Below are 106123 nucleotides of genomic sequence, written 5' to 3'. Positions count from 1 at the left end.
GCTGGAGTGGCAGTACTTTTTTCCCCCCCTACTGTTAAAGTGAAAATTTTGTCAAAATTTGTCAAAACGTGTAAAAATTAACACGTTTATTTTTATTTTTGTGAATATCTATGCTCCAAATATAGGTGCAGAGAGAACACATTTATTCACTAAATTAGAGGATTTTTTAAGACAACGACATGCAGGAGATCTCATTATTTTAGGGGGAGATTTTAATTGCATTTTGGACTTTACACAGGACAGGAATAGTGAGGAACCTCATGCACAGAGTGCCATGTGTTTAGCCAATGTGATTAAAAATCTGAACCTATCTCATGTATGGAGAGAACATAACCCGTTTATACGTCAGTATACACGGGTGAAGATCAGTAATGAAAAATCTCTGCTGCATGGTTGGATAGACTCTATACATCATGCAAAAAGTGGAATAGAGTTCCAAAGTCAAGTATTTCTCACATCTCACTATCTGACCATAAACTTGTCACTATAGAGTGTACTTTACTAAAAAAAAAAATGCATACAAGTTATTATTGGCATTTCAACGTTAAACTCTTAGAAGATAAATATTTGTGAGATTTTTAAGCGTTTTTGGGAGTCTTGGAAGAGTGGGAAAAATTATGATGAAAATTGAGTTCGATGGTGGGAAATAGGAAAGGTACAAATAAAGAATTTCTGTCAACAATATCACATTCCATGTTTTGTATATAAAAAAAAAGTCATTGGAATATCTTGATAGAGAAATTATTGGCATAGAGCAAACTATGATTTAAAAATGACTAATGTAAACCTTAAAGATATGTGGACTGAAAAGACTAACCTGCTGAGCTCGATTTTAAATGAAAGAGTGAAAGGAGCTCTTGTAAGAAGTCGGTTTCTAACAGCACGAGACATGAACGCTCCTACTTTTTTTTTTTTTTTTTTAAATCTAGAGCATAAAGAAGGACAAGAAAAATTGATGTACTGTTTAAAAGACTGTAATGTAAAAGAAAAGTATTAGCAGGCCTACAAATTGACTCTTTAAACTCCCAGCAATCTATCAAACTATCTGCATATGCGGATGACATTACAGTTTTAATCAGAGGCGATTTGGATGTTGAAGTGGTAAAACATGCTCTAGAGTGTTATGGAAAAGCATCATCAGTAAAAATTAACTGGTGTAACAGTGATGCCGTGTGGTGTGGCCAAGTGGTTAAAAGTCCATAACTTCCTGGTGGTTTGCAATGGGGAAAGGAAGGTTTTAAATATTTGGGAGTCTTTTTGGGGACAGACGAGTACATAAAGCAAAATTGTAAGGGCCTGCTGGAGAAAATACATGCATGGTTCTCATTGGAAACGGTTGCTGCCACAACTGACCTACAGGGGAAGGGTCCTAATATGTAATAACCTCATAGTCTCTTCCCTTTGGCACAGAACAATGATCCTTAATTAATTTCCTTAATTAAATTCCTTAATGAAAAACAAAAAAGTGTACACACTTACACAATAGGACAATGATTACTTACAAGACTCGAACAAAACTACAGAACTCAGTAGCTTGCCAAGAATTACTGTGAGAAATATAGTATACAAAGTGATGAGAGAGATCACCTTCATATTTTTTTCCAAAATATTTTTATTGAGAAAGAAAACAAACTTCATGTCACACAGCAACAATACCATTCTCATTTTTTGTTATACTTACATATACATACATAGTATAGAAAAGAAAAACAAAATTAAAGAGTACAATCAACTAAACAACCCCCCCTCCCCCCGGCTCATTATGACTAAACAATATTGATATCTGGTTATGTATATGTTGTAAAATCCAATAACAGGCACAAAAATTCAAGAGTGCGGCATCTGTAACTCCATAAAATATTAAATAAAGGGTTGCCATTTATATATATATATATATATATATATATATATATATATATATATATATATATATATAAAACTTAAACCCCTCATCGTATAATTTATTTTCTCAAGTTGTAAAAAAAAACATCACTTCCTTTAGCCACTGGGAGATGGATGGATATTGAGCAGACTTCCAATGCAATAATAGGGAACATCTTGCTATTAAGGATGTGAAAGCGATTGTATCTTTTTGTACAGAGCTTAATGGAACTGAGGCATCAGGAATCCCAAATATAGCAATCAATGGGCAAGGTTTGAAATCTACTCTGAAAATAGTGGACATGATAGTAAAGAAACCAGTCCAAAAACCATAGAGACCAGGGCAAAAGAAAAACATATGGCCGAGATGACAGGGAGCGTCATGGCATTTATCACACTTGTCCTCTACTTCTGGATATATTACAGAAAGTCTCAACTTAGACAAATGGACTCTGTGTAAAACTTTGAACTGGATAAGTCCAATACGAGCACAAGAATTGGTAGACTGAATCCTACCTATAGCACGTTCACTTATTTGAACACTCTTCATAACATTCTTCACTTATTTGTACTCCTAACTCCATTTCCCATGCATTCTTCATTTTGGTTCTAGACTGACTACTTAACACCAGAATAAAATCATAAATTTTAGAAATCATTCCTCTCTGATGTGGATTGTTTGAAAACAAGCTTTCCCAAGCCTGTTCAGGAGGTGCAGCGGGGAAATTAAGAAAAATCTAGAAACAAAATTTCGAATTTGAAAATAACGAAACGGATGCGTCACAGGGAGGTCATAAGTAGATGACAGATTGGCAAAGCTATCAAAGACACCATCAGCATACAGATTTTTTAATTGTTTAATGCCCTTTTCATACCACACTGAAAATGTGGAGTCCAAACGCGATGGAGGAAATAAGTGGTTGTTGCTTAAAGAACCCAAAGAGGATGCACCTACAAATTTAAAGCGCCATCTAAATTGATACCAAATCTTAAGTGTGTTAAGGACAACTTGATTATCAATATATAGAGAGAGTTTTGTAGGTAGAGAGGAATAAAGTAAAGCAGGTATAGAGGATTCCCTGCAAGATGATAGTTCCAATTTACACCAAGAAGATCCAGGAGATTTAACCCAGTAGCAAAGTTTATGGATGTACGCAGCCCAGTAACAGAATTGAAAATTGGGTAATGCAAGTTCTCCACTAAATCTGCATCTCTGCAATAAAGTTTTACGGACCCTTGGTGGCTTCCCACCCCAAATAAAAGAACAAATTATTTTATCCAATGAATCGAAAAACTGTTTTGGCAGAAAAAGAGGAACTTGCTGAAATAAATAAAAGAAACTTCGGTAATATATTCATTTTGACAACACTGATCCTGCCAATTAGAGAAATGGGTAGGTTACCCCAACTTTGAACATTGGATTTAACCTTTGAAATAAGGGGAGTGAAATTAGCTGATACAAAATTAGATAAAGAACGTGTCACGTTGATACCTAAGTATTTAAACCCTGACTGACTAAATCGAAAAGGTGGATCTGACTGTTGGAAAGAAAATGCTGCAGTATTGACAGGAAACAGTCGCTTTTCTCCAAATTTAACTTATAACCCGAGACAAAACTGAAGGTTTCCGGAACACCTAAGACAGCAGGCATAGAGGCAATAGGATCGGTTACATACAATAACAAATCATCAGCATATAGCGACAATTTGTATCCTACACCGTATCGGACTATTCCTTTAAACAGGTGGGAAGATCTTAATACGATAGACAGAGGCTCGATAGCAACCGCAAAACGCAGAGGGGATAAAGGACAGCCTTGCTGACACCCTCGTCCGATAGCAGAATAATCAGAATAAATATCATCCGCATGAATCCTAGCTTTAGGGGATGAGTAAAGGAGGCGAATCCAAGAAATAAATTTATCCCCGAATCCGAATTTCCTCAAAACTGCAAACAAATACTCCCACTCAACCCTGTCAAATGCTTTTTCAGCATCTAAAGAAATTACAATCTCAGGAAGCTCAGCCGAATGCTTTGAATAAATTATATTAAAGAGTGTACGGGTATTGAAAAACAGCTGACATCCTTTTATAAAAACCGTTTTGCTCTTCAGATATAATATAAGGGAGCACGTTCTCTAAACGAGATGCAATTACTTTTGCCAACACCTTTACATCTGCATTAAGCAGAGACAGCGGTCTAGAAGAACCACAGGAGGTTGGATCCTTACCCTCCTTAAGAAGGAGAGCTTTAGTGGCTTGTGTCAGAGTTGGAGGCAAAGACCCACATGCCAAGGATTCATTGAACACACACAAAAGCAGTGGTGTTCATTTTCCAATAAACGTTTTAAAAAATTCAATTGGAAACCCGTCCAGGCCAGGGGCTTTGTTAGACTGCATAGTTTTAACTGAATTTAAAATTTCCTCAAGAGAGAGTGGGGAGTCCAGTTGCTTGGCAGTATTAGATCAATAACAAGGTTACAAAGGTTTTGAAGAAATGCATTCACTTTAGTATTGTCTGCAGTAAATTCAGATTTATAAAGTGAAGAGTAAAATGATTTAAAAGTAGCATTAATTTCCAAATTTCCATGGGCTCTGTAGTGACAATATTATAAGTGTTTTTAATATTAGGTATGAGATGGGAAATGGTTTGTCGCCGTAGATGATGTGCCAGTAAATGACTTGGCTTGTCGCCATGTTCATAGTATGAACCACGAGTACGTAACAAGCGTTCTGCCTCTTTAGTCGAAATAAGATTAAATTCTGCTTGTAAGTCGAGACGCTGTTTAAGAAGTTCTGGAGAAGGGTTCAATGCATATCTTTGATCAAGGTTACTGATCACAGATGTGAGTTCATTAAGCCTAGCAGTGAGCCTTTTATTAGAGAGAGCGGAGTAAGAAATAATCTGCATCTGATATAGGATTTAAGTGTCTCCCATAACAATGAATAAGAGGTGGAGTCATTCTGATTGAAGAAAAGAAAGTCATCAATAGAAGTTGAAATGAACTCACGGAATTCACTGTCTGCTAAAAGAAGAGAGTTAAATCTCCAAGGTGGTGGACTACAGTTATAAATAGAAAGTTGAATATCTAATTGTAGAGGCGCATGGTCAGAAATTACATTACCCAAATAGTCAGAAGAAACTACACAAGAATTAAGAGTACTGTCTATAAAAAATAATCAATCTTCGAAGAGGAATGATGCACCTGGGAGAAGAAAGAAAACTTTTTAAGAGAGGGGTTATGGGATCACCGTGGATCAACGAGACCATTCTGACACATAAAATCGGAAAATGTTTTAGACATAGCAGATTGAATCAGAGTACGGGGATTAGACTGATACAAGTTTGGGTCAAAAACACAGTTTAAATCCCCCCCAAAAATCAATAGGTGAGTATTTAAAAAGGGGAGGTTGATCAACAATCTATTAGCAAATTCCACATCATCAAAGTTTGGAGCATATACATTTACCAACAAAACCTGTCTGTGCATTAGGGTACCAGCAACTATAATATATCTCCCATTCACATCAGCAATAATGTTAGTGGATGAAAACTGTGACCTTTTGCCTATTAAAATAGCGACCCCTCTTGCCTTCGAATTAAAGTCCGAGTGGAAGACTTGGCTCACCCAAGGGGAGTGTAACCTATGATGATCTTTAATACGTAGGTGAGTCTCCTGTAAAAAATACTATATCAGAGTTTAAACGTTTCAAATGTGTAAAAACCTTAGATCTCGTGACAGGATTACCCATATCGCTGATGTTCCACCTAATAAATCTTAGTGCCTGTCCCAGCTGTGCTGGGATCAATATTACTATTAACCATTTAAATAAAGTAAACCACAGGGATACAAATAGCCAATTAGAGCCGAAGTGGGACCCCCTGCCCCCAACAATCCCCTAAACACACACACCCACTCCATATAACAAAAGAACAAAGGAGACAGCAGTCTTTCCCACAGTAACCAAAAGTTGTCCACAATGTGAAAACAACTAACCAAAAAATATTACCAAAAAAAAAAAGTCTCAGTAAGAGAAAAGGCCCCTACTGACTTCAAGACTGAAAAACAGACTGCGCACAATAACAAATATAATCTTTCAAAGACTTGTTACAAATTAGATGAAATACTGATAATGTAACAGTGTAGCACATAAGGCTGAGGAAAAAATACTAGCATAATTTAAACCGAAACTCTAACCTAGTCAGAGCACCAAAACAGAGAACCACATTATTACAGAGGTAGATTTAAGGAGTGTAAAAAAGATGAGGCTGTTGTAGGTGGTGCAGCTCACTCAGACGTCAAGAATTTTACATAGACCCTGTTTCCTCCGCTGAAACGAAGTCTTTCTGAACACCGTTATAAGTAATGCGAAGCCAAGCCGGGTGAAGTATTCCATAGCGAGCGCCCTCAATGCCACGAAGTTGACGCCTAACCTCGTTAAACGCGGCCCAAGCCCGGGCTATCTTGGCTGTGTGTTCCAGGAAGACTGAAATGGTCAAATCTCTCACTTTAATCTGTTGGAGCTCTTTCACATGGTGTAAAATGTCAACACAGTCACTTTGATAGTGGAATGTGCACACAATAGCTTGTGGTCGTTCACCAGGCTTGGGCTTCGGCTGAAGAGTCCGGTGGGACCGGTCCAAAACCGGCTCCTTCCCCGGACCAAACGCCTCCTTCAGCAAGGCCGCTACAGCAGCAGTTGTACAGGTGTCAGGGCCCTCTGGAACTCCGACTATCCTAATGTTATTGCGCCGTGACCTAGACTCCAAGTCCTCAAATTTATTCTCTAACTTGGTTACGGTCGCAGTGAGAGACTCAATAGTAGTCTTCATCTGAGCTATGTCATCGGTGCAACTGGAGAGCGCGTGCTCCATTTCTCCAACAGTACCTTTCAGTGTTGATATGGTAGCATCGGTAGCAACTTTATCTGTAACCAGCTGTATTTTCACGGCTTGCAGGTCAAGCTTGATAGATATCAGCAGTGTCCTTCCTTGGTGAAGCCAGCAACTCGAGCCTGAGGGCGGCGAAGTCAGGGTCAACGCGCGGCGAGGCGGATTTTCTGTACCGCTTTTTCTACACAGGGTCGTGGGGAGCCTGGAGCTTATCCCAGGGCACTCAGGCACAAGGCAGGGAACACTCTGGACGGGGTGCCGATCCACATTCACACACTATGGACAATTTGGAAATGACAATCTGCCTACAACGCATGTCTTTGGACTGGGGGAGGAAATCCCCCTCAGGTATCCCCTTTTTAAAATTAAGACCAGCTTGACTTGTTACTTCACATTAAATCATGTGTTGCTTTCTTCTTATTTTCAACCCTCATACCCCGTCATGTTGATTCTGATGAGTATCCAGAAGGTATGCCATGTTTCTGTAAAAAAAAAAAAAAAAAAAGAGAGAGACTGATTTAATGTATGAAAACATACACATGACTGAAAATATGTTCAAAGCTGAGTGCTTAATATTTACATCTGCAATGGGTCACTTCTATTCAGTAAAAAAAAACTAGCAACTTAAAAATACAACTTTTATTTTGGTTTAATGAACCTCATCCTGCAGTATAAACATGAAAAGTCCTCATATTATTACTAAAGGAGCTGCTTAATGCAAGGAAATAAAAAAGTACAATTAAGGCTTATTGGCTTTATTTACTTCTACACACACTTTCAGACACTTTTAGAAACCGACTCATTACTCATGAGAATAGTCTAAAATGTATTAGGGAAAAAGGACAAAATGTCCCCAAAATGTGAGGAAACAAGCACACACACACACACACACAAACAGTACAATAGCATGGTTTCATGAGAAGGAAAGTTTACCTTCAGTAACTCCTCTGCGTCTATTAGACGCTTATTCATCTCATCGTTCTTCAACTGAAGCTGCTAAAACACACATGGGGCAAAAGATGTTCAAACTTGAGTGCTTAATATTCATTTCTATTAATTAATCAAATCTAACAACTTGAAAATTAATTCTATTTTAATTTTGGTTAAATGAAACTCTATGCAGCAGAAACATGAAAAGGTCCTCGTGTTTCTAAAGGAGCTGCTTAATGCAAGATTTTTCTCACTTACATATACGCGTGTGCCTATCTCCCAGTCAGTCTCACAGACATGTTTCACCACGGTCTGCACTCTTCTTTGCAGTCTCTTCATTTCACTGGTCAAGTCAGACTTCTCCAGCTCAACAAAACGGAGCAGGTTCTCTGTGTACCTCACTCTTTCTTGTAGTGACTCCACCTGGTCTTTCAGGTCAGACTTCTCCACCTTCAGCTGAGCAATGGTCTCCACATCCTTCTGATGTTCCTCCTCAGCTTCAGGCAGGGTGACCTAAAAAAGTACAACAATTAAAGTTTATTGGCTTTATTTACTTCTACAAACAGTTTCAGACACTTTTAGAAACAGACTCATTAGTCATGAGAATAGTCTCAAATGTATTAGGGGAAAAGGACAAAATGTCCCCAAAATGTGAGGAAACAAGTACACACACACAAACACACACACACAAAATAATACAATATCAGTCATAGATTCATGAGAAGGAAAGTTTACCTTCACTATCTTGTCTGCGTCTATCAGACGCTTCATCTCATCGTCCTTCACCTGAATCTCCTACACAAACATGGGGCAAAAGATGTTCAAACTTGAGTGCTTCTGCAATAGGCCATTTCTGTTAATTAATAAAATCTAACAACTTGAAAATATAATGTTAATTTTGGTTAAATGAAACTCCATGCAGCAGAAACATGAAAAAGTCCTTGTATTTCTAAAGGAGCTGCTTAATGCAAGACTTCTCTCACTTACAGTCATTAAACGAATAGCGCACTGGTAAGTCTCATTGTGCACGTTCCCCGTGAGCTCCATTCTTCCTTGCAGTGTCTTCACCTGGTCTTTCAGGCCAGACTTCTTCACCTTGAGCTCAGCAATGGTCTCCAAAGCCATCTGGTGTTTCTCCTCAGCTTCAGACAGGGAGACCTAAAAAAGTACAACAATTAAGGCTTATTGCCTTTATTTACTTCTACACACACTTTCAGATACTTTTAAAAACTTACTCATTAGTCATGACAAACACACCTGCACACACACACACAGCTTACAATAGCAATCATAGTTTCATGAGAAGGAAAGTTTACCTTCAGTAACTCCTCCTTGTTATTGAGAGTCTCCTTCATCTCCTCGTACTCGTACTTGAGGATGTTGTGATCCTCCCGCTCACACTCACACTCCTAAAACACACACATGGGGCAACAGATGTTCAAACTCGAGTTTTTACTGTTCACATCTGCAATGGGCCATTTCTGTTAATTAATAAAATCTAACAACTTGAAAATATAATGTTAATTTTGGTTAAATGAAACTCCATGCAGCAGAAACATGAAAAAGTCTTCGTATTTCTAAAGGAGCTGCTTAATGCAAGACTTTGCTCACTTACATTCATTAGCTTGTCACACTCTGTGTGAGTCTCAGATAACATGTTCTCCATGTCCTGCACTGTTCCTCGCAGTGTCTCCACCTGGTCTTTCAGGCCAGACTTCTCCACCTCAACAGCATGGAGCAGGTTTCCCATGTCCTGTACTGTTCCTCGTAGTGTCTCCACCTGGTCTTTCAGGCCAGACTTCTCCACCTCAACAGCATGGAGCAGGTTCCCCATGTCCTGCACTGTTCCTCGTAGTGTCTCCACCTGATCTTTCAGGCCAGACTTTTCCACCTCAACAGGATGGAGCAGGTTCCCCATGTACTGCACTGTTCCTTGCCGTGTCTCCACCTGGTCTTTCAGGCTAGACTTCTCCAACTTCAGCTGAGCAATGGTCTCCACAGCCGTCTGATGTTTCTCCTCAGCTTCAGCCAGGGAGACCTAAAAAAGTACAATTAAGGCTTATTGGCTTTATTTACTTCTACACACACTTTCAGATACTTTTAGAGTTTGGAGGAAAAAAAGAATTTTCCCATAATGTGACTGTACACACACACATGCTCACTCTCATGCTCTCTCTCTCTCTCTCTCTCTCTCTCTGTCTGTCTGTCTGTCTCTCTCTCTCTCTCACACACACACACACACACACACCTAAAACACAGCCATAGGACAAAAGAGGTTAAAAACTGAGTACTTAATGAACACTTCTTCAATCTGGCCCAACATCATTCTTATTATGGCTTTTTTTTTTCAATTCAATTCAATTTTATTTGTATAGCGCTTTTAACAATAAACATTGTCTCAAAGCAGCTTTACAGAAACATGTTATATACATATTAAAGGTGCAAATTTATCCCAACTGTGCAAGCCCCTGAGTGGCAACGGTGGCAAGGAAAAACTCCCTAAGATGTTAAGAGGAAGAAACCTTGAGAGGAACCAGACTCAGAAGGGAACCCATCCTCATCTGGGTAACAACAGATAGTGTGAAAAAGTTCGTTATGGATTTATATGATGATAACAATAATAATAAACATGATAATACATAATAAACCTCATGATATAATGCGTTACATAACTATTATCCCTAATAGGTTCATTGCTGAGCTCGTGATAGAGATGAGATTTTAGCCTCCAATCTAATCTAATCTAACTACTCTCGCCAGCATCACTGCTCAAACTCACTGCATCAAACTCGTGTGCAGATATTTCCTATTCTCAATCATTCCCATCATATGGTGCTCATATAATTTTGAAAGTACTTTTTAATCAGAGGCTTATCTCACATACCTTGCTTTTCATGTCATCTCTGCATGCCTCACAGAGCAGTTCCTCCAGCTCCCTCACTCTCTCCTCCAGCTGAGTATTGGACACCACAAGCTTCTGAATCTTCTCCTCAGCCTTAGTCACAGCGTCCTGAAATTCACAGTGCAAATATTGTTGGCTTTAGGTGTTTGTAGCACTGCTGAGTACTAGCATTCAGTCCAAACATCATGTTTAGTTGCAGCTCTCTGATCTATCTAAAGGGCCATACAGCCTACAGTACAGTGCGATTAATGCACATGAAAAAAACAACCGTTAACCTGTTCCACCTTGTAAACAAATAAAATAAACATCAATGTTCAGTGTTTGAAGTCTGCTCCTCTTAAATATATTTAAAGCTACACTATTAGACATTTTCCACGGTCATGGTTCTGGGCTGGAGTCAGTTCTCGAACCGCTCTGTGTATATTGTGTATATATCTGAATAATCTCATATAGGATGTGATTGGGTGAGTTCATTTACCCGCCAGATGCAAAGCGCTTTAGTTTAATGGTGTTCATTACTGACGCTCCGATCAGGATTTTTACAGCCGAACCCGATCCAGATACCAATCTTTTTTTGTTTAAGCTTTAATCAGGAAGTCTGTCATACACAGTTAAATGTAAGCTCTCTGATCATGGTCACTGTTAATTGAATTAAAATAACAGCAATGAGAAATACTGTTGGTTAATTGATCAATAAACAAGCACAAAATGTTTATTTTAAAATATCTTAAACAATAAAGAGTCCTAATTAAAAGTAGACTAACACAAAAATTATCCATATTAGGAAAAAGGCTAATAGTCTTCTAAGGAAATAGCTTACTAAGCTTAATGTCAAACTGATATTAAATGCAGCCCATAGTAATTAAACATTTTCACTTCTCATTTTATTTATATTTTATGATGTTATTATAATATCTATTTTTTATATTAAATGATTTATTTACACCTAAGCACATTTTCTGTCTTTACATTTTAGTAGTTTTATTTTTGTTTATCAGTTGTTCCTTTTAGATCGGTTCCCCAGTACAGTGCTGGGGGGATTAAATCAGAACACGAAAACAGAAGTTGACTTTTCCAGTGATATCTGGCAAACGTGAGTTTAAATGAAGTAAATGCACTGTGAGTTGGTGTAGAAGGAGAGCGGCAGTGTACTGTATGTGTACAGACTGAAGAGTTGCTACTCTTGATAATGATTGGTGAGGAATTATTTAATAAAGATGTTTGAATTAAACCTACCTTGTAGTGTTAGCATTATTATTATTTATTTACTCCGCCTGACGCCGCGGTGTTTGCACTAGCAGGTCACACTTTCAGGTCATTTTGCGGGATCAATAAAAGGTGGCGGTTTTGAGATCGGGAAGTAGAAGCAGATGATGTTCAGGTTAACTGAGGTGATGAAAAGCAGTGGGAAAGTAACTGTTGCGTGGTGTAGATGCATTTTGGACTTCCTGTAGTTTTTATCTTGATTGTATTATACAACTCCGAAAAGGTCACTTGCACCGGTGTGAATAAATATTTATTCACAGTCACACAAAGTACTTTTCAGTCACAAATGCGAGTGAAATGGTTGCACTGTAGAGCCCTAAGTTTATCTGCAAAGTTTTTTCCTGTTCGACGGGATGATGTTTAATGTCCTGACAACCTCTGTAGTGCCATTTAGCATCGTGTTAGATTTCCGAAGCGAAGTTAGCAGCTGGAGCGCTAAAATGCCAAAGCAGTTTCCGTGTTTTGGCACTACAAAATGACGTCATCCCTGCGCCACTCTATGTGATTGGCTGTAAGTTTAGGAAGCACTTGATTTGAACTGCAGCAGAGTTTTCTATGAGCGGAGGATGAACTTTAAACGTTAATATCGCAGTCGATCATATTCATGTAATCATGGGCAGTCAAAATCGTAATCGCAATCGATATTCGATGAATTGTGCAGCCCTATGATGAGGGTACCTTGGTCCAGCTGGGTGACGACCTCACTCCCGGGCAAAGACAGGAGTTGTCAGAGTTGGTGGGTCAATTCACGGATGTGTTCTCTACCTCCCCAGGGATGATGCAGCTGGTCCACCACAAGATCAAGACCCGGCCAGGAGTGGTGGTGCGATAGCGGCCCTATCGTGTCCCAGAGGCCCGCCGCCATGCTATCAAGGAGGGGATGGGCCGAATGCTGCGGGACAATATCATCGAGGAATCCAGCAGCCCCTGGTCCAGCCCCATCGTAGTCAGAAAATTGAGGCAGTAAAAGACTATTTCCGGCATACATCAAAAAAACAGGTACATGCCTTTTTGGGGTTGGCAGGGTACTACTGCCGATTTGTACCTAAATTCTCCTCTGTAGCCTCCCCCCTCAGATCTCACGAAAAAGGGCAAGCCGGACCGGATGAAGTGGTCAGCCGAAGTGGAAAGAGCCTTCCAAGCCCTGAAAGAAGCCCTCACCAGCGCCTCAGTGCTACGAAACCCAGACTTCACCCTTCCATTCACCGTGTACACAGATGCATCCGAAACCGGGCTGGGCACAGTTCTCTCACAGACCTTCGACGGAGAGGAACACCCGCTCCTCTATATCAGTCGGAAGTTGTCCCCCGCTGAAAGGAAATAAATGAAAGCCGTGGAAAGAGAGGCCCTGGCGATAAAGTGGGCCATCAAGAGCTACAATACTACCTGGCCGCTCGGCACTTCGTCCTGGTGACAGACCATGCCAGCGACCTCAAACAAGCATAATATAGGACCTGTGTTTCAGGCTTTGTTTGAAATTAACGATAGCATCGGTTGCACACCGGCTTCATAGCATCAACTTTATGTTCGTTGTCATCCACCTCGAATGCGAAGTATTTCCATATTTGACTCTTTACCACCTTTCCTCTCAAAGCCTGCCCTCTGTCCTCATCAGGCCTGGAAGAATTGCAACCTCGGTACCTTCATAACAACTGGTACCCATGCTACTGCAGAAAAACAAGTACCGTCATGTTTTAAGAATGTTGGTACCGACTTGGTACCGAAGTATCGGTTCTCGTGACATCCGTACTAGAGACACACCCACAACTGAAGAAGGTGCTTCTCGGGCTGTGGGCCCAAGGGAAACATGACATAGGCCTGATTAGAAGTGCACCACCAGTCGTGATCATGCCCAAATCTGACTTTAGGCGCAGACAATCGCAATACCCTCTTAAATCAGAAACTATTGAAGGAATTAGACTAGTGTTTAATTCACTACTAAAAGCAGGGGTCATTGTTCCCTGCCCAGATTCGCCAGTGCGCACTCCAATATTTTGAGTGAGAAAAGCAAGAAAAAACCCACAACCTGATGAATGGAGATTTGTAGAAGATTTGAAAGCGGTTATTGAAGCAGTAAAACAGAGAGCTCCAGACGTGCCAAATTCTTACACTATATTAAGCCAGGTTCCAGCAAATAGTGAATGGTTATCAGTCGTAGATTTAGCTAATGCGTTTTTCAGTATATCTCTTGACAATGACAGTCAGTTATGGTTTGCATTCATATTTGACAGAAGTCCTTACACCTTCACTCACTTGTGTTAAGAGTATTGTGAGTCCAGAATGATATACAACCAAATGCTAAAGGACAGCTTAGCATCTCTAACGCTTTCTCCAGGGCACAATGTGAAACTGACACCATTAAATTGTTGCAGCATCTTCCTAAGGAGGGACACAAAGCCAGTCTCTCCAAATTACAGTATGTACAACAAGAAGTGAAAATCTTGGTTAATGACATTTCTGCAAAGGGAAAGAAACTCTTAGCTGAAAGAGTATCATAATCCAGAAGATTCCCAAGCCTCTGATGAAGAAACAAGTTCTCTCTATCCTAGATATATGTTTGTATTGCAGAACTTTCATTCTAAGCTATTGCATTCTAGAAGCACCGCACAAAGAGATGGTATATGAGACAGGTTCGACAGCTCATTCTCAGGTAAGTTGGATCCAGTCGTTGCAGAGTTTCTCCCATGCGTACATGCAGTAGCAGAAGCTGAGAAAGCTGTGGTGGCATCCAGAGACCTGGTAGGTTACACAGAATTGACCCTCTTGGTTCCACATGAAGTGTCATTACTCATGCTTGAACAGAAGGCCTCACACCTGTCCACCCAGCGGTGGCTTCACTATAACACTGTAGTACTAGATATTCCAAATGTCACATATTCCAGATCACTACTGCATGATCTGAAGCCTGGAGAGTGAGTCATGATCAAGGTTTTCCGCAGAACCAGGTGGAACAACCCATGGTGGTTGGGCCATTCTAGATCCTTTTCATCACTCGCTCTGTGGTAAAGGTCAGTCAGAGAGCCTCGTGGATGCACACCAGCTGTAGGAGAGTGCCAGAGCTGAGCACTGAGCTGGAGAAGACGGGACTTTGACAGGAAGACTAGAAAGTGATTCTCCATCAAGAGGCCTCTAGGAGGACCAATGATCTACATATACACACCCACACACATTCTCACACCGGTTCCTCGTGGTTACACAACACAAGACACCAAGTGGTATCTAGTAGCCTGCGAAATCACGGACACATAGTCTTTGGAGATGTTGACGACAGGGAAACTGTGCTCTTAGGAGGACTTCATTAGTGCGTACTATATAGCCACGTGGCCAGGACAGAAATTAGACGATGTGACTTTGCTACCTCACCTCTTAGTCCCCAAAGCTCCCTGACCACAGATTACTGTTGCAGACTAGACACAAATCATTAGATGTTGACCTGCACATCCACTCATATATACAAACCTATTCCTAATCGTGTACCCTTCTCCTGGAACAGAAAAAACTCACAAATCACTGTAGGGCTGCAACAACTAATCGATCTAATCGATTATCAAAATCGTTGCCAACAAATGTTATTACCGATTAGTCGGTCTGATAGAATTTGATATTTAAAATTCTGCTGATTCTTATTACAAGCATGTTTGTGTTCTTAATTTCATCATGTGAACTTGAGTACAACTACATGAGTACACCTCAATATTTTCTTTTGCTTTGCTTATTTATATTTAGGATATTTAAAGACGTATTACTGTTTAACATCTGAACAAACTTTTGTGTTTCATTTTTTTAATGTGAGCATTATATTTTTAAAACTCAATTTTTCTTTTTGATTATTTATATTTTGGATATTATTTAAAGTTTTGCTGCTTAAAACTGGACAAACAACTCATTTAAACTGTAGACAAATGTAAAAATTAAAGATTATATTAGTAAAACTGTATGTGCCTTTTGCATTTTTTTAAAAGTACACGCACAAATACCCCGATTTAGGGGTTTATTTTGTTATAATAAACAAAATGTAACTGAAAAAAATAATTAGCTTTATAAGGGGTGTGTGTGTGTGTGTGTGTGTGTGTTTGTGAGAGAGAGAGAGAGAGAGAGATTTAGCATGATATTTAGCATGTTCATATAATGGAAAACTGGATATTTGGAATTTCCCCGTAACCAAAGTTAGGAGCAGAAGAAACTTACCGTGAGCTGGTGCTGAGGAACCTCTGCGGGTTGGAGCAGAGCTGGTTCCGTGGCCTGGTCACACACTGGGTCTAAATAAAATAATAAAAAGTCATCAGACATCATCTATTATTTATGTTTTGAAGCCCAGAACAGCAGTATTTTCCACTTCTGATCCTGGTGAAGCTCTATAACACAAGTATTCCCACTTCCTTACTGGCCTCTGGAATAAAAACACTTTACTGATGTTTAGTATGTACATGTCTAGTGTGGGCTAAGGCTAAGAACACACTGACAGATTTTATTACACATTCATGAAGCCAAAATAGGACTAAAGCCTCTTAGATTATGAAGGATTGAACAAATCTGCTTTATTAATTTCTTTTAAAGGACAGAAGTAAAGTGAGCACTGCATGATTGCAGCAGCACGACTGAGAAATAGTCGTACCTTCAGTTGTGACCTCAGGGTCCGATGTTGTTTCCTTTCCATCAGCTCGTTTCACGTAATAATAAATGCCGGCTGCGGTGGCTGCAGCTCCGGCCATGTACAGCAGGGGGCGCAGGGGAATGCCCACTACACCATTGCCAAGTGCACTCAAAAACTCATTCATTTTTCTCTCTCGATAAGAGCAACTACAATAATCGCCATAATCGCACAAAGTTCAGTAAATATCTGAAAGCTCCGCGTTGTTTTCTCTCACTTATAAACCGAGCTGTTCTGTGACGTCACAGAAGCAAGACACGTTGGTCATCATAGCATGTTGCTTAGCAACACTGTTCCAACAATCCGGAAGTCCCAAGTGTGAATGAATCAAGCGAATCCCTGAGCAGTTTAAGGCCGTGTTTAGCATTTTCATCCGCTCAGTTTAGGAGCCTGTACGCTTTGGCATAAATCAACTGTTTAGCTTGGGTGGATTAATATTGAAATAATGGAATGGAATAATATTTCTTTGTATATAAATGACGACTATAATGTGCACACAAATACATTTCTAAGCTTTTGGGTTATACTTTCTTTTCATAATATTCATACACAAAGTGACTACAAGCTGCATGAAGCTAAAATGAAATGACTCATAATTTTATTATCATATTTATCCCACACAAACTTTTACATTCCCTTTAAATCATTTAAGAAAACAAAATGAATTTCAGTGGTGAATGAATTGTAGCTGGTTTAGTCTGTTATCGTGTTTACGTGACAGCTGATTCATTAAATATGATTTTCTCTGTTATTTTAAAAATATTTTTGACTAGTAAGTTCTTCCATTTATCCATTAATCTGCACATTTATAATCGGAAGAGGAAACATTTATTTGACGTGATCTTGATTAACTAGCTATGAAACACTGAGTAGAATTTAATCGTAAAGGTTACTGATTGGGAGCTCGTTGGTGTTAATTACCTGCCACTTCCGCCTAAGGCATTTTGCGCCACATGGACTTAAATCAGCATCTGCTACACATTTCATCAACTGCCGTTTCCCCAAAGGTAAGACCTGTTTAAGTAACCAACTATTTATAACCAAGTTGCTGTAGCAGTCGAACATTTTTAGCTACATTTTGAAACAAATTGCACTTCTTACTTTTTCTTTATTTGGCTTTATTTTAATCGGTGGTCTGTTGTTGTGTTTTGTGTGGTGCTGTGCTAACGTTAATCCCAGCTTCACCAAGGTTCTCTCAGCTCTGTATCCTGTTTCATGTCTGTTCAAGGTACAATGAGACCACTGAGAGAGGTTCAGATGGTATAACCGCCATTTTCAATCTTTCTCTGTCACCTTGTAGGAGAATGCTTTCTAACAGTGGATTTACCCTGAACTGCCTTTGTGAAAGCTGGTTTGAGGCCAGTAAATTACAGTAGAGCATGGTGTGGATTGCCAGAGAGGGGCTTCATTAGTCCGTCTGTTTGACCTGCGGTTTCACCAGCCCGTGTCCTGTCAGCAAAATGTAGCCTAATGTCACTAATAATTATTCATATGTTAATGGTTTTAATAAATCTTTCTAGATTGCCACCATATTAGTGAATTTAAATTAATATTTGTATTCAGAGTATAAGGTGTGTGTACGCACGTGTGTTTAGGAGTGCACCTTAGCACTTGTAGCCTCTACTGTTTTATTAAGTCATTGTCAGACAGTGTTTGATGACTAAAATCTCTCTCGCCAGTATTAGCCAGAGGAGGATGTCCTCCAGGAGTTTTTAATTTTCTTTTTTAAAATTTATTTTTAAACCACACCGTGGTATCGTGTACTTCTGGTGGTATTATTACCGACTACTAGATTTTTGGTATTGTGACATCCCTAATTCACACACATGGCTTTTGTATGTATAAACACAGAGCTACAGCAAACAGCTTATGGTGTGTGTATTTATTTATGACATTGTTAATATTATGTCTGTTATTCACATAACGTGTACAGTAACAAGTAAAAACACTTGCATTGGAGTTCGTGTTACATTTCACACATCCTGCGATCCGCTATGTCCCATAAAAGTTGAAAACGCACAGTGGCTAGGTAACAATTAAGTCAATGCGACTGTTTAATGTGAATTGTTTTGCCGTTTGGATTTTACCTTGTTACTTCAACTGTATTGTTAAAAAAAAAAAAGACAGTTGCAAAAATGAAACTTTTATCAGCACAAAAATAAAGGTTGTTCACGCTGCCCCGATTCTTCTTAACTTGCTTCCTCTTGATGAAAGTTTGGACAGTTCCTTTGGTCAAAAGTCAACTGACTGAGTCTGCATCAAATGCAGAATCATCTGCTGGAACACCGTCTTCACAGGACACCATTATTCTGCCTAGGTGAAGTACCACAGAACAACGCCAGCCATGGCCAGAGCAGTTCCCTATTCCACAGTTTGCATATGAAACCGAGATGTACCTTGAAAGAGCCATTGAAGACTGCGAGAAGAATGGAACACTTCTGACTACCTCAAAGGTCAAGGCAGACATTCTTGAGAAGCTGTCTGAAACTATATACACATTTGCAGCTTATCCATCAAGTGCACAGATAAGTGATGTTGCTGAGGCACTTGTCAAGAAATATCCTTTTCTCAAAGAACCTGGCTCCTTCTCAGGTTGCTATGGCTGGCAACAAAACATAAAATACAAGATGGCCAATTATCGCACCAAACTCCAAGGCTACGGTGTTCCTGAGGTGATCTGCAATGCACTCAACCGCAAGAGCACTGTGGACCAGGAGTGGTCAAAGAGTGTAAAAAAACCTAGAAAGGCAGAGGTAAACCACCTCCCCCTCACCCAGCAGGAGAGGATGAAGAAAGTCAAGAACAAGAGAAGATTCAGATGCTTACTGAAGTAAGGAAGAGGGACGACAACAAATTGATAAAAGAAAAAATGGCCAAAACATTTGCACACAGAAGAAACGAAATTGTCAACCTAGCACCCAGCATCGTCTGTCCCCAAAAAGACTCCCGAATATTTAAAACCTTCCTTTCCCCATTGCAAACCACCAGGAAGTGATGGACTTTTAACCAGTTGGCCACACCACACGGCATCACTTTTACACCGGTTAACTTTTACTGATGCTTTTCCATAACACTCTAGAGCATGTTTTACCACTTCAACATCCCCATTGCCTCTGATTAAAACTGTAATGTCATCCGCATATGCAGATAGTTTGATAGATTACTGGGAGTTTAAGAGTCAATTTGTTGGCCTGCTAATACTTTTCTTTTCCATTACAGTCTGTTAAACAGTACATACATCTTTCTTGTCCTTCTTTATGCTCTAGATTAAAAAAGAAAGAAGTAGGAGCGTCCATGTCTCGTGCTGTTAGAAACCGACTTCTTACAAGAGCTCCTTTCACTCATTAAAAATAATTTAGTCATTATTAATCATATTTTGATCTATACCCATAATTTCTCTTTCAAGATATGCCAATGACTTTTATACCAAACGTGGAATGTGATATTGTTGACAAATTCTTTATTTGTACCTTTCCTATTTCCCACCACTGAATGCAATTTTCATAATTCTTCCCACTCTTCCAGGACTCCCAAATATGCTTAAAAATCTCACAGAAATATTTATCTTCTAAGAGTTTAACATTGGAATGCCAATAATAACGTATGCCTTTTTTATTTTTTTTATTTTTCTTTTTTTTAGTAAAATGCACTCTATAGTGACCATAAACTTGTCAGATAGTGAGATGGGAGAAATACTTGACTTTAGAACTCTATTCCACATATTGCATGATGTATAGAGTCTATCCAGCCATGCAGCAGAGATTTTTCATTACTGATCTTCACCCGTGTATACTGACGTGTTAGCGGGTTATGTTCTCTCCATACATGAGAGGTTTAGTTTTTTAATCACATTGGCTAAACACATGGCACTCTGTGCATGAGGTTCCTCACTATTCCTGTCCTGTGTAAAGTCCAAAGTGCAAGATAATGAGATCTCCTCTTACTTTTTAAAGTATTGAACATATTTCATGTGTTTCTAACAACGTGTTTAGTAGGAGAGGGCAATTATTGCGTGTTAAAGCCAAGTGTGCCGCGCAAGTCTTTAAAAGTGAAGCCAAAACGTTTCGATCGCCCCCAGGTGGCTGGATGCAGTATAAGTCATAAACCCCGCCCTCTCCATGTAATCTAATGGGACATCAGACAAATTAATCAAATTACACTTCAAATAATTTTTTTCCGAAGATGGTTTGTCATTTTAGGTAGTTCAAATGTTCACGCTGATGTAAGTTCAAATGTTGTTGTGTGTCTTTTTTTTTTTTTTTTTTTTTTAAATAAGTTTAATTTTAGTTAGTTATTTGATATAAAAATAGGAGTGTGACATCATGATTGACATGATTGAGTTGTTTGTGATTGACAGCTTCTCTGAGCTAAGTAGTCACTGAGGCACCAGCAGACTTTTTTCAGGATCTTCTGGAGGAGCTTGAAGCTTTAACTTTAATTTCTACATTTCCATAACTGTTTATTTCACACTGACTTAATGAGTTGAAAAAGTTCATGGGCGTGTACTTGAGAGTGATTCTGCAGGAGTGTGGGCGGGACTTTGATACCGCGACTCCACTTCACACTCACTACTGCGCAGACGCGGGTTCAGAGATGTCAGTGCCATATTGGGACATTGGCGGCTTCACTTTTCTACAATGGAAGAGTGAAGATGTGTCGTCCATCTTTTTTTTTTTTTTACAGTCTATGGAAAAGGCCTACAAGTCTTCATAGTCTGTAACCCGGAAGTAGAAACAATTGAACATTTGGTGTTCCTTTGTAATATATCTAAATTATTTTGGCAGGATTTTCACAATTGAATATTACTTAACAATATGACCATGCTGGCCTTGACATATGGTATGATTAAATTGGGTCTCATAATGGAGGACAGAGAGCTGGAATTATAATAATTTTATACATTTTAAAATGACATTCTATATGAATGTATTTTTTTAATACCCCACATTTCATTGTATTTCTGAAAGAGCGGTCTCTATATTTGGATTCACTCAAAGTAATTAAATCTAGGAAAGAAAATCGACTCCCTACACTCATGTCAGTCTTATCATTTAATTGGACTCCAATAAAAGGTTAAACTGGATTGTCTTGTTTGTTTATTGTTTTCTCTTCTTATACGATGTATTTATTTGTCCGTTGCTGGCTCAAATTTAGCCTATTACCCAAAAACACTTAAAATTTAACATAGAAGCCAATACTCACATCTACCTCTGAGCCCAGTTGGAGATAGAAAAAAAAAAACACCAGCCGTGAGTGAGAAGAAGCAAGGGTCCAGCTTTATTGGTTCCGTTCCACCACACGAGATCCACACCGATGAGAATTCTCAGAAGTGATCCCATACCCTGAGCTTAAGCTCCAGTATTTATACTGTACTTGCACAGTAAATAACCAATATGTTTCAAGAAGACTATGATCTCACTACCCCTAGGGTTAAAAAGAGCTCATCTACCTTACTCTTATGTTCCAGAAAAGGGCTATTCCACTTACACATAGAATTGTAAACCAGGGGTTTCAAATTACACATAAAATCAAAACTAAGGGTTTTCAGTAACCCAGAGAATCAAAACAAGAGGATTTCAGCAACACACTGAATCAAAACTAGAGGATTTCAGTAACCCAGAGAATCAAAATGAGGATTTCAGCAACCCAGAGAATCGAAACTCAGAGATCTGAACAACCCGTAAAATCAAAAGTGGAGAGACAAAACAATCTAGAGTGACCTTGGTCTTACTGTTATCTCGCCGGGGGGCAGCTTGACTCAACCACCTTTATAAATGGCTCCTCATGGTTCTCTCTTAAAATTAAGGCCTTCCTTGCGAGCCTGCATTTCTAGTTTATAATTTATTTTCATATTAGCTCTATATCTCTATTTTATATATAGTTATACTGCTTGAAAACACGGTTTACTGTACTTCCTACTTCATAATATCATTATATTACCCTTCTACTGTCCCACATATCCTATTATTCTGTTTTTTATAAAGAGTATATATATTATTATTATTATTATTATTATTATAAGATATTACCCTTATAATATCTTAATATTCCTTTTTATTATTCTTAAAGTTATAGTAGTATGTGTGTGAGAGAGTGTGTGTGTGTGTGTTGTCTACTTGCCCGCCCTTGACTGTACGAGAGTGTGTGTGTGTTAACACTCCTCAGCTCGTATACTTCTTTTTGACTTTTTGACTAATAAACCATAGTGTATTACTCTTAAAGATCTAAGATCTTTAAAGTGTGAATCCAATTCAATATTCAATATCAGTCAATATCCGCCTCACACTGCTTCTGTGTGTCTTGGTGCCAGTCTTTTCTTCTTCTTCCCTTTGCTGGATGCTAGGTCTCCCTTATGTTTATTTTATGACATTTTTTATCCACAACACCGTTCAATCATGCTGTAATTTTATTTGAGTCTCTTTGTTTGACCTGTATGCTTGTATTTATGATTTGTACCTGTTTTGTTTATTTTATCTTTGCTCAGTCCTAAACGGTACGGGGTTTTTTATGTTTTTGTTTTTTGGAAGTTGCTTGGATTTGTAATTTGAAAACTAAAAAAAGTCTCCAAAGTCTGGGTTCCTTTTCAGGGGCGTAATATCCCTTTTTGGCTGTGAGTAGACTCTGCAGGCTGTCCAAGTGTAACCTTGTGTGAGAAACACTGCTAGCAGTTTTGAACACTTGGATTACCAAGTACATGAATCAAGCTGTTTTTTATATTAACGTTAAACAGTACAACAGTCTATAGATACAGTATAAACACAAATACCAATGACCTGGTTTTAAATGTGGCCTCCTTGCTGAAAGCTGCTGTCCTGCCTGACTGCCATCACCCTCACTGCCTGCCCTGTCTAAAATAAACCACAAGACTGGAAAGATAAATCCAGGGGTGCTGCTACTCTTTCTGGGTCCCCTGGCTAATTTGTAACGTTTAGTCTGTATGCTCATAAATACTGTCGATTGTTGTGTTTTTGTTACTTATTTATTTAATATGAGCATTGTTCATTTGCTTTTGTTGTGTGGAAGCTCGCGGACGCTCGTTGTCCTCTTTCGGTGCTGTTACCGCTATGTGTGTAAAAGCCGCGCCTCTAAAAATGTATGTACGTGCTTTCTGGAAGAGGGGCTCCTTTAACCGGAGTCTGAAGGGTTAAAAAGTTACAAAATAGGGAAGAGAAAGTGAAAGTGCAGGGATAGCGGACTCTCAGTGCCTGCACTGCGGTTAATACGTTTCTGGATTCCTTCAGAACATAAAGATTTATAGTTTTTACCGTGGTGCTGTTGACGCGATGGGCAACACTCCATCTGAAGAAGAGAGAAACGATTTCTGCAGTCGGATGTTAACAGCTGCTGAGTCAGCTGATTTAATACCTGATATTGGTATCGATGGCTCTTTGGTGAAGTACTCCGGATTAAACTCAGCAGCTGAGCTAGAGCGCTCCGTCACCCATGTACTAGAACACATGACCACCAAGACTCCGGACTATGTGGAAAGTCTGGGTTCTACTTTAACTGATTTTAAAAGTGTACCAAACGCGGTGGGTTTAGGCGGATTTGCCCTGTCCATAGCCCTGGAGCTCATAATTAGGGGTCTACAGGTGGAAACGGAGAGTAAATACAGCACACTGGACATGATGCGCCGTGTGTTCGCTGAGGAAAAGGCTTCAGGTGTGAGAGACTCGATGGACGAGTACTTGAAACGTCTACGTATGAATCTACAGCAACCGCCCCGAGCAATAGAGGAGACTGAACGCCTGGAGAAGCAGCTGAGTGAACAGCTGACCCGTCTGAGAAACTCCATGCTGCACGATAACCAAATGAGCTCCCGCTCCCTGAAGCACTGGGCCAATGGCGCAGCTTTCCATCTGCAGATGCTCATCCATGCAGCGAGAATGAAGATACAACGCACCACAGAACGCAAGGCACAACTTCAAGTCTACCTGGCTTCCATCAACACTGTGCTTGACGCCTACCAATTCGACTTAGAGGAGCTGATGAAGCAGTACAAGACCTACAAAAAATCAACCATCTCAATTTACTTTCCTTGGTTTAGCTGTCGACGTAATGGCAAATATTCTCTGACAGAAGAACCCACTGAGAAGTGGGTAGTTGCGGACAAGGAGCTTGAAAGGGTAACTCCACATGAGAAGTTTTACAATCATCCGGCCAGCGTTTCATCAGAAGAATATGTTGACTACATGTTCAACAACTGCAGCCAGCTAAAAGAGGTGAAACGCTATTTCAGCGATCTTAAGGAGAAAGTAAAGGACCTGATCCTCGATAATTACGAATTTAACTTGCAAAAGGTCTTACCTTTCTCCATCCCTTAATTGGCTACATCACACTCCTCTCCACCAATATCACAAAAGTGTGCTGTTGCTATTGGTGGTTGAGGAGATTTCCCCCCATACAATGTAAAAGCGCTTTGAGTGTCTAGAAAAGCACTATATAAATGTAGGGAATTATTTATTATTATTATTATTATTATTATTTTTATTTTTTAAATTTTTTAAAAAAAAAATTATTTTTTTTTTCAGACAAGCAGGGTGCCTAATATTCCCACCTATATGTTTACACAGGACCTTATGCATGATAGTCCTTTATAATACAACAGCTCATTATTAAGCATTACATCGACAACTTATAGCAAGGAAATACTGAATAGGCTATTAATAATGGATTATTGTATTAATAATCAACCTGTTCTCGCTCACAAAGCTTAAAAATAGCATTAGTAAAGTAAGCATGAACCAATCTGTCACTTAGAGTCATGCAATTTATTTTAATACAGATGACTGAATACAGTGTCATAGTGCTTGTGTTAAACTAGTGTGTGTGTGTGTGTGTGTGTGTGTGTGTGTGTGTGTGTGTGTGTAAAATGTTTGGAGGCATGTTTGTTGTATTAAATAGAATCGCCAGTATTAGTATACACAACAGTTCCGCTTCAGTATACCCTGTGATTGTAATCAGTGAACTCTTTTATCCAATAGGCTTTTGATATCATTGTAATCAGTATACTCTTTTATCCAATAGGATGTTGATCTCATTGTAATCATGAATGTGGTCAAAATAAATTCATGAATAAACATGGTTATAGACATACAACAGTGCAAGTGTGTTTAGTTGGTGAAAATGTCTTTTCCAATGCACTTTATGGATCACTTTTCTCTGTTTAATACACTCTTTTGCACTTATGTAAATATCTATGCATATTAATAATAATCACCATCATTATCATAAACAAATTAATATATTAAGTAGCTTTATTTATACCGCAAATTTTCGTACATTTTTCTGATGAAGTGCAAAATGCTTTACATTGTGCAGTGTTACGTAAAAATGCCTAAATAAAGAAACAAAAGGTGTCCAGAATTAAAACTGTGTAATAGGAATAACAATAGAAAATAGTTTACTTTAACAGTAAAGTAAATATTAAAAGCTAGTTAAAAGTAAACATGAGCTGTTTATTAAAAGCTGTGATAGATGGAGTCTGGCAAATGTTAAATGTTGTGTTCCAGATCCAGAGGTGCCTAAAAACAAAATGTCAAAAATGTAAAGGAAAAAAACCTAAAAACACAGAGAGAAAGAGAGAGAGAGAGAGAGTGAGTGAGTGAGTGAGTGAGTGAGTGAGTGAGTGAGTGAGAGAGAGAGATAGTACATGTGGATATTGCAAATAATTATCTTTATTACTTTATTGCACTTGTAGAATAAAATTTGTTTAGTTCTTCTTTTTGGTTACAGAAAATCCTATTCTATCCTCAGCTCACTCGGCTCTCCATTGGCTGGCTCATGTACAGTGTCCTCCACTAATATTGGCACCCTTGGTAATTATGAGCAAAGAAGGCTGTGAAGAATTGTAATTATTTTTTAACCTTTTGATCTTTTGTTTAAAAAAAAAATCACAAAAACTCTGCTCTCATGGATATCAAACAATTTCAAACACAACACAGCTTTATAAACACAGGCCATAGTTAAAGGAGTGTTTCCTGCCTTAGTTAAACGAGTGTTTCATGCTTAAGTGTAAATAAAGACTTTACTCCTGCGCTTATGTCCTGCTTGAGTCCTGTTTCTTTACATAATACTGATGTCTGGTGAAAATTTCATCTGAATAGCCTCACTGGAAATATATTTACTGAAAAAAATGTTGATGCATCAAATACTTATTTCCTCCACTGTATATAGAGTTCTCTGTTCTGGTTTTGTTCCCTTCTCCCTCTGGAGGATGGTGCACTATGGTGTATCCACCTTCGGCACAGCTTTTATACGAGGCTTTTCCAGAACCAATTCATGTGAAATTTCCAGAATACAAAAAAAAAAAACCCCACCTATACACTCTTCTAAATTAGGCAAATAAAACATATTAGGAAAAGGATCTCAGCAGTGTGGATTATTTAATCCCTCTGAATAGTCCTCCAGCAGCTTGAATTCTTCTGCTGTGAGAGCAAACCTCCACTTTTCCAGAAGTGATGGCCCAAATGTCTAGCAACTAAATCAACATTCTTAAAGCCTGTTCCTGCCAGCCATGATAGATGTCCAAGGGTTGTTACTCCAGAAGTGAGAAGAAATCCTTCAAGTGCAGGGATTATTAATAATCAATATACGCCCCCTGTATGACATTTTTGGAAGCAAGAATTTCCATTTCCACTTTTATTTTTCCCACAACCCCATTGTAGACCAGTTTCCTAGAAGAAAACACTTTGAAATCTTTTAATAATTTTAGCAACAATTTCACATCTCTCTGACAACTAAATAAGATAACGTCATGTGTATATGTTGATCATTTAAAAACATTTGAACAATTTGAAATATACAATCCATCCAAATCTGTTCTTAATTTATTTAAAAAAGGCCCTTATTGCTAAAACATAGAGCATACCAGACAAGGCTCACCCTTGTCCAACACCTCTGAAAGCCTTAAAAGGCGCACATAAGTCACCATTAACGTTCAATATACTCTCAACATCACTGTACAAAACCTTTATCATGGAAATAAATTGGGACTAAAGCAAAACGCAGCTAAGACATCCCATAAATAATTGCGCTCAACTCGATCAAAAGCTTTTTCTTGGTCTAATGACAATGTTGAAAACATCCCTAATAAAGGATATGTTATCATAAATTCGTCTACCACATACACAATAAGTCTGGTCAGGATGGATTACTTGCTCCAAAACTTCTCCCAGTCTATTAGCCAGAGCCTTGGAGAGCAATTTATAATCACTGCACTGCAAACTCACTAGTTTCCAGTTTTTCCATCCATCCATCCATCTTCTATACCACTTACCCTTTTCAGGGTCACAGGGAAACCTGGAGCCTATCCCAGGGAGCATAGGGCACAAGGCAGGGTACACCCTGGACAGGGTGCCAATGTCTCCAGTTTTTGTCAGCTAAGTAAAAACTGCTCTATGGCAACTTGTGGGTAGCTGCCCACTGGCTTTCCCCAAGTACCTCCAGTAGCTGATGATCGGAGCGGAGTTTTCTCACCGTCTGGGACAAGAGGAGCGGAGGTAAAAGGGCGCATCATACATGGCATGGTGAGTTCAAGCTCCACAAGCAAAACGGGTGATCGAACTGAACTGACTTAAAATAAATGTCACCACATTTTTGCACCAGCTCCGCCTCCAAAGTGTCTGTTCTGCCTGACCCGCTACAAGAGTTAGAGCTTTACTGAGTTCAGCATTAGCTTCTCTGGATAACTGAGGTAAATTCTCAAGGAAGACAAAGTTTGTTCATGCGTGAGTTCACTTTTGTAAAGTTTTTCATAAAAGCTTACTGCTCTTCTTCGAATGTCAGAGGGATCTAACAGCAAGACGAGATGAGCATAAGGTATGAATAACCCTTCTTTGCCCATTTTTCCTTCTCTAAATTAAAGAAACATTTTGAGGGTGCGTCCATCAATTCTACGCTCTGAAAGCGAGACCTGACCAGAGCTCCTTGTGTGACTGTGTCTAGCAGTCCAGCTAATAAGTTTTTCTTGTTTTTAAAAGTTTCAAAATGGTCAAATTTTAATTTGTTTAATTATCTCAGATAATTGTAATCTTTTCCTAATCACTCCAGCCCTATTCACATTTAGAGAAGCGACAAAAAATTCTCCCATAAATGAAATAAGAAAATACCACAACAGGCACAGCCAAAGGAAATAAAACGCACAGAGAGATGATATTTAGGCATTATCATTTCTAACACTGAGTCCTGATTGGGTATTAAGTTTGGCAAGAATTTTCTCTGGTCGATAGACTTCCTGGTTAGTAAAACCTCCATCACTCCTTAAAGGCTTTGCTTTTTCAATAAATTGTACCACATCGGGGAAATATTTTTCAACTCAAACTTCTCTCACATTTTTTGTTACTTTGAGAAAGGACTTTGTATCCTCCCCAGTGTAAACCCGGCTAGGAAATCCTCTCTGAGGTAAACTACAGGAGATGCTACATTCAGAGAAATTACATGCATCCTCTTTATCAGTCTGACTCAAGTCGCAATTATCCATTCTTTTTGCCTGTTTGCCAACGTGTTGTTGCTTTAGTCTTCTCTTTTGAGCCGTTTTAAAAGCCCAAACGTCTGAATCCATCGAAGAACACTGATTCTGATCAATATTGGCTGAATGAAGTTGCCCGACAGCTGCAGCAAGGCCATCGTTGTTGTATCTTTTGCACTAGACTACAACTTGAGAAAAGGAAAGCAGACACTCAGAGGAAAGGTTAACTCGTGTATTAACCAGAGCAAGACGGGAAAATATATCAATGCGCATGGATAATTACCAAACAGGAATGAATGCTTAAGGGAGTGATTCCACTTAAAGAAATAGATCCACTCTAAAAAGCTTCCCATACCTGGTCATAGGCTTCGGCATCCTTTCTAATACAGATCGAGCCTCACCACTGACATATTTTTGTAGCTAGGACAACCTATCAGCTGGATTTGTGCATCGTTGGTCTATCAATGCCTTGAAACTTGAACTTGACTCTAAGAACTTAAGTGGGTCCCCTGAAAGACTGAAGGCTCAGGTGCAGGAAGTCTGATATGAGCCAATGTATCATGTAGGGCTTGTACTAACGATGCTTCATGGTTTGTATGGTTTGTCTGTTCATTGTTATTGTTCATACATGCTAATTCCTCCTTAATTTCTTTATATGGTGCTAGGGGACAATTGGCTACTTCACTGCGTGCAATTTTACTTTCATCACTAGACTCACCTGAGTCAGTTTCAGAGTATGCCTTAAGCTTTACGGCCATTACTTGAAGATCTCTTTGATATTGCAGTCTTTTAAGTTGATGTCTTTGTGCAGCAATAGACTCCTCCATTTCTATTTCGAGCATGCTTTGCAGCAAGCTGTGCAGCGCACTCTGCCCTTTTTGCTGTTATGCATTACCGCTTAACAGCTTTAGATTCACCACCTTGTGAATTTTCTCCCTGAGCTGAGCTGTATCCTTCAGGTCACTGCTAAATATACATAGATCTTTAGTAATTATTTACTCAGATAAACACCTTAATGTGCTCCTTTGATTATGCATTTGAACTCAGATCAAAACATCATTAGAACCATTCAGAACAATGCTACTTGTAAATAGAAACAACCATTAAGATAGACTGCTAAATCTGCTAAATTTGACCAACGTATATTTGTATAACAACCCTTAAAGAAAAAAAATATATATTTTCAACTGTCCTTAAAGTTGTAGAGGTATAATAGTCAAACTTTTCTGCGTGATGGAACGAAACAAACTGCACTCTGAAGCCTGTATAGGATTAAGAGCTTAATCCCATGCTGGTGAACATTGCCCTCTCTTGGTGAATCGCGGTACTTGTATCAGGAAACCCATCCTGTTCTCTTGTTATCTTATCCCTCAGTCACTGGGAACCTGGAGCCTATACAAGGGAGCATGGGCACAAGGCGGAGTACCACGGCAGCGGGAATCGAACCCCCAGCCCTGGTGGCGTGAGGCAAACGTGCTAACCACTAAGTGTGTAGTTGGTTCATCTCACAGAGGAAGTCTGACACCAAATTATTAATGAAACTAAAAGGGACATTCAGCTCCCTCCACAGATTTTCTATGGGATTAAGGTCTGGAGACTGGCTAGGCCACTCCAGGACCTTAATGTGCTTCTTCTTGAGCCACTCCTTTGTTGCCTTGGCCGTGTGTTTTGGGTCATTGTCATGCTGGAATACCCATCCACGACCCATTTTCAATGCCCTGGCTGAGGGAAGGAGGTTCTCACCCAAGATTTGACGGTACATGGCCCCGTCCATCGTCCCTTTGATGCGGTGAAGTTGTCCTGTCCCCTTAGCAGAAAAACACCCCCAAAGCATAATGTTTCCACCTCCATGTTTGACGGTGGGGATGGTGTTCTTGGGGTCATAGGCAGCATTCCTCCTCCTCCAAACACGGTGAGTTGAGTTGATGTCAAAGAGCTCCATTTTGGTCTCATCTGACCACAACACTTTCACCCAGTTGTCCTCTGAATCATTCAGATGTTCATTGGCAAACTTCAGACGGGCATGTATATGTGCTTTCTTGAGCAGGGGGACCTTGCGGGCGCTGCAGGATTTCAGTCCTTCACGGCGTAGTGTGTTAGCGATTGTTTTCTTGGTGACTATGGTCCCAGCTGTCTTGAGATCATTGACAAGATCCTCCTGTGTAGTTCTGGGCTGATTCCTCACTGTTCTCATGATCATTGCAACTCCACGAGGTGAGATCTTGCATGGAGCCCCAGGCCAAGGGAGATTGACAGTTCTTTTGTGTTTCTTCCATTTGCGAATAATCGCACCAACTGTTGTCACCTTCTCACCAAGCTGCTTGGCAATGGTCCAAGCCCATTCCAGACTTGTGTAGGTCTACAATCTTGTCCCTGACATCCTTGGAGAGCTCTTTGGTCTTCGCCATGGTGGAGAGTTTGGAATCTGACTGATTGATTGCTTCTGTGGACAGGTGTCTTTTATACAGGTAACAAACTGAGATTAGGAGCACTCCCTTTAAGAGTGTGCTCCTAATCTCAGCTCGTTACCTGTATACAAGACACCTGGGAGCCAGAAATCTTTCTGATTGAGAGGGGGTCAAATACTTATTTCCCTCATTAAAATGCAAATCAATTTATAACATTTTTGACATGCGTTTTTCTGGATTTTCTTGTTGTTATTCTGTCTCTCACTGTTCAAATAAATCTACCATTAAAATTATAGACTGATCATTTCTTTGTCAGTGGGCAAACGTACAAAATCAGCAGGGGATCAAATACTTTTTTCCCTCACTGTACAAGGGAGCATGGGCACAAGGCATAGTACCACGGCAGCGGGAATCGAACCCCCAGCCCTGGTGGCGTGAGGCAAACGTGCTAACCACTAAGTGTGTAGTTGGTTCATCTCACAGAGGAAGTCTGACACCAAATTATTAATGAAAGTAAAAGGGACATTTCAAATTGGTAGACAATGAAACCCACTCAGATCAGTTCATATGGACCTAATCTATTCTCACAACAAAGATCGATTCATTTCACTGTTGAATTTGGAAGTAATAGCTCTTCAAAGTCATTGGATGGAAAACATGTTTTTAGTAAATGTAGTTTTATTTGCCTTAATGCTTTAAGTGTGTATTTAAACCTGATTGACTTTTTTTTTTTGCCTTTTTAATGTAGAGTTATATATATATAATAAAGTTTAGTCTGTATGCTCATAAATACTGTTGATTGTTGTTTGTTTTTGTTACTTATTTATTTAATATGAGCATTGTTCATTTGCTTTTGTTGTGTGGGAGCTCGCGGACAGTCGTTTTCCTCTTTCGGTGCTGTTACCGCTATTTGTGTAAAATGTATGTATGTGCTTTCTGGAAGAGGGTCTGCTTTAACCGCAGTCTGAAGTGTTAAAAAGTTACAAAAGAGGGAAGAGAAAGTGAAAGAGCAGGGATAGCGGACTCTCAGTGCCACGTCTACACTCAAAACTTTCTGGATTTCTTCAGAACATAAAGATTTATAGTCTTTACCGTGGTGCTGTTGACGCGATGGGCAACACTCCGTCTAAAGAAGATATTTACAGAGAGATGTTAAGCACTGCTGAGTCATCTCATCTAATACCTGATATTGGTATCGATGACACTTTGGTGAAGTACTCCGGATTAAACTAAACAGCTCAACTGGAGAGCGCCGTCACCCATGTCCTGGAACACATGATCCGCAAGACTCCGGACTATGTGGGAAATCTGGGTTCTAGTTTAGCTGCTTTTCAATGTGTACCAAACGCCGTGGGTTTAGCCGGATGGGTCCTGGCCATGGTCCTGGAGGTCTTAATCACGGGTCTACAGGTGGAAACGGAGAGTAAACACAGCACACTGAATATGATACGCCGTGTGTTCGCTGAGGAAAAGGCTTCAGGTGTGAGAGACTCGATGGACGAGTACTTGAAACGTCTACGTATGTATCTAAAGCAACCGCCCCGAGCAATAGAGGAGACTGAACGCCTGGAGAAACAGCTGAGTGAACAGCTGACCCGTCTGGAAAAACTCCATGCTGCACGATAACCAAATGAGCTCCCGCTACCTGAAGCACTGGGCCAATGGCGCAGCTTTCCATCTGCAGATGCTCATCCATGCAGCGAGAATGAAGATACAACGCACCACATAACGCAATACACAACTTGAAGCCGACCTGACTTCCATCAACACTGTGCTTGACGGCTACCAATTCGACTTAGAGGAGCTGATAAAGCAGTACAAGACCTACAAAAAATCAACCATCTCAATTTACCATCCTGGGTGTGGATATCCAAATGTCTTATGCACCTTTGTAGTTGAGGACAAGGAGCTTGAAAAGGTAACTAAAGATGGGACGTTCGGCCATTTTCTGAACATATCATCGGATGAATATGTTGACTACATGTTCAACAACTGGAGCCAGCTAAAAGAGGTGAAAAGCTATTTCAGCGATCTTAAGGAGAAAGTAAGGGACCTGATCCTCGATAATTGCGAATTTAACTTGCAAAAGGTCTTACCTTCGTCCGTCCCTTAATTGGCTACATCACACTCCTCTCCACCAATAGCTTGTGTATGCTAGGTGTTCTGGTGCACTACAGCTGCCGTCGCATCATCCAGGTGAATGCTACACACAGTTGGTGGTTGAGGAGATTTCCCCCCATACAATGCAAAAGCGCTTTGAGTGTCTAGAAAAGTGCTATATAAATGTAGGGAATTTCTTAGATAGATATATATATATATATATATATATATATATATATATATATATATATATATATATATATATATATATATATATTAGTATACACAACAGTTCCGCTTCAGTATACCCTGTGATTGTAATCAGTATACTCTTTTATCCAATAGGATGTTGATCTCATTGTACTCAGTATACTCTTTTATCCAATAGGCTTTTGATATCATTGTAATCAGTATACTCTTTTATCCAATAGGATGTTGATCTCATTGTAGTCATGAATGTGGTCAAAATAAATTCATGAATAAACATGGTTATAGACATACAACAGTGCAAGTGTGTTTAGTTGGTGAAAATGTCTTTTCCAATGCACTTTATGGATCACTTTTCTTTGTTTAATACACTCTTTTGCACTTATTTAAATATCTATGCATAATAATAATAATTACCATCATCATTATCATAAACAAATTAATATATTAAGTAGCTTTATTTATACCGCAAATTTTCGTACATTTTTCTGATGAAGTGCAAAATGCTTTACATTGTGCAGTGTTATGTAAAAATGCCTAAATAAAGAAACAAAAGGTGTCCAGAATTAAAACTGTGTAATAGGAATAACAATAGAAAATAGTTTACTTTAACAGTAAAGTAAATATTAAAAGCTAGTTAAAAGTAAACATGAGCTGTTTATTAAAAGCTGTGATAGATGGAGTCTGGCAAATGTTAAATGTTGTGTTCCAGATCCAGAGGTGCCTAAAAACAAAATGTCAAAAATGTAAAGGAAAAAAACCTAAAAACACAGAGAGAAAGAGAGAGAGAGAGAGAGAGAGAGAGAGAGAGAGAGTGTGTGTGTGTGTGTGTGTGTGTGTGTGTGTGTGAGAGAGAGAGAGAGAGAGAGAGAGAGAGAGAGAGAGAGAGATAGTACATGTGGATATTGCAAATAATTATCTTTATTACTTTATTGCACTTGTAGAATAAAATTTGTTTAGTTCTTCTTTTTGGTTACAGAAAATCCTATTCTATCCTCAGCTCACTCGGCTCTCCATTGGCTGGCTCATGTACAGTGTCCTCCACTAATATTGGCACCCTTGGTAATTATGAGCAAAGAAGGCTGTGAAGAATTGTAATTATTTTTTAACCTTTTGATCTTTTGTTTAAAAAAAAAATCACAAAAACTCTGCTCTCATGGATATCAAACAATTTCAAACACAACACAGCTTTATAAACACAGGCCATAGTTAAAGGAGTGTTTCCTGCCTTAGTTAAACGAGTGTTTCATGCTTAAGTGTAAATAAAGACTTTACTCCTGCGCTTATGTCCTGCTTGAGTCCTGTTTCTTTACATAATACTGATGTCTGGTGAAAATTTCATCTGAATAGCCTCACTGGAAATATATTTACTGAAAAAAATGTTGACGCATCAAATACTTATTTCCTCCACTGTATATAGAGTTCTCTATTCTGGTTTTGTTCCCTTCTCCCTCTGGAGGATGGTGCACTATGGTGTATCCACCTTCGGCACAGCTTTTATACGAGGCTTTTCCAGAACCAATTCATGTGAAATTTCCAGAATACAAAAAAAAACAAACCCACCTATACACTCTTCTAAATTAGGCAAATAAAACATATTAGGAAAAGGATCTCAGCAGTGTGGATTATTTAATCCCTCTGAATAGTCCTCCAGCAGCTTGAATTCTTCTGCTGTGAGAGCAAACCTCCACTTTTCCAGAAGTGATGGCCCAAATGTCTAGCAACTAAATCGACATTCTTAAAGCCTGTTCCTGCCAGCCATGATACATGTCCAAGGGTTGTTACTCCAGAAGTGAGAAGAAATCCTTCAAGTGCAGGGATTATTAATAATCAATATACGCTCCCTGTATGACATTTTTGGAAGCAAGAATTTCCATTTCCACTTTAATTTTTCCCACAACCCCATTGTAGACCAGTTTCCTAGAAGAAAACACTTTGAAATCTTTCAATAATTTTAGCAACAATTTCACATCTCTCTGACAACTAATTAAAAAATAAATAAATAAATAATTGCACTCAACTCGATTAAAAGCTTTTTCTTGGTCTATTGACACCAGACCAAAATCGTTAATAAGTTGAGACTCTTGCCAATGTCCAAAACATCCCTAATAAAGGATATTTTATCAAAAATTTGTCTACCACATACACAATAAGTCTGGTCAGGATGGATTACTTGCTCCAAAACTTCTCCCAGTCTATTAGCCAGAGCCTTAGAGAGCAATTTATAATCACTGCACTGCAAACTCACCAGTTTCCAGTTTTTAATGTCATTTAAGTCTCCCTTTTTTGGCAATTAAGTAAGAACTACTCTGTGGCAACTTGTGGGTAGCTGCCCACTGGCTAGGCTTTCCCCAAGTACCTCCAGTAGCTGATGATCGGAGCGGAGTTTTCTCACCGTCTGGGAGAAGAGGAGCGGAGGTAAAAAGGCGCATCCGAGATGGCGTGGTGAGTTCAAGCTCCACAAGCAAAACGGGTGATCGAACTGAACTCACTTTAAATAAAAGTCACCACATTTTTGCACCAGCTCCGCCTCCCAAGTGTCTGTTCTGCCTGACCCGCTACAAGAGTTAAAGCTTTACTGAGTTCAGCATTAGCTTCTCTGGATAACTGAGGTAAATTCTCAAGGAAGACAAAGTTTGTTCATGCGTGAGTTCATGCGTGAGTTATTGATCGGAAGGTTGGGGTTCGAGCCCCAGCACTGCCAAGCTGCCACTGTTGGGCCCTTGAGCAAGGCCCTTAACCCTCTCTGCTCCAGGGGTGCTGTATCATGGCTGACCCTGAGCTCTGACCCAGGCTTCCTGACAGGCTGGGATATGTGAAGAAAACAATTTCACTGTGCTCTACTGTATATGTGACCAATAAAGACTCATTATCATTATCTTCTTCGAATGTCAGAGGGATCTAACAACAACACGAGATGAGCGTGAGACATGAATAACCCTTCTTTGCCCATTTTTCTTCTCTAAATTAAAGAGACAACTACCATGTGCGCCTCTCGGACCTCATGCAGAAAGTATTATTTTAGGAGCTGTAGTTCGGGGCTGCATGTCTTTCCTCTGCATCCATGTTGTCTCTTACCCATAATACAACATTCCCGCTCTCAACTAAACTCCGATCACGTGACTCGTTACTCCCTGCACAATATTTATTACATTTTTAATCACCTTTTAAACACGAAATAAACCAAAAATAAACATGAATTTATAACAGAAACAGAACTGAAATAAACATGTTAAAGAAACCTGTCTTTATGACCGTTACAGGTCTCAACAAGCAGCACACTACGCTTCAATGAAAAGACATTCTGGAAGAGATGAGAAAGAACGTTATTGTGAACTATATCTGTCTGGAAACAGTTTCCATTTCTAAGTCTCTGGGGCTCCAGCAAACCACGGTGAGAGCCATGATCTCCAAATGCTCCATTATCTCTTCCCAGAAATGTTCTTCGACGTTTCGTCCAGGAAGTGGCAAAAGACCCCATACAGAATGTAATGTTTAAAGCACAGTAATGCTAGGTTAATACATTAAATTCTCTGCCATACAGAATCACGTAACCTGCAACCAGAGACAATCCAACACATAAGGCAAGATCAACAGAAACATAGAATGAAAAAATGAGCTTTTGCTGCAGAGTTTCTTACACTAACTAATAGAAATAACTACTGAAATAAAAGTTTTATAAAAACAAATCACGTATTTATTACTGCTAACGACAAAGACTTTATCATTTACCTTTTCCTCCTCATCTCTTATTGTTAAAGATGCTTATTTTCAAGACATGGGCTTTAAACAATGCACTGACTAGTATGTCTATGCTGTACATCACTACAATGACTGATTATTGTACAACAGAGGTAGCATGGAGTACTATTTGTACATTTCATAGTATGTATTATTGATTCGTGGCATATAGGCATGATGAAACACACCCAGCATGTCACATCATTTTGTCTTGATATTTCACTCAGGTCCAAAAATGGTCTTACGTGATCCGAGTTCTGTAAGTAAATTATTTTATGTGAATGTGAGTTAATATGTTTTATGTGATCACTGAGTGTTGAAGCTGAGCTCTACTGATGAAACTACAAACTATTCTTTAGTAAAGTTCTCTTCAATACATTGCATCTCTTGACTCCAGGTCTTCATTCATCATATCTGGTCCTTGGGTCTTTAACTGTAAATTCCCCTACAACGTCTAATAATAAGAAGAAGAATACAGTGAACACTTCATATGGTACTTTAGCTACATAATGTTATACATAACAGTGAACAAGTGTCAGGTAAGAACTATTCAATTGCAGCATCCTTAAATCCATCTCCTGCTGCCTGGTCCTTCTATCTGTAAGTTCATGAGGTATATAGTGGCCTGATATGAGGGTTTCAAGCAAAAAGATGATCTAAATACATACATCATAGTGGTCAAAAGGTTTACTAGGACTGCTAGATTGGGGCTCATATCACAGTGTAAATTAAAAAGAAATCTCCAAATGATGGGTGGATTTGAGAAGATGCGTGTATATAAAACTTCAAACGTTGCTATAAAGGGTTAAAGGGGTTTGTTAAATGTAGGACCTTTGCAAATGGTGTTTTAGTTAAGCACACTTGTAGGACCATATGGAATGGCTGAAAGATTTACCTGCTTGACCTTGATGGAAAATACATATAATTTTATTATGCTGATAAGAAGACATGTTGCTTGGATCATAGTATATACCAATATACTATACCATATCACCTTCTTCACCCAGATTGGGATGTGTACATTTAAGATTTGATGAAGCTTCTTCTCACAGTACGAACGACTACTTGGTCATGTTATAGGATATAAAGTGTAATCAGTGTGTGTAACTACAAAGTTTACTAATGTTTGGATATGTTCATCAGGTATAATCTGGGATGTATACCTAATGTATACCCAACAGTTAAGAATTACTTGTGGGAAGCATTATAGAAATTCATAGTACACTTGTTGATCAAGTTATAAGTGTGTATTGCGCTCGAAGAATTCTGTGTCTTACTAAACAGTAAGTCTAATTGTTTTCTGTGTCAATCCGTACCTCTGAACAGCAAGCATAATCTAAAACTATGAAACACTTCTAACAAGTGGTATTCTAAATGTGTACATTAAGTGCTTTGTGTTGGTCTAAAGCAGCTTCACGCTATGGCAGTAAATTAAGAACCTTGTGTTTGTCTAAAGTAGCTTCACTTTGTGGCAATAAAAGAGCAATTAGGCACATACCAGAAACTGGGTTTCTAAACAAAGACCCCTAAGTTTGCAAATCAGTGTCAAAAGCAGAGATAAGAATTCCAAGAGGAAAGTACCAGATGGGGCTATAGGGTGAAGTATGTGACACAGTAAAAAAAAAAAAAAATCCAGGTCTGGTAAAACTTTTAAAGAACATACAACGGACTATGCATGCGCCACAAATATAAGGTACATATGGATGTGAATAATTAGTTAAGGCAATGGAGATTGGTCTGTTCTAGAAGGAAACGGTGAATGCCCCGCCTAGGGATAATTTTACTGCTTCAGAGAGGTATATAAAGACATGTTTGTGTATGTATAATTCGGACCCTCTGCAGACTGTCTTACTTTATTGTTTCAATAAAGTTAAGTTACTTTTTGACATCTAAAAACCCTCTGTCTCTGAAGTTTTTTGACTTAGGCTGGAAAGATTGATTTTCCTCGACAACATTACTTGTCATGTCAGAAAGCTTAAATACACCTGAACAGGGTTAATTAAAAAAAAATTATTTGTATGCAAATGTAATTTGCTTATAGTGAAATCAGAATACTGACATCATTGTTGGTCACCTTGTAGGTGGTCAGTTAGAAACTCGGGAACTTTTTTTCCATGCACAGAGTGTGATAATTATCCGTATCCGCTTCAGGTTCTGGCTGGCTGAAGGTTTTGGGTTGGTGGACTGTTTCTCAACCCATCAGAGACCACATCAATGACACCACTGTTCTATCTGATCCACTCGTACCTACAGCACACACACACTACAATGTCAGTGTCAGTGCTGTACTGAGAATAAACCACATCCCTAGTAATGTGGTGTGGTGGTCACTTTTCTCACATCACAGGTTTCACTAGTTACACACCTCTGGTCCGGAAGAACCTCCCCGTCATGTATGTTTTAATGTTTCCCCTTCTCTAATAAACCCTAATTCCATCCAGACAGAGCTGTGTAGCTGAATCAGATGTTTTAGAGCTGTGAAAAATGTGGAGGGCGTAGCAGTCTAGGACCAGGGTTGGGAACCTGTAATGGGTGGGTTAGAGGGGTGCCAAAACTTTGTGCAGTGCATCAGACGGGCTACAGACAGTAACTGTACATCTACACCTTTAGGTGGACGTGCTAAACCGGCAACGCGATGTATAAACATGATACAGATTATATAAATATAAACACGGCGTCTGTGAACGTGCTCAAAACAGCGTCTATGAATGCGCCTACGGACCGTGACGTCATCAGTGCGCGCCGCTGGGGTTTCGTCGCTGGCCTCTGAAATGGGCACTAATCATCAGCCCTGATTTCACCGTTGATTTACGCCACTGACTCACCAAAAGCCGAAAGCTCGACCGTAGGCAGCATCATGACATGCCCGGGTAAGTCTGTGTTTCTAAAATAATTCGTTACGACCGAAATAACGCGTTTTCCAAGCCGTTGAATACGCGATTAGCAGCTTAGCAACGGGTGGCTAGGCTTTCGAGGTTGCTAGCTAGTTGGGATATCCCCGTTAATATGCAGTCCAGGCAAACAAACATTTATGTTTTTAAATTCCCAGGTTAATAAAGTTGTCGTTTTAAAAGAACAACAGTGAATTTTCCGAGCGTGTCGTTATCTAAAGATAACCAATATGCTCAAAATATGATATGTTTATGTTTTTTTTTTTGTTTTTTTTAACAGGTTTCCTGTGCAGTTTTCCATCTTTGCTAGCTAATGATGTCCAAGCCCTCTCGCCCCAGCCACAGCTAGCTCTTTGCTAATAGTTCCGCCGGAGAGCTAAAATGAGTTTCAGTAATTGTATTTTTATTTCATTTTTTAAAAAAGAGGCAAGCTTTTTAAACGTGTTATTTTGTCAGCTACGCGTAAACAAATCATTAAAAAAAATATATAAAGTGACGTGCCAAATGAAATCTGCTGAACTACTGGCAGTAGATAGAACCTGAATGTTTGTCTCTTTAAAAGAAAATTAATAATAACATAACTAAATAGCTCTGATTGCTTTTTAGAGTCATGAAATGTACTGTTTATCAAAGAGTTTTAAAATGGATATTAATGCAGCCTTGTACCATTCAGATAATGATAGTAAACGATCACGTACAATATATAGACTGTTTTTGTTTTGTTAAGCAGCCTGTTTCTCCCTAAAAATATATTTGTATTTATATTTTAAATAGGTCTGCTTTTGTGATCGAGATCAAGCCACAGTGAATCCAGGCTTAAGTTATATTTCGTTTCATCTGTGTCGCTTGCATGCGTGTTAATCGATCCTTGCGCTAAATAAGTAAAGAATAAAACATAACAGGGAGTGCAGAGTGGCTTTCCCTATAATGCCACGCCCCTAAGTCTTTTATTTCTCTTCTACTACAGCAATTTGTCGTGTTACTGACCGTGACAAAGCTGTGACACTGGAGACTCCTCCCATAACATAAATCCTCCGATTCAATATCAACTGCTGAAATTTAGGATTTAAATATATATATATATTTTTAGAATACTCATGGTATGTTTCTGTTTAGGTAACGTGATGGAAGAGCTGAACGAGAGGTTCCCAGAGGTGCCGCGTTTGTGGCTGTCAGGCCACGCCTCTCACTAACATCGTCCACGTGTAATCCAGAGCAGCATGAAGCAAGCTCACGAGCGCAATCAGGAGTGCCTCCCTCCGAAGAAGCGGGACCTTCCGGTTAGCAATGCTTCCACCGTTCCTAACAACAACAGCAGCAGCAGCAGCAGTAATACTGGAGGTGGTGGAGGAGGAGGAGGAGGAGAGGAAGCAACGACGTCGTCGTCACAGAGCTCCGGAGCGAGCGGAGAACCTCAGGGTGGAAGTGGAGGCGGCGAATGGGTCCGGACTCAACCTAACCTGCATTTCGGAGTGGAGGGTCCGGAGAGCATGGCCCAGGGATTACCTGTGGAGCAGTATAGCATGCTGTATAAAGTAGCCGTTCCGTCGGTCACCTACTCGCCCACCAGCCTCCACCCCGTGCTGGGCCACATCTCTCCAGCCTACACGGTTCCCTCAACGCTCCTCCAGCACACAGGCATTCATTACCCTTCTCTCGGCTACGCTCCCATCCCGCAGTTCGTCAGCCCATCATATGCCACCGCAGTTCCCTATGCAGTCCCCCCAGGGTTCGTCCCCAGCTCCTTGATACCGGCTCAGTCTCACCTGGTGCCCTATCCATCCGTCATCCAGGAAGGCGTGGTTTCGTCCCCGCCTCAGCAGCAAGTTTCCGCTCATGCCTACGCCAAAGTAGCGGCTACAGGAGGCGTCCCGTTGGTGCTGGCGTCCGAGCAGGCAGTGGCCTCTTCGTCATCCTCCTCGTCCTCCTCGCAGCAGCCTCTAGGCGCCATCGGGATGATTCCGACGGCAGAGCGCGTCCCCGTGTTCTACCACACGTCGGCCAGCGATCGAGTCGCGCAGCCTCAAAGCGGCTCGATGGAGCAGGACCGAGAGGTGAACGGAGGGAATCGGGAAAACGGCAGGGACGTGGTTTACATGGCGAGAAACGCGGTGGTGCGGCCGCAGCAGCAAGGCATGGCGATGACGATGGAGATGCAGATGGACCGGAAGATCTGCAGGCAGGAAGGAAGAGCATCGCCTGGCCAGCGCAGCACACCGGACATGGACCTGGAGGTGAGAGTCTCCTCATTATTATTATTATTATTATTATTATTATTATTATTATTATCACTCTGCTTTTTTTGCGGGATAAATTTAGGAGTGCTGTTACTGCTCTTAGTCGGATTACTGCCCAGTGACCTCCATTTGAAGATAAACAGGACCAAAAGCGATCTTTATAAAACATGACCAGTTGCTGAACTAGATTAGTTCCGTTTCGGTATTTTTTATTTTTTTTTGAGTGCTCGTGGTTCACCTCTGGTCTGTCAAGTGATCTTCATGTTACCTTTATTATAATTTTGTCTGATAATATTTTATTTAATCGATCACGAATGGACGATCCATCTCCTGTTTCGTAATTGACACGATCGTGCTTGGTAATCGGGATTAATGCATTTCTGTGGAAAAATGCGAGAGGTAACGTTCCGCTTTTTGTTGTTGTTGTTTAATTGTGACGTCGAAGCATTGTGAAACGATCCTTCCCCAAAATCAGCACCGTCTAACCTTCTGTGATAACAACTATTACCAATACTAACGTTGTTTTTGTTTTTTTTGTATGTAAATAATGAAGGAACTTTTTGTCTCGTCATGTTTTTGAATCAGTATTCATCACACCATAAACTCTACTCCACTTCCTTCCTGTATTAGCTGTAGTACAGCTGCGTGGTTGGTTGAGCAACAGACTGTCTGAAAGCCACTTCTTAGAAAGTACCTAAGATTTTTTTTTTTTTTTTACGCAGGAAGGAAATGTAATTGCACAAGGAAAAGGTCTACAAATTGACTTCTTGTAAACCATGCAGCTTTTTTTTTTCCCTTTCAAAGCCTTCAGGAACCTCAGTCTGACCTTTTGAGTGTGTGTTTGTTCGTACGCAGGTCCAACAAGTGGTGGGGCGTCTGGCGTCGCCGGTCCGCGGCGTGAGTCGGAGAGAGGGAGCGCACGGCTCGTCTCAGAGCAGCAGAGAGGTTCAGGGGGAGAGTAGGACGGCGTACACGTCGCACCCCGGCGGCCAGCTGGACCCTCGAGCTCTGCTTCATCCTCAGCACCCTGGTCATACAGTGATCCTGCCGAATGGGCAGCCGGTTCTCCTGCCCCTGGACTACCATCCTCTTCCTCATCCTCATCCCCAGCCTAATAACGACACCGCAGCCGAAACGCCACAGCACAAAATCTCAGATGCCTCAGGCGTGGCCGAGCGCGTGCTGGCGGCGGAGCTACCCGCCGTGCCAGCTGTCCCCGCCGTGCCTCCGCCCTCGCACTTCACCAAGGGCGCCATCATCCAGTTAGCAACGGGCGAGCTGAAGCGCGTAGAGGATCTACAAACGCAGGATTTTGTACGCAGCGCCGAAGCCAGCACGGGACTGAAGATCGACTCGAGCATGGTGGTGGACGTACGTGCGAGCTCCCAGAGGCCCGGGCTGGTCGCGCTACGCTTCGCCGTCGGCGAGCGCCAGAGCAAAGTGAGCATCGACGTTCCTCCCGAGCACCCGTTCTTCGTCTTCGGTCAGGGCTGGTCATCCTGCAGCCCAGAACGCACCGCGCAGCTCTACGGCCTCACCTGCCACCACCTCCAAGCGGGCGACGTCTGCGTATCCATCACACTTCAGCAGCATTCGGCCCCGCACCAAAAGCCACCGTCGATCTCCCAGCAGCCGCAGCAACCGACACACAGCAGGACTTCCGCCAAAGCCAACTCGACGTCAGGAGCGTCCTCCAGCCAACCTATGGGACCTCCGGCGCCCCAGATCCCGCGGCCAGCTCAGGGTCAGCTCAGGACGGAGCGCGTTCACCGAGAGAGAGCCGACAAGGACGAGTCCTTAAAGCTGAGCGCCTCGGGACACGGAGACGTGCCCTCCAGACCCGACAGGACTTCGGCGGAGCACACGCGCAGCCAGAGCAGTTATTATTTGCACACCGAGGCCCACGGGCCCTCACAGAGGCGTTGGTCAACCCCAGGTTTCCAAAGATACCCCGTCAAGAGGGAGGAGGGAGGCCTAGCCGCGCCGCCGGGCTCCTCTCGGCCCTCGTTCATCCCTCAGGAGGTCAAACTATCCATCGAGGGGCGCTCCAACGCCGGGAAGTAGCAGCAGACGCAGGAAGCAGGACGCAATGGCAAGAGGGGAGGAAAGTGTCAGAAATGCGTGGGAAGAGAAAGAGAGAATGTAGCCTAAGAATGTTTTTTTCTTTTATTTTTCTTTTGAGATTTTGCACACGAAAGATTTTATACACACACATTGTTTTTTTTAGGCAGCCCGAGAGCACTCGGGGTCGAGCTCGTAACGACGGCAAGACCGCCGACCATCTGGACTAAACGCTCCAGCTGGTGTATTATCTACCAAAGCCTTTCACGCTCTGTAATTCACTTACAGATGAAATATCATTAGTTACAACGTGTATTGAAGAACGTAACCAGAGGGGAGGAAACCGGATGCAGCCATAGGATCTTCACAATTACGCCTGTTTTCCTCCCCGTATATAAATATATAAATATATATATAGATATATTAAATACACCCTGTACTTGATGGATAGTTTGGACTGCCGAAAATCTAAAAGAAAGGCTCTCTCTTTCTTTCTCTCTCTCTCTCTCTCTCTCTCTCTCTCTCTCTCTCTCTCTCTCTCCCCGAGTGTCGTCGCTTTACTTTACAGCCGCTCTCGCTTTTGACTCGGAAGTTTTGCTTTTGTTTTTCTTTTCACGGCACATCGTCCTCACACGACTACACACCACCTTTCTTTTCCCTTTCCCTTCAGGGCCGGCGTTTTGTTTCTGTTCTCCCTTTCATTTGTAGCTCGTGAACGATCACTTCTTCCCGAATCAATCAAACAAAACGACCAACAATCAATATTTAGGAACGGCGTTTAAAAAAAACAAAAAACAAAAGCGTATCGGGTCACGTTTACACTGTCCGCAGTATCGTGCTCTACCTGTCCCACGTGTTTTGTTTTGGTTCGTTTGTTTGTTTGTTTGTTTTTTCCTATATTAGTATTAAGGGTTAAGATTCAGCATTCCAGCGTATACATTTTCCTTTTCGTGGAGACAGTGTTCGGTGTCGGGGGGGGGGGTGGAAATCTTCGCCGCTTTAGTAAAAAGAAAGAGAAACGTGGTACAGGTCCTAGCTGATGGAGATTGATTTGGGCTTTCCTTCTTTCCCCTATTTTTTTTTTTTTTAAAGGAAAAGATGATTGCTGTGGAGTGAATCACCACGGACGGGTTTTAAAGCAATAGCTCGACTCATTTGATTTTCCTCGTGTTGTTTTGAATTTTTTTAAAATTGTGACGATTCAGCGGTCCGTGTGAAGAACCGACTTCCCAGTAGCAATGCACGACGTCATTTTTCATTTCTAAAGAATTCTCCCCAGCGTGGGTTTCAATCAGGGCACGTACGTGACCTTTTGAAACGACACGATGTCACTCTCTCTTCTTCTTTTTCTTCTTCTTCTTCTTCTTCTCATCATGTTTTTAGTTATTAGATTCCCGGTCCTGAGATCTGAGCGCACCTTCTTTTTCGTTCGGTCGTCGTCGAGATATTATTGTACGATGTAGGATTTCCTTCTCTGCAATGTTACTCCTGATGACTCCGGTCATTGCACGTCAGGGCCGGGCGATGCGACGTGAGTTTCGTGATACTCCGCCACGAAGCCTTTCTACGATACACTGCAAAACAGTGCTGCTGCGTTACCAAAAAAAGGGATTTAACATCTTGAAAAAGGAGTGATTTAACAGTGATGGAGATGTAAAAAATTAAACGCATCTCGGATATTTGAGTATCGTGACACAATTTATCGCCGTATCGATATCGTATCGTCACATCGTCCAGCCCTGTGGTGGTGGTTTGTTTTTTTTTTTTTTTTTAATAGTTGATTTAATACACACTGACCTTTTTTTTTTAATTCGTTTTTTTTAGTATGAAGGGAAAACTTTCAACACTTTAATTTTTTTTTTTACTTTTTATTTATTTTTCTTTGTGAGAAACTGACAGGCGTGCTCGACACTGTTTACAAATTAGCCAAGAAGAAATGCTGCGGTTTCATCACTGATTATTCTTATTCTTCTTCTTTTTTTTTTTTTTTCTTTTTTTTTTTTAGCTTAGTTATTCAACAAAATGTAAACCGAGAAAACGTAAACGAAGTGCAATTAGACCTGGCGTTTTAAAAAGTAAACGGAGTCGTTTCGTGATTTAAAAAAAAACAAAAAAACGTTTTTAAACATTGTTGTTTATTGGGTGTAATAAAATAGGTTACCATGCTTTAATGTTAAAACAAACCGCATTATTTGTCAAATAATGTAACGTATCGCCATACCTCTATTCCCAGGCTGCCTGAAACGCTCGATTTCTCCAAAGCCCCTCCTTCTGAAAAGCCCAGAGCGCTCTGATCGGCCAGCTGACCCGTCGCGTTGCGATTGGCCGAAAGCCTCACGTGCGTTTCGGAAGGCTAAACCGAGGGTTTTTGCTTTCGCACCGAAACGCACAGCGTCTCCGCAACATGGCGGCTGAATTCTCTGAAGCCTCGCCTTCTATCTCCGCACCTGCCTTTGTCCGGGACTGTGCTGATAGAACGCGCCGTGACGTAGAGGAATCACGGGAGTAAATCTGGTTGAGGCGTTTCGGGCAGGTCTGGAGCAGCGTTCTCTGTTCGATTAGTAAATAAATCCTTTTTGGGGAGACTGTGAGCTTTGCGACTTTGCAGATCTTCTACAGGCACAAACGGATATGTTACACACCCAAACAAAAGGAACACCTGAAAAATCATGAAATGACTCCTTTGAATATGAACACGAACGTCGGACGGCGTTCCGAGATATGAGCTTGACGTTCCCGTTTTTTTTTTCCTTCACATTTCATTTTTTAATTCTAGTTCTACAGGAAAGAAAAAAATGCATTTTATCATAAACGATGCTTTTAAAAGATGTCAAGTATTTTAAAGGAAAGAACTTTTTTTTTTTTTTTTATAAATTTAATTTTTTTTTTTGCTTGTTTGTTTTCAATGGTGACTTAATAGATTTTTCCCCCTACAGGTAGCATTAACTCTCACCTCGGATACAGATGCGTACACTGACTGGTGATTTGACCTCGTTGACTATATTTAGCTGGTGTGATGGTCTCGTACGTGTTTCTGGTTTCGAATCAGCCTTCTTTTTTTTTTTTTTTTTTTTTTTAAAAATCTGATTTTCCCACCGTGCGCTCAGTGGTGCAGGTTATTATTATTATTATTATTATTATTATTATTTTAATTGCGTAAATATCATGCGTAGATCTGTTCTCTGAAGTGGTCTTATGTATTTCAAGTTCAGTGGTTTGACACACTCCACGTCTGTGCTGTTTCTAATTAGGGATGCATCGATAACGCCCCATACGTACCGAGTACGAGGACATTATTATATTTGGTACTCGTCGATAGTGATACTGACAGAAATGAGTACTAATAATAAGTATTAATCAGACAGGGACGTCATGGAGCGTTTCTTTAGCAGGACGTCGTACACCCGGGTCACCGGATGTCAGATGTCGATATCAGAGGATTTTTTTTTATTTAAAAATTTTTTTTTTTTTACAGCCAATCGATGCATCCCTATTTTCACTTTTAACCTCTCAGAATAAACCTCCCTGCCTCAAGACGTGACCGCTCTGTTACAGCCGGTCTGAACAGACTCCGTACAATCTCATTCCTTTTCTGCGACATGACCAAAAAAAAAAAAAAAAATTTCTTTCCAGACAAGCAAATGCAGTACGTAAGTCATTCCGCTCATTTAAACAGTAGGCGTTTATCACCCAAGCAATATCCTTCCACGGAGAATTACCGGAACGGTGTACGACCTCAGCGCTATGTTCTATGCAGTAAGTGCAAACGTCTTAACTCTGGCAGCCGTGAGCTCGTTTACTCAACAAAGGAACTGGACGGATTTCTTTTCCGTCATCGTTTTAATGACCCGCCCCGGTCGCGTTTTAGTTCCCCAACCATCATAGAGAAACTCCTTAAAGGGGAACTTCACGGTGTTTTTAAAAAAGAAAAAAAAAAATTCTTGTAAAACTCTGTTCACTGTATCCGTACCATGTGATTTACTACAGAAACGTGTCCCGGAACTGAAAACCTATTCACGACTTTCAATGGAAGTCTAAAGGCAGACGCCGAACCGAATTTAAAAGCAAACGATTACGCCATTTCTAAAACGCAAAATCGCTCCCCTTGCCGTTACACATGAACCGTAAAGCTGTTCCAGACACGAGATTGACATCTCACACACACACACACACACAAAAAAAAAAATCTGTATTTCTGTATCAAAGCTTTCTATATTTCCCAAATTCCTGACGTGTGAGTAACGCAGTTTCAAAAGTAGTTCCGGTTACTTTACACTTCCCTGAATCCGTACGCCACGAGTGCCTCACGACGTTTTTTGCACATAAGCACAAATTCTTCCATCTGAGAAAGCAGTCCCGTCTCTAAAAGGATCGGTTCTGTATGTTTTCGAGTTTTATTTCCTGACGAATCCGACATCTGCCCATAGACTTCCATTGTAAGTGAGTTTGGATTAAAACTGGGTTTTGTTTTTTGTTTGTTTTTTGTAGTTTTCGGTGAACAGAAATGTACTGAAATTCGGTACAATATATAAGTATGTATGCGCTACAGGTGCAATGGATGGACATTTTGGTTTTTTTTTTTTTTTTTTTAAACAATGAAATAAGTTTCCCTTTAATTCTGTTGCATTAATGGAATAATTGAGATGGTAGTTTTTTTTTGTGAGCAGTCAGATTATGTTGCTAAAACGAAAAAACTTCACAAAAGTTGAAGCGTGTCATGTTGCTCGGTTACTGTACATCGCGTGCGTGCGTGTGTGTGTGTGTGTGTGTGTGTGTGTGTGTGTGTGTGTGTTATTCGTCACCCTCACTTCTCCGTGTCATCTCAAACGCACTGCCTTACTGACCCCCGGCTAAAGGTCGTCAGATTGTGTGTAATGAATCGCTTCAATCCTGTGCACTGTAACTAAGGGGTAAAAAAATCTACGTTTTGTTCGTGCCTTTCCTGTACGTGTGTGTGTGTGTGTGAGAGCGAGAGATCCATCGTGCTATACACATGCAGTCGTCGTTTTGCTTCGACCATTAAGGGCTGATTTATACGTCATTAGAAATTTATATATATATATATATATGTGTGTGTGTATAAGCGTGGTATAAATGTGAACACTAGAGGGCAGTGTGGAGAATACGTGAATGAAACGTAACGAAAAGGAAAGTCTGGCGTTTTACTGTTGTAGGAAGTAAAGATTTCCGGTTATAGACTTAGGATTTCAGCGCCCTCTAGAGAAAATACGTATGATGCCGGTTATGTCATTTGAATCAAAGCGATCCAGGTTTAAACAGAGTGCTCGAACGTGAGCTTGAGATAATAACGAGTTTTTTTTCAGTCCGTTAGCATGTTTTCGTTTAAGTGTCGTCATCGGCGCTACCGTGTCCGTAGTTCTCGTGTGAGTCCGGCGTCCTCCTATCAGTGGATTTTAGACGAGCGTCGTAGGAGCGCTCGGATGCCGAGACCTTTAACGAGAAGTTTTTCACACTGCCAGGACTTTTGTTTCCATTGTAAGAATGTCAATCTCGACTCCAAAGAATTCTCGTTTAGAAAAAAAATAATAATAATAATTTTTTTTCATGTGACTGATTCGTACAGTTTGTAAAAAATTATTCGTAGAGTGTAAAAACTGACGCGACTCGCACCTTTTTTCTACCCGATCTGGTTCCTGTTCAGTCACAGATAAGCACGACGCGTCTATTTCGAGATGTGCACGTCTGCTACCCGTAATCCCCTCCGTTTACGTCACGACGTGAACATGCTTACGTTAATCTTCACTGAAGTACAAATCAGCCCTTGATCCCATTCCGGCACGGCTTCACGGTTCACTTTCGTGCTCTCATCTCTTCATCTTCACGGTGTGATCTCTCTCTCGTGCAAGTGTTGTGCAAACACAGCGCCCCCTGTAGATGACTCGCGATAGTGCTCGCTGGCTATTTTTAATGAAAAGTACATGTAAAAAATATATATATATATATATATATATTATATATATTATATATAAATAAATATATAAATCGACTCATCACCACCTACGTCATCAAATGAAAGATGCACTTATTCTAGTCCACACTTGGTTACGTAGTAACCTTGTCTAATATTGAATTATATGCGAAACCGTGTTAAAACAATCAATATTTGTGTGTGTGTGTGTGTGTGTGTGTAGATAAAAGATGAGCTTTCTATAATATCGAGCTTGCCTTAAGATTTGTCGTGGAACGAATGATGCGTACGTGAGGCTCGGAGTCGCCCTCGCAGCCAGGCCTGCAGGTCGACCGTCCCGCGTAAAGGAGGTAAAATCGTATGGCGTTTTACTTTCACGTCAAGTTCCGATGTCAATGGAAAGAGACGCGCACTGCTGACATGGGCCTTTGACGAGCATTTACCTCAGAAACCTTGCCGTGGCTGGCGTTAGGAAATAAACCGTGTTGCAGGAAACGTGCCTGTAATCACGGCGCGCGAGTCGCGAAGGGCGTGGCACTGACGACTTGCATCAGGTGACCATTTCGGGCTCTGGATGGACGGACAAAAGGATGGACGCGCAAATCTTTTCTCAGTCGTACTATCACGTTAAATTTTTCTGACTTCGTTTTTCGGGACGCTTTACCACCCAGGAACCACGTTGAGGTTGAATTTCTTTTCTTTCTGTTCTTTTTTTTTTCCTCTGTAGAAGTGGAACTAAAAATGAGCGAGTGAGAAAATTCTAATGTTTTTTTTTTTTTTTTTTTTTTTAAAACGATTAATTATGTACTTTTAAATTGTTGGCACTAAGTGACACTGCTATTTTTTTTTCCCATTTTCTTCTTTTTTTAATTTTTTTTTTTTTTTTAACGTGACCACTTAACCGGTTTGAAAAGAAACAAGCGTCTTTCTTTAATGCATAAGAGGAACCTGCAAAATATATGCAATGATGTGTATGTAATATTCAATCCTCAAGTATAATCCAGGTTATATGGACTTTGTATAGTGAATTTTAATATCGTTATGGCCGTACCAATATGTATTAATTCTTCTCAGAAGCCTTAGAAGTCGTCTACCCAAAGTGCTCCCTTAGAACACCCTACACCTACCTGAACTTTACAAAGCATTAATAACTATATTTTGTTGCAGTTTTTTTATTTTTTTTTATTTGTACCCTTTTTTTTTTCTTTTTTTTTTGGAATAAAATAGATTTGTACTGTATATTTGTACCTCTCTGTGAACTACTTAGGGCAGTTTTTTTGTTTTTCGTTTCGCTGTCTTAATTCTATGTACGGACACAAAGATATTGTATTTTTATTGTTACAGCTAACTTCTTGGAAACATTGCATTTATCATGTTTGTTAAGTAAACACAATATAATATATATAATATTACCAAACTGGCCCGGCTCCTTTTCTGGATTGGTCTCAAGTTTCGGTTGCAAATCTTACATTAAGAATTATTTTCTGTATCGTTAAGGGGCCAAGCACCGAAGGTGCTATCGTTATCCGACCACCTTCTACTTTTTCTGGCGAGCCCATAGAATCGTCTTGTAAAAAGTTGTGAAATTTGGCACACTGAGTGGGGAGGGTCTAAGATACATTCTCAACAAATTTGGGCCAAGTGCTGTCAATGCTCTAGCGCCATTGTGCGGTCAAATTTGGGCCTCACTTTTGAATTGTGTGTCCAAAAGCCTGTTTCTTTTTTTCACTACTCCTCCTACAAATTTTGTACAATCACCACCAAATTTGGCACACATCATCTTCAGAGTAAGCCTCACAGAATTTATCAAAAGGATTTTGAATACTCCAAACGGTTTGTCTGTAATGAGCCAACAAATCTGACAAATGAAGCCACCAAACAGGAAGTGAGGTTATATCTCGGCAACGACTTTGCACACTGACACAAATCTTGGTAGGCTCTTTCAGAACCGTGACCTGAGGCTATGCAACAAAAATTTTGTAACCGCGCCACCTGCTGGTCAAAAGTTGCAATCACATGCTTGCTCCTCCAAAATTTGTCCTGACATCATCTTGAGACCTGTCTGAACAAAAAGTTATCAAAGTAATTTTGATATTCAAATCTGTTCTGTAACGTGCTGGCAAATGCAGAAAACAGCAACGCTTCTATGTGCCATCACAAAACTTGTTAAGCATCTTCAGGACCACACCCTGAATGTACCCTAGTAGTTCTGTGCCACCTTGTGGTCAAGAACTGTAACAACTTTTTTCTTGAAAGTGTAAGATTTGTGCTAAAGTCACAGTCAGTTTTTCCTACAATTCCCTAAATTATGCCGAAGTGAACACGCACCAAGATCTGACGTTCAAAGTAGCGACAGAACACCACCTGTCGCAGCGGAAGCGGCATCTGCAGCGACAACATGACCCTGCTGGCCATTTGTTTATCTAGACCTTTCCTCCAACAGTCAGAGAATTTCACCACTGTCCAAGTGAAACTACATTCTTTTGCCTAAAGTTATGGCTCTGCTTCTCTGCAACAATTGTAGCGCGTCTCTGAATGTGTGACCCCCCTGAGTCTGGGTGCTTGGCCCCCAAAAATTCTGCTTGCAGCTTTCTTTAAAGTTACTTTAATGATTTGATAAATTTCATAACTAATTTGTAATAAAATATATGGACGTAACTCTACCCATTATATACATATACACGTGTATGTGTGTGTATATATTATATATATATAATATATATATACATACACACATATATACTTTGCTACAGTTTCAGTTAAACACTGTTTAATGTTTTTCCTGTTTATGTTTGAATCTTTTCTTTACTCCGTTTAGCAGAGTCGAAGACGAGCCCACGCAGTGTTGTTGCAGCGTTGCCGGTGAGAATCTTTACACAACCACTAACACACAATGTTTTGTAGGCAGGTCAACGTTTATTGATCCCAGTTTCCTCCTGACATTTTAATCTGTTAATCCAGTAACAGAGAAATGGCTTTCTGCAAGGTGCGTTCTCAAGTGGGATGAGATCAAATACAGTGTTGTTCTTTTTCACTTCTGTCCTGTTTCACGTGTCCGCTTGCAGCTTCGCCGTAGGGTGCGTTCGTCCAGTCAGACGGGGGCGTTGTGAAACCGGAGGATTTAGGAGTTAGGATTCACCGTGACTGAATCGTAAGGTCGTAGAAAAAAAGCGTGCGGCGACTAGACATGCAAGTTGACACGTGGCGTCAGGTCGTTTTGGCGTTTGTAGGCGTGTGTAAACGTGGTCAAGGGTGTCTCGTGAAAGACTAACCAAAAATTTTTTACATTTTTAAAAAAAAAAAAGGCAATTTGTCATGAGGTCCCTTGATACAGAACTAGAGAAGGAAGCAGGCAAAGAATAGAACACAAGCGTATAAAATAGCGAAACGCATGCACGTGTTAGTTTTCTTTCGCAATGCATATAATATCAACATGGCCCCACACACACAATAAACTCAGTGTTTCATAAAAATCTCTGGTCTTTCTTTTGAAAATAGTGTGGACTGTTTAATAGCAGAATAGGAATTACATCCGGATTTTGGATCAAGGTCGACGTAAGAACAGGAGGATCGTAGTTATACACTCTACGGGGATGAGACGTTAAAGGCTTCGGGATGCATAACGCGGAGACGACGCCCGTGAGGTTTGTTTTGTGCAAAAGACTAAACCGATCCGTTTTTGCTCTGTCCTAAAAGTCCTCCAGTGCTGCAGGTGGCGCTGTTACAATGTCATGACAATTATCCCACAACTATAGGAAGAAGCATCTCCTCAAAGTCGGCCATTTTGGAATGGCCATTTGACATGTTCGCAGGAGCTTGCGATTTTTCAAAATTTCCGCACTCGGGCCGAGACGCGTCACGTGACGTCGTCATCACGACAAGCGTTCAGCCGAAGCCCTTTTCGATTCATGTACGTGAAACTTGAGTACAACTAAAACTGCGAAGTCCGGGATAAAATGGTGGTCCAAAAAACTATTAAAAAAACAAAAACAAAACCTCATCGTCCTAGGTACAATGTTCAGCTAGCTAGACGTCTGGTTGTGATTTAGCTACCTCTTTAATACTTTCGTAGCTAGCTTTATATTTTCCTCACAATTTCAGCGACGACCGCTTTATTTGAGAACTTTTCATGCCAATATATTGTTAATATTGGCACAAAAAGACGTCAAATGACGTGCGTACGCCGGCGTTAAAGCGGGGCGACGACAGTCAGCTAGCTTTAGCAGACATTTTCCTGATTTATTTGTAATTTTTTTCACAATTGTTAGAATTCTCAAACCGTTTTGTTCTCGGAAGCCTGGCCACCGTCGTTTCCACGTGAAGCATGCTGAGGCCTTAAGGGTTCTTCAGATGTTCCTCTAAGGCACAGGTCCTGGAGAACCCCCTGTCCTGCACGTTTGAGTGTTGTCCCTGCTCCGAACACGCTTGATTCAACTTATCAGCTTCAACCAACTCATCCTGAGTTGAAGTGGGTGTGTTCGAGCAGGGAACCACAGGTCAAGGGGGTTCTCCAGGAAGACCAGAGTTGGGAACCTGTGATTTAGAGGAGCATTTCGTTATGCAGAACAAACCCTAAGAGTATTTCACCAAAATGGGTTCCAAGCTTGAACGGCTAGGATTTGTTTTTCCCCTAAGAGTGTAGAGCGGTCCTCAGCTCCGTCCAAAGAAAAATCTATACGTCAAATTTGCCTCTCGGAGTACGAGAGCTGGTTCAGATTTCACGTTTTACGCTAAAACCCTCATATGAGGTGTTCAAGTCTTTCTTTGTGTGTGTGTGTGTTGATTCGCTGCATGCAATCCCGTGTCCTTTCACCTCGTCACCTTTCGGCTGCATAGTAACAATAGAAAGTGTCAAGATGTACAGGGTCTGGAGTACAGAATCGTTGCATAGTGATAGTCACACCTCTTTTTAATCTTTGATCCAGAACCAACAACAAAAAAAAAAAAAACGCCACAGAAAATCTCGTAAAACCTCAACTGGCATGTCAGGGTTTTTCTGTTTTTTTTTTTCTTCTTCAGCAATAACTGGAGTAAAGAATCGGAATGGAGGAAAGGAAAAAAAAATCTGTAGTATACGCTAAAGTACAATATATTATTTGACCCTGTTTTTCGAGAGGTATCGCGCAGGAGTTACGGATCAGTTACAATCGGTGTAAACAGTATCTAAAGCTGCTGTAATCGACTTTTAAGAACACTTCGGCTATTTACATCCCGACAGCGATCGCTAAGATAGACGTGACACCGGCGCGGGGGCCGGAATCGAAGCGGACGTCGAAGTCGCGCTCGAAATCGGGCGTCCCGATATAAAACCGTGGTCCGCTCTTACAAACAAAAGAAAACTACTGGGGGGGGGGGGGAGTTCTTTTTCAGCTAGCTAGACGTACAGGCGTGGTTGAGCTGCATCTTTAATACCTTCTTAGCTAGCTTTGTATTTGAGCTATTTCAGCGACGGCTGCTCGGTGTAACGCTAGCCGGCTAGCTTTATTTCAAATCCTTTTCACGCCAATATCAGCCAGCTAGTTTAGCCCAATTTAAAGCGGGGCAACAGGCAATTGGTTTTGTTTTAAAAATTTGAAGGATCGGTTTGTTCCTGGGTCGGCGGATATATTTTCAGCCGACGTTGTGCGTATCGCGAATATATGTTCATCCATATTGAACGCGGGCCTGAAGGGGAAAGGTGTGGCCTTCGTCGGCAGCCAACATCGCTTACAGCAGCTTTAATAAATATGTGTTTGTCCACTCAACTATTTTCTAACGTGTCGATTTGTAGTAAGATCATCCGTCAAGTACGAACATGCGCACTGCCTCAGATCCGCATCCATCCATCTTTCATGCATTGTTTTTTTTTTTTGTTTGGTTTTTTGTTTTTTTTTTACACAATAATAATCATTTTAAACAGAACTCATCATGCCTGTCTCGATATAAAATCATAACATTTAAAAAAAAAAAAAAGTTTCTCCAGTGATGTGAAAGGCAACATTAGCATTCGGTTAGCATTCATCATGTGTACAGAGACTCGACTAGAGCAGCGCTACGGAGAGTTCACGAACACGCCACGGAGACGGAGAGTCGGAGCTGGCCGAGAGAAAAACGTTAGTGAAACCTTGGCGGCGTGGATGAGGTGTGAAACCGGAGGAAAGCAGCAGGTCGGTGTGGCTGAAACGAGCGGCGCGAGGACGAGGCAGTGTTTCTCGCGACGGTTCTGCAGCGAGAAAGAGGAGATGTGGGAGGAGGCGGAGGAAGAGGAAGAGAGCGCTTCTTCTCTTCTATCCTTTCCTCTTCTCTCTCAGGCTGCGAGGACAAACCGGTTCACCCTCGACATCCCTGAGACAAGAAGGAACCCGTGTTTTGTTGTGTTTTTGTTATGTTCTGTAGATCGGTATGGAGGTTTCAAGTTTACCACGAGCCGGAGGAGTTCGGCGTGGAACGCTCCACTTCCACATTTTTAGCATAGAGAGAGAGAGAGAGAGAGTGGCATCATTTCCTCTTTTCAGAAGAGCACACAGACGCAGAAAAGAGTGTGGATCGGTGCAGAACGCTGCTTTCACAATGACGTCTCGACCATCGGCTTCACTCTCTGACTCGTACAGAGCGCTAACACTGGAGACTCCTTACTCCGGAATTGTTAGACGAGCGCATTACGATAAACCTGCACTACTGTCTGCTAGTAACACTGTTACAGAAAACTAATCAACACCTTCTGGCAAATCGCAATCCAGAATTCGACAGCGCTGTGGTATAAAACGGTAAAAGAAGCGATATCCAGACGTAACAATACCAAAACCTGACACTAGAGGGCGCTGCGTAATAACGGTCCTGTAAACTGAGCTAACTTGCTTATTTTTATTTTTTAAGCAAATGCAACATTTGAGCATAACGTCAGAAGCAATATTTAGGAATTTCATTGTATTAGGACGATTGTAAGCATTTTGTCGTAGCTAGATACGGCTGCGATTAGAGTGACGGAAGCCCCGCCCACAACTGCCTCCTATTGGTTGATTCATGATTACTTTCTAGAACGAAGAAAGAAACGCATAAAAATCAACGGCACCTGACCGATACGACGACATCATTACGAAAGCAGCTTAGCACCAACACCACTGCATTGCGGTGTGTATGTGTGTGTGTGTGTGTGTGTGTGCATGTGTGTCTCGAGTCCCTGCATTCCAGACAGAAGACGTCGAGCACGGAGAAGTCCTGAGACGAGGTAGTTGAATCTGTGGATTGGAGCTCCAGCAGGGAGGAGGAGTCGTAGCTACAGGTAAACTCCGGCCACTCAGAGGGCGGGGCGTGTGAGGGCGTGGCTGCACATCTCTTCCTCCTCACTGTAGGTCCACATGCAAACTAGATCTGTAGACATGCTTGTTCGTAAGGCAGGGTCGTTAAATAGTCTTTACCCTGCTGTCGTGTATAAATAACGGAGTGTCTATTCGTGCTCAGGTGAAAACAGAACAGCTGTATGTACCCTAAAACACCAGAAATATACGTCTGTCCCTATAATCAATGACATCATTACCAGCCCTATTTTCACTTATTAGGTTTGATGTAGTAAATATAATCAGTAGCTAACAGCTAGCTAAAGTTATGCCAATTGTTAAGTTGTGCGAGTGAAAACCGTAGAAGATTGCTCCTTCTGATGTTACGCAACGAGAAATAGGGCGCAAACAGCATTTCTACTTTCACCTCGGGACGAATATCACCTGCTTATAAATAGATGTAGAGCGTTCGCCAGTGACCATGTGACTGTCCAAAGCAGTCTTGGAATAATCTGATCTCAATACAATCTGACGCGCCCGCTAGTCTTTGCGTTTCCGTCGGATTAGGGAAGTTTCATAAACAGCCCGTTGTCCATGGAGGAGACGGGGACGGGGAAGGGGAACTGGAAGAGGTTGACGTCGGCGGTGAGCGCGGCCACGGCGGCGGGATCGTGCTCGATCTGCGCGCGCAACGCTGGTTCGATCTTATCAAGTCGCCGCTTGAGCCGCTTAGCCTCTCGTTCGCGCACCAGCCGCGCTTGTCTCCTTTCGGGCGTCTCGGTGGCGCGTTTGAGGCGCATGGCCTCGCGGTCTCGCTGCAGCCGGCGCGCTCGCTGTTCCTGCGTCTCCTGCAGCCGCTGCATGCGCTTAGCCTCGCGGTCGCGTAACCGTCTCAGCTCGCGCTCCTCGGGCGTCTCGCGCTCGCGCTTGCTCTTCTTGGCCACGCGTTCGCGTTCCAGTCGTTGCATCCGCGCCTCGGCCGGTTCGTTCCTGCGCCGTGATGCCCACTTTCTCATCTCCGAGGACGGACTGCCCGCCAGCTGCTGATACGCAGCACAGCTGTTACACACCAGCAGCACGCCTGCTGGATACACGGGCATGGGGTTTAACAAGTCGGGGAGCGGGTTGAGGGTGTCGGGGAAAGAGGGCAGTGAAGATCCGGAGGACAGGAGGCTGCCCGGGAGCGGGGGGAAGCCTGAACCTAGAGAGGTTCTGTGATTGGCCCCTTGGATGGACATGTGACCATCAGACACGGACACGGCCTGGACCATAGAGCAGGTCTGATCTCCGCTGCTGCTCCCTAAATCACTGGCACTGAGGAAGTCATTCAGCTTTTCCCTGCAGTGTGGAAACAAATGACACAAAAATGATGCCACAGTTAACGATGAGAAGTTCATATATATATTGCTTTGTTTAATTATCTAGCTAGTGTTGATATATATATTTGTATGTGTGTGTGTGTGTATATATATATATATATATATATATATATATATATATATATATATACATATATAAAAATGATATATGTCCTTAGAAATACCAAACGCTCATAAAGAAGACTCGCATATCTATATATTTCTTGCTTTAAGGCTCGATTATGACCTCTTCAGTGATGTTAATACACAGGTGAACCAACGACAGGGAGTCGATTCGAATCGCGATTCATTTTCAATTTGATTCAAAAGCAATTTTTTTTTTTTTTTTTGTAAATCAGAAACGAGTCCTATACACTTCTATATACTCAACGGATATTCGATTCAGCCTGAGAATAACCATGGACTGTAGTGGTGTTGGTAGTTTGTATATAAAAGATGTTTGGGATTTAAAATCGATTTTTAGTACAGTGGACGGGTGCTTGGGTTGCAGACCTGTTGAAGTTCTTGGTGTCGGTAAAGCGAGCTCCACACACCGCACAGTTGGAGAGTCGGTCGTCTGAGTGAATGAGGAGGTGACGTCCGAGAGAGCCCGGTGAGCTGAGAGCTCGTCCACACACCGGGCACACGTAACTCTTACTGCTACCCACCGTCGATGTGTGCTGCTCGCGACAAGAGCGAGGGGGAGCGAGAGAGAGAGATTGATTTTCACCAGTTTCACCAGCACAGATCCTTTATTTAATTATAACAGCTGCCTTCTAGCTAATTAACACCTCTAACTGGACTTAAAGAGCGTTTTCCACTGCACGTTTCAAGATCTAGATCGGTCCCATATTAAGCATTAAGGGGTTTTAATTGAGTTCATTTCCCATCAACCCCATTATATAACATCGAAGAAGTTATTTAGATTAACGCCGTTCTCTCGTCTGATTGGCTGTTTCCTTCAACAAGATTAATGGTGCATTGTGAAGAAATGAAAATGGTTTAAAATTGTTGACAAAAATGATAAAGTTATAATTACATTATCAACAAAGTGTGCACCGTGTATTTTTCTGTGTTGGAAAAATAACTGGGCTGCTGCATTTATTTTTTATTATTATTATTATTTTAAAGATGTTAAACACAAATGTTTGTGCAGGCTGGGAAACTCAAACAGCACAATGTATTGGACAAAAGTAACAATGAAACAAAGATTTGTTTGTGTGTATGGTGTTGTGTGAAATGTCTAACCAATCTGAAATGAACTGTTAGCTAGCCCCGCCCCCAATTATCATTATATCTAGTACAAGTGGAAGATTTGATGGAAAAAGTTCCAGTTTCCTTAGGCAGAGGAGAAAAGACCTGTAGAGACAGTGTTGATGGTGGTAGTGATGGTGGTAGTGGTGTTCATGATGGTAATGATGGTGGTAGTGATGGTGCTAGTGGTGTTCATGATGGTGGTAGTGGTGTTGATGGTGGTAGTGGTGGTGATGATGGTAGTGAAGATGGTGCTAGTGGTGTTGATGTTGGTAGTGAAGGTGATGATAGTGATGGAGGTGGCAGTGATGGTGATCAGTCCTTCCAGGATTTTGCTATCACAGCAAATGAACGAAAAATCAATGAAACACCGCAATATTCAGAGGAGCTTACAATTTTTCTAAATTACCAGATTTGGAGTTTCGCAGATTTGGGCCAAGACGTGTCATGAGACGGCATCACGACGCACATTCAGTCAAAGTGCATCGAACATGAGTACAGTTAAAAGGTCTCATTTACCAACAAACATCACTGTGAAAGACCGTACAAAACAATTTTGTGCGATTATGATATGGTGGTGATGGCAGTGATGATGGTGATGGTAGTGGTGAATATAATGGTGGTGATGGTAGTGGTGAATATAATCGTGGTGGTGGTAGTGGTGAATATAATGGTGATGATGGCAGTGATGATGGTGATGGTAGTGGTGAATATAATGGTGGTGATGGCAGTGATGATGGTGATGGTAGTGGTGAATATAATGGTGGTGATGGCAGTGATGATGGTGATGGTAGTGGTGAATATAATGGTGGTGATGGCAGTGGTGATGGTAGTGGTGAATATAATGGTGGTGATGGTAGTGGTGAATATAATGGTGGTGATGGCAGTGATGGTTGTGGTGAATATAATGGTGGTGATGGCAGTGGTGATGGTAGTGGTGAATATAATGGTGGTGATGGTAGTGGTGAATATAATGGTGGTGATGGTAGTGGTGAATATAATGGTGGTGATGGTAGTGGTGAATATAATGGTGGTGATGGCAGTGATGGTAGTGGTGAATATAATGGTGGTGATGGCAGTGATGATGGTGATGGTAGTGGTGAATATAATGGTGGTGATGGTAGTGGTGAATATAATGGTGGTGATGGCAGTGATGGTAGTGGTGAATATAATGGTGGTGATGGCAGTGGTGAATATAATGGTGGTGATGGTAGTGGTGAATATAATGGTGATGGTGGTAATGATGATAATGATAGTGATGGTGAATATAATGGTGGTGGTGATGGCAGTGATGATCAGGATGGTGGTGATTATAATGGTGATGATGGTGGTGGTAGTAGTGATGATGTCCTCACCTGGTAGACGTGTGCAATGAGTTGATCTGCGCTGCCGAACTCCAGAGTGCAGATGGGACATGCGTAATTACCCCCCAGGTCTGACTCCCTCTCGCTCTCCTAACGGACACAATGTACACACACACAGGAAGTGCTTTAAAGACAACAGTAAGTACTTACACGAACAGCAAACTTCTCCTCAACAGAGTGTTTACAACAGTAATACACCCTGATCCCACATTTATTCATAAGTGAGTCGTACTATACGTACCTCTGCTGAACGTGGTTCCCTTTCTTGCAGGGTACCAAGAGATTAATATCTCTGGATAGAGTGTGTGTGGGTTTGTTTTTTTAAATAACGGACAGTATGTGACCACGATAGTTATTTCTTTTTCTTTTTTAAATCTCAGGAAGAAACAACAAAATTTCTCATTTAAACATTTCTGATTCATATTTATTTATTTATTTATTTATTTATTTTACCTTTAATCTTTATTATTATGGCTTTCTGTTCACTATATATGCTCACTACATAGAATATAGCATAATGCTGATATGTATAGAGCCTAGTGTAGTGCACTATATACTGTATAGAACGCCAAGATTTGAGACTCGGCCAAAGGAAAGGCAAATTTATTCTTGCTGTTTAAAAGTATTGGCACCCCCGGCTTTCTTTGCAGCCGTTACCGCAAACATCCTCCCGAGAACCCCCTCCCTCTTCGACGGGCACGGTTACGTGATGATTATCCGGCACAAGGACTCAATCAGGGTACGGAGAGTTCTGGATTCATAAAAAAAAATGATAAATACAATAAAAATAAATAAACGCTGTGTGAGCAGTGATCTCCACATGAAGCTGAATGATAATCACTCCAGAAGCTGTGGATGTGTGGGAGGTGTGATGCTGTAGTATCATGTGCCCAGTGTAAGACTTTTAAACACACACACACACACACACACACACAATGCTGTTCATTCTGCCACACTAATGTAGCTGCCAACGACAACGAGGAGGCGTTAGCATGGAACATGAGCGTCTCCTACAAATCTGAGTGAGTCATCATCTCAACTGTCGTGGTGACGCTTTGTACCGCGTTGCCATAGAGGCATGAATCACGCTTCTGAAATAACACCCAGGACGCGTTTCCTCGTCTCCGGCTGCACGGTGGAGCTCCTCAAAGAAGCGCCTGATTTGCTCCGTTCGATGTTACGTCAGTGTCTTTCTTAAGTGACTCACTGGAAATGGATTATTTTCCGAAAGCATCACTTCCTCTCGCGTGCTCATCCGATTCAAAACGTGACATAAAGCAGTGACTGCTCCTGTGGTTTCCTCATACACTGTGGTCAGACCTACATACACTACCCGTCAAAAGTTTGTGGACACGCGACTGAAACGTTTCTCATGATCCTAAAACCCTTTTAATGTGAAGGTGACAAAAATATAATCGTGCCGACGTATTTCGTTCATTAGAAAACTAACGCTTTATTTCCTCTTTTTTTTTCTTTTTTTTTTTCTATAAACAGGCGACTCTGAGCGAAAAAGCAGCCAATAAGAGTCCAGCGTAGGTGTGAACTCCTTTAATACTGTTTAAAAAACATCTCAGGGAGATTCCTCAAGAAATCGGTCGAGAAAATGGCCAAGAATACATTTCTGGAAATTCCAGGCAAAAAGGGTGGTTACCTTTACCACCCCTTAGTTGATTATTTACATATAACAGCACCTCCCAAAGTGTTTCATACATTTCGTTTTTTTTGTTAGTTTTCACTTGCATCATAGCAACTTTTTTCTATCTCTGAAAAAAATGTTGGCAAACTTAAAATTATCGCTTTAAAATGACCTCTGGCTGTTACACAGCACTGACACTGGAGACTCCTTCCGTAAATACACGTCTCCTCAAACAAAACATCGGCTGTACGAGTCCCTGCGAACGAGCCGTTACTATAGAAACGATAACGTATTACTTTCAATACTTTAAACCTGCGATTTGCAGCTGCACCCCTGTAGGAAATTAATCAACACCTTCTGACCAATCGGAATCCAGAATTCCACAGCGCTGTAGTTCTCCAGAAAGAAACTTTTACGGAAGAAGTGCTTTCCCAGTGCGGTTCAGTTCACGTCGTCGCTTTAAAGCGGTCAAGACTCACCTCCTTCATGCCTCCACTGTGAACGGAGCACTGGCTCGCCTTATGACACGTCATGTTGTCATCAGCCGAGGAGCTGGAGGAGTTCTCTTTGTCCAAGTCGCTGTCGCTGTCATCTGAATGAAGAAAAACACGTTAGCGTGACGGAATTACAGCGCCACCTGGATAACTCGCTCAGTGTGGAGGGGAGGTTCACCGGTGGTGCCGTCCTGCTCGTCCAGGTCTCCGCAGTCGGCGCTGTGGCGTGCAGAGTTGTCAGCAAAGTCGTCTTTCGCCTCCATCTCTGAAGCGTGCTGTAGGCCAGAGAAGCCTGTCATGTGAAACGGCCCTGTCGACAAACGAGGATAGAATTACTGAGGAAAACGACGGCGAGACGCTCACACAGAACGGCCCACAAGTGACGAGGAGAGAAAGTTACTCAGATGTGATGTCGAACAGGGCGGTGGGGTAAGTATTGGCACCCTTGGCAACAAATAAGTTTGCACGTTTAAATCCCACAACCTCCTACTAGTACGTACCCTCGTAGGTAGGACTACGGTATTGTTTAGGAATCCGATCAGAAACCGAAGCGTGCCACGCCGTGAGAGATCCCAGAGTTCCGACCGGATTGAAAAACGGATTCGGTCTGTCCGAAAGTCAGTCGTAGCGCAAAATGAGTCAGTCAATAACAAAATAAATAAATAAATAAATATCAAACAGCATGTAGTAATAATTAAATAATATAACTTATTTTCCATGACGTTCCGGAAATCGGAAAACCTTCACGGACACCTACGTGTATTTCATCACGGTAACGAACTTTATTCGATTATATGCAGTGTTAATGCGTGTTTATCGCGATCGGACGGTCCAATCCTGACAGTGTGTGCGATATGTTTTCTCACCCGTAGTGCGAAATTAAGCTCCGAGATTTAATGAATCAATTAAACTGAAAAGCCTGAACCGCATAATAAATAGCGATTAAGTCTCGTTGAACATCAGTTAATATTAAAGGTGTCTGGAGCAGCTTTACTCGACACTCGGACCTACAGGAAACTACGACGCAAAAACTATAAACAAACCGGAATTCTGGATTTGCGACAAGAAAAATGAATCCGCTGTAGTGAAGGAAACTTTTTCCTCTAAACCCGACCTTAAAGTCTGGTGTCTGTTTGACCCGTTTTGTCGGTGTAGGAATGAAATAAGCCCCGCCCACTGGCTGAGCTGTCCAGTGTTATACGTATGTATCGCTGCTAAAGCGAACACAAATTAAATAACGCACTGATCAGCGTGACAACTAGTTGTTCGATTTACATGTGCTTCGCAAGGTCTCTATACGCACGGGGACCGGTGCTCCCCTGACCTTCCGACCAGGAAAAGACCAACAAAGCAACCCCCCCCTCCCATCAACCTGGGAACTCGGGATGGTCTCCTCGACTCCGAGCGAGGGTAAATCAAAGTGGCTGCTAAAAAAAACTAACACGTCATTTGTTTTTAAACGAACGCGACAGTTCGCAGTTCTGAGGAAGAAGATAAACGTCGCTCTGTAGCCCGAACGTGCCGAGGTCAAAAACGGCGTCGTTCCCATTTCCAAGCTCCGACGTCCCGTTTCGGAGGTAATTCGAACACGTGCGTCGTCGCGAGCGAGGAACCCGGAGAAACGTCGGACCACGCGCGGCGCAGGGTTTGCTCCGAGGAATCGTTCGAGACGGTCGCTTCTTTACAACATCCTACCCAATTTGCGCAGAATGAAGAAAACCCGCCATTTAATTGCCGCTTGTTGATGAAGTCGCGGAATAGGAACCACTTCTCGCGTGAAAGTACACGATGAGGCCACGCAAACAAACGAACAAAAAAAAAAACTTTTTCATAAAGTATGTCAGTTGTGGAACAAAGTCAGAAATGAACTTTAAAAAAAATGAAGAGATCATACCGTGTAAGATTTGTGCTTGTGGAATTTGCGAGCGTTCGTTAACGGAGAACACTCTCCGAACACCGTCCGTCCGTCCCTCCCTCCACCAATCTGTCTCTCTCACACGCCGTCAGATTTGCATGAGGAAAGACGGTCTCAGTATTCAACACAACAGGCCGGCTTGACGGCTCGCAGCCAGTGATTGATGTGAGAGATACCCATCCCCCCCACACTAGTTCAGCCGGGCTCTGTCTGTACATCTGTCTATCTATCTATCTACCCTTCCTCCCTCCCTCCCTCCATCCATCCCTCCCTCCCTCCCTCTTCCTGTCTCGTTCTCGCTGCCACTCTGATGTTATCTCCACGTCTGTGTGTCTGTAGGCAGATGACGCAGTGTCTGACCGAATCCAGACAAAGAGACAGACTCATCAGCCGACAGAAAGGGTCCGAGTCGCACCAGGGCGAAGAGTTCGAGCGAGCGAGGGAGGGAGGGAGAGGAGGCGGGGGGTGGGGGGGTACAAACAAAACACACAAAAGAGACAGAGTATGCCAAAACTTTAAACACCCGGCTACGGGGTGGCCTTGAACTCACAGCACCCATCTCTCAACACTGAATGAAAAAAGACAGACAGACAGACAGACAGCACACAAGACAGGAAACGTCTGCATGGGTGGAGGCCCTTGTACCCCGTGTCGGTGTGAACACTTTCAATCGCCTACTAGAGGAAATGAAATGAGCTTAATGTACGTATCAGCTGATCGTCTGTGCGATTTCGGCGCTATTTTAAGACGGTTACTCGTCACGCTGTACGAGCGCACCGACACGTGTCCGCCACGTCAGATTCTACGACGGAGATCTCCACTAACGAGGATAAGAAACACAAACGTTCCTCAAAGTGAGCTTGAGGAAACGATCGTTTTTAGCATGTTTCGTTGACGCACCATCCGACAGAACCCGTCCTCCTATCGGTCGCTTTTAGACGAGCTTTGTAGCGGTGAAACTCGTCTCTAATAAATCGTCTGCTGTCAATGTCGACGCATCATAATTCCAGTCCGTACAGGATTTCGCCAGGTTTTTTGTGTGTGTGTGTGTGTGTGTGTGTGTTGCTGGTAAAAATGCTTGATCGCAGGAAATTGTTTTGCGCAGTCTTTCGCAGGGATGTTTGTCGGTAAACGAGTCCTTTTAGCTGTACTCATGTTCGACACACGTGAAGCGAAGACGGCTTTGGCTGGAAGCGCGTCGTGATGACGTCACGTGACGCGTCTCGGCCCGGACCTGTGGAAACCCTGCGGTACTTTTAAAAAAAAACCTTTCCTTGATTTTGCGCTCATTCCTGCGATTGCAAAATCATTCTCCAAAAAAAAAAAAAAAAAAATACATGACCTCAAAACACAACAGGCGGCTTACAAAATATTTAAAATATTTATACACCATCCAAACAGCGAAACAATACAAGACAGCTACAGAAAAAAATTTTATATATATATATATATATATATATATATATATATATATACACACACACACACACACAGAATCGGAAATAACTTCCAGTACCCTGGTCAAGTTCCAGCGAACGTGCCGAGTTCGAGGGTGCCATTACTTTAATCGTAGCGAAAACACTGCTAGAACGTTGAGTGCTAGCTTCGTCAGATGACTTAGCCTGATAATACAATACAAACACAACTAAGGTACGTAGTTTCTATGACACGGTTACCCCTCGTAGTGTCGTGAGCATGTACAGTGAACAGGAAGTCAATCTTTCTAGCTCCGCCCACACGTCGGTGGTTCAGTTCTCTCTGAATTTGTTAAGCAGATGTCAAATGCAAAGGAGCAGAAAAGCCCGGGGACGAGCGGTTAACAAAAAACAGGCCTCTGTGTTGTTTTTTAATTAACCATTTAATTTCCATACCTGATTTCATTTCTATTTTACGTGCTCATTGTCTTTTATTTAGGTGAAGCTGTAACTGTTTTCTGACCGCTTCAGGACACATCTTGTGGACTCTCTCGTTTCGCAGAGAGTCGCAAGTTCCACAACATTACATGTAACTATAAACGGATAAGTACGAGGCGAGATCCATTACGCCGTGGCGTAAGAGGAATAAAACGCTGAGGGATGTTCTGTCATAGGAAGATAAGCAACTTCAGGACCGTAACCGTGACTCCGCCGCATCACATCGTCCGTCGTTAATTACTTTCTTACAGCGGCAGCGCGACACGGAGCATTTTATTACCTTTCAAAATATAAAAACAGCCCGGGGAACGGAGACGCATGAGAACCGTTCGTTTATCCTTCATCATGAGAATAAAAACCTGTTCCCACCGATTTAAAAATGTCCGTGAGTGTTGACTCTTGCATCAGGATTTGTGCATCGAGAATTTTTTTTGTATAAAATCAATGAGACTGTAGGGATCTGTACTGAACGCTTAGAGGAAGTCGGGAGGAGTTCGGATTTGCTTCAGGAAGCACATTAGCTCTCGCGTCTTTCTCTAGCTAAATCAGATTTGGCTCAAAGAAATGTGTTATTTAAATAAATTCAATACAACTATAGAAATTAAACATGTAATATCTCTAAAAATATATATATATATATATATATATATATATATATGTAAATAAATCAAACGAATTTTGTGTCAGCAAATGACAAATGAGATTTTGTTACAGTTTTGGGTTGACTCGAGTCTCGACTCGAGTCTCAACTCTCGACTCAGACTGAGTTTTATCTCTTCTGTACCGACTTCACGGAGGTGTATATATCACGTGACAGATTTTGTCTCATCTCTCATCGCATTTTTGGCATGACTCGGTCTCCGAAGCTTGCAGGTAATCTCGGTTAGTATCAGATCGAGGCAGACGATCTAAAGAGCTCGGATATCAGTACAGCACTGATAACGCGGGGAAAAGTGGAAGGGTTTTACTCTTGTGTCCAACACTGTGTCACGTCAAATAAATGTATTTATTTACTTATTTATTTATTTTAAAACACCTTTGGTGCAAAAAAGAAAAAGAAAAAGAAAAGTTCATTACTGTCGGTGAAAGCGAGATGAAGCGCTCATTTAGGTGGACCCGAGGAACCTGAGGAACAAACGTGCACATTTTCACTCCAGGTCCATGTACAACTGTGAAACATGTCCTATGATCTGCGATAAAAGCTTATTCAAACGCGGTTTAGAAAAGATTATTTCATTCTTCAGACCCAAACGACTGAGGATGGTCGTCAATCATCGAACTCGCACACTGCTTGTAGCTTTATTCGAATAAATCGTCGATACGGTGAAGTTCTCCGTAAGGAGACGTTCACTTAACGTTTATGGAAGGAGTCTCCGGTATCAGCGCTTTGTAACAGTCGGAGGTAAAGCTGAAACTTCCCCGACATCTTCAGGACAGACGGAGGAGTTCACGACGGTCTGTTTGTTCGTTCTGCACTTTACAACAAGCCGCGTTTATCCGTCATTTTTTTTTTTGTTCTTTTTAACCGTACTTGTCGATTCGCCGTGGCGCTAGAGGAACACTCAGGGCGTGCTGTTATAGGAAAATAAACAACAATTCTGGTCGGTAACATTAACTTCATCACATCCTTCCGTCCTTAGAAGGTTTTATTTCTTACGTGTTTACGTACGTACATTATTCCACCCCGGTATCTGAAACTAATCCGGTCCGAATAGGGCTTCAGACTCGTCTTACGTTTTCACGTCTGTGATCTGAGCGTTTGGGCTCGTGTGCGTGTGATAACAAAATCATAAGATATATGAAAGTATTTAACACAGAATTAAATCTCTCCTAAACTTTTACATACAAACAACAAGAAAGTTAATTCATTAATAGTTCATATTTTTTTTTGGTGTTGTTGTTGTTGTTGTTGTTAGTTCTTCATCCAAAGCCATTCAAGAGAAATGCTCAGTAAATGTTAGTTACATATACACTGTGTGTCTTTCTGAAAGTCTGATCATTCAGCGTAGAATTAGACACTATATTAAATATATAAATCACTAAAATGTCAGGATTGTAGAGATTGTAGATATAGTAGTAGGGTTAGAGAGGAGCAGCTGTCCCTCTGAAAGCAATGCGGATGTGGGTTATACATCATGTCCAGCCTAGAAATACGAGTTAAATCAATGGAGATTGATTTAATAGGCGTCCATCTCATTTTTTTTGCACTGTAAATAATAATATGTTTACAATACCTGTGATACCTACAATTCACTTTGAAAGGGTTGGTCTGTTTTCGTCTTGACATATTATCATTCCCCAGCTGGAAAGAAAAAATCCTGCCTCCTGCCTCCTCCTCTTTCTCCTTCTTTCTCTTCGGCCAGACACAGTCGGTTAATTCGATTATCTTTTGATCCAGATAGGAAAAAAAAAAAACAGTCTTTTACAGGAGAATGTGCTGAAAAGGAAAAGGAAAAGGAAAAGGAAAAGGAAAGACTAGACTAACACAAGAGTGACAATCCAGCAGGCTGCTTCATCTCATTTCACCGAATAAACACGGAGTATTCCTGCGAACCGACACCTCTCACGGCTCACTTTCAACCTCATCATGTTGAGACGTCTATCGGCTACATTTCACCTCATTTTCGCGTACAGAAACGAGCTGAAACGAGCTTAAACACCAGAAAAACGCCGGTTCGGGTAGCAGATGTTCCTCACTGAGAAGCTCCGAGTTGCTCTGCGGAGAGCGAGCGCCGCCATTCACTGCTGTTTTCGTTTCCCGAAATGCAGTGTGGGATACCTAGTAGTCCAAATGAGCAGACGCCATATTAGCTGCTGTTGTGATACGTCGACGCGTCCGCCATTTTGGAAAGGTCAGCGTGTCATCGCAAGAACTGCTGATCTACCTTCATTGTAACCTTGTAATTGGCTATTAATTTAACTGATTGTGTGTATATATATAAATAAATATATATATATATATATATATAAATGTGTGTATATGTGTGTGTGTGTATATATATAGTATATATATATATTACTTTGTTATAGGCTAGACATCATACATTTGTAAATGCACTGTTTAAACAGCCTGAAAAGTGGATCTTGAACAGAAATTAGCATTAAATAATCATCATTAAATCATAAGATACAGCTACTAGTCTTGAATTTAAATGTTTATTGCAATTCCATCCATCCATCCATCTTCTACCGCTTACTCCTTTTCAGGGTCACGGGGAACCTGGAGCCTATCCCAGGGAGCATCGGGCACAAGGCGGGGTACACCCTGGACAGGGTGCCAATCCATCACAGGGCACAATCACATACGCACTCACACACCCGTTCATACACTACGGACACTTTAGACACGCCAATCAGCCTACCATGCATGTCTTTGGACTGGGGGAGGAAACCGGAGTACCCGGAGGAAACCCCCGCAGCACAGGGAGAACATGTGAACTCCACACACACAAGGCCATGGCAGGAATCGAACCCCCGACCGTGGAGGTGTGAAGCGAACATGCTAACCACTAAGCCACCGTGCGCCCTTGTTTATTGCAATTGATACATTTAAATCCAAAAATAATTATAATAATAGGTTCATAATAATACATCAAGAATTAATGATTGAGAGTCAGGATCTTATTGTTTATATCTATACAAGTGGAATTGTTAATAAACAGATTTAATGAGAACAAATAAAGCAGCCAAATGTAATATTCATGTGCAATTAGCTTTACACAATGGTCATCGGAATTGAAATAACATAAATTCAGCAGACATTGGCAGACTTTAAGCTAATCTTGGCAATCGAGAGTTACATGATCATGATAAACAAGTCAAATCCACAAATGTATCTTGTCAAAGTTCAAGTAAAAATATTATGAATGTTATTTAAGAACTGTCACCATGTTAAAGAGAATCTAAATAGTAATGAAACAGAAATAAACTGAAGCCCAGTTAGCCAGCAGCTATAAGCTAATGCTGCTCCGGTGTAAAATCTCAGGAAATGAAAACACATTTGTGGGGAAAGTGATTTCTTTTACTTTTCTTTTGCAATATCGTCATTTTGTAGATCTAAATTATGTGCAGTGTGTTGACATTTGGGGAGAAAAATCACAATTTAAGCTATATTTGGTTTATTGGATAGTTGCCCCCTTCAAGATGGCGCCGCTTTTCATCTCTATGACAATGAACGTTTTTGCGTTAGCATTAGCATTTGTTTCTTTCATCTAAATAATATGAAAATCATCAAATAAAGTGGTTAATGCGCAATTTAAACTTGTGTCTAAACAGTTAGGATACTAAAGAATACTCAATATGAGTAGAAGTCATAGTTTTATGATGTTATAAACATTAATATGTTTATAGCTATGTGTCATTTGTATGCAGTAAAATAAAAAAAGAGATACAAATGACAGACTTTCACATATTGTGACATATAAAAAAAAACATAATTAAAAAATTAATACACAATAGTTTGGTGCTCCAGGGATAAATAACATCTTGTATGCAGTTTTAGAAAATATCCAATGTGTTTTTCTAACATTAGCCACTAGATGTCGCACAGAATCACGGTGTGATTTACTTGTTTATAATTTTAAAGGTTATAAACCTTTTTTTTTTTTTTAAATGATTGTTGAAACCCGATTGATTTAATCAGATCTGATATTGACTGACATATGATCGGACTGGCTTTTAGCTGTATTTTTAAACAAATAATCAAAAATAGTTGGGAAAAGCATGTTCAAAATGTAAATAAAAACAGAATGCAATGATTTGTAAGTCTCATAAACCCATATGTTATTCACAATAGAATATAGAAAACTTATCACATGTTTAAACTGAGGAAATGTACCATTTAAGGAAAAAATAAGGTAATTTTGAATTTCATGGCCGCAACAAGTCTCAAAAAAAGTTGGGACAGGGCAACCAAAGGCTCGAAGTATAAAGACTGAGATGCAAATCATGAAGGGTGGATTTTTCCTTTTAAAATAAGAAAGCTAAGTAAAATCACATGCATTTTGTGTCAGTACTTTGTCATTTTAAATCCGGATCTAAGTAAAATAATAAAAGCGTTTTCTAGGTAAATTGTCATCATTTTATTGTGATTTCACACTCTTCACTGATAAATAAACAATTTTTACAATCACCATCCTGAAAATAAATGGAGTGAACATAAGGTAAAGAGTAGGGTACATAAAGAAGAATGAGGAATAGTTAAAATATAAAGGTTATGCTACATTTTATGAATAATTCATGTGAGCAATTTTTTAAAGTTCTGAGGTTTAAATATACACACCTACTGGTTAGTCAGTGGTGCTGCTTTGGTAATTTTAGTGCTTAATTTATAATATTTTTAAGATGAAAAACTGCAGATTAAAAATTATGGATTAAATTCTTAGCATCCTGAAAATTCAGCTGGCTTTACAAACATCCAACAGCTCCACTTCTAAATCCCTATTATTTTGAGGCACTTCTTCTGTTACTCTTCTTCTATATTGACTGTGTCCAAATGTCATCATCTGACTTGATCCTCTGCCACCAACACGTCATTCTCCGGCTTGTGTTCATGCTGAACCTTTTCTCAGAGCCACGCCTGGCTTATACGTCAAGTTTTTCAAGAATTACTCAAAGCACTAAAGACTTTAAACCACTCTGTCCCATGTGGTAACAAACCCTGTAAAATATCTATTCAAATGTAGGGATAAAAATTATACTGATAATATTCCCCCAGAGTTAACTGCAGTGTAGTTAATTCATTAAGTAACTGTGGATGTAGTAAAAGTTAAGCGAAATACAAAGCTGATGAAGAACTTTTCTCTGAAACGTCCTGTTTCACTAGAAACCTTGTGTACTTCGCTTAACTTTTGCTACCTCTATATATAGTTCATGTAGTATAAAATAAGAGTAGAACACAAAGTTTCAGAGAAAGTGCATTCTTCATTTTTTTATGAATAAAATTATTACTTAAGTTGGTGTTATTGTTATTACTACTACTAGTAGTATTACAAAAGCACATATTTACATATAAGCAAAAGAATGTTAAGCACATAAAGTTTAATAAAGGAAAAAGACATGTTTAAGACCTTCCTTTTTACTCAGGCGTTTGGCTAGGTAACTCTATATGCCTTATAATATGCTGTTTTATTTAACTTCCTTTCATTTTACATAATATTTTGTCCTTCCTCATTCTTTTGTATCTGTATTGACTCATTGATAGTTATCTCACATGTAAACCTTATTTTATTCATGATCACCAATCAGTAATACATTCATCTCAAAATACATTTCCTTTCATTCAAATAATTTGATATGTTTTACTCTTTCTGTGTAATATTTTGTTTCATATTTCTGTAAACCACTTTGGGCCTGCATTATGTATATTTGATGTACTAGAAGTGGTATATAAACAAGGTTTGTTCCAATAGATTGACTTCAAAATAGGTCATTTTGAGCAGAACAGAATTGTTTGGGGGAAATAACTGCAATCAAATATGCAAATGAGCACAAAATGTAAATGGGCGGGGCCAAAAAGTACAAGAAACCGGATTCAAGATGACAAAAGCTGATGCGTTTTCTACACAAAGTGCACTTTACTTGTTTTTTGTTTACTTTATTGAGTTAGTTGCAGGTCGTTGTATAGATGCTGCAGTTATATCAGTTGTATCAAAGCACAAAACAGAAGATAAAACACCAAAAAATTGTGCGTTGGATCCTGAAACCTTCCTTTAATGACTCTCTAGAGAAGTGCCACAACATGACAGAGATGACGTCATCACTGCCTGCCACGAGGTGAGGTGCAGACCGGAGCACAGCCCGTTAGAGCCGATGGAACCTTCCGCCGTAGGGACACGTAGCGGAATGTTATAAATGCAGCAACGTTGCGAAAATTTTCTGACGAATGTTTTTCACCAAGTACGCCCATCTATAGATATATAAAATGTAAAAAAAAAAATATTGCAGTGATTACAAAGTTATAAGCGTTTAAAAGAAAGAAATAGAGTTATGCACGAGACAGGTGTCTGACTTAGCGCTTGGTACTTTATCATAACAGGCGATCAAATGAGGCGATAAACAGCCATTCTGGAGTAGTCGATATATCTCTGGAATAATATTTACATCTAGTATACACTTTTAAATCCACTTTAACGCGCTGTCTACAAATCCGTTGAAGTTTGTGGGGTAACAGTGAGTGTAACCTTCCGCGCTCAGTAAGAAGTGCTGAGGCTAGGGCCGCCGCCATTTTGAATGTCTGGTCCCTTCCTTCCTCCGTCGCGCATAGAGAGAAGATTCCGGTTGTTTTCTGGTGTCGTTACGGCTGGTGAGTACGCTCTATCGGGAAATAAACACGGATAAACAACGTGTATTGCGGTTGCGCCAGGTTCGGGGTGTTGAAACGACTCGAAATGGCTGCTTTGTAAAGGTTGAAGCTGCGTAAGGGGTCGGGAAGTGAAGCAGGCTAGCTACATAGGTCGTTAGCTACATATGCTAGCGTTAGTTAGCAAGACAGCTAGCATAGCATATAGCGTTCCGATTTAACTGCATAGTGAATCCTGTGCTGTCATTCAGACTCTTGCTAGGAAGCTAAGCTCATTTTTATTAATGCTAGGCTGCGTATTGGCTTATTAGCATCCTAGCTAGCATCTTTATAGATAGGGATATATGATGTGAAATGATCCAGGCGTGTCCATTTATGCAAACGCAACACCTGATGATAATTCATTCATATAACTAGTTTATATGGTTTACGTGATTTTCTTCGTCTTGTTTTTACTCAACTAGTATTAATCCTGTGTTAACTCATAGCAAAGGCCTGCATGTTATCTACTAGCTAATAGAAGAAAACGCAGGCAAGTTTCAAACCGTCTTTATTTCTTTCATTTCTCGAAAAAACAACTCGAAGAAGTGATTTGTTATTTTAGTCTCATTAAAAATGTGTTTGTGTGTTTTCATGAGTATATGGACCCCCTATAGCACGAGCTTAAACTGATGTGAAGTCATGTTTCCTCATCCTGATTATTATTATTATTATTATTATTATTGTCATCATCATAAGTGGTTCAAACTTATTGAATATGATCTGAACAGACAGAAGAATAAAAAAAATGCAAGAAGGGAGACGTTTATAGTGTTTCCATTACATTTGCAAATAAATGAAAGAACCCCATCCAGCGGAAGAGGAAAATGGTTTGCATCACATTTAAAAATTTTTTTTAAATGGTGATCAGGTTACTTCACGCACCAGGTGTATCAGGAAGCTCAGCGGACAGGGTTTAAATAGGAAGTGCGAGTTAAATAAATGCAAAATAAAGGGGAAAACACAACTTCCAACCTGAATGATTTTACAGTGAATAACATGGTCTGCATCGCAGTTGGAGATTTATCTGTTTTTGATTTCCGACGTTACCCACGATGCCGTTCGACGACCTGCTCGTAGTGGTGCGGTGGTATTTAACCCTCGCTCCGTTCATCTCTACCTAAACCGAGCGATGCGGCGGCGCTTTAGTGCTTCGGTCTGTAAACGCTGCTCAAACTAATACCAATCATCTTGTAGAACGCTGATAAGCTGTCATCGTGTAGCTGCAGTGCATTCTGGGAGTTTAGTATGCACTAATGCCTCAATGCTCGATGAATACAGTATAATGTCGATTAAAAACCGTCACTGGAAAAAAATGAAAAGTGAGCGAGTAAAGACGCTAACCTAACAGCGAGACCTGATTGTCATCCCAAATGTTTCTGTCCTATTAAACGGCGCCATAACGACGTAGAGCGTTAGAGCGACACAACCGTTAACTTCTCGCAGGATTAATGAGCACACAGCACCAACCAACAGATTAGCACCGGAATCACCAGACGTATTTCAGTCTGAGCGTATTTACCATGATTCACGCCGGAGGTTTCCTTTAATGTGGTGGTGGTTTTTGTCTGAGACTCGATCTGAACCTCTTTCAGTTTCCAATGGTGTGGGAAATACCTGTGATCTTGTTGCTCTCGGAGTTGTGGGAGTAGAAGTGAATGACAGGAAGTCGTTACAGCTTGACTTTCTTCTCAGAGAACTCGAGCTTTGTGGTTTGATCCTTTGACTTATTTTAGGCCGTGAACGTGCTCTGTTAGCGCTTTGCCTCTACCCATGGGCCTCCACTGTGTTGTAGGCATTGTCGCCGCCGTGCGGGCCGGGCTGTGCTCTCTGGAGAAATTAGTAAATGTTCAAACGGTCACGTGAAATCGCAAGATGATGTCATAGACTCATTAGTAGAGTCATCGAATCATCGTGAACATTTGGAATAACTCCTTTTTATCACGGTAAATATCGCCAAGAACAGAGACTGAAACAAAAAACAACCAAAAAAGTGCATGGGTGGAACAAACAATGGTGATCAGTCGTTGGAAACAGTCATGATCAGTGATTATTTGTTGGGAAAATGGTGATCAGTGATCGGTCTTTGGGAACCATGAAGATGAGCGATTAGTCATTGAGGAAAGGTAATGATAAGCGATTGGTTGTTGGGGAAATATCCTGGTCAGCGATTGGTCGTTGGGAACGATGGCGGTCAGCAATTGGTCGTGACCATCACTAAGACTGGGCTGAAAAGTCAACAAATCTAGCATCAAGGTTGGTAAAGCTGCTCAGCACCTGTGCAGAATTTGGTTTATGTTTTTACCCAGGTACCATTTTGCACTGGTACGTGTGGGCGGAACAAAAAAAACCGGTGCATCCCTTTTGATTGGCTAATCTTTTGCACACAGTCATCCTGATTGTGTCTGACTGGAGCTCCTCCACCCAGACAAAAAAGAATCATAATTATTCGTTGAGCGTAGCACCCACAAAAGATTCTCATTCGTCTCAGAAATCTTTTCCCTCATTTTTATGAGGCAACGTCACGATTTTAAACGCCAGTTCAATGTTTTGAGTTTATTTTCACTCATGATCACTTAGCGGGGCAAGAAAGACGTTTGAGATTAAAGCCAAAGCGACACGCTCGACTGCTCGCAAGTTGTTGTTTTTTTTAGTGTCGTATGGTAATGTTCATACGCCAACTCCTCTGTATTTGTAAGTAGGATTAAAGTATTGGCGCCCTTAGCTATGCACGGGAGGATATTTTGTGAAACTTTGCTCTTCTTTGTTGTGACAAAACATTCATTTCTTGTCATATTTGAGTTATGAACAAACTTGTAGGCTTTTGGTGAAGAGTTCAGTCTGAGACAAACACAGCGTGGATTTATTTGAATTTTGTGTGATTGGCATTCAGCTACAATTTGGATACGCTGTTCGATGGAGAAGTTCTAAACTTGGCGACGGGCTTCTAAGGCAACACTCCTGTGATTTTGCATAATCACAAGCGTAGTGAATATTTGCATGCCCCCTCCAGGCGAATTCGGGCTTACGTTTTTATTTAACAGTTTAACGGCTTCTTGATCAGAGAGGCCTTTCTTACACTAAACCCACAGACACTCTGAAATGTCACCTCTTCTGTTATGTGCTCAGAGTGAATAAAAAAACCCCCCAAAAAAACGGATCGATGAGATTTGCACCGTGGTGCGAACAAACTTCCTGCAACGTGGAACGACACATTTCTGGTTAATTACCTGTTTTCTGTTGCTATGCTACAAGGCGAGGGAGGAAATATCCTCCCATTTTCTGATGAAAAGGAACACCAGTGAAATTGCTGAGATAATCCCTCAGAAACAAGTCGCGTTGAATGAGTCCGGTGCCGTGATGTCACCGTAAACAAGGGCGTGGCTTATTTGACTTATCACCGTCGTGCCTAATCTTGCGATACGAGTCAAATAATTTAAGGCTGTATCCAAAACTGTATAAGTAGTGTGCCTAAATAGTCCCGACATCACTGGTGTACTGGCGAGCTTTCATTCAGTTAGCTGAGCTATTTATCAAAAAATAAATAAAATAATCGCTTCCGACGTGCGTGTTCGTATTTCCTGATTTGTGCATCACCGATTTATTGTCTAGACTGTATATTTTGTCAAAAATGACCACAAACACCTCCCGTTAGTGTCTAGCTGGATATTTAGATTTTTCTAGCTAAACAATTTTACAGCGTGGTAACGGTGAAAATCCCACAACGTAAATAAATCCTGGAAAAAAAACAAAAAACTCTTTCCTTTCATAGAATAATTTTAGACTCTCGCACTCTGATTGGGTTCAGCTCCTGCCTCTCGGTCTGTATCTGGACTTCTTTCGTGCCCAAAGTTCACGATTGACACATCAGAGCTGGCGTATGGTAAAGGCGTACAAATTTCCCACAAATTCCGGGTGTAATAGAGCTGGAAAAGCACCAAAATGTGGATTGAGAAACTGTTTGCCTCCCGTTTGGGGAATAAGTATTAGATGTGCCAACATTTTTTTTTTTCTTTCAGTAAATATATTTCCAATGAGGCTTTTCACATGAAATTTTCACCAGACTTTGGTATCAACTCAGGAAATCTGGAAATATAAAGAATTCCCACCATTTAAAGTGCATAAATAAAGTTTTGTAATAAAGAGGAATGACATGGGGGGGGGGGGGGTATTGAACACACTAACTGAAATTTATTTAGTACTTGGTGGAGAAGCCTTTGTTTGTAATGACAGCTTCATGACGCTTCCTGTATGGAGAAATTAATGTTCCGCAGTTTTCAGGCGTGCTTTTGGTCCATTCTTCTAAACATATTGTCTTTAATTCTTGTTCAATTGGATTGAAGTCAGGTGACTGACTGGGCCATTCTAACACCTTCATTGTTCTTCTCTGAAACCAATTGAGAGTTTCCTTTGCTGTATGCTTTGGATCGTTGTCCTGCTGGAAGTCCACCCACGTCTCATCTTCATCATCCTGCTGGATGGCAGCAGATTCTTCTCAAGAATGTCACGGTAAAGGACTCCATTCATCGGTCCTTCAATTATATGACGTCTGCGATGAAAAGCAGCCCCACACCACGATGCTTCCACCTCCAAACTTCACTGTTGGTGTAGTGTTTTTAGGGTCATGTGCAGTGCCATTTTTTTCTCCAAGCAAGTTTAATTTTGCTCTCATTTGACCAGGCTACACTCTCCCAGTATTTCATTGGCTTGTCCAAATGAGTTGTAGCAAACTTTAAACGAGCTTCGACATGCCTTTTCTTTAGTAATGGAGTCTTGCGGGGTGAGCGTGAGCAGTGGAGTGCATTACCTATTGTTTTCTCTGTGACGATGGCACCTGCTGCCTGCAAGTGTTTCTGGAGCTCTTTCTGAGTGGTCCTTGGCTCTCGAGCTACTCTTCAGACTGTTCTTCTGACTCCCTGGTCAGAAATCTTGCGAGGAGCTCCTGTGCGTGGCCGGATGATGACGGAGTGATGTTGCTTCCACTTGCAGTTAACGGCCCCAATGGCGCTTACTGGAGGATTCAGAAGTTTTGAAATACGTCTGTATCCGATTCCATCAATAAGTTTTGCAACAATAAGGTTCAGAAGGTCATCGGAGAGCTCTTTGCTTTTACCCATCATGAGATGTTTCTTGTGACACCTTGGTAATGAAAAGTACGCCTTGGTTTTTATAGCCCATCAATTTACTAACCCAGCTGATATTAATTTGCACAGATAGGGGGGTGTAATTATTTGTAATTTCACCTGGTTCCTTGCCTTGGAGATCTGATTTTTCTTAGTATTGTGTTCAGTACTTTTTCCCTGTGTCATTCCACTTTATTACACACAACTTCATTTATGGACGTTAATGCTGTGATTTCTTTATATCTGTAGATTTCTTGAGTTAATACTGATGCCTGGTGAAAATTTCATTTGAATAGCCTCACTGGAAATATATTTACTGAAAAACGTTGACTCGTCCAATGGTTATTTCCCCCACTGTATGACGAATGTTTAATAAGGAATCGGACGCGCTGTAGCGTTAGTGTGGTGCCGGTAAGCGGTGGGAGGGTCGCTGTGATTGACAGCCAATGAGGAGCGAGTGTGTGTGAGTAAACAAACCAAATGTGACTCGGAGAAGCAAAAAAATGGTCGGGGGGGGGAAGATGTGCTCTGGTTTGTTTTCATTCTTTATTGTAGTTTCATTCGTTCATGATGTTTGTCTGTTTATTTGTTTATTTATTTCCCTCCTGAATTAACGACTCGATCAATCCGAGAGCATCTTCTTTTGCGCCTCAGACACCTGTAATTACTCACATGATGCAAAAGGTGTTTAAGAAAGCGACAAGATTTCGATTCATGCCTCGTGTTCTCCCGGGCTTCCTCGGCGCCGAATCGGACAGTACGTACAGAACGTATTTCCAGGAACCCTCCGGGATTCTTCTGTTGTTGTTGTTGTCGTGTTTGTTTTTTTTTTCTTCCTCCGGTTGCTAGGATCATCCTTCCTCCGTCCGGGCCTTTTAATCCTACAGAGGCACGAGGTAGGAAAGAATCTCAGGTGAGCCGTAGAGACGTGATGTGCTGCTTGTTTTTTCCTATAAAAGTTGGTCAGAAGGTGATCATGTCCGTTGTAAATTCCTGACCTGCGTGGTTTGAAGTTTGTGAGAACGAAACTTCTTACGACGCTCGTCTTTTCTTTGCTTTGGATAAGCTCTGCCTCAAGTGACCCCAAAGGCGGGAGTGGAGATCTAAGCCTCATGAGGACATCCTGCTGCTCTGGAGTATAAATTTTTCGCCACCTGTCGTCACCTTAATCCACCTTTTGTGTTCTGTTGACCTGCTGTGCATTTTTTTCCAAGTTCTCGTGATTGCGCGTGCACGGCGGTATTACTCGGATCTCTTAACGGTGTTAAAAAAAAAAAAAAAGTTCAGGTGTCATCTCTGAAGCCATTTTTTATTTTATTAACCGTGCAGAGAAAGCCACTTGGCAAATTAGAAAAGTGAGGGCGTGGCTCTTTGGTAATGTCTTGCTAGTAAATGTTGAATCGTTTCTAAGCAACACGCTCAGATCAGGAAGTAGATATACCATCGTGCTCGCGCTCTCTCTCTCCCTCTTCCTCCCTCGCTCACCAGTGTGATGGATGAAGAAAACCAGTCTGATGCTCATCACTCGACTTCCCCTTTAAAATGTTGTGTGCAGTCCGCTCTGTATCGAATAGGAAGTTTATTTTTCGTTTAATGTTCTACCTTTGGAAAGGGGTGGAGTGGGTACGGGGATGTGAAAATCAAAACTTGTAGAACTTTGACCTACTTGAAATCTTCCCTACGTGTACTCTGACTTACTTCAGTGTCCGATACGTCAGGCGTTCACGTTGTTCACGCGCAAGTCATGCGTAAACGTGATGTTATCTCTCAGGAGCGCTTTAAAACATAAAATAAACTCCCTGCGCTCTCTCAGTGCGGGGTTTTCATCAACGTTTTTTTAAAAAATGTGTACAAGGGTTAAACCAATGCGATTCAACCGCAGTTAAACAAGAGCGAGTCTGATATCTCTTAACGACTCAATAACTCCATAGGTATTTGACTACAAATTTTATCAATCAGTGTACTTAAATGTCCTCTCCGGATCGAACAGCCCGGACTGAGTGAGCAGAGAAGATACCTTTTGAGGATACCTAATGGTTAAGTTTATGGCTGTAAATAGAGCACTTCAAATTTGCAACGTTTTGGGCTTCCAAATGGCGTTCGTACGGAGATCGCGAGTTCGAATCGTGACAACACCGCAGCCATACGCGGGAGCACGATTGTCCACGCTTTGTGTGGGACTGGCCGTACTCTCGCGCCCAACGAGCTTCCTTCAGCGAAATAATTTCCTGAAATGCGATTTCCGTCGGAAAGTGCTCGGTTCGGTCCATTGAAAGACTTGGCACACCAGTTCATGACCCTGGCCTTGTGGTATCTTGGGAATGTTCTCTCCATTCGATTTGTTAATTAAACATCTCCCTCCATGTCCTCCTCCAGCGTCTGAGGATTAACGCACTTCCTGTTGTCGTCATCGCAGGATAACTTTAAAAAAAAATAAAAATAATAATGGGTTCTGGTTTTCTCTCCGTGAGGAATGAAGTGTCGCTCCCGACCTTCTAACAGAATCCATTACTCCTCGGTGTCACATTTTCTCTGCGAAGCAAAGATGTCCTGGATGATGGGTGATGTGTGAAGTACGAGAGAGCTGAGGATTTGCATCAAAGTGAGGTTTTTTCTTTTGCAGCATCCGTTTAGCGAAGCTCTTGAGCTGTTTCTGCTGAAAATGTCTTTGTTCAGCAAGTAATCACAGTAGTTTCCTTCTCAGGCTGCAGCAGCTTAATTACTTGCTTGCAGTAAGAGGAAGAGCAGCGTTTATCTGTGATGGAAAGCCGTAAAAAGCTCTTGTGGACGTAGGCTGGAGGAATAAACTTCGGGGATGGTTTTTTGGCACCGTATCCGCAATCCGCCGGCGTGACCGTCTTGGTAAAAGGTCTCTAGGCTCGTGAGATTCTTGAGATTCTCAGCCTAAATCTCCTCATCTGTTCTTCTCGGGGTCTCTTCGGGTTAAAGTTCACTGGTAACCTTTACAATTTCCATTAAAAAAAAACTTTTACCAAGAAGCTTACAGATTGAAGAACTGGATATCTTTTATATCAGTGACTACAGTTCAGTGATATTAAAGAGCTACAAAAATGCCTATTCTGTGGCTGAATGGAAAAGAGTGGGGGGGTGTGTCGGATCACAATGATTGACGCTGATCTCCGTGGCAACTTACCGACAGGTACTAACGATAGAAATGACAGTGGAACGATAATGTTCAAATAAAGCTCATAACTCAGAAATTCAGACTAGGAAAAACCAAATAAAATGCTCCTTCAAAATGGAGATTTTTTTTCAAAACTTGCGGTGTCTTTGGTGCTTCTTTGTTTTTTTTTTTTTTTTTACGGAAAACTACTTGAATTGGCGAAAGCGCACGACGTTGTTTCGTACAGTGTTTCTCGGTGATGTTTGTCGGTAAACGAGACCTTTTAGCTGTACATGTGTTTGGCGCATGTGAAGCGAATCGAACAGGCGTTACGGTGACGTTACACGGTGCGTCTTGGCCCACACCTGTGGAAAATCTGCGGTGTATATATATATATATATATATATATAAATAAAATATATTTTTTTAAAAAAACACAAGCTCTTCCGAACATTGTGAAGTTTCCTGGATCGTGCGTTAATTTCTGCAATCGGAAATTCTTGAAATCCTCTAAATTTTTTCTTTATTTACAAAAAGAGTTTGCGAGTTTGTTTTCTGTCCGTTCTAGTTCTCGTCACGAGCAAGCTTTCGCGAGTACAGACAAGACTGGAGTTTTCTGGAGTTTAATAAACAGTGACTTCGCTGATTAAACTGTGAAATTGGAGCCCAAAAAAACAGGACACGTGTCTGGTTGGCAGAAAACTGGCACGGCGAGTCGTTTCCTCCGAGTCAGCGGCGTGTCGTACGGGTTTCTGCTTCTTCGGGTTTCTGCTTTTCCTCGATGCGGTTATATAACGAACGCTGATTCGTCTCCAGCGTTCTACCACCCCGTGTTTATCCGTCTTTTAGCGTTTGAGCTCTGAGCTTTTTATTCTCCGTGCAGCGCTGATCAGGGATTCAAATACAGGCTCTGTGTTTGTTCTACAGTCTGAAGCGTTCTTGTCTGCTCAGGAGTTCATATTGCAGGTCGTCGATGTTACCCGGCCTACCAGCCGAGCGTAGATTGTAATCTTACGCTACGTGTAAGTGTGCTGCTTTAATTTTTTATCAGACTCCAGCACACTGAAACCTTAGTGCTCGGCTCTGGAGGCTCGTGAAGAAGGAATGGAATTTCACATGCGGGTTCGGCGCTCATCATCACTTGCGTTGTCTTGTGTCGTGCGTTATAATATAAATAAAATAAACTTCTCACGCGTGTTTGTACTGTCTGCGATTATTATTATTATTATTAATAATCCAGTTTTTTCATGATTCCGTCTTGAAACACCACCACACCCCTTCTCTTTAGTCTCTCGGTTACTAATCGGCCTCATCTGTTGCTCAATACCTCCTCAGTTTCCTGTACACACGTCCTTCAGTTTATAACTCGCACTGCTAGACGCCATCTGTTTGAACATCATGAAGAGGGCAGAGGACTAGTTTAGTCTCAAGACACAGTACGTGGACTTCTATATCGCGTGTATATTTGTGTTTGTGTTGTTTCCTCTGTGTTGGTGTAAAACGAACATCGTTGCGCTCGAACACTTTACCGTGCAGCTATAAGTTACATCGCTTCTATTGTAGATGATTTTTTTTTTCTAGTTAAAAAGCTTAAAGACACGATTAAAAAGTATGTTACTCGGGCAAAAGACAACAAACGTCGTATAAATCGTCGATTGGTTTATCGCTCGTGTTGAGCTTTCGTGGCCGAAAGCCAAATCGTTTTATTTATTTTTTTTAACATTAGGCTTTTCAGACCAAAATTGGAACAAGGTAAACATGCGCATACTGCAATCCTGCAGCTTTTCAACACGATAGAACATCTTGAGAGCGTGTGTAACATGCCATCGTCCTGTCGCGCCTCCTGAATGTCGCTTTGACGATCGGTGTCGTGCGGTCACGTCGGTGTGCGGTCTCCAGATCCGAGCAAACACGACCGTCGATCCAAAAAAAAAAAAAGTCCAAATTAAGTGTGACCATCATCAAATATTAAACTATACCAATTAAGTAGGCTAAATAAAATAGGATATGTATTAAAAAATTTTGTGAAAATGCATACACGCAAACATGACTTGCAGGATTCCTAATCTAACCTCGGATTTCCTCCATGGTTGTTCTCGTTCAACGTGCGAGATGCCCACAATGCAGCGCGTAAACACGTCATCAACAATATATCATCAAATTCTTATCATGGAGAGGAATTGTACCGGTATATCATGGGCGATAGGCGTGAACTCCTCCTTTTAATACTGTTCAAAAAGCATCTCGGAGAAATTCCTCAAGAAATCGGTCGAGAAAACACCAAGAAGACATTTCTGGAAATTCTCTGCGAAAAGCGTGTCTACTTTGAAGATGTTAAAAATATTAAATTTTTTTGATTTATTTAGGATTTTTTTTTATCACAACTTTAATTCCCATATTTTTATTTGTGTTACTCCAGAGTTTTGATGACTTTATTATTATTCTAAAATGTGGAAAAAATAACACTAAATAATGAATGAGTGGGTCTAAACTTTTGAACAGTGGTGTATGTAAGTCCCAACTTCGAACTGGACAGCCGAAGTAATAACCAAATGGCGTAGGCCTGTAACCCGTTATGGGTATTCATGAGTAAAATAGTACTTTTTTTTTTTTTTGTACTCAACAAATTTTCCGTAATATTCGCAATATCCTACGCGCAATTGGGAAGAAAATAACAGATTTGCTCACATGGATGCACGCAATCTGAATAGGCTTACAGTGCGCGCATCTGAGACTGCATTAGTGATGCGCTCTATATTATAGTCGTTATATTTGATTATTAAAGAAGTAATTTTATCAAATGATCATAATAACATCAAAAAGTCCTACGAGCCTATTATTCAAAGTAAAAAACCCCCCCACCTTTTCGTTCGAGTGAGGAAGCATTGAAATGACTCTCGATCATGGGAGTTTGTGTAAATTGACGCTCCTTATTCATGTTTTTTATATATATATATATATATATATATATGTATGTATGTATGTATGTATATTTGGCTGATATTCACTTTAGATTTGAGATCTTTGCAGCTGTCGTCTTTGTAAACGTGCTGGACGTTTCTATTCGGTTTAAACCCCGTGTTTTATTGCAGAGGATGCCAGCTCCGATCAGACTGCGGGAGCTGATCCGGACCATCCGGACGGCTCGGACCCAGGCCGAGGAGCGAGAGATGATCCAGAAAGAATGCGCAGCGATCCGATCATCCTTCAGAGAAGAAGACAACACTTACCGCTGTAGAAACGTTGCAAAGCTGCTGTATATGCACATGTTGGGTTATCCGGCACATTTCGGGCAGGTAAAAAAACAAACAAAACAAATGACAACAACAAATGTGCTTACTACATGGGGTGTAACATATTAGAACGTTATCGAATGCTTGAATGGTGCAACAAGTCTTTATTTTTTGTAGCTGGAATGTCTGAAGCTGATCGCCTCACAGAAGTTCACCGACAAGAGAATAGGGTACCTGGGGGCCATGTTGCTGTTGGACGAGAGGCAGGACGTCCATTTACTAATGACAAACTGCATTAAGAAGTAAGTGACAGACAGGAAGCGAACGTGCATCTGCGCTCCTGTGACTCCGCCCTGCCAGGCGTTTCTAAATCTCTGTGTCTGTTTATCCCTTTGCAGCGATCTAAATCACAGCACACAGTACGTCCAGGGACTGGCCTTGTGCACCCTGGGCTGTATGGGATCGTCAGAAATGTGTCGCGACCTGGCCGGGGAAGTGGAGAAGCTCCTCAAAACGTCAAATTCCTACTTGAGGAAAAAGGTAATTCGCAACCGCGTCACGCTGTCGGACACGACCGGGATTCCCGTTTGAACTTCTCTACTGCTTTTCTCCACTCAGGCAGCGCTGTGTGCGGTTCACGTCATCCGGAAGGTTCCGGAGTTGATGGAGATGTTCCTGCCGGCGACAAAAAACCTGCTGAGCGAGAAGAATCACGGTGAGACACGGTTTGCAGCGCACGTTCGGGTTTTCTCTGATAATTATTTACGCAGTGTAATGACTGATAACTTCCTCAATATGAGTATTTTGTAAAAAAAATATTGTCAATACACACTAAAGGTAGTTGGGTTAATAACAGCCCTAGTAGTAACCCAACTAAGGGTTGATTTTTATAGCACCTTCTCAACGATTCTTTACCTAGTATTTTTTTACCGTACATTCTTCTTATTGTTATGATTATAAGTGTACAGTGGATATAAAAGGTCTACACCCCTGTTAAAATGGCAGGTTTGTGTGATGAACTTTTTCCACCCTCAATATGAGATTACAACGTATAAAACAAACACTTTAGGGAAAAATTTGGGTGGGGGGGACGAGTAATCTAGTTGCCAAAGTGTACACACCCCGAAACTAATACGAAACTGCACCTTTTGATGTTATTACACCACGCAGTCTTTCAGCATGGCGCCTCTTGACTTGGCAAAAACATTTTAGATCCATCAGGTTGTGAGGGCATCTCCTGTGCACAGCCCTCTCACGAGCTTACTGGCAGATGCCTGAAGGTTTTGCACTACAATCGTGTTATTTGTATCTATTCATGATTCCCCTTCACCTTGATAAAAGCCCCAGTTCTGGCTGAAGAAAAGCAGCACTAAAGCATGATGCTGCCACCACCATGCTTCACCATGGATGTGGTGTTCTTTTGGTGATGTGCCTTTTTTTTTTGTTGTTGTTGTTGAAATTATGGAATTATTATACCTTTTTGGAATTTGTCTCATCAGACTTTCATGCATTTTGTCACATGGTTGAGCTTGGATGTTTTTTTTTTTTTGTTGTTGTTTTTTTTTTTCTTTTCTGAGAAAGGGCTTCTGTCCTGCCTCCCTACCCCATAGCCCAGACATGTGAAGAATACAAGAGGTTGTTGTCACATGCAGAGAGTAATCAGTACTCGTCAGATGTTCCTGCAGCTCCTTTAATGTTGCCGTAGGTCTCTTGGTAGCCTCCCGGGTAAGTTTGTCTCTTGTCCTTTTTTATAGATTTTGAAGAGACGTCCGGTTCTTCATGTTGTCACCGTGGTGCTCTGTTTTCTTTGTTTGTTGTTGATTGCCTTCACGGTGTTCCATGGTACATCTAATGTTTTGGAAACTCTTTTATACCCCTCTCCTGATTGATACTTTTCGACAAGTGAGATACCATACATGCTCTTTCTAAGCTCTTTGTAGACCATGGCTTCAGCAGTCGGATGAATCCATGAAGATGTGAAGAAATTCCTACAGAAATTTGGGGTCTTTATTTGGGGTTAATCAGAATTATAGATGAGATTGAATGTGATTGGTTGATTCTGAACACAGCCACACCCCCAGTTGTAAAAGGGCGTGCACACTTATGCAACCAGGTTATTGTACTTTTTTATTTTCCCCCTAACGCGTCTGTGTTTTTCATTGAAGTTTAATACGTTGTAATTTCACATTGAGGGTGGGAAAAGTTCTGACATGATTGATCTCGGTTTCATTGTCTTCTTCTTTTCTTTTTTACGTCACACAAACCAGCCATTTTAACAAGGGTGTGTAGACTTTTTATATCCACTGTAGAAATATCTTTAAAACTTCACTTTGTTTCCAAATATTATTCGCGTGCTACAGTTGTAGTCACATACAGTACATGCACGCAATTCTTTATGAAACTACGTGGCGTGTTTACAAACCAGCAGATATTTATCTAGAAATGTATCTGTGTTTCTATGCGCTGTTTGTCTCCACGGAGTGGAACTAGACCAACATTACCCAGTGTTCCATCATAAATAATGTCCGATTGCGATCGACCCTGTACTGCATGCTGTTGCCATATGGCAACAATTATTCTCCAATTTTTTGATAGGCAGCAATACAAAACGACTATCTTTCTATGTAATTGGAAAAATGGGGCGTTAATTTGGACATAACAAAATCATGCCTTGTCACGTTGACCAGGAAGTGCACTTCCTTTTTTGCAATCATATGGCATGTTGAAAGTTATCATTGGAGGGCTCTCAATATTAATGTAATAATTAATCTGCTTAATAGTTCAATATTTAGGCAAAACTACTTAAAGGAAAATGTTTAAACAGTTTCACATGCTTACTTGGTGGCAAAATAATCTCATAGTCTGGAAAATGCAGTGATCTCATGCACTTTGCGTTATTTCTGACTATATGATGCGTTCCACCATTGCACATTGTTGCCATGTGGCAACAATTGACCAACTAATTCAAGTAATAAAAATTCATGGGAACTTTTTAACGTAAATGTAATAATTCATGCAGTAGAGGGTTAAAGGAGACTGACAGAAGAGAGGTTATTCATGAAAATACACTTTTTTGAGATTCATAAACGTTGCGTTGGTTTGTGAAGATTATCTTGATGAACAAAATATGTAAGTCTGTGTGTGTGTGTGTGTGTGTATATATATATATATATATATATATATATATATATATATATATATATATATATATATATATATATATATATATATAAAAGCTCTTGTTGGTCACCAAGATGATCTTCTGCAATAATCCAAAAGCCAGTGGATGAAATCCTATAGGATTAAGTACGTCATCCCTGCAGCACTCTATTCCCACCCATGTTCACAAAGCTCCGCCCCCAAGATCTGCCAGGACTGTGTCTAGAAAGATGACTGATAGTCGGCCCATCCAATCAGAAACGAGCAAGCATTCTGGACCAGATTTCAGTTTTTCAAATGCCACGGAATATTTTTTGTCCTGAGTTCATGCTTAAACTGGTTTTTTTTTTTTTTTTTTTTTTTTTTTTTTTTTAATATATATATATATTATAATATTTTAATCATGTTCTAGGTTATTAATACACGTACGATTATAGAAAAAAATCTGCTATTGTACCTTTATAGCCCCAGGAAACAAATATTTACCATGTAGGCCTGACACATCACATCATGATCGTAAGGCATCGCATCGTCTCTATGGTAACGTGTGAAGTAATAATGCTAGAAAGAAGAGTGTCAGAACTCACGAACAGTGCGTCCGTGACACAAATTGCCTTGTTTTTTTTTGTTTTTTTTTGTATGACCTTTTTGCTTTTATATTTTATAACATTATTTTATCAGGAGTTCTCCACACGTCTGTCGTTTTACTCACTGAAATGTGTGAACGAAGTCCCGACATGCTCACCCACTTCAGAAAGGTATGTCTTCATCCTCGTCATCTTGTGCTTTAACAAACGACTGGATTAAATAACACTTTTTTTTTTCTGCATTACTTCGTTAAAAAAAAAAACAAAACAAAAGTTTTTCGTAGCCTTGACTTGTTGCCAAGGCGCTCTTGGATGCTCTTGAATTGTCTATGCTTGCTCTACATTGGTGTTTTGTTGGTTTTTTTCTTTTAAGAGCGCTGCTTCCTTTAGAGCACGTTCTCTCTCTCTCTCTCTCTCTCTCTCTCTCCTTTTCTCTCCTCTGCCTCTCCGGCACGAACCCACCTTTCATTACTCATGACCGTAACATTTTTATTTTTTCAAAGCTCTTTTTTGAAAGTTAAAGCTCTCTTCCAGTTCCCCGCCCTAACATCTACTTCATATTTTTCTGTCATTTTGTCTTCGTTACAATTCCTGCATTGTGTTAGAATGAGAAGGTAAGAGGACATTCTGGTTTCATAGCTGGTGCATGCTCTTAAAGAATCACACGTCACTGTGCTCACTGTAGAAGTAGTGCAGTTTATTTATTTGTTTATTTTGATCCTTTTGGTTCTGATGCGTCCTCCTTGTCGTCTTTTTTCTATTATTTCTGATTTGGTTTTGAATGTCATCACAGAGCTGTCTATAATTCGTGGTCCAGTGTTCCACCATTTAGACTAACTAATAACGGTCATTCGTTCTGTCCTTGTGACCCCCAGAGCACAAATTTTGTGAATTATTATTTTTTTTTTGGTTGATCTTTTTACCCAAAACTAACACCAGGATAAAATAGAAAGCCACTGCTAATTAGGGCTGCTCGATTATGGAAAAAAATCATAATCACTACTATTTTGGTCATTGTCAAGATCACGATTATTAAACGCGATTACTCATTAACTTGAGAAACATCATGCATTTGTTGAACTTTAAAAAAAATTATAATTCATATATAATGTAAAAACGATCTCTCTGCCTCTACATGTACTTTCCTTACATGCTCGAGCTATGGATAGCTGCTTACATTCGTGTTTTTTATGCTTTTGCACGAAATTTCAGCGTTTTATGCATCTCTTTTGACTGTATCGATGTCTCTCGTAAGCGAGCGGAGCACGTCACGTGACTCATTCCGGTGAATCGCGTCGACAGAAACGTGCTTTAAACTTCCTTACCCTATGAAATTCTCTCTCCTGGTTTAGATCAGCCTGTAGAACTCACTATTAGCGAGCTGTAGAAAGGAAATGAGCGTATTTAGACCAGCTGTCATGGCGCTAGTGGAAACGGGCTTTCCGACGATACCAAATGTTATTTCTTTTCGTTCCACGTCAGACTCCTTGAAACCAGATGGTCTCCAAACGGCTGAAACGGTTTAACCTTTCTGGTCGACCAAAGGTTCTCTCTGTCATCTTGGCTCGTGCTGAATTAAAAACGCCGCAGCCTGGCGTGGAGTGAGTTCGGCTTTTTAGGGAGGGGCGAAAGCGCACCGCTGTAAAGAAAAATGGCGTGTGGGTTTTAAAAGGACAAAACGAGAGCTTTGCGAAACTGAATAATAATAAACGATAATCGTTTTATCTCGATTTGATTGTTTTCATAATTGTCTGAGGCCGTAATTGAAAATTCGATTAATCGCACAGCCCTACTGCTAATTATTTATTACAATCCAAGGTAAGTTCCATAGTTACACTGATGCATCCATTCGACTCGCTGCTAACCGAATGTGCTGAGAAAATCAGATTATTCCAAGATGATTTTCACCCTCATTGTGTTTATGGCCTCCCCACTCCCCCACCCCCCCTTTTTTTTTTGTGTGTCGTTATGTTTTTATTTTATTTAGAAATCAGACTTACAGAATGTGATTCATGTATTTAGTGATTCATTCATTTATTATTTTCCCACTGGACATTTTTTTTTCTCTCTCTAGCTGGTTCCTCAACTGGTGCGAATCCTGAAGAACCTGATCATGTCTGGATACTCTCCTGAGCACGATGTGTCCGGCATCAGTGACCCCTTCCTGCAGGTAAGCCCCGCCCCTTTTCTATAGTCTCCCCGTCCCGGGCTTCATCTAAGAGCTGAGCGATAGCGTCCATATCGATGTTTTGATAGTCGTACAATCATACTCCGAGTTTTGGGAGATGTTGTGGGTGTCGTCGGTACTTTTGTAATGCTGTCAGGGTTGCCAGGTTCATGTTTTTATGCCTAATTTTGGAAAACGCAAAGTATGAAAAGGGCTGGATTTTGTCGGATAGTTTCTAAGATCTTGTTCTAAAGCGTGCAATCGTAATTAAATCTGATCAACTTCTGCAAACATTGCCTGTGGCAAACAAAGGGAAAGTGTAAGCGCAGAACCATTTCTGTTCTAAGATTTCTGACGAAGATTGGAGAATATTGCACGGATAAAGCCATGTGAGAATGCGTATATGGCAAACGCAGCAGATCAGAAATGCGTGTGCACTATGTAACTTGTTTCTTTGTGCAAAGACTGAGGAAAAACCTCTCTCTCTTCAAACATTGAACATGAAGTTTTTGATGCTTGTTTCAAATCTTTTTGTGCGTTTTATTTTTTGAGTAGTCAGTTATTAATACATAATAAATCTGAGGGTCCCCCCCCAACCCCACAGTCCTTCTTTCGTACTCTGTCCCTCCAGGATTTCATGATTTCGCGATCGCAGAAATCAACGCGAAATCAAGCAGATGCCACAGTGTTCGGAGGAGCTTGCAATTTCTCAAAATTACAGCAGATTTTCCACAGAGTCGAGCCAAGACGCGTCATGTGACGTCATCACAACGTGCACTCTGCCAGAGCCGTCGATCATGAGTACAGCCGATAGGTTCCGTTTACCAACAAACAAAGACAATTCGTGTGATTGCAATTTCGCCAATTCAAGTAGTACGAAAGACTCCAAGTTGCATCGCAAATTTCAAGCTCAAACTTTTTTTGCCTCAACAGTCACAAAAAACCTCCGCGGAATCCTGTACGGACCGTACTTTGCTAGCAAAGGAATATAATGAGACATGCTGTGAACTGCGATATGGTAAAATTGTTAAATAACCGTTATCTCGACCATCAAATCGATTTGGCAGATAAAACCTGTTAATATTAATCCTTGTAATGAATTAGCGGAGGTAGAAATCGCCCCATGATCTCTATCTGGAAAATGACACTCATTTATGAACATGATGGTATTTTCAAACACTTGCAGAAATTGTTTATTTATAAATAAACACAGTTCGTTTGTGAGGGATAACCGTAAGGTGCAGTTGTGCTATATTGGATGTCAGGAATCAAACGCAATCCCTTGAAAACGGAGCGAAACCTTAGATGGTTTGAGTTCTCTGGAGCGGACTTTACCGTAGATCTTCTCTCGTATAACTGTCCTGTTTGTCTATTAATGTATCTCTTTTTTCTGCTAAAAATGATTTATTCCTGCTTAGTTTGATCATAATTAGCATATCCGTTCAAATTGAATCCCCATTCCTTTGCTTGCTAATGCGTTAAACTGCACGGTTTGGTTTCAGGTGCGGATATTGAGGCTACTGAGAATTCTGGGAAAGGGCGACGACGACTCTAGTGAAGCTATGAATGACATTCTTGCACAGGTAAAAATATTTCAGTAGATCTAATTTTACTGCAGCATTCCACGTTGTCGGCATTTAAATCTTCAGCTGACTTTCTTTTTTTTCTCTTTTACACGTCGTAGGTTGCGACAAACACAGAGACGAGTAAAAATGTAGGCAATGCGATCTTGTATGAAACTGTTCTGACTATTATGGACATCAAATCAGAGAGTGGATTAAGGGTGAGTAGAGTGTAAAACACAAACATTTCTTAGGTTTATCGATTGTGATTCGAGTACGACGACTGATTTTTATTTTTTTTTTTCTTTTCTACTGCAGGTATTAGCTATTAATATCCTGGGACGTTTTCTTCTCAACAATGACAAAAACATCAGGTAGCCGTGTTTTTCATCATCGCGCATGAAAAGAATAATCAGGATTATTGCGTCATCTTTATTTATTTATTTATTTATTTAAAGACTCACAAGCCTGTAGCACCTTCAATCAGGGTTGCCAAGGTGGTGTTTTTTGCGCCAGATCGAACAGGACCAAAGCAAGTGTCGTACATTTTTAAAAACAGTCCGTAGCCACCAAGATCTTTTACAAAGGTTATCGGAATTAAATCAGACCTATTTCTGTAAAGGGAAAGTGTATGGTTTTTTTGGAAAGGATTATGGAATGGATAACGGTTGTCGGAGATGAAAGGTAGTGCAGATACTGCAAATTAATAACGCGTGCACGCAACAGAGAACATGTTTCTCAAGCAGAAATTTGCGTTTCGTGCAATTTCTTTCCTTTGTTGTTGTTGGTTTCTGTGTGTTACAATGCCTTGACATTTGTTTTTCCCCCTCCACACTTCAGATATGTGGCGCTGACGTCTTTACTGAAAACGGTGCAGACAGACCACAATGCAGTTCAAAGGCATCGGAGTACCATCGTGGACTGTCTGAAAGACCTGGACGTCTCCATCAAAAGGTACTTTGATAAACACATGCTCGTTTTCAGTCGGAATAGCTCGGTTAGGAACGGTCTCCTGACGCTCTGTGCTCCTCTACAGACGTGCGATGGAGCTGAGTTTTGCCCTGGTCAACGGAAATAACATCCGTGGGATGATGAAGGAGCTGCTGTATTTCCTGGACTCATGCGATCCGGAGTTCAAAGCCGACTGCGCGTCTGGGGTCTTCCTGGCTGCTGAGAAGTAAGGCTCTTGGAAGATCTGTACTGTTGAAACTGTACTGCAGGAACGCTATGCTATGTCAAATTCACTAACCCAAAAAAAGTGTGCAAAATTATTGGCACCCTTGAATAACCTTTTAAAATAAAAATGCAGCTGAAGCATTTAAATCAGAGGTGCTGTGTGATGAGTGACGCATCTTCAGAGCATGAAGGAACTGGAAATTACCTGCAACTTTTTTGACTTCTCCAAGATGATGCGAATATATTTTAACTTTTTTTCTCTCTCTCTTCCAGGTATGCACCCTCTAAAAGATGGCACATAGACACCATTATGAGGGTGTTAACAACGGTAAATCACTTTCTCGTTGGTTCTTGTCTGGTGTTATAGGTGGCCAGTTAAGGCAGATTTACCCAGATATAAGTGCTAAGGGAGGAAAATGCAGAGAAACGTAACGATACGTTCACGCTAGCAAGCGACAGACTCTGGTTAATTTTCCATGTACGTGAGCAGCATTTTGAATAGGATTTTCTCAGCGCTTTGGCAAATCCAAACAAATTATTCTTGAATTTTCTAATCTGATTGAATGCAGAAATTTTTTTGTAGCTCCGGCTGTACCTGAACAACAGGTTTATATTAACGTGCTAGTTCTAATACGTCAACGGTACTATAGTAACGGCTCATGCACAGGGACGTGTACAACATGTTATTCATTAATTTATAAATATATAAAAATTGTAATTATTAAATAGGAATTGCTGTGGTATGAGCAGCATAACAATCAGGACCACGTGCTTATAAAAAATTAATCCGGCACTCTACTCTGTTTGGTGTCGTGCATCGTCACGCCACCACCGTATACGGCATCTCATTTATTGCACATCAAGACGCTTACGAAGAAAATGTACTAGCTAGTACGTAGCGTAGCGGCTTGCTTTTTCTAGTCTGTTAAATGTGCTCGAGCAGGTGACTACACTAGACTACAAGCGAAACAAGTTAATTGTTGCTCGCTAGTGTGAACGCTACAATGCAGTCCAATTAAAAATTAAAGGTGCAGTCTGTAATGTTTTTTTTAAAAAAATAAAAAGCCTGCGATCATATGGCAGAGGTGAAAAATTAAAACCCCTTCATTCCTTTCTTAAAAAAACCAAAATGAGATTGGTGTTGATGAGGTGAATTTTGAGAAGCTTGGCCATGTCCTCATTGCAATTGCAGTTCACCTTGCAGACAGCAGAGGGCTGTAAATATCACATACTGCCCCTTTAAAAGGCGAGGTTCTAAATTTTTTTTTATTTTAGTAAACTCATTTTGAAGCCATACTCTTTGAGCTGTTGAATGATGATGATTTTGAGTGATCCATCGACTGACCACCAGAACTGATGAGTTCGTTAACTCTGACAGCAGCTCTAATAAGATGATGATTATTATTATTATTAAATAAATTACTGCGGTTTGTAAGGATGCGGTTTGGTCGTTGCAGGCGGGGAGTTACGTCCGAGACGACTCTGTCCCTAACCTCATTCAGCTCATCACCAACAGTGTGGAGATGCATGCTTACACCGTGCAGAGACTCTACAAAGCCCTGCTGGACGACATCTCACAGGTGAAGCCATTTTAAAAAAAAAAAAAATTTATTCATTTATTTCCAGATCACGTCATCTACTGAGCATGCACGTTTCTTTATGCTGAGTGAATATATTTATTTTCATTTTTCTACAGCAACCTCTGGTGCAGGTGGCGTCCTGGTGCATAGGAGAGTACGGAGACCTGCTGGTGTCAGGCCAGTGTGAGGAGGAGGAACCCATTCAAGTAAATATTACACCACTCCATCATCGTTCGGACTCCGCCTGTCAGATTCGCTTAAGAACTGCATTTGCACACCGTGCCGCAGTTATCCGAGGCCAGGAATCTGAGAGAGCCACCGTTGTCCCTTCTCTCCGAGTTTGAAGAGCATTAGTATCTTCTGGAAGGTCGAATGACTCTAATCAAATTGGTGGAAAATGAGATGTACACGGTGCAATTAGTAAATATGATTGCTTTTATTTATACTTGAACAAATGGCTTGGAAGATAACTAGAACGTGATAACGTTATTATTTAAGTTACTGAGAAAATAATAACATGATAATGATGATGATGATAATAATAATAAAACTGACTTCCGGCCTGGAAAGCGTTCGGATGCGTCTCCTGTAAGTCATTTAATAAACACTATACGGGCCACCTGAGATCCTGTGGGCGGGGCTTCGTCGCTCATTCAAAATGCGAGCCTTCCTAACTTTGCGTGCTTCGTTCAATTATTTTACAAATTAACGTTTAAAATGTAGAAGACAGATTATGTCTTTTCACTAGTAGTTGTGTCTTAAATCGCATAACTGTATGATTCTAGACTGTTATCGTGTACTAACACACACAAAAAAAAGACTGGTTAGTGTTTGGATTTGAAAAAAACCCTCGTGTCACCTGCTGAAAGGTCTGTTTCGCGTACCAGTCTTCTGAATTTTCCGATTTAGTAAATACTTCCAAACGTCAAAGTTTTCAAGTTTGAGACGCAGCTCACGATGACTCAGCAATGATGATGACCGCGTGACGTTTAAAGTTAGACGGAGCTCGTGTGTGTGTGTGTGTGTGTGTGTGTGTAACGTCACCGTGCATGAAATCACTAAACATTTTTACAGCTTGACTTGGAAACCTGATGGACACTCTTAACTCTTCCAGGTGTACGTAAGATACACAGCAAGCGTGTGACTAATGATGCGTCAAGTATCGAACCAGCTGCCGGCTGCGTCGGCACAGTTATATTTTTGTCTACGACACCGATTTCAAACATTTAATCTCACACCTTCAGATCAAAAGGCTTTTAAGATCATGAGAAACGGTTCAGTCTGGTGTCCACAAACTTTTGACTGCTAGTGTACGTTACACATGTACATCGCTAATATAATTAAGTGGTCGAATGTTCGGCTAGTCCGATAAATCTAGAATTGAAAAATAATGTACGGTTGTCATGGCTCAGGGTTGCAGAAAACGATCAGGTAGTGTCGCTGTGTCTCTCGGTGTTGCTTTGGATTTTATACAAAAACGTATGCGTATTTTAAGTGCTAGCTCTATTCCTCTGCTCACAGGTTACAGAAGATGAGGTCTTGGATGTTTTGGAAGGTCTTCTCGTCTCCAACTTGTCCGCCCCCGTCACCCGAGGTTACTCGCTGACTGCCATCATGAAGCTGTCCACTCGTTTCAGCGGTGTGAAGTAAGAAAAGCTTTCGACTGCGACGGTCGGTTTTAATACGTAGTCCGTTTTTATAACGGTTTTAATTCTTTCGTTTTTGTCCCCTTCCAGTCGAATAAAGAAAGTGGTGTCTATATATGGCAGCAGCATAGACGTGGAGTTACAGCAGAGAGCTGTGGAGTACAATGCGCTTTTCAAGAAATACGATCACATGAGGTAAGAGCTCGACGATACACACTTTCCCAGGCTACGCCGAGTGCGGACGAAATCGATCACGATCGGTAAGAGGTGTTTGATTACCGACCTTGCTGCACAACGCCGCTTCTCTCTGTTTTGCTCTTTAAGGCCGGCCTTGTTAGAGCGAATGCCCATTATGGAGAAAACGGCTACTAACGGCCCGACGGAGATCGTACAGACCAACGGAGAGACGGAACCTTCTGTACTGGACACGAAACACCCGCCCAGCATCGCTCAGACAAATCAGGTGAGACTGCTACTGGCGTGGATTAGATTAGGTTAGATTAGATTTCTCAATCGACATGGGACTTGAAAGCTTTTGCATACCTTTTAAAAAAAAAAAAAAAAAAAAAAAAACCAAACTTGTAGGGAAAGCATTGAATTACGAGAAACACACCGGGCCTTGTTTATCACAACGGATACAAACGAATCATTTATACAGTTGGGAAAATGTTTTTATCCTACATTTCAAACGCTCACGAGTTTGTGTAAATTTCCATCTATGGCGCTTATGTCAAATACGAGGCCGAATTCGGCCCGCTGCACGTTTTCTATCTGGCTCGCGCATCGATCGTTTTAAATTGATCTTGGCCTGCTTCCGTACCACCTGCGCCACACTGAACTACAAGTCCCAGCAAGCCTTGTCAACATGCTGCACGCCTCTGGTATACTTATGTGCACAGTCGTAAGCATAACCTTTCAAAGTATACTCCATTTGACACGTACACAGGCGGTCGACACATGCGACATCTTGCACTACCGCCCCTGGCCTACAAGAGTCAGTACAGAGCAGTAAAGCGGAAGTCTTTTGGTGTGAAGGCGAAGAAGAATCACAAAAACACGAAGAACAATGCTAGCACCCGTATACAAATCCTTATGCTCTTTAAGGCTAGAGTTATACAAATGCGGGTACTTTTTAGCCTGCGCTCGTTTCCGTCTCTTCAGTTTATCCCGTTTTTTTCTTCAACTACCTTGAGATTCAACAGCCCTGGGTCACTGTTGCCACCTTGTAGGACCTCATGAGCAGTTAGAAAAATCGTGCGGCACGCGTACAGTACGCGCGTACAGTACGCTGTTCCTTGCGTACGTATAAAAAGTGAAGCATCGGGTTACCGCCACCCCTCCTCCTCTCACCCACACACACAAGACAACTGATCCAGCGCACTGTCTGGATGTCAAAATTACTAACGGTTTTAACAGCAGCATTGTTCCCTGTTATAAACAAAGTACAGTATTAGCTAGCTAGCCGTCAGTCAGCCAGAAGATGGCGAAAATAAGGAAAGCTGGCGGTGAAAGTAGGGCATTTCATGATAGGTGGGAGTTGGAATACGTATTAGTCGACTATAAATTAAAACCTGTCTGTCTCATTTGCCAGGAGACTCTGTCTGTAACGAATGACACAAGACGTCATTATGAGACAAAACACCGTGACGAATACGGGGACTTGGATAGACAGCAGAGGCAAGTGACAGTGACAGCAAGGAAAGTGACAGTTAAAGAAAGGCCTTGTACACCAGCCAGCAATGTTTTCTGAAGCAAAAGCACAGCGTGATGCAGCCGTAAAAGCCAGTTTGATCGAGGCTGAAGAAATGGCTGAATCAGGCCGACCCCACACCGAGGGTGATTTTTCTGAAGAAGCGCATGCTTAAAGTTAGCGATGTGCTGTGCCCTGATAAAAGGCAAGCGTTTACAAATGTCAGTCTTAGCAGAAATACAGTGGCAGATCGTGTGGATGAGCTAGCCATCGATCTACAAGAGCAGCTCACTGAAAAAGGAAAATCCTTCGTAGCTTTCTTCTTCCATATCAGGAGGATGTGGTATTTTTAATTTAGTAACTGTGTTTATTTCTGGAACGATATCGACATTTCGTTGTCCAGGCGAATGATTTGTTGGACTTGCTCGGAGGTAACGACGTCCCGGTGATCCAAACGACTCTGCCGACTAAACCCGCCTCAGCCGGCGGAGAGCTGCTCGACCTACTCGGGGATCTCTCTCTCTCTGGTAGGATATCACTTTTTAAAAAAATGTTATTTGATATTTTTCGACCTCTCCTTTCACTCTTTGTCCGGTGATATTAATAATTCCTGCTCACTCCGTAGGTGGTCCGACCCCTGCCCCTGCTCCTACTGTACCCGTATCCCAGCCGCCGTTCCTCCTGGACGGTCTCTCCTCACAGCCGCTCTTCAACGACACTGCAGCAGGTGAGCTCACCTCACCTCAACGTCCGCACGCCCGACCATCCGGCCACCACGCGTTCGGACCTTCAAAACCTGACGCGTTGTTTTTTGTTTTGTTTTTTTTTTTGCAGCTATTCCTCCGATGACGGCGTACAACAAGAACGGCTTGAAAATCGAGTTCACCTTCGAGAGGTCCAACCCGAACCCTAACGTTTCGGTCATCACCATCCACGCCTCCAACTCCACCGAGGCGGACATGGCCGAGTTTGTGTTCCAGGCTGCGGTACCAAAGGTCTGCCTCCTCGACACGTTCTCCTTCTCTGCTATGACGCGAAGACATATATTTTAATATTAACAGCAGCAGCATCTTTCTTACAGTGGTGCTTGAAAGTTTGTGAACCCTTTCGAAATTTCTATATATATATATAGTTGTGTTTTATATTTTTTTTTTGTGCCGGTAGACGTTCCAGCTGCAGCTCCTCTCTCCTAGCAGTAATATTATCCCAGCGCTCAACCAGGGAAGCGTCACGCAAGTCATCAGGGTTCTTAACCCGCAGAAGGTAAAACCTTTTTTTAAAATTATAGATAGAATTGAATTTGATTTATATTTATTGCATTATTTTACCCGGTTGACTTTATCTACACAGCTATCCATCCTCTAGTACACCCGGTCGTTTCTGTATTAATGCACTCGACGTACGTAGAGTTGGCTGTGCATGACTAACAGGCGTACCTGTTCCTCAACACACCTGACTTCCTGCTTTTACGATTACAGCAACAGCTGCGAATGCGCATCAAGCTGACGTACAACTACAAAGGCTCTCCCGTTCAGGACATGGCCGAGGTCAACAACTTCCCCCCTCAGTCCTGGCAGTGATTGTGCTGTTCACTCGATCTGTAACACACACACACACACACACACACACACACACACACACACACACGTATACATGTGCGCGCATACACACACACGCAAACCCCAATCAAGGGAACTGTGAGCTATGGAGCACCCTTCCTCATCCCTGACTGGCTCCCTGTGACATAACTGCACATCGCTGCCCTGGGGTTGCATGGGAAAAACAGGGGAATTTTTCCAACACACACACACACACGATGGTGTGAAAACCATGATTATGATGACAATGATGAACGCTTTCCCTTTTTTCTGTTTTGTCTGTCTTTCTGCTTCAGAATTAGCACATCACTTCTATTATCAGCTCGCACACGGGTACTCGGTTTAGTGTACACACACACACCCACACCCTAAGCTGGCCCTGACCCTCTTTCTGTCTGGTCTATACATGGCATATACCACTCGACGGTCACTCTGGAGAGGAGCTTGTTGGAACGAGCTTTTGATTTGTCTTGATTTTCATGATTTTTAATCGTAATAGGCTTCATTTTTTTAGATGAAAGATTAACAAAAAATTCATAGCTTTAGGCACTTTTTTTTTTTTAGGCATTTCAGAGTCGGTTTATATACCGGAGGCATTTCACGAAGAACAACAAAACTGGCGAGATGAAACGTTCGAGTCGTCAGCTTTACCTTTCGCGAACGCGCGATTTCGCCGATCGGCTATTCGCTACTCTATAGTCTTCGTTGCACGTCGTACACCTTTTTGTTTAAACCGCAGTTCGAGTCTGAGGTGGTGGAAATCTGGGAGGGGGTTGGCTTATTTGCCCTGCGTTCACACTTGACACACGGCGAAGTCACGGGCCGTCGTTCATTTCGTACGTACGTGCGCGTGACACGGAGCCGTGATTTCAACGAGCGACTTTTCCGTGCAAATTAGGAACGACTCGTTCGCTAAAATGATAACACACGCGTGAATCGTTCCTCGGACCGATCCTACGACACAGGTGGTCCGACTGTTTCTCCGGTTCGCGACGTCCAAAAATAGAAGAAGGAAAATAAAAACACTGGTTTTTCAGCGCAGTTCCATTTTATACCATCATTAAATGCGTATAGAGACGTTAGAGGGGAAATGAAGCTTGGACGGAGGTAACCGAGATCGCAGGAGCCTCTACGTGGCTAGTACGATTAGCTAGCATTGCTAATCTGACAGCGTAGCTAGTACAAAGCCAAGCATGTAATGTTTTAAAAAACAAAGAAAAAACCTTTCTTTTTTTTTTAAACACAGATGTTCATTTGTGTTTGATTAGTTAGCATTAGGTAGTTTCTATAGCTACTACCATTTCTCATCGAACGTTAAAAAGAAGAAAAAAAAAAAACTCACTAAAGGCCACGCCCACAGTCGGGAAAACTTTTCACCTGTCCGTGTGAACGTAGGTTTGTTTGTATAGATCAATTCTTTCACAGCGTAAACGTTAGACACACATTGGTGGGGTTTTTTTTTTTTGGTTTGTGTGTGTGTTTGTTTTTTTCATGAAGTCGGAATTCCCCGCGTCTCTGTTTAGTATTTTGTCGCGATACAAAGACGCCGTTTGACAAAAAGTCGTCGCTTAAACATCAGTGCAATTCGGAGACGGGTTGAAATTTGACACTGTATACGAGGTCCATCATGAATGTAGTTGCATGCACTGAATTAATACGTTTATTATTATTTTTTTTTTTGAAGTGAAAAAAACAAAACAAAACCCTGTCGCCTGACTTTAAAGCATCGTGCCTTTTTCGCCATAATGGTTAACGCCGGACCGATTGATTGGCTGCTTTCTGTTGGAGGAGCGTTTATTTCATTCGTGGCGGATCTCCAGGATGTGACGTAGGTGTGTAAGTCTGCGTGTGAGGTCTGAGGTGTGAACTTTCCCCCTGACTATCTCCTGTTTTTCAGAAAAACATTGGAAGCAGTAACTGAAATACCTCGTGTTTGTTTTAATTTTTTTTTCTTTAGGATCAAAACAGTATATCAAGGCATTTTTGAGTGATGGGGGGGGGGGGACTTCTGTGTCCTTTCAAACACGTCACTAACAAATCTCAGTCTTCACTTACTTACTTACACACACTGACCAGGTAGATTTTTAGTTCAGTGACCAAATCAGAGCTTATGTGTATATGGTGAAGAAGAAAGGGGGGGAAAAAAGAGTCAGTGTGCGTTGTTACTTGATTTTTTTTTATTTTATTTTTTTTCCCTCCACCTTTCTTCCTTCTCTCGTGATGTCTTGGGACTTTTTTTTCTGTACATATTGAGGGCTTTTAAGATGCATCTATCCTTTTCACCTTTTTGTTTCTCTTTTTTTTCTTTTTAAACATATTGACCCCTTTTTCTAATCTAAAATCCTACGCAGTGATCAGTCTAATTTAATAACGTCCCTGTTTGATTGTTTATTCAGAAGAAAATGTATTATCTGCTGCCTGTATATTGTATATAACTTGTAAAAGATGACGGTGGGGGGGGGGGAATCAAAAATCGAATAAACTCCAATTTGAAGACGTGCGGAGATTAGTTAGGGGGCTGTACTTGTATACAAGTGTAAAGAATCAAAGTGCATTTCTTTTTCCTTTTGTTTTCTTTTCTGTTTGATTTGCTAATCACGTAGATAGTGGTCAGAATGTCGGTGGTTTGATGCACTACTGAAATGAGGTTTCGCAATATGATGAAGGGACGGATGATGATGATGATGATGATGCATGCGCCGCATCACCACCCTAACCCTCCTCACGCTTAGCTTTCTATCAACGAATCACCTTCAGGTCACTGTTGGCATCGTCATTACTTTTACATGACTAGGAAACGACCATTTCGCTCACATGTCCATATAATATATATTATATTTTATTTTCCCGTAAGTTCACCTCAGTGAAAGATGCGCACTGATTTTTTTCACGTTGGAGAGAGATGATTAACACCACACACATTTCTGATTGTTCTGCTCATTCTCTGAGATGCGGGTCTTCGAGTACCGGACCGATCGAAGCTGTTACTGTGTCTTAAATGTTTCTCTCCATCCATTTACTCGATGAGGTGTATGACTAAAAGGGGACTGGAGAACAAAAAGAAGGCGAGGAGGAATACAATCAGGCCCTATGCTGCTTTTTAGGCTTGTTCTATTCACTTAGCTCAAGTGTGTGTGTGTGTGTGTGTGTGTGTTGCCGGAGAGGAGGATCCGAGACTGAGCGAGTTGCCTTCCTGCACCTTTTCCTAACACCCCTCCCCCCCGTCTGTTAAACATCTTTTTTTTTTGTGTGTTGTTTCGGCTGCAATGTTTTTTTTTTTTTTTTTTTTTTTCCCGACTGCATGTGGAAAAACCCTGATTGTAAATATTTGTCATTTTTACTCTTTCTGTAAAAAAAAAAAAGAAAAGAAGAAAAGAAACGAAAAGAAGAACTTCCTGACGATGCAAGAGAAGATGCGGTTCTTTAAAGTTTCCCCCACATCCATCATGTGTACCTTCTTTGGAGAATTGTGTAACGGAATTAAAACACCACGCGCGGCGTTTCACCCCGTTTGAAAGAGTCGTATATCGCACACTTGGACGATTCTCTCCTCCATCCGTATCCCCTGTTCGTTTAAATAAATAAATCAATAATTTTTGGACTTTGATCTTTACGGGGGCTTCTTTTTACGCTTGCGGTCCATCACGTTGTCCAAGTGTGTAGAGGATGATGAGGCTGGTGGTGGTGGTGGTGGTGGTGGTGATGAGGAGGATGATGATGGGAGGGCTTGGGTGTACTTCATACGTGCTGACGTTTTTTTTTGTTTTGTTCGTTTCCCCTCATCGATAAGTTTGACATGCTGAACTGAATCAGTGTCCCGTGTCTTCAAGGAGTGAGTGAGTGAGCGAGCGAGCGAGTGCTGGACTGAAAATAATTCATGATGATGAATGAAAAACTTGTAATCTACTACAATGGGATATTTTAGACTTATGCTGTGTATAATTGTCTTTGGGTTGGAGAAAATGACCAAGAGAAATAAAACATTTTAAAAAAGTCACAACTAACATTGCTATTTATTTATTTATTTATTTATTAATTAATAGAAGTAATAGTTGAATTATTTGTATTACTATTGTTTACCATTTTTACTTTATTATTATTATTATTATTCTTACTGTAGTTATCACAATATATTAAGATATTTCTATATTACTAATCTGACATCTCTGTTAACATGCGTACGGTAATTATTGTTTCTATTAGTAGTACTTGTGTTATCATTACTGCTGTTCTCTAATAGTAGTAGTGTAAGTGAATGTGCGTTGAATACCTGAGCCGCGTTTTTCTAAGAACGTTGGGAGCGGAGTTGCTATGACGACGGGAACTGTAACATTACTGTAATTACATTGCTATTAATACTTGTTTATTATTATTATTAGTAGT

The 106123-nt window shown here is 41.0% G+C and overlaps 4 protein-coding genes across 13 annotated transcripts; 2 read left to right on the top strand and 2 right to left on the bottom strand.

Annotated features, from left to right (window-relative positions):
• Positions 1-1953: 1953 nt before the first annotated feature.
• Positions 1954-16818, bottom strand: LOC128614158 (centromere protein F-like). 8 transcript variants are annotated; one of them, XM_053635478.1, is made up of 11 exons: positions 16488-16818; positions 16061-16131; positions 10589-10714; positions 9320-9742; positions 9021-9113; positions 8692-8862; positions 8440-8499; positions 7963-8217; positions 7708-7770; positions 7211-7256; positions 1954-7050 (listed from the first exon to the last, which is right to left on the bottom strand). In XM_053635478.1, the coding sequence occupies exons 1-10, from the start codon at positions 16648-16650 to the stop codon at positions 7215-7217; spliced, it is 1467 nt and encodes a 488-aa protein (XP_053491453.1). In that variant the 5' UTR covers positions 16651-16818; the 3' UTR covers positions 1954-7050; positions 7211-7214. The 8 variants fall into 8 exon arrangements, with proteins under 8 accessions (XP_053491453.1, XP_053491452.1, XP_053491454.1 ...); XM_053635477.1 differs by having other exon boundaries at positions 1954-7256; XM_053635479.1 differs by having other exon boundaries at positions 1954-7256; positions 7708-7767.
• Positions 16819-40004: 23186 nt separating this feature from the next.
• Positions 40005-51613, top strand: atxn1l (ataxin 1-like). The gene is made up of 3 exons (XM_053634505.1): positions 40005-40318; positions 41456-42573; positions 43432-51613. The coding sequence occupies exons 2-3, from the start codon at positions 41560-41562 to the stop codon at positions 44638-44640; spliced, it is 2223 nt and encodes a 740-aa protein (XP_053490480.1). The 5' UTR covers positions 40005-40318; positions 41456-41559; the 3' UTR covers positions 44641-51613.
• Positions 51614-58230: 6617 nt separating this feature from the next.
• On the bottom strand, positions 58231-70657 carry znf821 (zinc finger protein 821). Of its 3 annotated transcripts, XM_053634507.1 has the most exons (7): positions 70242-70657; positions 70004-70142; positions 64107-64238; positions 63914-64026; positions 61790-61888; positions 59694-59860; positions 58231-59160 (listed from the first exon to the last, which is right to left on the bottom strand). In XM_053634507.1, the coding sequence occupies exons 2-7, from the start codon at positions 70041-70043 to the stop codon at positions 58386-58388; spliced, it is 1326 nt and encodes a 441-aa protein (XP_053490482.1). In that variant the 5' UTR covers positions 70044-70142; positions 70242-70657; the 3' UTR covers positions 58231-58385. The 3 variants fall into 3 exon arrangements, with proteins under 3 accessions (XP_053490482.1, XP_053490483.1, XP_053490481.1); XM_053634508.1 differs by having other exon boundaries at positions 69991-70657; XM_053634506.1 differs by having other exon boundaries at positions 70004-70657.
• A 4303-nt stretch (positions 70658-74960) lies between these two features.
• ap1g1 (adaptor related protein complex 1 subunit gamma 1) lies at positions 74961-105688 on the top strand. Its single transcript, XM_053634381.1, has 23 exons — positions 74961-75059; positions 86435-86638; positions 86753-86877; positions 86974-87115; positions 87194-87290; positions 90416-90492; positions 92396-92491; positions 93991-94071; positions 94173-94271; positions 94369-94424; positions 94891-95004; positions 95087-95227; positions 95500-95554; positions 96684-96806; positions 96923-97012; positions 98328-98452; positions 98543-98647; positions 98777-98915; positions 100546-100669; positions 100768-100869; positions 100977-101137; positions 101307-101405; positions 101621-105688. Exons 2-23 carry the CDS (start codon positions 86438-86440, stop codon positions 101720-101722), a joined length of 2454 nt encoding a protein of 817 aa, XP_053490356.1. The 5' UTR covers positions 74961-75059; positions 86435-86437; the 3' UTR covers positions 101723-105688.
• The last annotated feature ends 435 nt before the right edge of the window (positions 105689-106123 follow it).

This window comes from Ictalurus furcatus, chromosome 10, assembly GCF_023375685.1.
Source record: "Ictalurus furcatus strain D&B chromosome 10, Billie_1.0, whole genome shotgun sequence".
NCBI lineage: Eukaryota > Metazoa > Chordata > Actinopteri > Siluriformes > Ictaluridae > Ictalurus > Ictalurus furcatus.
Note: the sequence above shows the minus strand (reverse complement) of the source record. Positions and strands in the feature narration are given on the sequence as shown.

Bases quoted from the DNA above. Each gene is read 5' to 3' on its own strand.
- LOC128614158 (XM_053635475.1), bottom strand. From the start codon at position 16,650: ATGAATGAGTTTTTGAGTGCACTTGGCAATGGTGTAGTGGGCATTCCC. The intron at 9,114-9,319 runs GTAAGTGAGCAA...TGTGTGTTTTAG, and splicing joins AGTGTGACAAGCTAATGAAT to GAGTGTGAGTGTGAGCGGGA. The intron at 8,500-8,691 runs GTAAGTGAGAGA...ATGTTTGTGTAG, and splicing joins GCGCTATTCGTTTAATGACT to GAGATTCAGGTGAAGGACGA.
- atxn1l (XM_053634505.1), top strand. From the start codon at position 41,560: ATGAAGCAAGCTCACGAGCGCAATCAGGAGTGCCTCCCTCCGAAGAAG. The intron at 42,574-43,431 runs GTGAGAGTCTCC...GTTCGTACGCAG, and splicing joins CACCGGACATGGACCTGGAG to GTCCAACAAGTGGTGGGGCG.
- znf821 (XM_053634506.1), bottom strand. From the start codon at position 70,043: ATGTCAAGACGAAAACAGACCAACCCTTTCAAAGTGAATT. The intron at 64,239-70,003 runs GTAGGTATCACA...GTTTGTCGACAG, and splicing joins CAACCCTTTCAAAGTGAATT to GGCCGTTTCACATGACAGGC. The intron at 64,027-64,106 runs GTGAACCTCCCC...TTCTTCATTCAG, and splicing joins CGAGCAGGACGGCACCACCG to ATGACAGCGACAGCGACTTG.
- ap1g1 (XM_053634381.1), top strand. From the start codon at position 86,438: ATGCCAGCTCCGATCAGACTGCGGGAGCTGATCCGGACCATCCGGACG. The intron at 86,639-86,752 runs GTAAAAAAACAA...TATTTTTTGTAG, and splicing joins ATCCGGCACATTTCGGGCAG to CTGGAATGTCTGAAGCTGAT. The intron at 98,453-98,542 runs GTAAGAAAAGCT...GTCCCCTTCCAG, and splicing joins ACTCGTTTCAGCGGTGTGAA to TCGAATAAAGAAAGTGGTGT.